Here is a 105,501-nt window from a genome sequence, read left to right on the forward strand (position 1 = left end):
TAATATATGTTTTATATTTTCGTATGAATTCGAATACTTTAGCGTTTTTCAAATTGTATTTGAAAATATTGTTTCAGTTTTATAGAACATTATGTTTGCATATGTATATTTATGTATTTAAGTATATTCTCATGAAACATATATATACATGAGTTAAAAGTAATATGAAAAAGCGAAATTCAAATAATTTTATTGAAACATTGTGTTAACTAATATTTTTAGCTGTAATAATATAGTCTTATTTTTATTATTACGTTATTGTACCTTAGTTGATTATTTGTTGATGTAATTAAAGAATTATATTATTTGTTTTAAATTAAAGATAAATGTGTCCTATTTTTCACATAAAATATCAAAGAAATGATTGTAGTTACAATGTTAATTTCTATTTCAATTTATTTTTTGTTTAAAAATAGGTAAAAAATGAATTATAGGTTGTATAAGTTTTGTCATCATACATTTAATTTTATTTAAAATATAAGTCCATATTATAAAGGCTAAGTGTAATATTGAAAAAAGTAAATTAATAGAACCTAGTGAATTAGATTATATGAGGAATTTTAGATGATATATATAATAATTACTTTTCATTTATTTTTCTTTATTGTTTTTTTATTATTATGAAACAATTGTTTTATTAATAATTAAAATTATATATAACTCACAAAGATGTATACAACAATTCTTACAATGAAAATAGCAGTAGATAAAAGAAAAACGTGTCTAATATTTATTTTTATTGTACATTTTCACTAATCGAGTTATTTATACAATTACATTTTACGTATTATTATACTCTACTATTTCTCGTTTAAGTTACTTTAAATTATGCCATGCATCATGGAATGTAATTTTTTAATTATTATTTAATGTATTCCATTATTAAAATTTGCATTTATCAAGAGGAATATATATATTTAGAGATTAAGATTGGTTATTTTATTTATTTTTTTTCTATATTTTGTTCTGAATTATTTTTTATTTATAAGTTTTATAATAGGTGTAATATCTTTTATTTTAATTTATTTTATTTTTTTATAAATACTATATTATATAAATGCATGTGAACTTATTTTGCCTATGAATGAATTAAATACGTTTTGAACATAATATATTAATTAGAAAAAATAAATATATATAATGTGCTCGAGTTAAATGAAAATGAAGTCATTTTGGTAAAATATTTAAGTAAAACTAGAAATATAGAAATATTGCACATATTTGGAATTACGTAATGTTTATGAGTTTGTAATGGCATATTACTGTATACATATTAAAGGTAATAGTATCTTAGAAAAGATATTGTAGATTTATAGTAACATGTATTCAAGAAGTTCTACTTAATGTAATAACAGGTAAATAAAATTTCAAAGAAGAAATATATATTGCGTTTTCATTTATTTTTGAAAAAAATATTGAAATAAGGAATGTTATATGTACAATTATTATTAGAGTGTTATATTTTTTAATTATAGAGAAACATAAATTATTATTATAAAATGAATATTCAGATAATGACAGTATTCCATGGGGTATTATTTGTATATGCAGTCAAATAAAACATTATGTGAATAATAATAGTATTCATTTAATATGTATAGTTTGTTCAGGAGCAAGTTAAATACTTCACAAAAAAATTAAAATAACTTATAGTTGATTGATTTTGCTATATATGCATGATTACTTAATTTTAATTTACATGTATATTTTTAATAAATCTAAAATTCAAAAAATATTTTAGGAAAATATAAATTCTCCTAAATATTATTAAATAAATAGGTTACACGAGAATTTAGAAAATATTTATTAAAAAGAGATTATTCATTTATGTAATCTATATCATAATATATTTTTCTTAAGATACGGCATTAATTATGAACGTTAGATTATACTTATTTTTATATAAATATAACTTTATAAAATTTGGAAAAGAGATATTAAAATAATAGTAACAGCTTATGTTTATTAAAAGCGCATGTTTGCAAATGTTTTCATAACTATAAATATACATACTTTGTGCGTATGTTAATATGAAATAAATTTTCTTTTCTTAATTTTGTAAAAAGTTATAGGGCAATATCATTTAAAAAAAATATAAAAAAATGTAAATATATTTTAATTTTATTTTGTATGATTAATTATTCTTTATAAAAGCAATTTTTTCGCACATAATAATATCATTTTATTATTACATGATAAAAATAATATATTTAATATAAAATATTAATATAATTAACTGGACACTAATTGTGACAAATAGAAAAGTATAGAAATATTGGAATATAAATATTTCTATTATTAAAAGTTTTATTTCATGAAATATCTAAATTATTTCACTCTCATTATTAACATGAAGTTGTAGTTTAGGATATGATTTGGGTATCATTTATTCACAAATGAATAAAAGTAAATATTCTATTCTCTCCTTTGTAGAATTTTCAAGAAAAAAAATAATGCATCAAATATTTTTCTAAATTTTACTACATAGTATTTTGTATGTTTTACTTTCACATTTCTTAAGGATATTATTTTATGGTGTAAGATATTTCATTTAAAATTATTGTAATTACTAAAAATGATTTTTTACCATATTTTACAATTTTTTTATTATTATTCGTATCCATCTTACACATAGATATTTTCTTTATTAAAAAAAAAATAATCAAGCATATATATATATATATATATAAGTGAATTTTTATATTTAATACAGATATATTTATCAGAGATAAATAGAATATATTTTTTTGAATTATATTAGTTAAAATGTTCTATTTATATTAATTTTATATAAAATTACGAAACGGTGCATTTGAATTTAGCATTTTATAATATAAAAATTTTTTAAGTAAATTTTTATCTAGGTGCAACTTCTCAAAAACTGTTTCATAATTGTTCCTTATATCCTAGGTATACTTTTCGTGGTGCCTCATAATTTGTAAAATAAAAGAAAAATTTATCCTTTTTCTTTTCCCATTCTATTAATGCTGTTAAATTATATATAATAGTTTATGTTTTTTAATTATAAAATAATGTTTAATATGTATAATAAAAACGCAAAACTACATTTATATATTGTAAACATAACAAGAAAAGTTTATACCTATATTCCTAATATATGATAATGTTACTATTCATTCCATATAAATACATATATATATATATTTTACATATAAATTGTAAACATTCAACATAAAAGAACTTTTATGTTATTTTTTTTCCGAAAAGGAATAATAAGAAATATATTAAATTCTTTTGTGAGGTAATTAAAACATATATATTCTAAGCATTTATTTAACAAATTAATTTATAGTAAAAATTGTTCTAATTAATGCTACTCTTTTTATAAATAAAACCTTATATGAAGTATTTACTAAAATATATTTGAAATTAGATTTACTAATTAATGTTTAATATTTTCTGTTTTATTTATGGAATATAATATTTATATATAAAAAAAATGTATGAAAAAGTACCTGCATAATTGTACCAGTCTATCAGTAGCTTTTGAATTTTCAGTGAGTTATTTATCTACATAAAGATATTATAATATAAAATAAGTCCAAAATGAATAGAAAAATAAAATATTTTACTTTAATTAAAACACTTATATTTAACCGTTTTATTTCTATATGTTCTAATTTAAATATTGTCGTATCATGATAATATTTCAGAAAATTTACTTTATATCCTTTACTGCTTCTTGTTATAAATATATAATAATATAAAATATAATAATAATAGTTTTTAAATGAGTAAATATATGAAATTACAATTAATTTATATTCTCTTTGTATTTTACTTCTAATAATTCTTTTGATAATAATAATAGTGCAGATGGAACATCAGTTTAATGAAGCTAAGGATTATTATTGGAAAATAAGAAGGGGAAAAAAAAAAGTAGGAATAAAAATTATGTAATTTAAAAAAAGATATGATGATTTAGAAAATGAATACAATAATGGTGAATTAGAATATGATCGAAAAGGTGAATCTGAGGATAAAGATAATTCACGGGTTGCAAGTAATAAATTAGCTAAGAAGTGTGCATCTGTTTTATGTAAAACTTTTGCAGCAACAGATAATTTCATTGAAAAATTATTATATAAGAAATTTAGTCATATATATATATACAAGAAATGTATCAATTCTACACAGAAAAGAAGAATAAGGTATTCTGCGTATATTAGTACCACTTTATCATTTGTTTTACAACGAATAATTTTTTTAACAAAACTTATACTAACTTCTTTAACATCTTATTACAGAAATGATGGCGATAATGCGGATTCACAATTGTTTGTCCATTTTTGTGTCTACATTTTTTAAAAAGGAAGTATACATGAATTAATATTAGTTATAGTAATAAGTTTTGCTATGATTATTTATATAGTAGCAAAATTTTTCAAATATACCAAAGAAGTAGGAAGAAATGAAATTAAAGCCTAAATATAATTAAATTCAATGAGAAATTTTTTTTTTCATGTATTTAATAAAATTATACATTACGCTTAATTATATTATGTGCTAACAAGATGCACATTGCTTTTCATATACTTATAAATTTTATTATGTATCCTTGATTGTATATAGATACAAAAGGTCAAGCAATTGTTCAAGAAGACATGTATAATGCATATACAATTTAGCATGATTTTATATTATTATTAGTAATATAATGTATATTTTCTGGGAGGGATTTTATTATTATAATTTAGCATGTATATAGATATTGTTCTTTAAAAAAAACTATAACATTTATGTGCTTATATATGGAGATTTATATAATACAAGAAAACTATATTTTAATAAACTGAGAAATATCCTCTGAGAGAGAATATAATAAATTACTATATTGATATGTATGAATTACTGTGAAGGTATTTTTATTAGTATAATAAATAATACACTGAAACTGTGTAAAATGTTTACTTATATAAAATTATTATAATTTAAATTAATATATTAATAAAATGAATATTCGAAGAGATAAGCATTTTTGCAGCGTATATCTATAAAGAATAATGATAAAATTAAAAGGACTTAGTATTTTCATTCAATAACTTATATTTATGTATGCTACCTTATATAAGTATTTAAAACATAGAATATTATATATATTAATTAGAATAAAAAAATGTATTTAAATAAACATATATAACTGAAAATTGCAATAACATAAAAGGAGCATGAATTAAATTATACCATTTAATTCTTATGCAATATTTTTTAAAATAGATATTATTATATATGTATAATAATGTGTACATTCTAAGATTACAAACAAAAAAATGTAACATTTTTATAATAAAAAAAATCAAGGATTATGTATTATTGAAGAACTGTAAACTAAATTTACAATCCAATTGTAAAAATGTTTGTAATATTTCTTAGAATAATCTATCGAAGTAAAAAATTATAATTACCTTATATGGGTGTAACAATGAAAATATTTTTTATTAAAGGAAAAATGAATTAATATAAATGATATATCTATAGAAATACTGCAACGAAAATAATAATAAATATTCATTTGAATATGAGAAATGTTGGAACATTAATATATATATAAGCATAATATATGTTATAATAATTTAATAAGAAGAAAATTCAATGTATTATAAATATTGTGAAGTGTTTGAATATGATATATTAATTTTATGAGCATATAAGTAATTTAGACAATAAACATATAGATAATAAAAAAAGAATTAAAAGTATGTTTAGAAATAATGAACTTTTATAATATTGATGAATATTATATACATGTAAACATTTAGAAATTTTTTATTATATATGTGTTACCTTTTTTATAAGTAATATATGTGTTGTTATAAATTCTTAAATGGATTAACGTATAATTTAGATGAAAATGTTAGCTCTATATATAAAAATGATACTTTGAAATTATGGCAGAAACATGGAAAAACTAAACAAGAGTCTTAATAAAGGTTACAAAGACATAATAAATAATTTATAACAGTAAAAACGTAATAATGTTAATTTTTAAAAATTCTTTTTTTGATATTTAAGAATGGAATTTTACATATAATTTTTTATTCTTTTTCATATTTTATTAAACATTTCAATAGAATAATATTATTTTATGTATAAAATGGATTATTTTTATATTATTTGATTACCGTAATAATTTGTAAACATAATAATTTTATATTTATGAGTCTCTCTGTTATAATAAATATGAGGAAAATGGATGTATGGACACATCATATCTTTGCTATTAAATATTTTTTGTGTAATTTACTATTTATTTACGACCATCATTTAAAATGTATTTCAAAATTATGTTTGTATATTAACATACTTGCAGAATGATAAAAAAAAAATATAAATATTAGCTTTTAAATTGTAAATAATAAAATTACTAAAATATATATTTCATTAAATTAAATTGACATCTTTTCTTATTTGTTTTGTTTGAATTTTACCATGTATATTATTCTATAAATTTACTTCATTTAAAATATGTTTAAATTAATGCAGTTTCATGTTATATATGTATATTAATATTAATTTTTATTTTAATTTTTTTATATATTTTTATTTTCTATGAAAATATTTATGTGATTAAGAAAAATAATTAAGTTAAAAATATTTCATTTAGAAATTGTTGTAAATTAAAATATAATCAAAAGTTATATTTTTCAAACTTGATTATACAAAAACGAAGTCGTATTTTATTTGCTATTAAAGCATAAATTTCTTTTTATATTAGGTAGTACATTATAAATTATATTTTTTAAATATATTATAATGTATAAAAGAATTTATTTATATAAGAATCATCTAAATTATATTATATTTTTTATATAATACATTAGGTTGTAAAAAACATTTATTTTTCATATATTACTATAATTTTTATAAAACCGATATTATCATTTAACAATAATAAGCACTTTTTCCTATTTATAATATTATGCAGTTAAAATTATTAAATGGAAAACACCACTGAAATTGGTAATTATTCATTTAATATATAGAACATTTAATTATTTGTATTCTCTACGTTCTATATGGTAAATAATATGAATATTTTTAAATATTAAGAAGTCATATATATTTTTTTTATTCTATTTTGAACTAAATTAATAGAAATAATTATTATATTACTGTTCTAAATTGAATAATTATTTCACATATTCTGAAAATATATGATTGTAATAAAATTATATCATTTTAATTGTATATATTTTTTTATAAATAATATTATTGTTAAAATTTTTTTAATAATTTTATATGAGAATTTTTTTTTTTTGTCTGAGTTGCAAAATATATAATAATTATATTTCTTTTATTATGTTTTTTTGAAAAAGTGATAAAAAAAATATTTTTAAAGTCAATGGAGTGACTTTTTCAATTGGAATTATATTTATATTTTTTTTTTTTTTTTACTGCATATATTGCGACATTAGGAATCTATAATATGGAACAAAAAATTAATTTACAATATTTTATTAAAATTGTTACATTCATCTTTTTAACTCGGATAAATTATTTTTACACTGATGTGGTATGATAATATTTTATAACTATATTTTTATTATTTCTATATTTCGGGTTAATTTTTACTAATTATTTCTTTTAGAATGAGATTTTTTATTCTTTTATATAACAAATAATTACTTTGTTTTCTTAGAATACATTTGACAAGTTTTTGAATAAATGGAACAATTTCAATAGAATATTATATACAAAAAATTATCGAACTCTAGCAAACTATGGAGATGAAATATATTCTAGTATTAGTGGATCAGAGAAAAGGATACCATATTGTGTTAAAAAAAAGAATGAAAGGAGGTTTATCATTAATAATGAAAAATGGAACAAAAAAAAAAGTGAACATTCATATAAGAGCTCTTTAATTAATAAACTAGGAACTAAGAAACCTATAAAATATAATAAGATATTTAATACAACACATTACCATATAGAAAAAAGTTTTCTGAATGCGCTTGATAAAATGTGCTTTTTGAAAAAGATCAGGATAACTAATGATGATACTTACAGAAAATTAAAACGTAAAAAATATGGATTACGATTTTCTTTACTTTTAATATTTTTCTTGTTGGTATTAATGATACCCATATTAGATTTATCATTCACGTATTTGGTAGATAAGAAAGGGTTATTGGGAATTTTAGGGCTGTTATCGGTAAATGTGACTCAGGGAAGTAGTGGAAGGGGGTGGATTGAAAGAGGTAAGGTATCAGGAGTGATAGCATCATGGTTAAATCTAGGAAAACATCACATCACTACAATAGTAACAACAACAACTATTCTATTGTACTGTATGCCTTTCGTCGTATCAGGTGTCACACTTATATTAGCGATTATTTATTACTATAAAAATGTTATAAAACATAAAAAAATTAAATATATGAAAGTGTTTAATTAATAATAAGAACTATTTTTCCTTCTGTAAAAATATCTTTAATTACATATAATTCCTCTTATTCCTTTTGTGACATACTTAATAAACATACTCATAATATTTTATATTTTACGGAATGGGAATACATAACTTGGCTTCTTTAAGAATAAAGAGTAAAAAAATATGTTTTTCTTTTTTTTGTAATTTTTAATGTTTGAATATTTTTCAATTTGTAATTTTAAGTATTGTTTCAATATTATTAAATATTATTATTTAATATATATTAATTTATTTATTTATTCGTGTTTCAATAAAATTTCGTGAGGGATATTTGTAAGTAAAAATTAATATATAATATTACATGTCATACAGTTTTATTGAATACGTGGGGTAATATATATTTTAATTATATAAAATTATGTCTTTAAAATTTTATCTTGTTTTGGGATAAAATGACTATTTTCAAAAGTTATTTAAATGAGGAGTTATTAGTTTTATATTAAAAATAAATGTGCTTGTTTTTTATTTAATGTAACAAAGAATAGTATTTTATTATACAGATATATTTTTTGTTTTTTTTTTTATTTTGTAAATAGTATATTAAATTGAATAGTTTTTTTTTCTGTTTTTAATTATCTCCTTGGTAGAAATTATTTTTTTTAAGAAAAATAATATAAATATTTATGTATTATGTTTATAATAATATTTTTTCGATATATTATTTTTATAATTATCAGCTTCTGAGATGCAATACATATGGAAAGAAATTCTTCTACGTAATATATTTGTGTTGTTAAATGTTTTTTTAATGACATATTGTTAATTTATATATTTATGTAGATTTTTTATGCTGCACCTTTGAAATATGTTTCTGTTATTATGTATTTGTAAAAGAAAAATAACAAATAGTGTACTAGTTATAAAATTGATAACATCAAAATTACAATATCGTATATTTCATTACATTATATTGTTATTTTTTGTTATTTGTTTTATGTCTATTATGCCCAGCATATTATGTTTATTCGTAAATTTATCTCGTTCAAATATTTTTACAATAGTAAAATTGTATGAACTATTTTTAAACTGGTTTTATACTTAATGCACTTTTTTTTTTATTTGTTTTATATTTTAATAATAATTAATAATATATATGCATTTAATTAAAAAAAGGAAAAAAAAAATCAGGAGAAAAATTTAAATACATTTTATTAAGAAATAATAGTATAAATTAAAAAAAATACAAAATTACAATTTTCAAAATCTATCATATAAAAGACAAAAAAATAACTCCTTAATTGTCTATAATATATATATTTCATTATATCCTAGGGAGTAAGTTATTAGTTCTATTTTATAAATATAGTATAGTTTATGACAGAACATAACCCTATAATTAATTACTAAATCATATGTTATATCCATATAAAACAAAAAATAGAACAGTGCATTACTTCCTTCATTTATTATTACCATTAATATATTGTTATAATTCTTAATACAATTTAACAGTTATAATCCGATTTTCCAAGTAATAAAGTTTATGCAATTAGAAGTATTAAATGGAAAGTGTCAATGTAGTTACGAATTGCTCTAATAATCTATAGCAGAATGAAATATACTTATATTATATACATTATATATTATAAATTAACTTTACATACATTTCTATATATTGTTAAATTGTATATTTTAATTTATTTTTTATTTTTATTTTTTTAAAGGATCAATAAAAAAAAAATATATTTAATTACTCTACTATATTAAATCAATATATTATATAATTTTAATATTTATAAATGAATTTAAGTTACATTATTTTAATTATAGCTATCTATTTGTAAATTATATTAATAATTTTGTATAATAATACATATTTAAAGTTATTTTTATTTGTCTATGTTATAAAAAGCCTATGGCTATATACTTTTTATTATGTTTTTATTATAAAATAAAAAAATATAAAAAATAAATATAAGAATCCTTTATCATTACGAGTATAATATATTATTATCAGGATTTCAATTACTGAATGAATTAGATTATTAAATATTTATATTATGGAACGAAAAATTAAGTCATTCTTACTCATTGAAATTGCTGCGTTTATCCTTTTAACTTGGATATGCCATTTTAACAATGATATGGTATGATCATTGTATGAATATTTTTTGTTCTTTATTTTTATTAAGACCGTTTTTTTATAAATATATTATTTATTGTTTTAAATAAAAAATATTTACCTGTTTTTTTAGAGTATCTTTAATAAATGTTTTAATAAGAACAATGTTGACAGAAAAAAACATACAAGGTCTTACAGATTATTAGGAAAGCATAAACAAGAAAGGCGTTCACCCATTATATGGATAAAAGAAGAAATACCAATTAATGAAGTGAATGAAAAAGAAGATATATCTAATAGTGAAAAAGGAAGCAGAAGGAAAATCAAACAATCAGATGAATGTTCATTACATAATATGGAAGAACAACAACAATATAATAAACATAAATCTATATTTGAAACAAAAAGTCATTTTTCTTATCTTGAAAAAAAAATATTCAGAGAACTTGATTATAAAGATCACCGTAAACATAACAGAACAATTAGTAATAAGGTTTACAAAAAATTAATACGTAAAAATTACATAATACGATCAACGTTGTTGTTGTTATTCATCTTTTTAGTATTAATGGTACCTATAGCAGATATATCATTAAGATACTTGGTGGATAAGGGGGGTTTATTGAAAGCTTTAGGGTTGTTTCATGCAAATGCAGGTACGTTAGGAACTTTTGTTAGTACTGGAGGTTTGTTAATGGATGGTTAGGCATAGGCAAATGGAATTATGTTGATATAGTAAAATTATCGCCTATTTTAACATATTGTGTACCTTTCTTTATATTAGGTATTATAATTATATTGGCGATTACTTATTACTATAAAAAAATTATAAAATATGAAAAAATCAAGTTTAGGAATAAGTTCAATGAATTATAATATACATGTTTCTTTCTGTAAGAAAGACATTACTATGGAGTATAGACTGTAAAATTTTTAATGATATACCTATTAGACATAACTATAATAGCTTATAATTTATATGTATACCTAAAAAATGGGAACTCTTTGATGGACAACAGTACAAAAATATATAGTTAGGTTTTTTGTTAATTTGAACGTTTTAATACTTTTCATTATATATTATATAAATTGCTTTATATTAATTAAATATTAATGTTTAATATATAAGCAATTTTGTTTTTAAAAAGTTTTTTATGAAAAATACATGTACGTGTGTTACATAGAATATATATCAATATAATTTATATCATATTTTAGAAATTTTTCAGTTTATATATGATGCAAAAGTGATAATTTCTGTTATTTGTTTATAGTCTAAAATTATTATTTTTTCAGTTTATTAAGTAAATGTATTATTTTTTTTATTAAAAAAAATTCCTCTATAGTTTTTAATGAAATAAAGTGAATACATTTCGTTGAATTGTTGTGTATAAATATATTTGTCTTCCTTTAGAGAAAAAGTAATATTTATTATGCAACATTTGTTTTATGTAAAATATATCATAAAACAAAATATTATAAAGGTTATTTATATATTTGTTCTGTTTTATTTTTATTGTATATATATGGAATTATAATTATAAAATAACATAATATACTTTTTAATTATGGATTAATTATAAATGCTTACTAATTTGGGTATTCTAAATCATTACGATTAAGTGAAATTTTTAAAGCATCTGTTATTTTTGTACATAAATGTAGTTTTAACTCAATTTTTCGAAAATATCTTTAATGTTTATTTTATTTAAAAAAAATATATAAATAATATATATGTTTTATTTATTTTTTGTATCTTTAATACATTATATTATTATATACTAATTAACAAAATAATATTGGATAATTTTTTGGATTAATTTCTTTTTAAATATTATTTATTTGGGATAAAATAACGGAAACTTTATATATTACATCTTAATATGTTCTGTGTTAATATTTTACTATTCCATTAATAATAACATTAGATATAATGAATAATTTAATTCATGCACGTTGATACAATTATGTAAATGAATGCAGTAAAAGACATATTTTGTTCATAATATATATAGCTTATTTTGTTTTTTGATATAATTCTAAAAATTTATTTTTTTTAATTCTCTTTATTTATAACGTACACTAATATTATGTCGCTTAAATAGAAAAATAAAACACTAATGTTTAACAATAATTTAAGTTTCTAAATAACCGTGAGTGTAATAAATACAGTGGTGTAGGAATTTTATTTTTTACACTTATACACATGCTATCGTATGATGACTACATTTTATGCTTTGTTACATCTTCTAATGTAAAATATACATTTTATTTGTATTTAATGTAAAAATAAATCTGAATTTTTGAATTTATTAAATCAATTTATAACGAGTAAAATAACATATAAATTAATAGCTCTATAAACTCCTGAAAATATAGTCATGATCTAAATCATAAATTAAAATTCAGAATAGTTACATTTATAATCAAACATATATATTTAATTTCGATTATAGGTCATATTATCATCCATAAGAAAAGATTTTTTTACTGCGAATAAAATATATATATATTTATTTTTTTTCTACATTATTTTTTAATGAATAAGGATTCCATTTCAGTAATAATTTTAAGTATGAAACAAAGATTATGCATATTGCAATCATTATATCATATAATACATATATTAAGTATCCACATATAGCAAATTGCATATTTAACGCGTCATTAGAAACATTGTATTATTATTATATGTTAATTGTTAGCATAATATATTATAACTACAAGGAACACAACAAATTAAAAAAGGATCATCATTCGAAATTTAAATATAATTATTTGTTTGAAAAAAAAAAAACAGTAGCAAAAAATAATATGATATATGAGAGTTAGTCTGAATATTCTTAGAAAATTAGATACTACATTTTTACGTTGACAACGTTATAAATAAAATATCAAATAAATTTACATTATTTATTATATAAACTCATTTTTATTATTCAATATATCAACATAAAAAAAAAAATAGTTAACTACATTTTTAGAGAAAAATATATATGAAAAAAAAAAAATTTCTAAAAAATAAATATCCACTAAAATTTCTGAGCATATGATAAAATTAACATATAAAAATTATGTATAATATAAAACTTAATAGTTTTTTGTAATTTTTTTGTTCATAATATAAGTTGGAATTCACTTTCCTTGCTAAATCTTATGTATGAAACCATTTTTATATATAAAAGTTTTTCTCTAAAATATGTATGAATAAAATGATAAAAATGTTGAATGTATACCAAAGAAATGGCATGTATAATAACACAATAAGTACACAAAATATAATGTAATAAAAATATATTATGTCAATTATTACAGTTTAATTAAGTAACTCAAAAAAATTACTTTAATTGTAATAATTACATTCTTTTTTTTTTTTTAATTTTTAATTTATTTATTTATTACTTTTAATTTTTTTTTAATAATGTATTGAAATAAAACTTTTTTTTTTTTTTTTTTAACAAATGGAAATAAAATTTTTTTTAAAAATATTTTTTATTTTTTTAATTTTATTAACATATGTAAATAAACTTAATTTTTTTTGTCTTTTTTTTTTTTTTTTTTTTTCTAGTCTGTAGTATCTTTTTAGAACAGCAAATGTAATTATCAGATCTATTACAAATACGCGGGTAGAATTATCAGAATATAGAATAACTTATTCCAAAAAAATTTTATATAATATGAAAATATTAATTGTTTGCATTTGTTAAAAATAAATATTTTAAAAATATAATATATTATAAATTGTTTCTGTATTTTCCATTAGAAAAAATAATCGTTCTTTTGTATTCATAAATATTAAAGTTATCATCCTTATATATACAATCTTTTTATTACCTTCATTTGTAATGATATGAGGATGTAAATATATTTGAAATTTTTAAAATGCATGCAATATTTTTATACTAAATTCCTTGTTACCTTATATATTTGTTTTAGATTAATATTTCTGTATATATATGGGTATTTAAATATTTATGAGGAACAAATATAATAATGAATTTAAGAATTTTAAAATATTTCTTTTAGTACTAAGTCTCATTCTAATTTAGATATAAATTATTATATTGTAAAATATATCTAAAGAAGCATAATGGTTATATTGTAATACTTTTAAAAATATACTTAAATTCAAAGAAATTTGTGTAAGAATTTTATTTTAATACCTAATAGTTTATAAAAGGAAATATATTTTGTTTAGTTAAATACCAAAATAAATTTTAAGTAATAAAGAGTTTATTTCATAACTTCATATTCTTTTTTTGTTATTTTCAGTGCTTCCAGTAAGTAATATTATTTATACATAGAAGGGAACGCTAAAAAAAAGTGTATAAAATTAGAATTATTATTTGTAAACAACGTAAAAGTATATATTTAGCTTAAGAGTAAATAAAAATACACGGTTCTACGTGTTATACCTTTTAAATAATTAAATACTTTCAATGATTGAGTAATTTTTTATTTTATATTATCTTATCTAAAATTCTTATTCATGTTATATTATTTTTAATATAATAAATCCTACATTGAAATTGTTATAAATAAGTTTTAATTTTATCTTCAACATGTAATTTTTAATAAAAGTAATATATTAATTAAGTCAACTTTCTACGCTTGAGATAAAATGAAATGGATAAAATCAAAAATAATTTAAAAGATTTCGTTAGTAATTTGAAGGGTGTAAAATTTGATTAACATTTTAATTACTTAACATATAATAGTAATAATGTGTACAAAAGTGGAAAATATTAAATTCCTCATATTTATTAAAATATTTATATCTTCTTTTTTAATTTGGATATGCCAATATTACAATGGTGTGGTACTATAATATTACTTTGTATTTTTGTTTTTGTTTGTAAATTTTATTTTTAAAAATAATATTTTATTAGTATAGAAATATATGTACTTGTATAATATAAATGTTTACTTTCTTTTATTTAGTCTATCTGTAGTAGTTCAATAGAAAAAAAGTATTCAATAGATGGAAATTCATGTTTAACAGTTAATAGACTGTTATCAGGGAGTTCGTTGGTTGTAAAATCAACTGGAGATACATCAAGTGATGTGAGTAACACTAAATTAATGGATGAAATAAAAGATATATATGAAAATAGCAAAGGTACTAAACCAAGAAGAAAAAAAGTTGAGGAAATTTTGTTAAAATCAAAGGGAAGAAATAGGTTACCTAAGAGAAAACAAAATATTCTTAATAGAATGGATACAGTTTTTGAAGAAAAGATATTCAATTATTTAAGTACCATACATATAATTAAAGATAACTTGGAAGTTATTAAAAAGACTGAAAGAAAAATGGTAAATAGAAAGATGGATTTAGGAATTTCGTCACCTTATTTAATTTTTTTGACAGGATTAGCTCTTTTTATAATACTTGTTGCAGTAGTTTCCAATTACGCTACAGGAGATATAAGACCAATTATAGAAAATGCATTAAATGTAGTACAACAAGTATTGTTAGTAGTTTTAACATTAATGATGGCTTTAATTATCCTATGTATTATTTATGTCTCTATAAAAACTGCAAAATACGAAAAAATAAATGCAAAAAATTGCAAAATTTGTTATAATATTGTTAAATCCTTTGGTAAGAAATGCATTTAATATAAAATAAGAACATTTGTAGCACTCTTAAAAATATTGAACATATAAGAAAGATACATACAGTTACAAAATTTTTATTATATAAAATACATTTAAATAACTATTATTGTATAAAATAAAAAAATATGTATTTTTAATCTATAGTGAATTTAAATATTTTATTTTTTAAATTTATATTTTAAGGAGCTGTTTGAACATAATATTTTGGAATAATAGTTATATGTATGTATATATATTTGTGTATGAGATATATGAGTATTTTATAAATTTAATATAAAAAGATGAATTTCGTATATTTCTTTTAAATTAATAGTAAATTTTATGCTATTAAACTTAAGAAGAGGATTTAATTTTTTTTTTCATATCTTTTATGTTCATTTAGTCCAAAATGATTGTTCTGTGACCTAGAAGAATTTATTATGTGCTCTAAATTGATTGTGCATATCTTTTGCTGTATTTTAAAAAAAAAGAGAATATTTTTTTTTGGAGATTTTGAAAAAAGAAAATTTAATTAATATTTATTGTAGATGTTATTATAATAAATGTACTACAATACATATTTAATACGAAAACGTTTTATTATATGTTTATATTATTGAATATTTTATATATGAAAAAATAATTGTATCATTATATAATATTGTATTTAATAATAAATTAATTATAGATGAATTCTAATTTTAAAAAATATACTTTATTTTATCTAAATAAGATCTATATACACTTAATTTTTTGCTTATTAAGAATATACTTTTAATTCATTTGTATTGGAATTACTGGTGTATACATTATAATAAAATATTATAAATATATATTCCATATATAATATTAATTTTTAGTTCATGTTAAAAATTTAATCACGCATTAAAATTGTTAATTTTATATATATTTATATTGAAAATAATTATTAATAAAAATTACTGTTTATAATAAAATCGGTTATATTATTAAGAGCACATTTTTACGAAAAAATAAGGTAGATGTTTAAGGTTTTTATATAGATATATTTTAATGAGTAATAATGTAAATCATTGTAGAAATTTTGTTGTAAGGTTTTTCTTTCTATAAATTTTCCTTCGTATTTTTTGCTTATATATAATACCAATATTTATATGATTAAATACATGTAAACAAACTAATTTATATTATTTTAATTTCTCTTAAACTATATATTTTTACAAAATATTTTTAAATGTATTTTAGGTAAATATTATAAAACCCTCATGTAAATTTATTGTTGGAAATAATGTAGTGTCACATGTTCAATGGAATATTAGATGTTTTACTAACGCATCTGTTTGTAAATGAAAATGAATTTTTAAATATTGAGAATTTAAAAAATAATTAATTTTTTTTTGAGGAATTATTAACTAATAATATTCAAAAGTTCTTAGATGAAAGTTGTTTAAATGCGTGTCATTACATAAATCCTTATTATTTGTTATTTATTTTGTGATCCCGGGATGGAAATATTGACCATGTAATTTATAAATTTCATCAAAATATTTTTTAATATCTTAATAATAATTTAATTAATATAGTAATATTTATAGTAGCAGTTATTATTAATGTATAAGTATATAGTTTGATATGTATTAAAGTACTTTTTTTCTTATATAAAAATTCAATAAAAATAATGAATGAATACAATGAACTCTTATTTATTACATAATATGCATTAAAATAATGGGTAAGAATTCTAAATTATTTTAAGATATCCTTCGATTTTGTAATAGCGTTATAATTTATACTTTTTGTAAGAACGTGATACTCCAAAAACTAAAAAATGTAAAGAATGTATATAAATAAACTAAAACGCGTAATAGTAAAAAATGAAAAAAATATATGAATTAGTATATCAATAAAAACTTAACAAGAATATATGTAATAAATAGATATATTTATGTTAACGTATATTTCAGAAATGGAATAGTGTATTATACATTGTATTTTAACATGATATTTGGAAAATGTAATATGTACAAATATTTTATATGGAAGATTACTACGTGTAAATACTGAATAGTAGATTAATACAAGTTGGTAATAAAAGATATCAAATATATATCGTAACATTTATAGAAAGCAAATTATAGCTTATTAACAAATGTGTAAGTAAAATGACGTGTAAATTTTCCTTTACAAAAATATCTATAGATACCATATGTTTATATATCTAATGTTAAATATGATATTAGAATAATATCATATATAACGGTAACGTCATATTGTATATGAAATATATTAAGGCTGACGCCCATAATATATACATTACAATAGATATAAATTAATGGTAAAAGATATCGAATTAATACACCTATGAAAGAATTATATAATATAGAATAATATAAGTTTTGAATAATACATTAATAAAGGATATTTTCTGAAAAATTAGCAATGTTATAATTATATGATATAAATTATAAGAATATAATTAAAATATTCCAATTTTATTAGAATTTTTGTTTTATGTTACTTAAGTTCGCGTAATCACGTGTAAAAAATGCATATTATTAATATCTTCTTTATGTAGTGTATCAATTAAAAAAATATATATACATTAAGGGGGGGCGCATATAACTGATTATTAAATTATTATGTGTAGTGTAGAAATAAATATGTATGTGAATGTACAATTAATATATTAATTATATTATAAATTTTTTGCATGCATGAATTAGTTTATCCTTTTATAATAGTATAATAAATATATGTAATAAACTGTATCATGAAATTTACAATACTACTAAGAAATAAATCAATTAAGGAATAAAATTTTTGTAGAACATTTTTAATTGATTTTTATTATTTTTTTAAAAAACATTGCCGTGGAAAATATATTGCTAATATTATTACTATCCTAATCGTTTAGAAAATTAATATTATAATAATAAAAAAGAGTTTTAATAAAATATGAACACTTAATATTATATGGCGATTTAGTGTAAATAGATTAAATATTAATGTGAATATATATTAGCACAAATTCAGTTATGATATGGGCGTATACAAGGGATAAACTAAATACATTAAAAAAAGAAGAAATGGTTCATAAATGCTTCCTTTATTATATAAAAACACAAAGGATTCAGGTGGTAGTTTTAAAAATCCAATTATCGTATAATTGAATAATAGAATTTTTAGGGAATACTGAATAAAATTTTTTTTCCATGAAATTATAATTTTATTTATATTTGGAATAAAAATATAATTATGCTAAATTCTGTGATATTATTTTTTTATTTTAAAAATTCTTTTTAAAATTATTAATATTCTATTCTTTTTTAATAAATTATGTTCTTTTAGAAAAAATTATTATGATATTTTTTTATATGTTCAAAATAATTTATAGCTCTTATAGTAATTCTTTAATTGACGATTAATGTATTAAAAACGATAAATTAAAGAAATGTTAAGATATATAATCTTATTGCTTCTACATATATATTTTATGTAATAATCTTTGCTCAATTAAATTAAGTTTTTATTGTATTTTCTTTTTTAACATATGCTATATATATTATATGATTATAAAACAATAAAGAAAATTATAAATTCCTTATAAAATATTCATCAGAGAAATCATTGAAAGAAAGGATGAATCATTTTATTGATAATTTTTATCATTTTATTATATTAGTTAAGTAAAAATGTTGTATGTAACATTTATTTTAAAATCTGTTTCATTTGAAATATTCTCGGTTTTATTGTTATTGCATCAAATCTATGTTTATCAATTTTAATATTAAAATTTTTTTTTGTATGTATAAATATAAATACTAATTTACTTATATGAATAAATAGTGATTCTACAAATCTATTAATTTACTATTAAGTAATAATAAAATATATACAATTATACTTGATTTATAACATTATTTATTTTTTGATAGAGAAATAAATTATTAACAATGTTTGTATATTTTATTATATAAATATTTTAGTAAAATATGTAATAAAATAAAAAATTCGTTTCTAAGAATATATATAATTTATCATTATAATGATGCTCTTTTATTATGGAATATATTATAATTTGTATATAGGTTATTTTTTTTTTTTTTTAAATACAATATTTTTCATTTATTTTTATTATTAATAACATTCAGTTATTATAAGTTCAAAATATAACGAAATATAATTTACATATATTAGAACTACGTATAGAAAACAATAATAAATATTAATAATTAATGTTTTAATACATATTAGCATATATATCTATATTTTGTAGTTTTTATATTTTTAATATATCGTATATTTCGAATTATTGTAATATATTTTTTTTTTATTTCAAAATAAGTTAATAAAATATTATTTAATTACTGTACTATTAAATAATAAACTTATATATTTTAAACATATATAAAGGAATTTAAATCATTCTATTTTAAATAAATTTAGTTTTTTATAAATAACAGTAACATAAATATTTCATAATAAATATTTAGTGTTATCTTTCTTCGTTTATATTGTATTATGCAATATAATTTTATTTATGGTACTATTTTTTTTATGAAATAATTAAAAATAATAATAAAAGAAATTTTTTATTAAATTTATTAACCTTTATCTTTGGAAAAATATTATATTATTGTTAATTATTTTTTTACTGAATATACCATGATATTAGGAAAATATATTAAGGACCAAAAAATTAAATTATTTTTCTTTACTAAAATTTTTACCTTTAATTTTTTAATGTGGATATTCCTTTTTACTAGTTATGCAGTATGATAATTTTATGTACATTTATATAATTCTTATTTTATTTTTTTTTATCATTATTAATACTTTTTTTATTATATTAAATTATTTATTCTTTTAAATAATGTATTTATGTTGTTATATAGAGTAAAATAAATAAAACTTTGGATGGGATATACAATGTTGATAGCAAATTAGTTGAAAGAGCTTACCGATTATTAGGAAAACATAAACAGAAAAAACGTTCAAATACTGTATGGATAAAAGAAGAGCTTCCAAATAATGAAGCGTTCGAGAAAAAAGATATATCCAATCATGATGATGTGGCTATAAGGAAAAAGAAACAATTGAAAGAAAGTTCATTAGATAAATCAAAACTCTATACAGAAGTTATAGATTATGATAGTGGAATGTTCGATGGGAAGCATTATCATTATGAAAAAAAATGGATTAACAAAAAGGATTATGATAATATACTTAAAAGAAAAAGGAGAATTAACTTTATGACTTTAAGTAAAATGAAATATAAGGGGTATGGATTAGTGGTTGCCATGTTTTTTTTTTTAATTTTTTTCGGAATAGGATTTCCTATAGTGGAATTTTCAGGGATCATGAAAACTATTAGAGATAGCTTGTTCAGTGAAACATGGTGGTCACCTATGAAAACCTTTGGAAATAAATTGGCATCATTACTTACAGACTTTATATTAGATAATATTTTTATATTATCATATGTGGTATCTATCGTTATGATAGCAATCGTGATTGTAATACTCGTCCCTAGGATCTTAAGAAATAATGAAAAATACAAAAAAATTAAGTTGACGAAAGAATAAAAAGCTAATAAAAAATTTGTATAATTTTGTAAGGAATTTATCAATATAAAATCATATATTTAATATCGTTAGCGATACATTATTAATAAGCATAACTATTACTCTAATTTTATATATATACATATGTATATTTTATCTTTTTGAAATAAGACAGTAAAAAATTGTTATTTTATTTTTTTTTTGTTAATTTAATGTTTTAATGTTTTCGATTTTGCACTTTTAAAGTATTATTTAAGCTTAAATATATTTGGAATAATATATATGGGTACTTATATAGATTTCAATGAATAATATTGTTGTGATTTAAGATACAAATATGATAATAAATTTCACATAATTTTGATGAAGCGTGAAATTTTCATTTTAAGATAAAAGTGCATGTTTCAACGTTTTATATTTTTCAAGTTTAAAATTATTATTTGATGAAAATTTTTTAACAAAACCATTATTAGTTTTAATTTAAAAATGAATGTGTCTTTTTTTATATATGGAAAAACAAAAAGAATGTGTTTCGTTGTATTTATATATATATATATATATACTTTTCTTACGTAAAAAAAAAACTGATATATATTTTACAAAATAACTTTTTTGAAAATTGTGTTACAGAATATATTTATTGTAAAAATTTTTTAAGAGGATGTTTAGTTTATTTAAATGGTGTATAACGGAATGAATTATAGTATAATATAATACTATCCCTATTATATACAAGTTATTTATAATTATTTTGTAATATTATCTTTTCACGTATTCACAATTAAGTAAAGAGTTAAAACCTTTTATTACTTTATTGTTATATCTAATTGTAGCGATAATTAAATTTTGTAAATTTACTCAAATATATATTATCATGATATTTTATAAATAAATATTCTATATATTTTATATATGTCCCATGAAAATGAATGATCAAAATAATGAATTAATTTAAAACAGTTCTTTTTATATAGTAAACTGAAAGTCTTTTTTTTTTTTTTTGAATTTTTACATAATAGTAATTTAGAAATACACATCTTGTGTTTGTAAAAATAAAAATTTTCATTAATATAATTTAAATAAGACTATACACTTCTACAATCAAGAAATCATCTGCGAATAAATAATTATATATTTATTTTATTTATTATGTTTTCTTATATATATAATGATTAAGGTGTTAGTAATATTTTAAAATTCATAAATATATATAGTATATATAATTAATAATTCTTTTATATTTATAACTATTTTTTAAATAAAATAAAAGTTAAAAAAAAACAGAAAAATTCATTATTTGTAGATAATTTATTAATGCAGATTTAATGTTTAGAGATATGGTTAAATTCATTGTTAAAAAAAGTTAGGATGCAATAGCATAATTGTAAATTTTAGTATGTATTATATGTTGGAGGATTGTTATTTTTGTTTATACCATAAAATATAAATTAATGAAAGAACGGCTATTTTTGTAATTATAATTAATTAATTGCTGATTTATTTTTATTTTATAAGAATTTCTTAAATATGTATGATAAAATAAAATGATTAGAAAAAAGTATATTTATTTATATTCTTGCGAGTATTATCGGTATATATTACTGGACCAGGATTATTTTGGTATTAATATGTTTTATTTATTTATTTTTTTTTTTTCTTTTAATTAATTATTTTTTAGAGGAGTAATTTGATTATACAAATTGGTATAAATTTAATATGCATTCTTTTAAAACACTAATATTAATATATAATTTATAATATTATTATAATAATCTCCTGTTACTATGTGTGATAAGGTGTAAGGGATAATAATATAGGAATACAAATATATCTGATTTTGTAGGATTAGTAAATAATATATTTTATTTAATTTATATTTTTCGCATAAAAGTTATAAAATAATATATCATTTTGGGTATTATTTATTCATAAATCATTAATAAACAAATTCCCATTCTGTCCATAAAATTTTCATGAAAAATATTTTTAAGTCAATGATTTTCCAAAGTTACATAATATTTTATATATTGTTTTTCTCGTATATTGACTATATAAATTTATATTATAAGTTATTTTAATTTAGATATTTTTTAAAATTATCATAATTATTAAATAAATTTTTTTACGAAATTTACTTTTAGCTTTATATTTTTTTTATTATTTATATTTTTACGAATAATATAAATTTATATTTATATTTCGAGAAATAAAAACAAAGAGAAATAACTGATTCTTTAAATTTAAATAATATACTATTAGAGTTGATAAATAAAATGTATTTATTTAAAACATATAATAATTATAATGTTCTATTTACAATTCGAAATAGCGACATATAATGGTTAATTTGATATTTGTTTACTTATAATAAAAACATATTGTGGGTGTATTAATTTTAAAAATGTTACTTATAAAATAATATTGTATGGATATTCCGTATACCTTTAGTATAGTTCACATGTTATATTATAATTTGTGTAATAAAAATCAATATAATATTTTACGATTTTAATTATGAAAAAAGATTTTAAAAGTATATAAAGTAAAATAAAACTATATTAATTGTTAGAAAACAGGAAAAATTTAATAGGAATATGCCTAATATATGCTAACGTACCTATTTGTCTTACATGTACTTTTTATCATGAATATAAAATAAAAATATTAAACACAATAGAATTATTTATATTTTAATTTTTAAACGTATTAAAAACAAAAATTTAAAATTGTTCTATTAAATAACTAATATATATATATTTTTTATTCATATTGAATGTTATAATATTCTAGGTAATTACTATCTTTTCTGTAAAGAATATTCATGCCTATAGAGGAGTTTTAGTGTATGATGCAAAATATTGATAGGAAATTATTAGATGTATATTAGTATAATTTTAATTTTTAGTAAATGTATGTAGAATATTATTATTAGCGAAAAATAAAATATATAAGAAGTAAATTAAATGATACCTACTTTCATGGTATCATCAGTGAAGTTACGTAAGTTTTAATTTAATTTAATTTTATTTTATAAATATTATTTAAAAGTATATAATAAAATAAAATGATAAAAAAACAAAAAGGAATTATTATTAATTATAGATTTAATTAAACACATCATTAATTCAAGATTACTACATTATCAACATATTTTATATGCGTATCACGCCTTTTTGTTTAATTATAATTATTTAAAGTATATATGTTTAATTAAAGAAAAAAAATGACTTGTGAGTTTAAAAACACCTCATTCTCCAATAACGATATAAATTAAACTTTACAAAAAATAATAATTTTTAAAAATTATTATACAGAAATAAAAAGTAAGTTATTATTTTCCTTTAAAAAATATATTTTTTCATAAATTAGGTAGTATATAATAATTGTGATTTTTAAATATATTGTAGACTATAAAGGAAAGCACATATTACCATTAGTAAAAAAGGAAAATTCAAAAAATATATATAATTTGTATTTATTAGTACTTTTCTTTAATTTTTGTAAATACTAGTATTTTTTTTATCAATAATAACTACATTTTTCGAAATATAATACTCATAAAATTACAATAATTTGTAGGAAATATAAAAATAGCAATTATTCTAGAAATTCCTAGAACAATAACATATATCTATATTTTATATATTGCATATTGTACATAAATTCATTATTTCCAAATAATTACAAATTACGAAAAAAAATTTAATTACTCTAATATGTAATTAAATTATACGTTATGCATATATATGAATGAATTGAAATTGTATCATTTTACTTAAAGTTAATTTTTTATAAAAAATATTAATTATAAAATTTTGTAGCATACTTCTTTATTATTTTTTTGACTTATAAACATATGCTATATATGTTAATTTTTTAATAAAAAATATTTAAAAAAATAAAAGAGGTATTTTTTTATTGTTATAAGTATATAGCTTTTTGTTAATTTTTTCTTTATTGCATAAATTACAATATTATATATGTATAACATGGAACAAAGAATTAAGTTTATATTTTTTATTAAAATTTCTGTGTTTATCCTTTCATATTGGATATGTCAATTTTACAGTGTTATGGTATGATAATACGTTTTGAAGGAATTTGTAGTATTCATATTTTTGTTGTTTATTTTCATTAATTATTTTTTTTTTGTATGGGAATATTTATCCATTTTATATATGAAAAGTTTATATTTTTTTTTTTAGATCAATTTTAACAAATTTTTGGATGAGTATTATTTTTGTAGAAAATTAAATACAAGAATTTATCGATTATTAGGAAATTATAAAAAGTACATTTATTCATATATTGGCGATTTAGAATTAAACATACCATATAACACAAAGAAGAAGAACGAAAAATTACTTACAATAGATAATCATAAATTGGACAAAGAAAAAAGAGAAACATTACATAGATGCTTATTATTTAAGGAAAAATTAATTAAGAGACTTATGAAAAATAAATGTACCATGTTACATAAATCATATAACCATTATGAAAAAAAAATAATGAATGGACTAGATGATAAATATTTTTTTAAAAAAATGATATTAATTAATGATATGGATTACGAAAAATTAAAACGCAAAAAATACAAATTACGAATTTTCTTACTTTTATTATTGTTCATACTTGTATTAAGTATACCTATAATAGATTTATCATTAGGGAACTTTAAAGATATAGGTGGTTTATTAAATAAATTATGTAGTTTATTAGGATATAGTGGGAATCAAGTTGAATCTCCTGGACCTACTTTGGATGGTTTTGATGGTTTCTTGTCATTGACATGTAAATTGAAAAATTTTACAGGAATCAAAATATTTGGTATTCTAACGTATTGTTTACCTATTTTAATATTGGGTATTTTAATTATACGTGGAATTTTTTATTATTATAATAATGTTATAAAACATAAAAAAATTAAGTTTTTAGAAGAGTTCAATGAATGGTAAGAAATAAGTATATTTCTATAAAGAAACCTTTAATGTTATATGCTATGTGTAATACTTTTAATGACTTATTAAATATAAGAATAATTGCATATATTTTATACATGAACATGTATATATGTCGTTATATTTATACATAAATGTAAAAAAATTATGTTATTTTTATTGTGAATTTGAATGTTTGAAAATTTTTTAATTTATAATTTAATATATTTCTTGAGCATAAATATTGTGGCTTAATATATTTATATTATAGTTAATATGAAAAATTCAACCAAAATTATATGTTTGTATATTAAAATTAATATATTACAGCAGAATTAATATTATTTTATTGAATTCATATTTTTAATTTTCATTTTAACAACAAATATTGTTCTTTTATATTTTGTATCCTTTTCTAGTAACAATCATTATTTTTTCAGGTTATTATTAAAAGGAATTATTATTTTTAAATTAAAAATTAACATGCCTTTTTTTGTATATAATGAAGGGAACTGATTATGTTTATTGTATTTATAATATATTTTTTTTTTTTAACTATAATATAGTATTTAAAATTTCATTATTTTTTCTTTGTTCTTAATTTCTTAATTTATTTGCTGAAAGAATAATATTTTTTTAAAAGAAATGTAAAATAAAATTTTATATAGGATTTTTACAGAAAATTTTTGCGATTATGCTAATTTTTTGATTGTCGTTTTCTAGCTTACACCAAATATATTGCAGGAATTATTGAACAAATCATATTTTTTGCTGTAAGTATTATTAAAAAAAAGAATTTTTATTTATGTGTATTATATGTTTAATCACTATCTGTAAAATTATTTTACTGACAAAATATGTTTGTAAATGTCCAAACGAAAACTATTATATGATCTCTAATATTGTCAATAAAAATGTTACTAAGTAATGTATTAAGGTAAATCATATTGTTACACTTCCTTATTTCTAATTTACATATAAAAAAATGTATATTCATCTTACAGGTACATCTATAATTTTTCGGATATATTTTAATTATGGTAGTATGAAATAGCCATTAAATAGTTTTACTGTATCCTTTTTTTTTTATATTTGTAATATATTAATACTGCTTCAGATATATGTATGTAGGTAAAATATAAAAACATTATAGGGATTAATTTAAAAAATCCCCATTTAGAAATAATGGTAAGAATTAAATTTAATTATGAATAAAAATTTTTAAAAATATGACATAAAAATAAAAAATAAATCTTTATTTACTTTTTAAATATATGCATTTTATCATAATTTGAATAGTACATTATAAATTGAACTTTCTAAATATATTGTAAAACTTAAGCTAATATACCTGTTTTTTTGACAAATAAAAAATGGGTTATATTTTACAAAACAAATAAAATTGTGCATGTTATTGACTACTTAATTAAATATTACAATTATTGTTTAACTAGAATAGTTAATATTTTATTAAAAAAATAACACGTTCTTTCAAAGTGTAACATATTAAAAATTATAATTAATAATCGGAAAACATCATTCAAATTAGAAATTACTATCCTAATATATAAAATACTACAATAGATATATATTCTATACGTTTAATGATGTAAGTTAAATGAGTTTTTATAAATGTTAATATATCACATGTTTTTTCATTACTTTGAAAAATTTCAATAAAAATAAACTTCTAAATATTCGACTATATTAAATAATTAACCTATACTTTTTAAATATATATGAATGGATTAATATTATAGCATTTTATTTAAAGTTATTTTTTTTATTAATAATGTAAATATTAAATGTTTATAATATATTTTTAAAGGTATTTTATTTTCGTAGACATTATAAAATGATCTTTAGTTATAAATATATTATTATATAAGAAGAAATAACAAAAAAAAAAAATTGAAAAAACATACATAGTACACTTATACATTGAATGTATAATACATATTATAAATTTAATTCTTTCGTAATATATTTTAACTTTGAAAAACTATATGATAAAGCAAAAAATTATGGTGTTTTTATTTATTAAAATTTTAACGTTTATACTACTACCTTGGATATGTCTCTTTTGCAATGACATTGTATGATAATATTATTCAAAACATTTGTATTATTTATTTTGTAACTATTTACTTTTATTAATTCTTTTATTTAGGATGAGAATATTTTTCCATTTGAATACGAAATATTTACATTTTTTTTTTTTTTAGAGCTCTTTAAATAAAAATTTGGTTGAAAAATGCAGTCTCAGTAGAAAATTACATTCAAGAAACTATCGATTATTAGCTAAATATAAACAGGATAAGGATTCAATTATTGAAAATTTTAAAGAAGAAGTGCCAAATAATGAATTGAAAGAAAAAAAAATTATATCTAATATTAAAAAAGGAACAAATAAAAAAGATAAGCAATCATGTAAAAGTTCATTAGATATTAAGAAACACAATAGAAATGTTGAGAAAAATAAATGTGGTATACCTAAAACAAAAAAATATTTCGATTTTGAAAAAAAAATATTTAAAAAACTTAATTATGAAGATTACGTTAAAAATATCAGAATTATTGAAAATAAGGAATATAAAGAATTAACACGTAAAAAACGCAGAATACGAACTGCTTTACTTTTGTTATTTTTTTTTGTATTGATACTACCAATATTAGATCTTTCATTAGAAAAAATTACAGATGGTGGTTTGTTGGGTTTATTAGGGTTGTTATCTCCAATTGGATCTGCAGATGCTAGAGGAACGCTTGGGGTAGAGGGACATCTAGTTACACTGTTAAGTGAAGGTACTTGGGGTAATATTAAAAAAATATATTTATCAACACTTTTCTTTTATGGAATACCTTTCCTTCTATTTGTTATTATATTTATATTAGGGATGGTTTATTACTATAAAAAAGTTATAAAATATGAAAATATTAAGTTCACAAAAAGATTAAATAAGAAGTAATACGCGCACACCTGTCAAGATTAATTTAACATATATAGTCATATCTTTAGTGTAATACTTATCTACGATAACAATAACTATTTATATTTTATAAACACGACTATGTATGCCAGTATTTTTATCGGGAAGTAGTAAAAAATTATGTTCTTAGTTCTTTTGATAATTTGAATTTTTCACTGTTTAAATATTATTCAATTTATATTTTACGGAATGACTTCAGCTTAACTAAATAATTTGTTTATATATACACATCTTTCTGTTAAAATAAGTTACATGAATAATATATATATATATATATATAGACATACGTTAATATTAATATATAATTGAATTATTCATGTAATTTCATTGGAGTGTGTTAATTTATAATTCACTAAAATGTTTTGCTGTATGTTTTTTATCTGATTTTAATGTAAAATGATTATTTGTTTAGATTATGAAGAAAATGTATTATTATTGTTATGTTAACAATAAATGTGTCTTTTTTGAAAGCATTATATATATATATAAATAATTATTGTTACAGTAGTACGTATGTATATTTTTTTTACCAAAACAAAATGTTAATAATTATTCTATAAAATATATTTTGTACGAAATATTTTATAAAAGGTACTAATTATATAAATACTTTTAACTAAATTTTTTATACAGTCTAATTGTGAAATTATAAATATATAATGAAATAATGTACTTCATAAATAAGGATTATTTATAACTGCTTAAAAACCATGTGATTCTAAATCATTATAATTAAGTGAAGTTTTTGAACCAACCGTTATATTATTCTTTTATTTTATTATAGTGCTTACTCAGAGATTCGTAAATTACTAGAATATTTATTATGTTGAAAATTTATATATAGGTAATCTATATATTTTATTTATTTTTTACATCATTAAAAAATTAAATTAATGAAAATAATTAACATATTATTAGCATATAATTTATTGTACCGTTTTCTAAATATCTTTTATATGGGATTAGATAATGGAAAGCTTATACATAATTTCTTAATAGGAGTCACGCTATTATTTTCGTATTCCCCTAATAATTACATTAAATATAATGAATACTTTAATTCTTGGATTTTGACATAATTATTAAATTTAAAACAGTGAATGACTTATTTTTATTAATAATTTATATTATCTGTTTTGTTTTTTTATACAAGTTTTTTCTAATTTTTTTATTATGTTTTTTTGGATGTATTACTTTATAACCTCGTTATAATTGTAGTTGGGCACTTACTTTATTATCTACTATGCAAAGATATTATCTAATACGCATTATGAGAATTATTTAAGTGTTATTATGAATTCATCTATATTTAATATTTAATTTTTTATTAATTTTTATAAATATACTAAATTTTTATATTTACTCATAATATATTCAATAAACTAGCTAAATTATAACTATATTGAGGTGTTTTCCTTAGGATGCTTTAATTTTTGTTTATTTTATAATGTACCTATTGAGAAAATTGTTATAATAATATATAAATATATTTTAACTGTAACTAATATTTGATAAATATTTATTGAAATATTTACGGATGTCTATTATTGCCTACACATTTCCTGTATAGTATTGAAAGTTAAATATCTTAAGGATATCCTAGAAAATGAATAACTAATAAAATTTATCCTCTATGTTTATATATATATATATATATATATACATATACAAATTATTTTATTTTAAGATAGCTAATAATTACAATATGCGAGATTTATTATTCTGATTAAATTGTGTAAAAATATATATAAAACGTCTAATGAGGAACTCAAAATTGCATAATATGTAATAAAATAAGATAAAAAAAATATTTTTTTGATGCAGGATTAGAATAAATATATGAACATATTCACTTTAGGGTTTTATATCTTTCACTTGTAATTGTATTTTATTTGTTTATCCGTTCAACTAATAAAAAGAATGTGCACATAATTTTATATGCACTTTCAATGAATTATCTAATGGAAATTTAACCGTAAATATTGCATATGATTATTCTAAAAATATTAATGTATACACGAAAGATGTTTATTTAAACCCATAATATATGTAAAAATGAGGAAGGAACTGATTTATGGGGTAAATGAGTTACTTTAATAAATTAACATAAATTCATTAATATAATTTTTAAATGAAACACTTTTTCATATTAAAGTAATGAATTCATTTCATTATTCACTAATTATTTATTTTTCTAATAAAAACGTTTAATTCATTAAAAAAATTCTCTTGCGTGTTCATTTATTCCTTTATACCGTGATTTGTAAATAGTGAATTGATAATATAACCATGAAATTTTGTTTGCGTAATATATAAAACTATAATTGTAAGAATTATCTATTGTGATGTTTACTAGTAATTGAAAGGATAAGTTAACTATGAAAATAATTTTGTTTATATTTTAATAATTTTTAAAGATTAAGGCCACATTGAAATTTCATTAATATACAATTTATGTTTCATATTAAATATTCCATTACATCTAAAATGTATATATATATATATATATATATGTATATATCTTTTATATTTTTTAAAATTATATATTATCAATAATCTATCACGTATCTTATAAAAAATATTATATTTTTTCATATGTAAATATAACTGTTATTATACATGTTATCTAAAAATATATTGTAACTTGTTTCATGTTATGTATAACTAAATATATGAACATAAACTAAATTCAAACTTAAACTTTAGATATTAAAAATGGATAATGATTTCTTTCAATATCTTATTTTTCAACAAAAAAGATCACCAGTAATAATATATCATATATGATAAAAACATATATAGATTTTCATAGATACATTAAATTTGGTAATGCTATAAAGGTATCGCCTTATTGATATAATGTATTACACTTTAGTATATGAAATATATAATTTTATAATTAAGGATACGTATGTCTTTTTAAATGTATTTCAAAAATATAACAATGATCAAACAAAAAAAGAAAATATTCTTATAATGTTTTAATCAAACTTACTTCCATTTAAAAGATACAAGAAAATATGTAGAAAATTTTTTAACTTGAATAATAATTTGGTGAATATAATTTATTGAATAAAAAATTCCTAAATTAATAAATAAAATTAAGTGGGTATTGTAAATAATATTATGTATATAATAATAATTATATGATAATAAATTTTTAAAAGTATTATTTACAAAATTCAAATAACGCTTATTCTGTGAGAAAAAATAAATAATCATATATATTAATTTAGGGAAAACATATAACTCTCAAAATAACTAAAATATTTCATTAAAATTAGGTTTTTTTCATTGTAATATTATTAGTTATTTCTTTAAGATTTCATAAACAACAAAAATAATCCTAACACAATAATTAAATCCTCTGTTTAAATATAATGTAAATGAAAATTATGTTATAAAATCCTTTAAAAAAATATATCTTATTTTTTTTTTAGTCATGGTGAAATTAAGCATTAAAAATTTACTTTTTTATTTATTCAAAGCAGTATTATTTAGAAATCATGAATTTATATACATTCATAATTTGTTATAAATAAATTGTAAAAATGTGAACAAAATAAAACAGTATATTTATAGAGCAGAAACAAAATAATTATGAATAAATAACATAAGTAATAAAAAAAAAAATATAATATATTTCTTTTATGTTATTCATAATAATGAATGAAAAGAAAAATCATATATATATATGTATAACTTTTAATAATTTTTTCATATGTAATATTTTTATTATAACATGATAATCGCTTTATGCTTAAGTTACGACATTTTATATATTATAATTTTTAAAATTTATTATATCAATAACTTATATCCAGAATGATAAGAAAATATTTGTTAATATTTTTTTATGTTATTGATATAATAAATTACCTTGTATTTCATTTACCATTAGAAATAAGAGAAACCATAGGAAATATTATAGAACAAATATATAATTGTGCTACATAATAGTATTATTTTTTAGAATTGCTTTAGCATATATGAAAAATTAAATAGATTTTAAGAATATATTTTCCAAATTTAATATATGGAATTGAGTTATATTAATTACTTTTAGTGATATTGGAAATATGTTCACTATGGTAGGTATAAAAATATTATTTTATTTATCAATTTAAGAAGTTAACATTTTTCAGTTTTTTTTAAGAAAAGATTTACTAAAAATAATAATCTTCTTTGTTTAATTATATGTAATTGCAGATATAGCAAAAGTTATACTATGGAAATTATGTCATGTAAAAAAAAATAAAATCTTGACTTACAAGTTAAAAAAGAAACATTAGCTGAAGGAAATAATTTTTAATATCATTTTATAGTATATATATATAATAATTGTATTATAAATAATATAAATATATCATAAGCAATATTTTCTATCAGATTATAAGCCTTTTATTTTTTATGTTATATTAGTGGTTTTTGTTAGAATTATCTATCATTTACTTATTTTTAATTTTGTAATATATATTTTTTTGTAAAGATTGTTACACTTATATGCGTTATTGTTCATCCAACAAAAGAACAAAGGATATTTCTTTTGTTGAAATAATTTAGTTTTTTGTTTGAATATTCATTTAAATATTAACAAAATTTCATAATTTATTATGTATCTATAATTAGCCTTATGCAAACAATTAAAAGTACAAAATTGCCTAAAAAATGTATATCATTATGCATTATAATTTTTAACTTAGCATATTTCGCATAAAATTTTATCTTAAAGTAAATGTGATAATAATGATTCAATATGTATATAAAATGAAATTGTTCCATACTTTATTTCTTTTTTTTTATTATATACTGTTAAATTGTATTAAGTTAAATTTGTTTCTGTTTTATTAAAAAAATTAATGTAATAAAATTAAATAATTTCATTTTATACATGAAATATATTAGGTGTTATTTTCCCATAAAAATATATTAACGGACATAAATATTTATAAAAAAAAAAATACTTCATTTTAAAATATATTGTCATTTTTTATATAGAAAAATTTTTATATGTATAGTTTTAATTAATTCAGATTGTATATATCCAGTAATGTTAAAAGAAAATTATAAAAATGGATGAAAAGTTTATGTATGTTTTCAATATTCATAGAAAAAAAATAATTTATAGTATTTTATTTAAATATCATTCTTCATAAATAAAAATATGAGTAAATTTATTCTTTATAAAAAATAATTAAGGATTTATATAATTCATTTTATTTATACAATTTTCAGAATGAAATTTTGGCAGCGATACCTTCAAATAAGATATACGAAGAATTTAAGTCTGAGGTCGATGAGGAAAATAATGAAATAAGTTGTGATATATTTAATTCAATAAAAAGCAAGTACAAAGATAAGTGTGTTAAACTTTGTAAAAATGTTGCAAGAAACTTTAAATATTTATATGAAAGAGGTAAACCAGAAAACTATGATTACCGTTGTTCGCATTATAAATTCTGGGTATATAAAGAAATAGAGAAAATGTTTGAAAAAAATTCAGCGGGTGATGATGTTAAAGATGTTATAACTCAATTTCTTAATCTGCAAACTTCTCTTACTGGAACTTATGGGTTATATAATTGTAATTATATATTTTTAAAAAAAAATTTAGAAGAATTGGATAATAAAAATAAAGAAAAATATTTGTATGAGTATTTTACGAATTACGATAGTATTAAAAGTAAGGATATATGCATCAAAGTTGACGTGAAAAAATACAAAAAATATATTAATTTTATTAGTTCTCTATATAAAAATAAGAAAGAGAACTGTTGTTGGAATGAAAAGTCAGTTTGTCCGCATTATTTTCTGAAATGTGGTGAAGAGTTTAATCCAAGTAAATTATTATCTGTATTAGAGTCCGACAATGGTGATAGTTGTAATAGATTAGAAAGTTTTAAAGAAACTATAAGTATTAAAAAAAAACTAGATTCTAATATTTTAGAACGAGCTTTTTTGAATTCAATTCTTCTTACTGATTGTCCTATTAATAATAATAGTACTATTTTACGATGTGGCTTCATCCGAGCATCTTCTGTGAGATCTAGCAGCGGAAATGCAGTTGAAAACAATGAACAGAGAACGAATGCAGTAAGTTCATCTTCAGGAATTCGCATGATAAAAGCTAATGCGGATTCATCAAAAGTTCTAAGTGAAAGAATTATAAAGCAATTTGCTACTAGTGTTTCAGAAGAAAAACATAAAATGTCATCTGTTGAAAATCCAGGTAATGAATTTAGATGGAATTTTGCAAAAGGGACACTGAATTGTCCACCTAAGAGACCAGAAGAGGATAAATATGGAATGTGTGAATATATTGAAGAATTGGTTGAAGATGGTTTTTTTGAAAAAACAGAAGATTCTAAGGGTTACAAATATAAGAGAGGCCCGTTATGGAACCACAAATACTTAGTAAATGTAGCTAGAAATAAAAGACAAGAAAAATTAAGGAAAAGTACTCCATTAAAATTAAATTATTCAGGACGTTTACAAGCTATAATCCATAATAAAGGAGAGGTATCTTATGCTTCAAAGTCAAAAGGAAAAGCAGTTCCAGAAAAGGATATAGAATATAATGTATTACGGAACACTTTTTCCCGTATTTCCATTGTAGGTGCTTTGGTATTGGGAATAATTTTTGTCTTTTTCCTTTATTTTAAAGTAAATAATAAGTTTCATTTTTTATTATAAATATATTATAAGTTTTTATTAATAAAAAATTTATTTTTAAATGTTTTAATTTTAATATAATAATATTATGTTGGTTTTACACATTTGATTTGTTTATTAGTTTACTCCCTTTGGGTCATATGTAGGTAAAATTAAAAAAAGGAAAAAAAGATATAGAACTAATTTAGCTCAATTAAATAGGCAAAGAATACCAAGGAGATTCATAAAACGTACTTATAGAAATTCTGACAGGAGGAGATTTAGTGTAGTAAATATAGAATAAAGAACTTTATTCCATTAGTATTATGTAGATTATCAAATTATTTATTTAAAGATATTAAAAAACTTAGCAAAGTGAGATAAATATATATTTTATTTAATAGCCATATTTAAAAAAAGCAAACAAAAAGGAGATATAGTTAAAATATATTATTTTTTATTTTTAACTTTTTATATTTCTTTGTATGAATTTCTTTGTATACGTCTTAGTAATATTGTTAATTGCATTTTTTTATGGTAATAATTTTTTTTTTTAAATTACTATAACTTTGGAACACTATATTATTATATCTTATACCTAAAAAAATATATTTGATTTTGACATTTGGTTATAATTAAAGGCTCAATACACCATACGTTGCAGTAATATATTGGTAGGATAGTTTTATTTATTTTAATTTTATTCATGATATAGTATAATGTGTTTATTTAGTGATATGTTAAAGCTTCATATATAAGAAATATATTATGTTAAATTTAATATAAAAATAAATCTGAATTCATAGATATAATGAATTAATTTAGAAAAAATTAATTGAGAAATAAAATAGTAGATTTATGAACTTCTCAAAATGTAATCTTGATATTACTAAAAATATAATAATTCCAAGATTAGTTCATTTTTATAAAAAGATAACAATATAAAATTAAAATTAATGATTATGTTATCCTTGTACAAATGTTTTAAATTTCATATAATATTCATATATTCTTATTTTATCTTATTTTATCCTATTTTTTTGGATAAAATAAAATTGCTCCGGGCGAACACTGCTTTTGTGTATGTAAGATGAAGTTAATGAATAATAGGAACTCTATGCCATATAACACTTTTACTAAATATATACTTAAAGTTAAATACTAAAGCTGTTAATTAATGGTTTTATTAATATACATCATTTATTGGTGGAATATACTATAAATATAAATTGCAAAGTGAATTAAAAAAAGTTCATTATTGAAAATATTATAAGAATTATTTGTATCAAAAAAAAAAAAAAAAAAACAGTAGGACATATTTAGAATTATATATAGAAATTAAATTTTGTTCTTAAAAAATTATATATTTTACTGTTTTTAGGTAACATAATTATAGATAAATTTTTAAATGTTGTTCTATCAGAAATTATTATATAAATGAATTTTTATTATTTAAACAAACAATATTAAAAAAAAATTTAACTTTATAATAATAAAAAATTTATATATAACATAAAAAGAAAGCGCTTATAAAAAAATTTAATGAAAAAATTTAAAAGATATAATATGTATTCAATTTAGTATCAAATTCATGAAAAAAATAAAATTTTGTTTGTCAATGATATATATAAAAATTTTCACACATTTAATTAACTAATATAAATCATGTAATTTTGTTAATATATATATTGCGTATATATTTTTAAGTATTTTAAAATGAATAATTAAATTTCATTACTTTATTACACAATTTTTTAATATTTTTTTTTTGTCTTTTGTAAATTTTAATTTAATAATTTATTATATTTTATATAATATGTTTTTTATAAAATTTGTTTATTAAATTATTCTTAGTTAGAATACAATACTACACGATTTATGAATCATTTTAAATGAGATTTTTAACTATAGTTCATAATAATGTTCCTCGTGATTATATTTATTATCTGCATTAAAATTTGTAAATATGTACAATATATTTTATACTTGAAAAAAATATGTATACATATTATATGAAATGTATTTATGAATAAAAAAAATTTTTTTATAATTAATAAAAAAAATATTTAGTAGTTTATTTTTGTTTCCTAATTCACTTGTTATATAGTTAAGAATTGATAAATAAATTATGCATTCTAATTAAAAGTTAAATTTCAATGTATGGGGAATGAAAATATGAAAAAACAAAAATAACACTACATTACTGCAATTGACAGTCATATATAAATTATATTTTTTTTGCAAAATCATATATATAAAGTGTTACAATAATTTGTATTTTTCTATTGTAATTTAAACTTTATATTAAAGATTATCTACAAGTACTATAATTATTAAGGAAATGTATGTTTTTAATTTTGATACATAATTAATAATTCACATATATAAAAATTCTAAATATTTCATTTTACTTCCTAGTATGATTTATTATTATAATATTTTATCTAAAAAAAGAATTGATATTTTTAATATATTAAAAACATGTTAATATAAATAGGAAAAAGATACATCAAGAATATATCTATTTATAAGATAGTGAATGTTAAATATATAAAATGTATGGGGATTAATATTTTATGTTTTTCATATAATTGAATGTAACTGAATTATTTTAGAAATATTTATATTAACTTTATACCTCGCTAATATTACTTATTTTATAACATTCATTATAGTAATTATATTTTAATTATAGAAATTTTTATATAGTTTTTCTTATAAAAAATGCTATTGTTGTTTCATTAAAGAACTATTTATTTAGTTATTTATTTTCATATAATTATAAAATTTTTAGAGTAAAATAATATTAAATGGCCATGTATTAAAAAAAATTTACTTAATTTCATTTATATATAATAAAAGTTACTCTCATGTAGAGATATATATACTACATTACAAAACATAAAAAAATACAATTATAATTTGTTTTTTATAAGAATATTAAACTTTAAAATAACATATTAATGATGATATATCACGGTTTTTGTTTGTTATTATATTAATATTTTTCAATATATATATTTTATTAAAATAAAAAAAGTTTTATTTAAAAATATTTATCTAGTAATAAATGTATATTTTATGAATAATTAAAATTATAACTTTCATAAGTTGTATTACTAAAATTAAAAAACATCCTTAGTTTACCTATAAAAGTGCATATTTTTTCACATATCACATATCATGCGACAAGTTAGATTTTTATAAATATATTATATAATATAGAATATTTCAAATATCTACACTTTAAATAATGTAATTATTTAAGTGATATAAAAAAAAGCGTTGTAAAATATATTTTTTTTTCCAGCATCATTATTATTATGATATAGTTATAATATTTTATCATCAGAAAGCATTTTTTCCATAATTTAATATTGAAAATAACGGAATTATTAATAAAAAAAAATCAATAAAATTGTTCATTTTTTTTTTAATATAAAGAATATAATATCTATATTTCATATAATATACATGCTCTATGAACGCAATATATAATCATATTAAGAAACCGTATATATATATTTTTTTTAATTGTAATAAATTTAAAATTATGTAATTGCTTTATTATATTAAATTAGATATTTATGAAAAAAGTAAAATTATATTATTTTCATTAATGTTAGTTTCTTGTGAATACCCTTTATATATAAATAACATAATTCATTTTTAAAGATATTCTACATCAGTGTTTTAAAATGAATTATAGATATAACTATTTTATTTAATTCACATAAAAATGTAGAATATTTTACAAAATAAATAAAGCATACTTTATCATTAAATGTACATTATATAATTGTTAATTTTTTACATATTAAATACGTTTAAATTTTAAGGATCTATATAATGGAACAAAAAATTAAGTTACCGCTTTTTAATAGGATTTGTTCGTTTATAGTTTTAACTTGGATATATCATTTTAATTGTGATATGGTTTGACGATTTTATTTAGATATATTTATATAATTCATTTTATTTTATTTTATTTTTTTATTAATACTTGATTCACTGTAAAACTATTTATTCTATTGATAATTGAATATTTGTTTTTTTAGATTACCTTTAATAAATATTTGGATAGAAAAAACAATATTGATGAAACATTAGGTAAAAGGACTTGTCGATTATTAGCAATATATAAGCATGAAAAGGATACAAATATTACATGGCTAAAAAAAGATATACAATCTATAGATAAATACGCAAAACAGTGTACTCCTAATAATTCTACATTAAAAAAAGGAAAAATTAAAGAAACAAATCAATGCACATTAAATAATGCAGTAGGCTATAAACATACAAGAAAAAGTAAATCTGATTTATACAATAGAGAACATTCCTATTTTGAAAAAAGAGTGTTAGACAAAATATACTATAAAAATAAAGTTAGGAATTTTATGAATTATGATTTTATGTTTTTAAACAATGATATAAAAGTAAACAAATGTGTTATATGTGCTGCTACTAGCTGCTTTTTAATAATTGGAATAATAGGAGCTGCTTTATTACTATTTTACCTTGATAAGCTAGCATATGATTTTACATTAAATTGGATTAATGGAATGTATATATTATGTTTGATATTCGTGCTTATAGCTATTATAATAATGATTTGTCTCCACAAAGAAATTGTAAAGTATAAAAAGATAAAACATATAAAGAGTAAATTGCATAATACGGAATATCCTACTCTCTGAGAAGTAGTCTTTTATAATAATAAGTTTCTACAAATTCCTAAGTGTTTTTCCTCAATAGCAAACATATTTATCATTGATTAATTTTGATAAATACAAATGTATGTATCTTGTAAATTAGATCTACAACAGTATAAATGTACGATTTTGTTTATCTTTGTTAATTTAAATGTTTTAATAATTGTCTATACAGATTTTAAAGAATTTCTCGGATTAACACAATATTATGGTTGATATATGTACTCCTATATTACATATAATTATTTTGAAAATTATATGAACGAACCTTAAAATTAATATATATAAAGGCACAATTTATAAGGTTTTATTTATACACTGTTCCAGTTTATTTTTAGTTACCTTGAAATTTTTTTTTTTTATTTTTTATATTGTCCTAAATCCATAATATATTATTTTATGCATAAATAAAATAAAGTCTTATTCATTTAAAATTAAAAATGAATGCGTCTTGTTCTGTATTTTGTGAATAGAGTTGAATATATAATATTATATATATAAATATATATATACTTAATAAAAACTTAATATTTATTTTATATGTTTTATGAAAGATATGTTATAAAATGTAGTTGTGAAAAACATCCTAATATATGTTTACTGTTTTTTTGTAATAAATAAATACGATGTTATAAATATGTAATAAAATTATGACAATTTTAAATATGTAATAATTATAATAGTGTACTAAGTACAGTATTCTAGGTACTTAGAATGAAATGAAAAGTTAAAAATATATATAATCTTTTTTATTCAGCTTATGTTTGATTTTATAAATGTATGATGTTTCGTTTACACAGAAAATAATTCTATATTTATATTTTGAATGATAATTACTATAAATTGTATTATTTGTATATATTATTGTTCTCTGAAAAAAAAAAACTATTCATAAAAATTTTATTTCATTATTTGGTTACTATAATTTTTATTTTAAATTTTAGTATTACGTTATAAATTAATTTCTAAAATACAAAAAATTGCTTGGATGAACTATAGATATATACGGTTATGAATGTTGCTTATAATTATATGCCATTGTAGATTATTTTGTTCTTTATCTTTATAGGTTTAACATGAAGTATTTGGATTATTTAGATGGTTCTTATTTTTATAATATATTTTAAGGAATTAATACTTGTAAAACTGTTCATAGGGTAAAGGACGCAAATATAAAAATATCTAAATAAGATATATTTATATTGTGCTAATATTTTATAGATATATATAATGATTATAAAGCATATATAACCAAAAACATTATATAATACATTAACAATTATGCATTTTCAAATTATTAAAAAGAAATATTTCTTCAAGTAAGTTGTTACATTTTTATGAATGATAGAATACCTTGTGGTGGGAAACATATGTTAACTCAGATAAGTGTATTAAATTATATATTATTCACTTAAGTTATTATAATACATATAATTAGGTATATTCAAGGAATATGAAGCTTTTAGAATAAATTATTAAAATCGTATAACAACTATATTATAGCCTAATAAATGAAAAAAATTAGAGTTAAACAAGAGGAAGGACAAGGAAATACTCATTTTAATCAGAAATGTAACAATATTATCAATATATTTAGTATTATTTATTTTGTGCTATATTAATAAAAATTCTGTTTGAATTATTAATGGATATAAAAAATTGTATTATATATATTAATAAAAATTAGTATAATATAAATATTGCAAATATGTAAGCTTATTTTTTTTTTATGAGTGTTATTTTATGCATTTTTTCTCTTATAACCTCGTATAAAAGAAATCAAAAAATTGGAGGTAATTTAGATCCACATATAATAATATTTAAACCTCGATCAGGATAGACAACATAAAACAAAAGAGTTATTCGAATTATTTAGGATCACATTTTTTATGATACTTCCAATAGAATTATAAGGAGTAATAGTAATTTATTTTTTACCGCTTGTATGATGTAACTGGAGTGTCAAAAGCAACGAATTTATTACTATAAATTGGATATATATTTAAAACGGAAGCATTTTATATATAAATTATAAATAGGTAAAATACAAAAATCATATATAGAATATATGCAGTATAAGGTAATAAATGAAACACAATTTCATAATTTAATATATTAATGAAAAATATAAATGAGGATAATTAAGAAAACATATAAAAAAAAAAAAAAGGAAATTAAATTTTGTATATTGTTCACATTTGCATAATACTTGTTATTTAATAGAGTAAATAATGAAAATGTTTATATAAACAAAAATGGAGTATTGTGTATAATGTATAGCACTAATCTAATTATTGCGGTAATAAAATAAATGCTTATGTACATAGTAACGGATGATGTACTGGTGCTATTAATATATATATGCATGTAACTGTTGAAAAGTACATACTAACATATGCTATGGTATTAGAACAGATATGCCTAATATAATATAAACTGTATAATATAAGAGGTAGGAAAATTTAGTAAATTAGATGACTGGATTAAAAATATTATAATAACTTAAATGGTTTAACATATAAAGTAATTCGTGAACAATACGCAATATTCTATATGAGTTTATTAATTTTACAATTTTAAAAAATTTTTCTTACAATATTTTAGATGGATTATGTACAAAATTTTATTACACAAATACTATTTGTAATAAATATATATATATTTAAGTATAATAATTATACTATAATTTTTTTTTTTTTTTTAGTAATTTATTAATTTTGAAAAGGTACATAAGTCATTGAATAATGTTATTATTTATTGAATGAATAAATCTATTTTTTATTAATATATATATCTATTTTTAATTTTTTAAATATACAATATTCAATAACATAATATTTTATATATATTTTTATTTTCTTCATGTAACTACGTATTATGATTTTAGCAAAAAATTAATGATAATTTATTAATAATTATAACCGCAATACAAGATATTAAATATATATTTATTTTATTAATAATATATATAAGTATACATAAACATTTTTTAAAATATGCTTATGTTTTAATAATGCATATAGATGTAAAATATGTGAATTCAATATATTTTTTTAATATATGGGGCTAATTTTTTCATTTAATATAGTAAAAACCTATTTTTTTTTTAATTATATAAACATCAGAAAGGAATCCTTATTTTTCTTTATATATGGAAAAATTTATAAACATATTTTTAAAGATAAAAGAAAATTTATTTAATATAAACAAAAGTAAGAAAAAAAAATATATTAGTAAAAGAATATATAATTTTTTTTTGTTTTTTGCTATTTTATAGTCATTTATATATTTAAATATATGTAATGATCTTAATAAAATAAGACATAATTTGTGGTGTAATATATATGTTATTTTTGGCATATAAACATTAAAAATAATATTACATTATTTTTCAAATAATAAATTTAACTTTAAATTATTAATAGTAATGTTATATAATATTAAAGGAAAATACATAATTTAAAATTCACTTAAAAATAAAATGTTATAATGTGATAATATTATATTAAAAAATTATATTTTTTCTAATATAGAACATGAACCTTAAGCATTTCAAGTTACGAGAATATTAATTAGTGATGAAATTCTAAATACACTTAAGAGAAAAAATTATTTTATAAATAAATTATAGAATAAATATATAGATATATAAACAAATTTATTTACTAATATTGCTTAAAATTATATTATTATTATGAATGCTTATAATTAATAGTGACATAAAAAAATAAGTTGATATTTATTATATGAAAAAAAAAATAATATGTATAAAAGATTGTATATTTTAGAAAAAATAAGTAAAGCATAAATGTTCAATTTTTATTTTAAGTTAATTATTTTTAATGTTAATTGCATTTTCTGAATGAACTTATTACGTTATTAAAAAAAATAAAAACATTTTTATGGTTAATAATATCTACTAAAATATAGGAAATATATATTGAAATTTTAAAATATAAATATAATAGAATACCATTTACAATATTTAATTGAAATTTTGTTTATGTTTTCATTATTATATACGACTTATTTTCAAAAATACTTAGAAAGACCAATAACACTTAAATTACTTGTTGAAGTTTTCTAATATATATCTTTTTAAAATTTATAAAAAAAAAAAATTATTAAAAGTATTTAAATAAAAGGCAATGTATAGAATATATACAAAATTTGTATATTTAGAAGCTTTAATATATAAGTGTCTAAGTATTATTAGATATGATTCTTATTATAATTCTATTTCTTATATAATTTGATAATTATATGAAAACACATAATTAAATACAAATATAATTAGTAAAATATTTGTTGATATATTGATATTTATGATTTAAAAGTGATAAAATAATAGTATATAAACGGTAATGATTACTGAGAATAGCAAAAGGATGAAATGGGGAGATAGTGAGGAAATATTGTTAACTATGGAAAAATATTTTTTTAAAAATACCTTTAACATTATAGGGATGACTATATGTTACTATATCTTTTTTAGTTTTCATTATAAAAATAATTTTCGTTGAATTGATCCTGTATATATATAAGAAATTTATTTAACAAATACATATCATTGTATAAGCCATAATTATGCTTTTAGTAGGTTCATCTATATATTATATATTTTAATTAATAGATAACATTAAATAATACATTGAAAATACATATATAAAAACGAATTTTCTATTTAATATAACAGACATTTTTATAATGTTAAAAAATGTATTATGTATATGTAATATATAATTAAAATATTATTTGTATACATAAACATAAATATTTCTATAGAAATCATGTATAACGGATATATATATATATATATATATATATATATATATATATATATATATATATATATATATATGATTAGTTAAATTAAATGAGCAAAATGTAGTGAGAAATATGAAATATATATATGTATATATATTTAATTTTCATAAAATATCTATATCACCATTTTTTATATAAAATTTATTTTTTATTAATTATTTGATATTATTGTTATTTGTTTTATTTTTATTAAAGATTGATATTTTATGATCATATCATAAGTGTATTTTTAAAATTTTTATATAATTTAAAAATAAAAAATATTTTATTTTAGAAATATACAATAATTTATAAGAATTAAAATAACACAACAGTATATATGAATTTCCTTATAATTATTTAAACAAAAAAGCATATTTGTCCTTAAATATTATAATTGCAACCATAACATATGTTTTATTGACTAGGATAAATCTTAATAATGGTTAATACAGTATATATTTTTTAAAAAATACTATTTTACATATCCTTGTTTTATTATAGTATAGTGCGTTCGAACAAAAAAAAAAGTTTAGTTTAAATTAAGGATTAAATTATTATAAATATAAATATATTATATATTTTTTTTTTCTTATAACTTTTCAGAATGATCTAGGACTTTCTCTTCCTTCTACAGTTAATTATGATATATTAAATAAAAAAAAAGACTATGAATCCTCTGTTATATGTGACACGTTAGAAGGAGAATTAAGTGATTATAAGGATGTTTTTGAATTTTGTGAGAATTATACTGGAATCATCAAATACTTCAAGAAATTATCATTTTCTGGTGAATTCGCAAATTATCCTTGCATAGTTGTGAAGTTCTGGTTATATGATCGTTTATTTAACTTACGTAATAAACGACAAGAAGTTACTAACATTGAAAATATTATTTCTAAAATAAAAGCAATTATTAAAGTAGATGATAAAATTGAAGGATGTAATTTATTTGATTTACCATATTCGAAGGAAGATTTTGATATAATGAAAAGTTTGTATGATTATGCTACAAATTATAGTACAATTACAGCATATCTAAGAGATAACAGTTATATATGTAATCAATATTTGAAAGATTATATTAATACAAATGATGAAATATATATTAATAAAAATAATAATTGTAACTATGGCAATAAAGGAAATATTGGATATTGCAAAGTATTTGAATATCTTAAAGATCCATATATAAAATTAGATCTATCAACTTTATCATGTAGAGTAAAAGGCTCAGAAGCTTCCGTTCCTATGGAACGACATCATGAGCTACCTAGAGAAGAAGGACCACCTGAAAACTTAAAACAAAAACACTCTCTTCCATTTTCTAATATTATCATGGCAGTTATTTTCCCACTTTTAGGAATTTTTTTCTTTTTATTCATTTTGTGTAAAGTAAATACAAATTAAACGTAAAAACAAAAATAGTTTACATTAATAACGACAATTTATGTTATTACATGTTAATTATTATTATAATAAAATATTATATATTATATATTATATTTTTTTAATTTATAATTTTTAATTAGTTTACTCCATTTAAATCATGGTTAAAATCTCATTTATTGAAAAAAAAAATAATTCAGTTTTACGAAGACGAAGAGTATATACAAGAACATTTGAATAAAAATTATCGCACAGATAGACGTCATATATGTTATCATCCATTATGAAATACATATTCAAAAAATAAACACTTAAAATTAATTGAACTAATACATGGAATATTATGTTCTGTTAAAAGCTAAATAAGTTTAGTTATTTATTTTGAAATCAGATATTCAAAGAATTAATATATGTAGAAAAATATTACATTGTAATACAAAAAATATATTAACACGAAGCATTATTATAAAATTAACATAGTTCAAAGAGGCCATAAAATTAATAACTATTAGAATATGTATATATCGATAAAAGCTAAAAAGCATGTATTTAAAAAGGTAAATTCATAATACAAGAAAATTAATGAAAACATATTCGTTTATAAATTAATAAGAAACAATATAAAATAACTGTATATTAAAAAAAGTAAAAAACTACATATATAATGAAATTAAACGGAAGAAATTTTTTATAAAATATAAAAAAAAGTAAAATTACAGAAATCATATAATTTAAATAGAACTGATGAAAATAATGGTATTGCATATAGTATCGTAATTTATTATAACAAAGCATATCCAACTGATATAAAATGTCTATAAACAATATTATGAATTAACATATATAAGTAGTTTTATGTGCAAAAATACTGAAAGTTATATTATAAATTTGCATACTTCTTGATTCCGTGATTTATATGTGAAATATAAATTAAAATTAAGCAAGAAATAAAAAAATTATCGTTTATTGAGTTTATCAGAGTTAAATATATTTTATATGTTATACGGTAAAGGAATTTATTATTTAATGTAGTAAAATGGATAACATGAAAAAATGATTAATTGTAACATTACGGCGTAATTAATTGTTATTAGAACATTAGAAAAGTACATAAAGAAAAAAAAGATCATATATTTTATATCACTAGTGTAATGAATAATTAACAATAAAATAAATGCTTATATATATTGTAAATTGTGTAGTATAATATATAAACTTTTAATTTTGGAAGTAAATTCTGAAGATATATTACAATTCATTAAACAAAGTTTTATATAAAGTTGTAATGTAAGAGCATAATTAGCTGATAATAAGTGGTGAAATAAGAAAAATGGTAAATAGAGTTTAATTAAATTTCATTATATATACTGTAATAAATAAATTTTACATATGCAATATATTCTTTATATATGTGTATTGAAAAATATTCATAAAAAAAGATAACAAAAATATTTATCATTAAAAAAAAATTTATAAGACAACATATATAGATACAATTCGAGCATAATTATTGATAAAATAGTTTATACTAATTATTATATTATAGAATAAAATAATGAATTTAATTATATATATATTATTAATATTTATTTATATATAAAATATAAAAGATATGCTAAACAAGAGGTAGTTTATGTTTAATAAAAAATTAATAAAAATATGGTGTTTTTCCTGTAACTCTACATATTATATATATATTTTTTTTTTAATTATATAATATAAGGTCAAAATATAAATATACATGAATAAAATATATTCTATATATCTAAATAAGTTATTAAATTTAATTATAAAATATTAAATGAAAAGTTATAAAATGCTAAACATCAAAATATATTGTAGTTCGTATAAAAAAAATAGAATTACTTATACGATAGAATGAACCTATTAATCCATGTATAGAGTAGAATAAAACAACAGTAGTATAATTTTTTTAGAACAAAATACAAAAATATTAAAGTTTAAAGTATGCTTTTTCATATGGAATATATTATATAAGTCTAGTTTATTATGAATATATAATACTAAAAAATATATGGAATACCAAGTAAAATATTTTATTAAAAAAGATAATTATATGAATTACTATAAATAGAATAAATCAAGTTAAACAAAATTTTTTTGTAGTAAAAATAATACGAAAAAGTTAAAAAGAATATATATATATATAACATGTAACTAGAATGTTTTTTTTTTTTTTTAATTGTCTATATATACTTAATACAAATATAATAATAAAAATAAAAAAGAATTAAGCCATAATATAACAAATGGTTTATAGAAAGAATTCAACCACTAAATTAAATATTAACAGTTACTGGAAAATAACTGCCTCCATGAAAATATGTTTTGTAAACGATATCATGAATATTACTGAAAATATTTAAAAAATAAGAATTTATACATTTCGTTATATACATTTAATCTTCGATTTTTTGAATGTTATAAATAATAATTGAAATTTATTTCTTTATTATACTATCATTTTTTTATTCTATACTGGTTTTTATTTTATGATTTATTATAGATTGAACATTAAGATTTTTATAAAATAATTTCTTTAACTTTTATATTAACACACTATAACATAATAAAAAAAATTAATTCATTTGAATATTCTTAATTAAAAATAATTTATAAGAATATTTTAATTCTATTTTTTGTAAAATATTAAATCTAATAATAATAATATAAAAAATTGTTTTTATATTTATATTGCATTTGTAGCTCTTATAAAGAATTTAATTAATATAAAATTCATTACTGATTTAATAATGAAAAAAACATTAAAATTAATAATTTTTAATATCTATAAATTCATTATTTTATATGCGTTTATAATGTATATTATAAATTTTAATATAAATTTAATTTTAAATTTGTCCATGATAGAAACAAAAGTATATCGAAAGAATGTTTATGTTTCTCATTACGTAAAATATTGTCATATGATGTTAATTTATTCTGAAGAATTTTGGAAATGTTTTTTGATAAATGAATTACAGAAAATATATGTATAATAACTTGGTCTTCCTATTATAAATAACTCGAAATAAAAAAGCAACTATTTTTCATAAAACTTATAATAATAAAAGAGTGTAATAGTTAATGTTTTATATATCATTAAAGAAAAAATATTACTTTTAAAAAATGTTACCATAAAAAGTATTATTTATTTCCTTATATAATATAACAATAAACGATGTAGAATTGAAATATTTTAAACTTCTCTTAAATACGTTTCCTTGAAAATATCAGATACCTTAGCGTTTTTAGATATAATAAATATAATAAAAAATTCATACATACTTCTATTATATAGGGGTAATTTTTTTTGATATCTACTGTAAAAGAAGTTAATTTTATCATATATAATAGACAGTATTAAATAAAAAGGAAAAATTTATATATAAATATAAGCTTATATTTTCTAATGTACCACTTAAAATAATAGTAGGATTTAAAAATAGTAAATGAAAAAATGAGCACTTACCAAAAAAAGGATTTTATTAATAATTGTTTAATGAGTGAAAAATTTCAGTAGGTGTTATGTATAATTTTATGATACTTTTGCTATTGTCAATGCCTTGATTCCTATAATATATTTAGCAAAACTAAGCTTTAGTTTTTTTTAGAAAAAAATATTTTTTACAATAAAAAATATTTAAGTTTACTTATATATATGTGAAAGTAATGTATTCTATAATATAAATTTAAATCAAAAATTATAAGGACATTAAGTAAAATCATAATAAATAAAAGATATTATTGTACTTATAAGGAACTATTAGGAGAAAATAGTAAAATACATTTGCACATATATTAAGAGAGGAATCATTGAGAAACATATAAATAAAATAGATTTCTGTAAATAACTTAAAATATATTAACACTATAAATAATGAAACAATTAATGATTAAATATGAAAAAAATTTATTACTTATTCTAAGATAAACAAAAAAAAATTAATATTATATAACATAAAATTAACAAAAAAGAATATATTAATGTAAGAAAATGATAATATATTCAATTCAATAGATGTTATAAATAAAGTTAGCAGAGTTTTCCCTTATTTGTATAAATATATAAAAAATAAAGAATTATTTAATGATTTATAATAATAGATACATTAATTTAATAACGTCAATAAATATTAACAATCACTTCATAACAAAAGAGGCTATTAATTAATAATATATTTTAAGTTATAAAACATTTAAAATTTTTGTTGATATGTATATCTTTATTATATTAATTCCAATTATAAAAATCTCACATATACTCAGTCTATGTTATATATATTTTATCCTTTTTAATAAAGGTAATATAATAAAAAAGAATTAAGTATATTGTAAATAAATATATATTTAAATAATAAATTATGTGTAACGCGATATTATTTTCATCAAAATGATAAATATTGTTATAATTTTGTTATTTCTAAACTTTATACTACATTCACCAAAATACTAAAAATTGACATTTAATATAATAGAAAAATTATGTATATATTAATAAAATTATTTAAAAAATTGTAACATAGAAATTAATAATTGAACATTATAAATTATAAAATATCAATAAACAAATAATAAAAAATAGTGATATATTGAACAAATGTAGTATATACAAGATAGGTAAGTTTTTGTTTGTTAAATGTAAGAAAGGGATATTTATATAATTCCTTTGTGGTAATTAGTTCCAAATATTTCTCTTATATAATTTAATAATATTTTATTAAATATATTTTTTTTAAAAATATAATATGAATATACTTATAATTCATAATTCATTAGCTTTAAAATTTACAATGAAATGATAAGTAATTAAACAGAAAATATAATTTTTTTATATAAATTAAATATATATATTCGTATATACCTTAATATTTAAGATAAGAATTTATTATAAAAATAAGAAGAAATTTAATCAATATTATATATTAAAAATGATATCTGATAAAGTTATATAGATACATACATAAAATAACACATGTGAATGTACATTTAAAAAAACTCTATAATGATGATATATAATTATACTATATAACATGGATATAAGCAAAAACATTTTTAATATAATATTATTTTTTATTAGTTTATTATATTTTCTGTTTACCTTGCCCATTTATGATTGTAAATATTACTTTTTTATGAAAATAAATGTATTATTATTATTTATTATGAAGGAAACATTTAAAAAATAATTTTTTTAAATAATAACTATATAACCCTACAAATTTTTAATTAAACGTATGAAAAATACTACATTTTTGTGTATTTCTTTATTTAATGTATAAAAAATATATATTTTTAAAATATATTTCATTTTTTTACTTCTAATATTCCGTGAGTGAAGACACATTTTAATTAGTCCGTTATGGTGCAGGTTCATATTTTCTTAAAATTCTTAATTATAAGTAATCAATGGATTATTGTTTTTCTTATTAATTCCATTAATAAACTAAAATTCACTACTAATTATTTTTTTATCATTTAAGGTTTTTGTATCTTTTTATTTTTTTTTTAATACTAAGAAAATTTTTTTAGAATCATTACCTTCGAAAATTTATTATAGAAAAACATCCGATTTAACAGATGATTTTTGTACGTGGGAAGATGATAAGGTTCAAACAACAAAAAATCAATTAAATATATATGAGGGCATTAAGAATGATTTGGATAATATTATGAGAGTTTTATGTTATTTATCTTTTAAAGAAAAAGGAAATTCATGTGATGAACAATGTCACTATTTGTATTATTGGATAGGAAATATATTATTTAATAAATTAAAGGAAGAAAATTCAGTTACAACAGTTATTGATGTACTTAATAATTTTTCACGTAATCTTGGTTCATCTCAAAATTGCAGATGTATATTTCCGAAAGGTATTAGTGAAGAAGAATTTACAAAATTGAAGATTGTACATGATTATTGTAAAGACTACGAAACTATTCAGCACAATATTACATATAAAAAAATTATGTGTAATGATGAATTTAGTAGTTACCTTGTTAAAGCTACTAGTACATATGATAATTTGTATAGGGAATGCGTAACAACAAATTCTAAAGAATACTGTGTTGAAGTTAAAAAACAAGTTCCTACATGCTTTCAGAAGAAATTATCTACTTTGTCGTGTCAAGTACAGGATGTCTCACATCAAGGTTTAGATGAAGAAACTTCTGCATTAGCTAAACAATCAGGAACTATGGATGAACAGTCAACCTTTAATCTATCTCAAATTTTAATGTTGGCTACTCTTCCAATTGCAGGAATATTATTCTTTTCCTTTATTATATATAATGTAATTAAAAATAAAAATTATAAATATTATAATTTACTAAGAATAATTTACCTTCAATGAAGAAAAAAGTAATTAATGCATAACAATAATAATATAAACTTTTTATATATATCTTTCGTATGACAGTTTACTCCCTTTGTATCGAGGATACGTAAATATTTAGTAAAGAGGAAATTAGTTAGACATAATTTAAATTATACAGATAGACAGGAATTAACAGAATACACATCTTTGCAACCAAAATCAAATGTGGAGAGAAGACAAATAAATATTGCTTTCCATTCTTAATGAAAGTCATCTTATTAATAGAATTGAGTACACTTGTTTATTTCTACGAATACACATTTTAAGAAAATATTTATGAATATCTGTTTCTATTGAAAATGCAAATAAATAAAAAAGATAAAAAATTTACAAAAATTAGAGAGTCAAATATAATGCTGAAAACTATAGCTTAGCACACAGTGTTTTAATGTACTATAAAAAATATATGTATTTAATATATTATCCTTAGAAAATATATTATTATTTAAAATGTATATAGAACTGTAATTAATAAAAAATGTAGAGCATTATATTATAAATTAGCATACATGTTATTTCGTTAATATATATATGATAACCTAAGTTAAAATTAAATAAGAAATAAAAACACTTCACATATTGGGTTTATCAAAGTTAAATATTTTTCTTATAACATAATAGAAGTTATAATTTAAACTAGTAAAAAGAATAATATGAATAATTAAATTATTGGAGTAGAGAGGATTAAATAATGGTTATTATAACATTAGAAAAACACAATATAAAAAGTTCATAGATTATATACTAATTATAGAATAAAAAATAAAGAGAGAAGGTATTAGATATATGCTTAATACTGAAATGTAACATTTGAATGTCAATTTTAGAAATAATATTTATTAATACATTACATGAATCAAATTTTCATATAAATAAGTATATGTAAGTACTTGATTAGCTTTTGATAAACGCAATAAAAACTTAAGTAAGCAAATAGTAAATTTATTTTAAAAAAATTTTATTGCGAATAATTTTTTAAGTAATTTTTCTGTATAAAATATATTATTTATATTTTTTAATTGAAGAAAATTTTTATATATTAATAAAAGAAACTTTGTTCATCAATAAAATATTATAAGTTACAACGGAATAATAAAATTTGAGCATTTTTAACCATAAATAAGTTTATTCTAATTATCATATAACAAAAGAAACGAATGCATGTGTTATCTAAAATTTATCAAGATATGATTTTATTTCAAAAAAAAAATGATCTACTAATCATAAAGATAACATATTAAATAGAAAAGATTAAAAATTTTGTATTGTAAATATATCGTTCTACTGTGTATATACATATTTATATTGTTTCTTAAAAGTATATAATATATTATCAAAGTACAAAAATACGTTAATAAAATATATTCGATAAACCTAAAGAAACCATTATTAAATTTAATGATGAAATATTAAAAGAAAAATAATAATAGTTTTAAAAATAACTTATTGCATACCGTGTGTAAAGAATAGAATCACTTATACAAAATAATGAACATATTGATCTATTTTTTGATAGGATAAATACAACAAAAGTGTAATTATTTTAGAATATAATACTAAATTATAAAAGATTAAGGCATACTTAATCATACAAATTATATAATATAACATTACATATTAACAACATATAAATATAAAAAAATGAAAATAATATCAAGAAAAATATATTAATAATAAAACTGAATAATATTAATAAATGTAAATAGAATTAATTAAGTTAAAAGATAATTTTTTAATAAAAATATATCATAAAAGTTACAAAACAAAAAAAATATATAATTATATTTAAAATATTACATAAAAATATATATAACTTAGAACTACGATTTTTTTTTTTTTTTTAATTAATTTATTTTATAAGAGTAAATTTCTAAGAATATTATTATCAATTTATTATTATATTGTTAAAAAATATATATCTAATATATAATAGTTTTATATTTATTCCTATGCACCAAGAGTAACAAAGAGTAATAAATAAAAACATTTGGATAATTGCATTTCTTTTTTTAAAGGTACAATGAATAAAACATTACGTTAATTTCATTTATATTAGTTGATTACGAGTTATAATTTCATATGTATTTTCGGAAGTATTTATTTATATATGAATAAGCTATAAATTGTTTGTTCTATCTTCTATAATATTTTAGTGAAAAATATTTATACATAAAAGATTTTTTTAAGATATATTATCATTTCGTATTTCTTAACAATATTATTTTATATTGTGCGTTATTCTATTTATATTAAATGTTATTGTTTTTTATCTTTATACTATAATAATTTCTAAAATTGCTATTTTACTAATTTTTTTTTTTTTTTTGTTAGAATTAAATGTTATATCATTTAATGTAATTATATCACAGCCCAAAATCAATATAAATATGTTTATAAAAAATTTTTATTTAATAATTATCTATACTGTTAAGAAATGACATGTATATTAGTTTAATTTTAATTTTTTATTAATAATGTATGTAGGAGATTCTTAATTTTGTGCAATAACATATTTGAGGAATAATTTTAATAATACATACCTTTGTGATGTTATTATAGCAGTTACGTAATTATTAATTTAATATTATATAATTTTATAAATATTAATTAAATACATATTATAAAATAAATGGACAAAAAAAGAGATATATATTTTTATTCGTTTCAAATCTTGGCGAATGTATTATTGAATCAAGATTATTTTGATATAAAAATATTTTATGTAAGAATTATTGTTTTTTCTTTATTACATTTCTTCTAAAGATATATAATTAATTAAAAAAAAAAAGAAATTAAATTTACAATTTAGAAACATTTCATTTACAAATAATGATATAAATTAAACTTAATTAAGTATATTAATTATTAAAAATTATTTTACAAAAATAAAATATTAGTTATTATTTTCCATTAAAATATATATTTTTTCGTAGATTATGTAATACAAAATTAATTATATTTTAATTTATATTATAAACTATAATATAATGTACTTGCTTAAGCAGTAACTAAATGTTGTGTTATTATTAACGTAATATATAATGTTTTTTTTATCAGTTATTACATATATTCTTTTTTATTTATATGAGTTATATTTTTAAGAATAATAACTTTTCCTTTTAAAATATATTGTTAATAAAATTTAAATTATTAATTGGATGATATCCGTAATATTATAATTCATTGCTGTAACATGTGGAGAAATGTATAATATATACATTTTATACATTCTATACATTCTATATATAAGCTGAATATTTCTAAATATGTAAAGAATATACATTAATATTTTTGCTTTATTATGAAGAAACTTTGTAAAAAAAAGTTATATAATAAGTGCACTGCATTAAATAATTAAATTATGTATTTTAAATATTTACGAATGTATTTTTATTATTTTGTATAAGTGAACGTTTATTTTTTTTTAATAACCCTAACATAAAAATTTTATAATATAATTGATACGTAAATTTATTCGCAAGCGTAATATTCTTTATATTTATATACATATTATTAAGTATTTACGAATGAATAATAAAAGCATTTATTTTAAATAAATATAGCATTGTTTATTATTGGAAGTGAATTATAATATATTATTTTTCTCCTTAATGGATTTTAATGATCAATATCATGGAACAAAAAATTAAGTTTAACTTATCTACTAAAATTGCCTTATTTATACTTTTAATTTGGATATATTATTTTAACAATGATGTAATATGACGATATTATTTAAAGATATTTGTATTGTTTATATTTTTAGTATTTTATATTTATTAATGATTTTTTTTTACTATTAGATTATTTATTCTTTTATATGATGAACATTTTTGTGTTTTTTAGAGTAAGGTGAAAAAATCATTAGGTGAAAAACACAATGTAGACATAGAATTAAATTTAAGAACCTATCGATTACTAGCAAAATATAAACAGGATAAGTATTCAAATATTGTAGAGTTAAAAAATGATATATCAAATAATGGAGAAAGCAAAAAAGAAAATATATCTATTAATGACAGTGGGGGAAAAGGACTAAAAAAACAATCTAATAGATGTATATTAGAAAAGGCGCAATACTATACAGAAGTTATGGATTATAATAATGGAATGTTCGATGGAAAACATTTCCATTTTGAAAAAAGAATGGTCAAAAAAAGAAATTATGATGATTTTCTTGAAAGAAAAAGGAGAATTTATAATATAGCATTTAAAAAAGTGAAATTTAGAAGTTACGGATTTGGAATTACTATATTCTTTTTTTTTTTCTTATTAGGAATAGGATTACCTATATTAAAAGGATTAGAGTCTGTAGAAGGTCTTTTAGTTATAAAACCAATTGAGAAATTTTGTGACCTTATAAATGAAATACCAGGTTTAAATGATTATAGTGTATTACATATTTTTCTAGTCTTATTTTCTATACTTATAGTTTCATTAGGTGTCATAATTATAATAAGTATTCCTAAAATTTTAAAAAACAATGAAAAATATAAAAAAATGAAGTTAATGATTGAGTAAAATAAATATTAATAAGTATGTGTTTTTTGGTAAAAATATTATTAATATAATGTAATATTTTTGATACGTTTTATTACATATTCATAATAAACATAGCTACGATTTCCATAATTTCATAAATATATGGGTATAAACATAAAATTTTTGATTTATTACAGTAAAAAATTAACTCCTTAATTTTGTTGTGAATTAGAATATATTAATGTATTATGATATGAATTTTAAAATATTAATTCTTCTCTATTATTTGTATTTGATATTATATATGTATGTGAATTTATATTCATTTTTATAAAAAACGTATGTTTGTTCTTTAAAATGAAAGTAAACTGTCACAATACATATAAACTTTTTGAATCCTGTGATAATGTATATTTTAATACATAAATACTACTTTATATCTTATATCTTGTTATAAACTAACACTACTACTAGCATGGGCTATTAAGTAAATGTGCTATTATATTCAGGTTAACAATAAATGTTCCCTGTTTTGTATTTTATAAAAAGGATTGGATATTTTTAATTATATTGATATATTCATATATATATTTATTTAATTTATGCTAAAATTTAATATTTATTTTACATTATGTTCTTTATATAAGATATTTTATAGAACGTGCTAACTGTAAATTCATTTTTAATATAATTTAAGTTTTGTGTACATTGTATAAATGTTAAACTATGAATATATAATAAAAAAAATATCTTAGTTAAATATCTATTATTTATAACTGTTTAATAAATTGGGGATTATAAACGATTACAATTAATTTATGACTTAATCTTTCTCATTTAATTATAGTTCCTGATTGTAGTGTTAATTTAATTTTGAAAACAATATTTAAATATATATTATAATAGAATAAATATATTCTATTTTATTTATGTTTTTTATATAATTCAAAAATAAAAATAATGAATTATATTTAAATATATGCCAATAGATAATATGAACCAATGGATTTTTTTTTTTTTTACTCTAATAATAGAAAATTTATAAAAATATGTTCTATATGTATAAAATCCTAAATTAATCTTAAGGGTTATTATTATAGTTATTTGTTTTATACAATAGTTTTATTATGTATAGGTATTTATTTATATTTTTATTATTATTTTGTACGGCTGTTGATAAATTTATTAGGTACAGTTTTAACAATACCCCTAGACTACATTTGTCACTACTAATACTTACATATTTATAATTTGTTTTTCATAAATATAATAAAAGTTAAAAAAAAAAGTTTATTATTTTTTTATAAATTATTTATAAATGATTAACTAGTTTTCAGATAACAGGCATGAAATGGTTAATATTTATGAATATAATTTTAGTACTAGTTGAACTTTTATATAGGGGAATATTAATCTTGAATTTTTATATGCTGTTACAATAAATGTTATTATAAAGACTTTTTTTTAATTTATTTGTACTATAATGTAATTAATATTTTAGTTCTATTTTACAAAACGTGAATATTTGTTGTAATATACATTGATACTCAATAAGGATATGAATTTTTATTCTTGAGAATTTTACGGAAATAATGTTTTAAACTAAGGTTATTTTGATATTGCTAAATTTTATATTAGAATTACCATGTATATTCTATCTTTTTATTTTTATTTTTTGTTATATTTCTTATAAATATATATCTAAAAATAATTAAAAAAAAAAAGAGACTTATAACGTTGAAATTAAAAATTGTTAATTAGAAATAATAGTATGAATTACCAATAATTAAAAATTGTACCACTGAAAAATTACATTATGGAAACAGGAAATATCCTTATTCGTTTACTTTTAAAAAATATAATTTTTTATATATTAGTTATTCTGTTAAATATTTAATTTTATACTATATTACATTCCATTAAGAAATGTATGCGCTTACGACATAGCTAATGCAAGTGATATAAATAATTTATCAAAAAATGTTATAAAAAATATATTTTTTGCTTATTATTATAATAATATTGTCATAATATTTAATATTTTATTATTGATAACCAATTTTTCTAATTAAGAATGTTTAAAGTATTAGATTTTTTAATGCGTAACTATCATTGGGATTAGTTATGCTCTTTACACAATGAATAGTTTATTATCTGTATTTTCTATATTCTATATTATATATATCATATATACTACATATTCTCTCTTTAATAAATATTTAGAAATATAATATAATAATGTGTTTTTTTATTTTATTTTGATAAATATTAATTAAAAAATAATTTAACATCTCTAATATATTAAATAAATATTTTATATATATATAAGAATTCATGCTATATCATTATAATGAAAGATAATTTTTAATCATTAAAATTAAGAAATAAGTTTACAAAATATATTTTTTCGAAATTTTTTTACTTTATCTCTCTAGCAGAAAAATTATAATTATAAGCTTTTAATTTTTTTTGGAAAAATGATATAAAATAGAAAAGAAAATTAAATAAATTGTGTATTATCTTTTAATTTTAGAATAATATTATGTTACTATTAATATTTTCCTTATTATATTGATATATTAAAAATATATATCATGGAAAAATATATTAAGTCATTCTTATTTTTTAAAATTGCTACGTTTATACTTTTAACTTGGATAGTCCATTTTAACGTTGATCAGGTATGATAGTATTTTTTAAGAATATTTATATTACATATGTTTTTCGTGTTTTAATTTCATTAGTTTTTTCTTTTGGTTTTAGATTATTTATTTAATTATATAATAAAAAAAATTTCTTTTTTAGTGTTCTTTTAGCAAATTTTTGGATGAAAGCTGGAAATATCGTAGAAAATTTTATATAAATACTTATCGTTTACTGGCAAAATATAAACGAGATAATGCTTCAAATGATGTAGGATTAAAAGAAGAAATACCAAATCATACAGTTAAAGAAGAAAAATATGTATGTAATAATGGCTGGGGGACATCAGGAAAAAAGGTAAAGTCATGTAAAAGTTCATCAATGTATGTGGTAGGTCATAAACCAACTATGAAAAATAAATCAAATATATTTGAAACAAAGAAATATTCTCATCTTGAAAAAAAAATATTCAAAGAACTTGACTATATGGATTTTCTTAAAAATAACAGGACACTTAGTGAAAGGATTTACTATAAAATAATACGTAAAAAATACGGATTACGAATAGGTTTACCTTTATTTTTGTTCTTATTTTTAGCAACTTCACTTATATTAGATGTAACTTGTAATATGGGGCTTATAAAGGAATGGTTTAATATACTGAATGCTCTTCCTATAGGTAAATGGTACATGTATTTAGATAAATTGTTGAGGAATTCTCCTTATAAATGGTTTTTCCAGTCTATGAAAAAATTAGATAATGTGGTAAAAGGTAGAGGGTGTAAAGCTAGAAGTGATGGATATATTTATGTCAGTACTTTTTTAGGTCTTTTTATATATGTCATACCTTTTATTATATTAGGAATAACAATTATATTAGGAATTGTATATTACCATAAAAAAGTTAAAAAATATGAAAAAATTAAGTTCAGGAAAAGATAAATAAATAGTAAGATATATGTTATTTTCTTTGAGGTAGTTTTTAATAAGAAGTAATATTTGTAATAATCTTAGATACATACTTAATAAAAATAATTACAACATAATTATTCCTTATTTTATTTCATTGAATTTAAATATAGATAGCCTTTTTGCTACAAAATAGTAATAATAAATGTTATTAGTTTTTTTGTGAATTTGGTCATTTTAAAATTTTATAATCTGTAATATAAAGTATTGTTCGAGCGTGACTAAACACTGTGTTACTACGTTTAAAATTTTGTATGTAAATACGTTATCTTCAAAAATATATATATATATATGTTGAAATGAATATGCATTAACACAATTCATATAATTTTAGTGGATTAAAATAATTTATATTTGATTAAGAAATTATTTCTAATTGTTTTTTTCTCTTATGTATTATGAAACGACTATTTTTTCAAGTTATTAAGAGAATGCATTATTTGTTTTAAACTAGAAATTATTACGTCTTTTCTTACATTTAATTAATAAAACCGATTACGTACTATTTTTGGTATATTTATATTTTGTTTACTTACGAAAAAACTTAATATTAATTTCATGAAATAGCTTGTATGAAATATATATTTAAAATATAATTATTCAAAAAGCTTTTTAAATATAACTTTCGTATTTTTTCGCATGATATTCGCATGAATTTATAAATATGTAATAAAAATATATTCATATTAAGTACCATTTATTTATGAATATTTAATAATATATATATTCTATTTCTTTACAGTTAAATGAGCAGTTAAAACCATTTATACTTTTTAGTTATTTCGATAATTATGGTGTTTATTAAATTATAGAAAGAGGAATTAAATATATATTATATTGTTAATTTATTAATAAGTATGTTATATATTTTTTTTAAGATTTACATTGTTAAAAGGTTAAATTAATGGAATAAAAGTTATCATATATTACTAGATAATATGGGTATTTGTTTTTTTTCCTTTTTCATAATAGTTAAATATGAAGTATATGCCTATGCTACAAATAGATATATTATTAGAGGTAATGAAGATAAATACATATTTTCTGCAAGAGAGTGATAACTTGTATGTATTTTTTAGTATATATATATATACGTATATGCATTTTTTTATATATATAAATATATTAAGTAATTTATTAAGTTGTGTTTATGATATATAAATATACGCGTATATATTGATAATTACTAATTAATTTATATTTATAATATTCATTTATTAAATAAAATCAAATTAAAAAAAAAGTAATATTTTTTTATAGATATTTAATAAATAAAAGCATATTTTCATTAGATTATTTTCAATTAGGTCTATTTAAAAAATTAGTCTTTTTTTTTTATACAAGATTTAATTAAGTTCAGGGCGTATGGTTTTGCGTGCAACATTTTTGCTAGTAAATCTTATGATTAAACATCATTTATTAAATTTGATTTTTCATGGAATAAAATGAATATTATAATATAAAAGTAATGTATGTTTTACTTATTATAATTGCATTTACTTTAAAATGTATATTATAGTTTATGTATCAGAACTTAAATATTTTTTTCCTTGGAAAATATCCTGAGGATAAGTAAAGTAGGGGTTTAAAATCATGGAAAAATGTGCTTTTTAAAAGTGAAATGATTATTATTAATCATTTTAGGAAAAAATATATATATGTTTTAATATTAAGTATTTCTGTATTATATTGAAATTTTTTTATTCTATGTATAACATATATATAGGTATGTAAAATAATTATTTTACAAGAATATATTTTTTTTTTTTGAATTTCATTATATAGAAATTAAAAAAAAATTTAGTAAAAGAAACAATTCTATTTCGTATAATACATGTTCAAATTAGGAACTATTTAAACATTGCATATATATACACTTGTCTAATTTTGAAAAGAACTATAATAATATATAATTTGTTACAATTTTTTGATTTTCAATTCATTATAACTCTCGTTATACTGATCTTTTTATTCTTTCTAGTAAAACAGCATATAAAATTTTAAACACGTATTTATGTCAATTTTTATATTAACCATCAACACTTATCAAAAATATTGGAAAAATATATTAGATCTTTTAAAAAAATCCATATAATATATTTATATTTAATAAAAGGACAAACTTAGCTTTACAATTAAAATTTAGTCATTTAGTTAATTTATATACGTTAATTAAAAGTGAAAATAAGAGTAAAATTAAGATATATACAAGATTATAATTAAATTATTTTTTGTTTTTATTAACTGATATATGTTACTAAATCTATGTTGGATCTAAAGCATTGAAGAGACTATATGCAACTTCATTCTTATTTTGTCTCTTATATACGTTTTGGGGTAGTTAATGAACAAATAGTGTTTTTTGAATTTTAATCTATATACTATTACATGTCTAATAATAAATCAAGTATTAAAATATTATTTTTTATTATAATTATAATACATGCATTATTTTAAAGTAAAACAGGATGATAAAAATATTTATTTTTATATCATTAGAATGGGGAAATAAGGCAATGATCATATATGTAGTGAACTTTTATTAGACAAAATATATTAATATAGTCCATAAATATTATATATTCAATCAATGTGTTTATGAGTATATATAATTTTATATTTCATATTTTAAAAAGTATTATAACTTTTAAAAAAATAAAAAAAATTTTAATTTTCTTGTTTTTATATACTAGAGGAATCTCGCTTACACATAGAAATATATGAATATGAATATACTGCATATATAGTTGATAAAGGAATATATTCTTAGTCAATTACTATTTAATAAATAATATTATGTATGGGAGATATTTTGTATAATATAGTATAACATAGTGATATGCATACGAACTATGGTAATATAATGTTTAATATAATTATTAATATATTAAAATTATATTATTTTTGAAATTAATAAATAGTTAACCATTACAGAATATCATAAAATATAGAAATAATTTGAAGAATTATTATAATTTGGTTATTATTACATAATTTTATTTTATGTAGTGTATATATGAGAGGAGATACTGTTATATGTAGGAAAATAAAAAAGTTTTTACATTATAACTATTGTCACTTATAGAATAAGTATTTATTTCAAATATTGGGTATGCTCTTGTTTGTGCATTAATTTTTCCAACTCCTTATATATAATTCGTTGTATTTATTTTAATAGCTATATCAATATATCCTATACATATATTTCTATACTCGTATGTTTCGATTAAATATTTATATATTTTCTTTTATTTTTAATTTTTTATGAATTTTTTTATAAATATTTACTTGTATAAATGATTAATTAGTTTATATTACTTAGGTGTATGTATTCGTAAAACGATTTTTCCTTCAAATTTTTATTGCTTCTTTTTAAACAAATGCTATACTTTTTTATTTTACCTCACCTTTATAATTCTTTCATTAACCATACTTTTTTAGTTACTTTTTTTAGTTTAAAATTTGCATGCAATTTTTTTTTTAAATATTAAAATTGTAAAAAATCAAATTATTATATATAATGTTAAATAACTTGTATTCTGAAAAAAAAGAAAAATTAGAATTACCATTTTTCTAATGCAAAAAAGTTACTAAAAGATCAATGGAGAGTTGAATTGTTATAATAATTGATGTAATGTATATAATTATAACTATGAATGTTAATTTGTGTTATGTTATTTTTATGCTATTTCTTGTGCGCTTTAATAGTAAAGGACTGTGCATGCAAAAGTTTTAGGAGAAAAAAAAATAGAGAATAAAAAGGACTAACAATATATACATCGTAAATATAACAGTATTAATTTCAAAAAAAATGGCTTTTCTTTTTTTGGGATACATGTATTTGTACGATGCAACATAATTTTCGTAAAAGAACGTTAACCTAAAGAAGGGGATAATGGAGATGAAGCAAAACGATAATTGAAAAACCATGAAAAAGTAAAACAAGTACAAATGGAAACAGGAAACATAAAAATAAAGAACAACATAAAATATAAATGATTATAATAGCAAATGTATAAGATCAGTATAAATCAAAATTTTTTTTTTTTTTTACTTTGTTTTCCATGGTGAGCGTTCTATTACAAAGTTATTGTTCTAAAAAAGTATGATGGATATAAAAAAAAATGGAAAATACAAAGGAAAAATGAAAAAGAAAACATCAAAAAAAACAAAAGGATAAATGTTTACAATATTTTTTTATTTTATATATTCTTCTCTTAATTCGTTGGAGAAGTAGAAAAATTGAGAAAATATCTTTGTAATTATGTACTGCAATGTGATTTGGGATTATAAAAAATAAAATTTGTTTTGTTCGAATTTTTTTTTTGTATCACTTACGTTGGTACATCGTGTACATGTATGTACGAATAAGTATGTGTACATATATGCATGGGGTCGATAGGATTATATGTCCATTTATGTGTTTCCACTGGTGTACCTTACTAAATATCATAAAATGAATATTTATATTTATATATATTTAAATACATTGAAATATTTGATCATAATTTTACAGGTGCTTGGTGAGATTTTTACTCATAAACAGTGAGCAAATGATAAAATTAGAACAAATAAACAAAATAAAATGCATTTTATATGATATGCTTTATATTCTTCTGCTTATAACTCCATTTCACCAATTTCTTATTATGATTGAGTTTCATAAGTATATATTTAAATTTTTTTTTTTGTAATTATCTTCACCTGAAGAATACTTTTATGAAGGAGCTAATGTGGACATATCTCATTTAAAACAAAATAAATCTACTAATATATTTATGGTCTCGAAGTAATTTCATGTAGATAAATAATTGAAATTGCTTGAGGATACAATTATGTGAATGTCTATGTATGTTTGTGAAATAGCATTTTTCATGGGTGAATTATTTTGTAAGCATATAGGGCGCATTTACATACATATATTTTTTTTTTTTCAAGCTCTCTCTTTGTGCGTGTGAGAATATTTACATTTAAAGTGTTAAATGAGTACATATGCATATATATTTATATAGAAACATTTGTGTATTGGCATGTTTTTTTCAAGAATTTTAAGATATTACAACCATATGTGCCCTCAACATAGATGAATCAATGTAAAAATTTATGTACATAGGATAGCATGAATAAATTAATGAAACTCTGATATATGAAAAGAGATAATCTCAAGAATGAGTAAACTTCATTGGAATAGTTATTTCACTTACGGATCTTAATAAAGAAAAGGAATATGAAAAACTATGTAAATTATCTAAAGAGGAAGCAGTTTAAACTTATTAGTTAAGAGAATTTTCTTATAACACCAGCTCCAACCTATATTGAATAAAAAGCGCAAGCGTACTTTTTATTACGTTTATTAATGATTAATATAAATAGTATTAATTAGTTTACTCGTCATAATAATTATGAAAACCAATTGTCGATCATAAAGATAATGCGTTAAATTCAAATGTATAAAGGGTAAATGTAAAAGCTATTAGTTCGTCCTAGTACAATAGAACAAAGTTTGTATATACATGCATATATATATATGAGTATAATGGACTTATGTATATATGCACATGTTTTTAATATTCACCATAAATATACAAATATGTAAGGAATTGTGCACGTGTAATAGTGAAAAATATGCACATACAAAGGGCGTATTCAGATTTGTATATAAAGTATTAATTCACTTGAAACTAAAAAAAAAAAAAAATACACCATATTCTTTATAATTTTATTTTTTTGTAAACATAATATTAGAGAATTGAATGTAAAATTATGTGTAATATAGGACTACTATATACGTCTTACAAAAATAAATTAATTAGAAATAGTAACTATCAATATATCTATAGACTAAAGTGAATGTAACGTGGATAAAACTCAAAATTGTTTTCATTTTAGAGATTATTTTAACGTATATATGTTTGCGGGTACATATTGCAATAAAATTAATAGCCGTAATAGTACTGCGGAAAAGATATAATACTTCTATAATAAGAATGATTTAAAAAATATTATTTAATGTTACAGTGTAAAAAAAAATTATTTCAGTGAAAATATATTTAAAATACATTAATTTAATTTTAAATAAAATAATGAAGAAAAAAAAATCATATAGTTCATTGTTATTATCGTACTAACGCCATGGTTAATTAAAAGAAACATAATCCGTTATAATAAAAGAACTATTTAAAAGAATTATTGTTATAAGTAACATTATATATATAAGAAATTAGTGAATACTGAAAATTTAATATAAATATATATGATTTAATAGATATAAATATATAAAATAAGTATATATATATTTAATAATATTATTCACTTAGGTTGAATAACTTCACATAAAAATTAAATATTTCAAGAAAAATGAAAATTATTAATAGTTTATCCTTTCATTTTACTGAATATGCATGATTAATTAAATTAAAATTGTGTTAATGTTTTTAATAAATACAACATTCATAATATAATATGGGGAAATATTAATGCTCTAAAAATTACTATCCAGATTAATTATATGGGAATTTGGAAAATAATAAATAAATAGGAGTTTGTATATGTACATATTATTTATGGCTGTGAATTATTCACATTAGATAGTATTATTTGTTAGGAATGATTGTTATACTCTTCTATATGAGCACATATTTGTAAATTTTCCTAAAGTAAGGTATATCCGCGTAACAGAATTATGGAAATGTCTAGAAAAAAGAATATTTTTCAATAGATTTATATCGATATATATAAATATATATACTGTATTATTATGAACATATGGTACAAAAAAATTATTATATTACTTTTTTAATGTACTGCATGATAATATGTTTTATATAACACTTTAGAAGTTTCAAGTTTTTATATATTTCTCTTTAATTACGTAAAATCCGTCATTTAATATATAATTTGGAGTAATATATATATATAAATTAATAAAAAATATATGCACTATTATCTCCTACATAAAGTTGTCAAAAAAAAAAAATGCATTAAAGTTTTTCCTAAATTATGTTCTATATCTTTTTGCATATTATCTTTTTGTATTACTTAATTAAACCATTTAATGTTTTATATTATTTAAATATTTTATCTTACTATAATTTTTTTTTAAAAATATTATAATTACTAAAAATTGTTTTTATCGTACATTTACTTTATTATTTATTTTCTATTTAAATTATAATTAGTGCAGAACTTATAAATTTGTATTATTTTAAAAAAAAAAATATAAAAATATAAATTTCTTGATATTTAAATCTAATAAATTGTATTTTAATCATAATATAAAATACATTTTTTTAAGTTATATAAACATTTATGTATTTCATATACAATAATATGATAAGAATATAAAAAAGAATTATATTGGATAGAAATTTTTGAATCATCGTAATTGTGTAAGTGGATTACATTTTAAAATGGAAATTTTTAATTATTGTAAAAATGTTCTACATATAGTAGGTATATGATATATATTAGGTTATAATTAGTACTATGAAGAAAGAAGTTGTCTTTTTTTATTTTTTTTTTTCATCCTATAAATACTATTACATAGCATTTAATAATTTATGTTTTTTGAGTTATTTTATAATGTTTAAAAGCTATAGAATACACATATATCTAAGCTTATCATTAGTAAGCTGAGAAAAATATTTAGAACTATATAAGTTATATATGCTTCTATAACTATTATCACCGTATGTTTTTTATTCTAATTTTAAAATAAAATATTTATACATCAAAAAACTTATTATATTTAGTATTATTTCCGAAATATACTGGCACAAAAGATTAGAATAGCTATGTAAGTGCACTATATATATATGTATTGAAAATTTATTAATAAAATTAGTTTTACCAAAAATTATTTATTTTTATTTTTCTTATTTTCTGAATAACTTTATTGGAAATACCTATACAAATATTTTTAAAATTATCTTTTCTTTTTTTTTACATTATATTTTTATTTTATTTATGTAATTCTTACTTTTTTAAAAATAAAATAAAATAACAATGCAAATAACTCTGCCTTTTATTACTAACTTGCAAATATAAATGAATTTTAAACCGACGTAGATATTAATAAGGTTAAATAATTCTAACGAGGATTAAAAAAATAAATATTTTATTTTAGTTAAAACTCTTACATTTATGTGCAATTTATTTATATCTGTTCTTATTTCATTAGTGAGGTATAAGTATATAAAAGTAATTTTGTTTAATTTTTATTTCTATTTAATGATATGTATATATATATATGTATACTTATGATGAAATTTTCCTTATGAATAATGAAACTTATCACATTTTAAGTAATAAAAATATTACATTTTTATTGTAGTATATATTGATAAAATTCTAGATAATTATAACTGTGAAAAAGGACCGCTAGATTCAAAAACTGCTATATTATTACCAGACTATTAGAGAGGTACAAATAATATAGGATTAAAGATATTTTATTTGGATATATATGTAATGTTCAGACTGTGAAGATAATAATTCTGTATTATGAATGATGCTAATATTAATAAAATATGATAATAATTCAAGTTTTATATACCAAATATTAGTAATAGTATGAACTTCTGTAATATATAAGTCATTATCAGTAATAGATGTATTATTTTTAAAAAATTATTATATAGGAGACTTATTACTTTATATATATACAGAAAATATATAGATTCTATCAAGAAAAAATGTTTAAAATATTTTGTGTGTATAACTGTCTCTTTAACATTTACTCAAATGAAATACGTTCTTAGTATATTTATTATGTTTTCTATGTCTTATTCCATTAGGTAATTTGTCATATATTAAAGAAAGAAGTATTAAGAAATTATTTAATTCTGTGGACAAATCAAAAATTTTATGATTGTTACTTTATTATGTATTTTAATAGTTACTTATGTAATGGTACAAAACTTAAAATAATCTACTGAAATAGAAATAAAGTATATCAAAGCCTAGTTATAATTAATATGTTGTTTCAAATATAATGTTTTTCATATATCTAATGAAGTTTTGCCTTATTATCTTTAAAATACTTTTTTAAAAAAATTAATTGTTATATAGTTATAAATTTTTTCTTATTAAACCTAGATAATACAGAAATATATACTAATACGCAAAAGCAAAAAAAAATATATATTAAGTATTTTTAAGCTTTAGCTTGCTTTTATATTTGTTTTCATATTATATTCTATTATTTTGAGATAATTTATTGTTCTGGATATATATAATATTTTTTTTTTAAATAATTAAAATGTGAAATTAATATTACTGAATATTTAAAATAAAAGTATTTGTTTAATATACAAAAATTATATGTGTAAATATTTTATGGGGATTAGTATTATAATAAATATGTAGTGAGTTACACTAGTATATAAAATTGGAATTAGTATAACTTCAATCTATTATTTAATGGATTTATGGTTGTAAGAATTCTTCCTTTTTTTAATGGTTTTACTTGATCATTTCAATGATATTTTTAGAAAATTTATTATATATTACTTTTAATATGAAATGTTATACTTTATTTAGTAAAACCAAATGTATTTGTTTTTGTATTTTCGTATGTATTTTTTATTTAAAAATAAATTTAACAAATCATCGTTATGGTGAAATTAGTATGAGAAATATATGTTTCTCACCTCATTTGATGTAAGAATACTTTTATTAGATATTTTTTTTTTTTTATGGTTGAAGTTTGATTTTATAAATAATAATATGATTCTTTTTTAAAGAATTAATTATTAATAGAACATTAACAATTTTATAATTTGTGAAACATTATATTTAAATGAGAAATTTGTATATCTTTTCTTATTTTAATTTTCATTTTAGGCTACTATTAGATTTAATACGTTTTTATCAAAATTACTTTAACATATGCAATAAAATGTAATAATAAATAAAAATTATATTATTTTTTTAACTTAGATAATAAAATAAGTATATTATTGTATAAAGATAAATTTTATGTTAATATAAGTTATACAACAATTAGCATATACTTTATTTTGTATTTATCCATATGTTTTTTATTAAATTTATTTTAAAAATTTTTATTAAATTAAAAGAGCTAAAAGGCAAGACGTTATTTATCTTAGAAATATATATTTTTCTAGTATATTAGTTGATTTACTATAAATTTGACTTATTAAATATATTATAGACCACAGAAGAATATATATACTTAAGAGTAACTAGTGCTAAGAGTTAAAATAAAATAAAGAAGAATATTTTGGAGAATATTGTTCTTTCATTTATTATTACATTATTAAAATATTTATTTTTTTTTTTAGGAATAACCAATTCTTCCAAAATATAATTTTTATAAAATTAGAATTGTTAGAGAAAAACATTATTCAATTCAGTAATATTTCTCTTAACTTTTGGAGAAATACATAACTATATTCTCTACATTCTATATTGTACATATACTTAATGTATATAAATATTGAAAAATCATTTATATTATATTGTGTTTTATTTTGAAAAGAATAAAAAAAAAGTTATTTAATCTCTTTAATGTATTTAATAAATAATTTCTAAATTTTGAATATTTATTAATGAATTCAATTTATATTATTTTTATTTAGTTGTTTTTTTTATTAATAACCTTTAGATAAAAATTTTAGGGTTTAATTGTACACCTGTTTTTCTTTGTCTCTTCTGAAAAAGAATTATAGCTATATATGTTTTGATGTTTTCACAAAAAATTAACAAAGAAAAATTAAATAAATGATAATTGTGTTTTTTGTGATTAAAAGAATATTATATAATTGCTAATTATATCTTTTCGAGTATAATATAATATAAAAAGATTTATACTATGGAACAGAAAATTAAGTTGCTGTTATTTATTAAAATTTTTACATTTATACTTTTAAGTTGGGCATGTCATTTTTATATTTATATGGTATGATAATATTATTTATGTAAACTTGGGTTATTTATATTCTTGGTGTTTTATTTTTGTTAGCACTTTATTTTAGTATGAAATTTTGATCTGAGTGAATAATAATTTTTTTGTTTTTTTTTAGAATACACTTAATAGTTCATTGGATGCAAGCTACAATTATCGTAGAAAAATATATTTAAGAACATATCGTTTACTGTCAAAGTGTAAACGTGATAAGAATTCAAATATTGTATGCTTAAAAGAAGAAATACAAAATAATAGAGTGAGTGAAAATAAATATATTCCTTATGATAGGAAAAAAGACTTGGGAAAAAAGAAACAACCTCTCGCATGTTCACGAAAATTTTTAGGATACCATAAACAAGATATTAATAATAAATTGTGTATATTAGAAACAAACAAATATTCCATTTTGGAAAAGAAAATATTCAAAGAACTTGATTATGAAGGATTTCTTAAAAACAATAAGACTATTAATGATAAGCTTTACAAAAAAATATTATGTAAAAAATACGGATTAAGGCTTTTTTTACCTTTATTAGTATTCTTACTGTTATTATCGTTAATCATAGTAGATTTAACGTTTCCTTCAGATAATAATAAAGGTTTGTGGGGTACATTAGGTGTGTTAGATAATTTGAAAGGATGGTTAAAAACGAAAGAATGGTTGGAATCCATTGTAAGTTTTTTGAAGAATTATATGCCAAAGTTGTCGTCATGTGGAAATGTAACCACTGGCACACAAGAAATATGCTTTTTATTACCATTATTTAGGGTTATAATATATGTCATACCTTTAGTTATATTAGGTGTGACAATAGTATTATCGATCTCCTATTATCATAAAAAAGTTAAAAAATATGAAACAATTAAATTCAGGAAAAGATAAAATTAATATTTATAAATAAGATTTTTTATATAAATGAATCTCCAATATGAGCTATTATATGTCATATATATAGTAATATGCTTATTAAACATGACCATAATTCTGAACTGGCGCCTGCATATTCATAACCTTTTTGATACACAACTGCATATAAAGTATTTTCTTAGGTTTTCTGTAAATTTGCATATTTTAATGTTTTTCAATTTGTATTTTAAGTTATCGTTTTATTACAAATAAATATTTTGTCTTAATGTACATATGTGTGTATTTAAATAAATTCATATTATAAATATGAGATTGTGAAGTGTAATCAATGTAAGTAATGTAATTTAACCAATTTTCATAATATCTAGGTTCTATTTATATTTTAAATATTAGTAGTATTTTATATTTTATTACTTTTTCCAGTTGAAAATGATTATGTGTTGATATACTTAAAAAAAAGTTTTGATTAGCCTTAAATTACAAAAAAATATATTTAGTTTTATATCTACCGGAACGAAGGAAAACTATTTTGTTGTACTGATATATAAATACATAAATTACATAAGAAAAAACTTAATATATTATATGAAATAAATTAAATAAAAACTATATTATAGATAAATTTAATTATAAAGCACTTTTTAATGGACATTGAACTTTTTGTGCATAATATAAAATTTAAAAATAAAAATATATAATAAAATGATATCTTTATTAAATATCGATAATTTATAGTAGTTCAGTAACTAATGAATTTTATGTATTCACAATTAAATGAATAGTTAAAATCATATATTACTTTATTATTGAAATTATTTTTGGTATTGTCGCAATTTTTTATATATTAATTAAATATACATTATATTGAAAATTTTTAAACATACGTATAAAACATATTTTTTTACATCATTAAATGGTTGAATTAGTTAACTATATATAACCACGTATTAATAACTAATATATTGAATTTTTTTCTTTTTTCTTAGTATATCTGTCTCTATAATAGTAGACTACTATATATGTGATATATATACATGTATATATAAGAGAAAACGTTGGTTAAGTATAAAGGATATAAATGAATTTTTTTCTTCAATAATATAATTATATGGAAATAAATATTCTATATCTATGCTATTATTTATGATTATCTAAAAATATATTAATAGTTAATATTGTTTTACATATATATATGAACTATATAGTTAATGTTGATATTTACAAATTCAATATTTGAAGTTCATTTTTTTAAATAAAACTGAATTAAAAAAATAGTATGCAGTTTTTTTACATAATTCATAATTATGTATAATTATTTTTTTTCCTTATGTAAAATATAAAAAGGTACTTTATTTAAGAAGTTACCTTTTTCTTCTTTTGTCTTTTTTAGTGTTTAATTAAATATGATTATGCATAGTGTTCCTCATGTAAATATTTTATGAGAAATTTTAATCTATAAAATTTGATTTTTTATAAATTGAATTAAAAGTTGTATAATACTATTAACACATGTTTTAGATATGACATTTACATACGCAATAAAAACTAATGCTTTTAAAAAAAAAAAAACCATGAATAATATTTTTTTAAAAAATGATAAAAACGTACAGAAAATTAGATTAGAGAATGTGTATATTTGCTTATGCGTATATTAAAAATATTGATAACAATAATTTTAATTAAAGAATTAATTATTTTTATTATTTCGTTTCCTGCTTTTTTTTAATAAACATTATTGCTCTAATTTGTTAAAATGTTTTATTCCGTGTAAAAAATATATATAGATATAGGAAATAATATTACTGTTACTATATAATTTTTTTTTTTTTTTTATTCTGGAATTATATTAATATTTTTTATAAATATATATGTTTAAAAAAAAAAATTTTATATATATGTATGAACTTTTTTCATATAGAATTAACGATATAAACTTTAGTGAATTAAAAATTATTAAACCAAAATAAAAAATGAGTTTATATTTGCCTTTATAATATATATTCGTTCATTTATCATGTAGTATGAAATATATTTTTTTTTTTTAATATATTATAGACAACGAAAGATAGTATATGCTTGGGAATTATCTAAAGTATCTATCCAGATTAACATAATGCACAATAATATTTAATTAATATATTATTATTTTTATTGGATTTTTATGAAAATATATATTATTAGGAATAAAAGGAGATTCTTCTACAATATAATATTTATACGCTTAGAATTATTAGTATGATTTTATCTTTATAATTCGTACTACTTATATTGGTATAATGAATTGTATGTTATCTACATTCTCTATGTTCTATATTCTACGTACACTAAATATATCGAAATAATATGATATGTTGTTCTTATTTTTTTATCTTATTTTAAAAAAATATAATAAAAAAATTATTTTAGTACATTATATTATATAAATAAATTATATATTTTTAATACTTATGAATAAATTTAAATAATTATATTTTAATGAATGATGGATTTTATTTTAAAATATATTATATTAGGAATTATATGATATATTTTTAAATTTAATTTTATTTGTAAATATAATAGAAGAAGGATTCATTGTTATATACTTATTATTAATTTTTTACAAGGAAATAATAACAGGAAATTTTAAAAATATATATAGAACCCTTTACCCTTAAAAATACATTATGTTATGTTTAATTTTTTTTACACCGAATATATCAGAATATTAGAGATGAATATCATGAAACAGAAAACTATTTTATTCTTACTAATTAAATTTTCTTGGTTTAGCTATTTAATATGGATAAGAAATTCTAGCAATGTTTTGGTAAGATAATACTAATTTATGATATTTGCTTTAATAATATTTTACTTGTTTTATTTATATTAATACCTTTTTATAGCACTAATTATTTATTTTTTTAAATATCAAATATTTACTTTATTTATTTTTTTATCTTTAGAGTACGTTTAATAAATCTCAGGATGAGAATTACTGCGTTGGTGAAAAAGCAGATACCATAAATTATAGATCACTAGCAAAATATAAACAAGGTAATTCAAATAAAATACATTTGAAAGAAAAGTTTCCAAATAATGGAACATATGAAAAAAAAGATATATATAAAAATGAAATAGGGTACAATGGAAAAAACAAACTATCTAATAGAAATACTTTAAATAAGGCACTATACTATACCGAAGTTAAAGATTATAATAATGTAATGTTTGATGGAAAACATTTCCATTTTGAAAAAAAATGGATGAAAAAAAAAGATTATGATAATTTTCTTGAAAAAAATAGGAGAATTGGAGATATTGATTTAAAAAAAATAAAATTCAGAAATTATGGATTTGGGGGAGCTATATTTTTCATTTTTTTTATTTTGGGAATAGGAATACCCATATGCTCAGGAATAGAACATTTGGGTACTTTATGGAATTCGATTAAATCACAAACATTTTGGAGCTTTCTACATTCAGCTTATGAGAAGGTGAAAGGAATATTAGTAGACTATACATATATAACATTATTTAGCGTACTTATCTTTATATTATCTGTTATACTTATTGTAACGATTTATAAAATCTTAATAAATAATGAAAAATATGGAAAAATTAAATTAATATCTGAGTTAAATGAACAATAATAATGTGAACTGTTTTGTAAGAAATTTATTACTATGAAGCAATACCCGTAACACAATTAGTAAAACATATTTAACAAACAGAACTATAATTATCATAATGTTATAAATTAAAGTATATACGTATGTTATTTTTCATGAATAACAGTAAAAAATTATTTTGTTCGTTTTTTTGTGAATTTAAATGCTTTAATATTTCCCAATTGTATTTTACTGCATTATTAAATAAATATACGTGATATAATATATATATTTGTATATTTATATAGATTTCTATGGAAATATGTTAGGATGTTAACGTAGATATAAAATTGAACCTTATACGTGATTTTTTATAGATGTTATAATGTATATTTGTTCCAAAAAATGTTTTTTTTTGTTTTATACATTGTAGTCTTTGATTATGTTTTATCATTTTATGAGGAAATTGTGCTATTAACAATAAATTAAAAATAAGTATGTCCTGTTTTATATTTAATAAAAAAAAATGAATTTATTATGTTGAACTGATAATTATACATATTTATATTTTTTCCTGGTTAAAAAGGCATTTTACATTTATTTAATAAAATATACTTTATGATATATATTCAACAGAACATATTTCTAGGAGAAAGATCGTAAGTGACTTTTAGTATAATTTGTATACTATAAAAGTGAAATTATATAAGTGGTATGTAACAATATTTTATATATATATGAACTATTCATAATTGTTCACTAATCCGAGTATTTTTAATGTATAATATTTAATGAATAGTTAAAATATTTTATCATTTTATTATTGTAGTTAACTGTTGGATTAAATGTTTTAGTAAAATATACATAAATATATATTTATTGAAATTTTATATATAGTAAATATGTATATTTTATTTATTTTTTATATTAATAAAAGATTAAGTTGATAAATTAAATTTAACTATATATTTATTGAACTTATGTTGAATTTTTTATACTCTTTGCTACATATTATGTATTGATCCTATAAAATTTATTTGATATGCGTTAATTTCTATTTATATTTGTAATTGGCACGAACTTAAAAGTTCATATATATGAAAATTAATATTTATCAAAAAAACAAATATCCAACAAGTAAACTATATTATATGCATAAATAATAAATATGCAGGTGCTTGCTTCTAGAAGAAGAAAAAATTTTATTTTCAAACAAAAAAGAGTTCGTTGAACATATTATACCCTTAATTACAATGGTTAAGTAAATATATAACTACAACATTTGTTTCTTCAGTTATGCATAAATATTAATTATTCATTTAAATTCATTACTATATTCGTATTTTAATTTTTTTAATCATTAATTCTATTCTATTGAATTTTTTACTAACTCAATTTTCCATTTTATACATAACTATAGAAGCTCCTTGAATAAGATTACTACCATTTACTTTGGTTTATCTTTAATGGAAAAGAAGCCATTATATTATGTAATAATTATTTTAGTATTATTATGTATATATTTTATTTATAATATTATGGATATATGTTTTATATAATGTATTTTACGAAATGTTTCTTTTTTTTATTTTGGCAATTTTTTTAGACGTTAAAAGATTAACATATGAATTTCTCCTATTCGTATTTTTTTTTCATTTTAATGTGATGGTGTAAGGAATATAGAAACTTATATTCATGATATCAGAATAAGTATTAACGTAATAACATTATTATTTTTTTGGTATAAGACATTTGGTGTAGTATTAATATGTCCTTTTCCTTTATATAGTAAAATATATAAGTTTTATAAAATAGGGAGCATACAAAATTCAAGTTTTAATGTTTATTTTATATTTTTAAATATTTACTATAAAAATTATATTAATATTAAAAACACATTCATATGTATTAATTAATTTTTTGTAAATAAAATGCAGTTTACATTTTGGTAAACATATAATAATATTAATTCCTGTGATTATGTAAAAATAAAAAAAGTATATTTATGTTTTTAGCTTAATGTCTTATAATATGTCCAATAAAAAAATATTAAATAATATACATTTTCACACCCTATTAAAAATAAAATAAGAGAATATAACGTTTCCGATATAAAGTAATAGTTCTTAGATAGTACTATGTTTAATTTAATAATTTATATCGAATTCCTTTCTAATTAAAAATCTAATTAGAGTGTGCTTCGAATAAAATATATACCTATAGTTAATAAATTGTTATCATTTTCTTTTTTTTTAGTTTTTCGTAATAATAGACCGTTCATCATGAAAAGTTTTTTTATGACATGCTGAAAAATTTATATGAACAAATGTCCTACAAATAATAATTAATTAAATTATTTACCTCATGTGTATATATAAACGTACTATTAAAATATTATAATGTTCTCATATTTTTATTTTATTGCATAAAACATAAAATATAATAAATATTTTCCTTAACTGGATTATTAAATGTAGATTAAGCATAAAACAAAATGCATTAATTATAATATTAATAGTACTGTCTAGTAATTGATAGTACATATTTTTTTATCGATATACTTTTTTGAATATTAATATTTATGTAATTTAGAATTCATATAAAAAGTATTTAAAAAAAAATAGAAGATGCAAATTATTACAGGTCCACATATTGAACTACTAAATCAAAGGAAATATGATGAATTTGGTTTGAATAATTTATAATTTCTATAAATATGAATAGGAGTGTTGAATAATGAAGAAAAAAAAGCTAATGAAAATGTCGTAGAAAATGATTTTTCTTTTTTAATTTGGAAAATTCGTCATAATATATTTATATAACATATAGACAAAATAGAATTTCTAATAAACGTATAAAAATAGAAATATAACAAATAAAGGTAAAAAAGAAGCTTAGTTTTATATTTTAAAAATTAAATGAAAAGATAAAATAAGATATTATATAGATATGGATGAAGATAAATGAATTCCTAAAATTAAAAATTCATCTGTTTTATATTCTATACAATATATGCAGAAATATATATCGAAACAATGGATAAAGTAAGAAGTACATGCAATATAATGCTATTTTGAAGGAGTATGGTTTAAAGAGTTGAATAAGGAATATTAGATAGGAATAAATGTATGTAGTAATGACGATGATTAAAATATGTTAATGTCAATTATAAGGGGGTTATAGCATAAAGAATTTTTCGAAGAATTTCTTAACGGTAAGAGTAAAATAATAATAGAAGTATTTATAATTATATAAAATATAATATTAAGGGAATGTATAGATGAACAATATAGCAAAAGGAGAAAAGTACTTTTGATTAAAAATTCAGAAATATGAAACAAATAGAATATACCGATAAATATTATCATACGTTATATTCTATGAAAGAAATGGAGGAATCATATTAAAGGTTATGAAAATATGGAATATTAGAATATCAATCTGAAAAAAATTTTGATAATATTAGATGAATTTTGATTAGGCATAATTATGGAGAAGAATTAATTTAGTTTAAAGATGTAAATTTATCTAAAATAAACATAAAATGTAATTTATAGAAATATATTGAATACAAAGAAAGGTGTACAAAGGCACATTCATAAGAAAATCTGCAAAAGAAAGAAGATGAAGGATATAATGTGATTGCGGCTATACATTTCTTATGATAAACACAAAAGAAAATAAAAAAAAAGGAACTCTGTGGACGATAAATAATTCCTGAAGTCTATGATTTAGAAAAATCTGAAATAAATCAAAATGTACATCATAGTATTATGGTAGGAGGGGGATATATAGAATCGAAAAAATAATATATAAACGTGAAAACAGAAATATAATTACGACAAACAAGATAAAAATATATGAAGAACATTATTATATATATATTGTCAGAATTCCTAGATCAATGCAAAATTAATAAGTAGAAGAAAAACAAAGGATATTTAGTAGAAATATGAATAGGAAGGCTTTTAAAAAAAGAAATAAAACAATTGAGTGAAAGTGCAATACAAAATGAATTAAAATTGAATGGGAAAAATGATGTGTGCGGTATTATTTTACAAAAAAGAAAAAAGGAACTATAGAATAAATATATAAAAAATTATACGCATATGTTAGTTTTGATAAGAAAGAAAGAATAGTTAAATAATTTAAAGATTAAATGATCAACATATATATATATAAGAGAAAGAAGAAGATCGTTGAATATTTTATATTCCACTATTACATATACTATATCATAAATGAAACAATTAATATGGAAAGTATGGCTAGTGTATGTATTTGAGATGGAACAATGTTTTAAGAAAGAATAAATTAAACAATTGATTAAGTAATATATGTGTGAACTATATGCATATCGTAATGAATATGAAGATGATACGTTAATGAAATGTACAAAGAGTTATGTGCATAAAGAGGATATAGACTAATTACATATGTATAAAAAGAATGTTTTCATAGAAAAATTATTCGTTTGATATATGATATTTTATTAGAAAAACATATGAAATAAAAATAAAAAATGAAGAAAGAAAAATTTTTAAATCTATACATTCCAAAATTGAGCAGAATAAAATATCCTTTTAAAACGTCAAAATATTTAGATAATACGGAAAATATATAAGAGCTTTCAGGTTAAAAATAAGTAAATTAAAGAAGTTAATTGTATAATGCTGAGGAAAATTTTTGACAAATATAAATGATTGGATAAACGATGAAAAATAATTAGTTTATAATAATTTAGTGAAATTATTTAATATAAAAAAGAAGTATAAATGGAAATTTTATGTGGGAAATAAATGAAATATGTCAAAGACAAATCAGGAAGAAAATATTAAAAAGGAACCAAGAGAAGGAAATAATGCAAAAAATTGGATACATATTTATCCTAATAAAGATAAAATTAAAAAAATTATCTGGATTAATTAGAGGAATATTAATTTAGAAATAATCCTACAAATTATTCTTAGCACAAAATTATAATTTTCTAAAATTGTTATAGAAAATAAAAAGAATTCTCTCTATTTACCTTTAATATATATAATTTTTTATAGAGTATACATTTATTTATGATATAGGAATTCTGAAATATATTCTAGATAATAACAGAAAGGATGTGATATAATTAGTAAAACATGGAAAATTTCAAAAAATGTATATTTTCTCCATTTTTTAATTCTTTTTTTTTATTATTGTAATAAGTTATATTGTTATATATCAATAATAATTATATTTTTTGATATATAATATTTATAAAACTAGAATATTTAGTAGGAAAACATAAAAATAAAAATAATTATTATACTAGAAATACCTAGGACACTAGCGTATATCTATATTTTTTGTGCAATGTATAATATAAATAAATCCAAAATTTACTAATACTTAAAAGTCATAAAAAAATTTTGTTTTATTATATTAACATGTAATTACATTATATGTTGTAAATATATATGAATGAATTGAAATTATGTAATTTAATCTTAAACTAATTTTTTATGAAGGAATATTAATAAAAAGAAATAGGTATTTTTTTACTTCTGGAAGTATATAATTTAATCTTCATTTATTATTTATTGTACATATGAGAATAGTAGATATCTTTAACATGGAAAAACGTTTTAAGTTAATCATTTTTATCAAAATTTATATATATATCATTATATATTGGATATTTCATTGTTACAGTGACATGGTATGATAATAACCTTTGAATACATTTGTGTTATTCATATTATTATTGTTTTTATTTATTGATTAATATTTTTTTTTATAATGGGGGTATTTATCTATTTATATAAGAAATTTCTATATATTTTTTTAGAGCATGTTTAACATATTTTTAGGAGATAATTATGGTTTTGATAGGAAATTAGATAAACGAATTTATCGATTATTAAGTAAATGTGGAAAGGGTATTTTTTCAAATGTTGGAGATTTAGAATTAAAGATACCATTTGATATAAAAAGAAAAAAAGAAAAATTACTAACAACTGATAATGAAAAATGGGAAAAAGAAAAAAAAGAAAAATTATATAGATGTTCATTAATTAAGGATAAATTGATTAAGGAACTTATGAAAAAGAAAAGTACTATGTTTCATAAATCATATAACCATTATGAAAAAAATATAATGAACGGACTTGATGATAAGGCATTTTTTAAAAAAATGATGCTGATTAATGATAAGGATTACAAAAAATTAAAACGTAAAAAATATGGATTGCGACTTTGCTCACTTTTATTATTGTTCATATTGGTATTAATTATACCTATAGTGGATTTATCATTAGGTAATTTTAGTACTGTAGGTAAATTATTAAATACATTATGTAGTTTATTAGGATATAACGAACCACCAGTCGACTCTGCTGAATCTTCGGGATCTTTATTGTCCTCTACATGTCAACTGAAAAACCTTACAGGAATTAAAGTATTTGGTGTTCTAGTCTATTGTTTACCTATCTTAATATTGGGAATTATACTTATTCAAGGAATTTTTTATTATTATAAGAATGTTATAAAACATAAAAAATTGGGTTTTTGGAAGCGTTTAATGAATGGTAAGCAATAAGTTTATTTTTTTAAGGAAGCCTTTGAATGTTATGTACTACCTGAAATATCATTAATGACATATTAAATATAATAATTTTTTAGATTATATATATGAACCTACATATATGCAGTAATATTTATACGTAAATGTAAAAAAAGAAAGTTTTGATATTTTTTGTAAATTTGAATATTTGAAATTTTTTTAATTTGTAATTTAATGTATTCTTTCTTCTGAATTAATTATTATGGCTTAAGATATATATATATATATATCTGTTTATATGCAAATTTCAACAAATAATATATGTTTGTTTGTTAGATTTAATAAATAACACTACTTTTAATGTTATTTTATTATATTCATTTGTTAATTTACTTTTTAACTAAAAATTTTGCTGCTTTATATTTTTTATCATTTTCTACTATAAAATTATTACTTTTTAAAATTATTATGAAAAGGAATTATTACTTTAAAATTAACAATTAATGTGCCTTGTTTTGTATGTTAAGAACGATAATAATTATATTTATTGTATTTAAATTTTTTTTTTTTTTATTATAATATAGCTTTTTAAATTTTACTTTTTTTTCTTTTCTGTTAATATCATAATATGTTGGCCGAATGAATAATATATTTTAAAAAGAAAAATAAAATAAAATAAAATTTAGAATTTCTATAGTAATTTTTTTTGTGAATATAATAATTCTATAATTGTCATTTTATGCTTCATACTACATATGTAGCAGAAATTTTTATATAAATCATACTTTTTACTATATAAGTATAATTAAAAAAATTAATTTTCGTTTATTTGAATTCATTTATTAATATGAATCTGTATAATTGTTTATTTGACAAAATATATTTGTAAAATACAAAACAAAAACTAATATATCTGCTTTAAAATTGTCAATAAAAAAGTTGCTGAATAATATATTTTGGTAAATCGTATTGTTAGACTTCCTTATTTATAATTTCCATAAAATAACTTGTGTATTAATATTATAATTTATATTATTTGAAATTTTTTAAATTATAATAGTTTATGAAACATTCATATACTTATATCACTGTGATAGTTCTTTCTTTTCTTTCTAATATATGAATATTTTTTTAATTATACATGTGGAAAAAAAATAAAAACATTAAGGGAATCGATTTAAAAAATCATCATTTAGAAATAACGGTACAAATTAAATTTAATTAAGAGTTTAATTATTTAAAAATATAACACAAAAATAATAAATAGTTCTTTTATTACTTATGAAATATATATAATTATTCATAGATTGGATAGTGCATCATAAATTGAACTTTCAAAATATATTGTAAAACATAATATAAAGCTTCTTTTCATATGACAACTGAAAAGTGTGTTATATTTCACAAAATAAAAAAGGTTGTACAAGTTATTGACTATTTATCTACTTACTACAATTATTGCATTGATATAATAATTCACATTTTATAAAATAAATAACATGCTTTATTAAAGTGTAATATCTTAGGAATTATAATTATTAGTAGGAATATATCAATCAAATTAGAAGTTATTTCCCTAATATATAAAATATAGCAATAGATCTATATTCTATACGTTTTTTTATGTAAATTAAATGAGTATATAGAAATATTAATATATCATGCATCTTTTTTTACTTTAAAAAATTTATATAAAAAGAACTTGTAATAACTCGACTATATTAAATAATTAAGTTATTATTTTTTAGTATTTATAAAAGAGCTAAAAATATAGTATTTCACTGAAAGTCGTATTTTATTCACAACGTAAATTTTAAAAATGTATTATATATTTTTAAAGGTTTTATATTTTTTTTCGCGTGGTAAAATACATTTTACGTATATATATATTATTATGTTCTATGAAAAAATAATGAATAAAAATTGAAAATATACAGGTAACACTATATTTCGTTGAATATATTATACTTTATTATAAGCATAAGTCATTCTAAATAAATTACAACTTTAGAGTTTTATAGTATGGAACAAAATATTGCGTTGTTTTTATTTATTAATATTTCAACTTTTATACTATTACCTTGGATATGTTACTTTTACAATGACATGGTATTATAGTATTATTCGAAATATTTGTATTATTTATATTTTAATTGTTTATTTTTTTTAATGCTTTTTCTTAGGATAAGAATATTTTTTTATATAAAAATAAGAAATATTTACATTTTTTTTTTGTTTAGAGCTCTCTAAATGTTTATTTTGAAGAAGAATGCAAATTTTTTAGAAAATTAAATGCTAGAAATTATAGATTATTAACAAAACATAAACACGATAAGGATTCATGTATTGCAAAATTTATAGACGAAACTCCAAATAATGAAGTGAATGATAAAAGATATATATCTAATAATAAAAGAGGAACAGATGGAAAACACAAACAATCATGTAGACGTTCATTATATATTAAGGAATACGATAGAAATGTTGAGAAAAATAAATGTGTTATACCTAAAACAAAAAAATATTTCGATTTTGAAAGAAAAATATTTAAAGAACTTGATTATGAAGATTATGTTAAAAATAGCAAAATTATTGAATATATAGAATATAAAAAACTAGCACGTAAAAAACGCAGAATACGAATTGCTTTACTTTTGTTATTTATATTTATATTGATACTACCGATATTAGATCTTTCATTAGAGAAATTTACCGAGGGTGGGTTGTTGGGTTTATTATACTTGTTATATCCAACATCTGGAGGACCACCTGGAGTAGATGGGTCTTTGGTTACATTGTTAAGCAAAGATGGATGGGGTAATTTAGTAAAAATATGTGCATCAACTACGTTCATTTATGGTGTACCATTTCTTATATTTGTTGTTATATTTATATTAGGAATGGTTTACTACTATAAAAAAGTTATAAAATATGAAAATATTAAGTTAAAAAAAAGATTATGTAAGAAATAATATATATTTTTCTGTGAAGATGAATTTAACATATATAGCCATATCTTTAGTGATATACTTAACAGCCATAATAATAACTATTTTTATTTTATAATTACAGATACGTATACCAGTGTTTTTGTTGGGAAACAATAAACTTGTATGTTTTTAGACATTTTGTTAATTTGAATTTTTGACTGTTTGAATAATTTTCAATTTTTATTTTAAGGAATGACTTCTGTATATCCATTTATTTTTTCTTGATATATAAATCTTCGCTTTAAAATAGATTTTATAAATAATTTATATATATTGGCATTAAAATCAATATATAATGGAATTATTTATGTAATTTTATTGGATGGTTGCGCTTTCTATTATATTAAACATATTTTTTCCTTTTTGAAGTCTAAAATTATTATTTGCTTATGTTACCTAAAAAAATGTACTATTATAGTGATGTTAACAATGATGTGTCATTTTTTGCATTCAACGTATGTATATGAATAATATGTATTACAGTGGTACGTATATAAATTTTTTTTTTTACCAAAGAAAGAATGTTAATATTTATTCTATAAAATATATTTTATGTGGTATGTTTTATAAACGGTTCTAAAGTATAAATCTTTTTAAAAGATATAATTTTTAACATAGTCTATGTTTGAAATTATAAATATACCATGAAGTGTTGTACTTTTTTATTTATGAATTACTTAGAACTACGTACAATCTTTAGGATTCTAAATCATTACAATTAAAGGAAGTTTTTAAACTAAATGTTATAATATTTTTGTAACTAATTGTAGTTGTTACTCAATATTGCACAAATTACTTGAATTTATATTATATTGAAAATTTGTATTTACGTAATCTATATATTTTATATATTTTTTATACCATTAAAAAGATGAAATATTGGGAAATAATTAAGAAAATATTAATATATAATCTGTTGAAGTTTTTTCTAAATATCATTTATTTTGGCTTAAATAATGAAAAGGTTATATTTCTGTTCTTAATATAATATGTATTATTATTTTCGTATTTGACTGTTAATTACATTATATATAATAAATAATTTAATTAATGTGCTTTGACACAATTATCAAGTTGAAAAAAAATAAAACACTTATTTCATTAACAATATATATTACTTCTTTTATTTTTGCATGTAATTTTTTTTAATGTTTTTTTTTAAATATCTTCAATTTTAACAAGCCTTAAAATTACGTATCATAAATAGAAAAATACAAGTTTGATATTTAAGAATAATTTAAGTTCTAAATTGTTATGTGTTTCAAAAAATGTATTGAAAGAACAATTTTTTTCATTACATTTATACAAATTATACTTTGTAATGACTACATGTTATTCTCTGTTAAAGCTTCTAGCATAAGATGTATAATATATTTTTATTTAACATAAAAATAAATCTGAATTTTTGAATTTATCATATATATTTATAACGATAAAATAGCACATAAATTAATAGACCTTTAAGGTTCTTAAAATATAATTATTATATAAATCATAAATTAAAATTCAGAATAGTTATTTTTATAGTAAGACATATATATTAAATTTTGATTAAAAGTCATATTATCATCCGTAAACAAAGTTTTTTTATTTCAAAAAATATATATATTTTTTTATTTATTTTACATTACTTTTTGAATGAAAGGGGATTCCATTACCATAAATATACTTTTATAAGCATAAAACAAAATTTATATATATTGCAAACATAGTATTGCATAATAGTTTTTTTAATACACACTTAAGGCAAATTGCATATTAAATGTATCATTGAAATATTTTACTATTATAATATGCTAGTTGTTAAAAAAATATATTATAATTGTAGAGAGCCCGATGAATTAAAAAATTTTCATCATTTAAAATTTTAATATAATTATTTGTATGAAAAAAATGCAATAAGAAAAAATAAATGTTACTATAAGAATTAATCCCGATATCCTTTAAAAATTATATATTACTTCTTTTTGGTAACAAAAATATAATTAAAACTATATTTGAAGTTATAGCGTAAATTATTATATAAATACATTTTTATTATTAATCTTTCATTATAAAAAAAAAAAAAAATTAATTATATTTATACAGAAATATATATATGGAAGAAAAAAAAACAAAGTTTTAGCATAATAAATATTCACTAATATTCTTGATTATATGATCAAATTAACATCCTATTTTTTTGTATAATATAATGCTTAATAGTTTTCGTAATTTATTTTTTAATAAAATTTATATACTGCTTTGTTTATAAAATTTTATTTACCACAATTTTTCTTATGTAAAAAATTTTAACTTTTTAAATATATGTAAGTTTAAATAATGAACGCATTTAAACCATACAAAAGAAGTATCATATGTAAAAAGTTACAATAAGTACATAAATTATAATGGAGTAAAGATATATTATTTGAATTCTTACAACTTACTGTAGTAATTCAAAAAAATTATTTTAAATGTAATAAATTTTTTTTTTTTAATTATGTACATATGAAAATAAACGTACTTAATTTCTTTTTTATTTTTAATAACTTTTTTTTAATATAATAGATTTATAATTATTATCCCCAGTATTATAAATATAGAAAGAGGAAAATAAATAGGATGTAAAATAATTTTATTATTACAAGAAAATTTTATATTATACGAAAATATTAAATGATCATATTTCATCTTAAAATTATGTTTTTAATAGTATGAATTAAAATAAAATATTATATATTGTGAATTAATTTTTAAATTATACGATTTAAAAATTAGTAAAATTTTTATATTCCTAATTGTTTTTTTATCATCCCTTTATATATCTTATATATATATTTTTTTTTATTACTTTTATTTGTAATAATGTATGGATAAGAAAATTTCTGAAATTATTTAACTGCATAAAATATTTATATACTAAATTCCTTCTTATTTTTATATTAATATTTTTCATCATATATTTATGTACGTTTTGAAAAGGAATGGATAAAATTAGATAATCAAATATTTTTAAGTATTCTATTAAATAATAATAAATAGTATTTCGATTTAAATTTAAATTCTTATATTCAAAAATACTTATACAAAAATATAACGACTATTATCACAGTACGCTTAAAAATATACATAAATAAATATATTTCAGAGTAACAATAAATTCAATTTTATTAATAAAAATGGCTTATAAATGAATATGCGTTTTTTCAGATAGATATTAACGAATATTTTATATAATGAAAAATATTTTTTATAAGTTCATATATCCTTTCTATGTTTTTTATTGTCAGAACAATTAATATTATTTAACCAAAGAATGATCATATACCAAAAAGAAGTATAAAATTAGAATTGATACTTAAAAACAACGTAAAAGTTCAAAATTAGCTTCTGAATTTATATAAGTATACATTTTCTACATGTTATACTTTCTTTTAAATAAATGAAAGAATTTTATAATTGAATGAATAATTTACGTTTTTATTTCATCTTATTTAATAATATTCTTCTTCGTGATATTTTATGTTGTTATTATCTTTTATTGTATAATAAATCTTTATAGAAATTATATCAAATCAATATTAAATTTATTTTTCAATTGTAAAATATAATATGAGTTACATCAATATAAATTCGATTTATGACTTTTATAATAAAATAAAAAAATTTAAAGTAATGTTAGAAGTTTATTTTATCATCTGCAGAATTTAAGCTATAGATAATAATTTCATTTTTAAACATATAATACCACTAACATATATAATGTTGGAAAATATTAAGTCACTCATCTTTGTTAAAATACTTGCATTTCCCCTTTTAATTTGGATAAGCCATTATAACAATAATGTAGTATTTTAATATTTCTTCTTATTAATTTTTTGGGTTTTATATTATATTTTTAAAAATTGTATATTCTTAGTATATAATACAAATACTTGTAAATAATAAATATTTACTTCCTTATTTTTAGTATACCTGCTGTAAATCTATGAACAATAATAGTTTACTAGATGAGTATTCAGGTTTAACAATTAATAGACTATTATCAGGGAATTCAATGAATGTAATATCAACTGGATATACATTAGATCATAATGGTGGCACTACATTAATGGATGAAAAAATAAATATATATAAAAATGACAGAGACCATAAATTACGAAGAAAAATAATAAAAGAAATTTTATTAAAAGCAGAGGAAAGGAATAAATTAGTTAAGAAAAAAAAATCTTCTTTATATAAGAGTATTGATGAATATCTTGAAAAAAAAATACCCATCGAATTATGTTTAATAGATAAAACTCAGAATAACAAGAAAATTGATAAATAGAATTCAAATAGGATGCTAAATGAAGAGATATTTTAAAATATTAAGCCACCTTTTGTAATCTTATAGTCAGGATTAGTACTTTTATCAATATATGTTCTTTTTATGGAACTAGTAATTGGAAGAGAAACAGGATTAGTTGTAATAGATAACATATTATATGCAGTACCACCACTAATTTCAGGAGTTTTATTTTTTGTTGCAGCTTTAGTTGTATTAGGTATTAATTATACTTTAAAAAAAATTGAAAAATTTAATACAAAAAAGCGAATTAAATCTAAAATTTACTATAATGTTGTTAATTCCTATGGTAAAAAAATATTCAATATAGAAGGATAAACTATGCAGTATAATTAGAAACAAAACATGAATAGGATATGCACATAATCTTATTAAATTTCAAAAATTCTTATGAATATGCATAACTATTTTGATATATGTTATAGAAATATGTATTTAAATCCTCAGTTTTACTGTTTTATTTTTAAATGTTGTATTTTAAGGAATTGATTGAATTATGTATTCTGGAATAATATATATATGTGCATTTAATTATACTTATACATGAAGTGTAAATACTATGCGTAAAATTAACATAAAATGTGAATTTACTATTGTTTCATCAAATTGTCAGGAAAATTCACGTTGTTAATCCTAAATACTGGATATAATACTTATTCATTTATTTTACGTTTTTAGTCGAAAATGATTATTTAGATACCTAATTAAAAAAAATGTATTATTTCTTTTAAATTAATTTTAAATGTCTTATTTTGTGCTTGATAAGAAAAAGGACCGTTATTTTTTTTTTTTTTTTGTAGAAAGCAAATATAATAAATTTTTATGAAAAACTGTTTTATGATAAATGTATTATAAAATATATTTAAAATAAAAAAGTTTTTAAGGTGTTTAAAATTTTCAATAACATGAATATAAAAATACATACATGTAATAAAAAACCAAAGTTCTTACGAATTAATTAAGGTTTATTATTATATGTGAGTATTATAAATTAATGTAACTAAATTCTCTCCAAGCTCATTTAATATTCAAATTTATTTAAATTATGTTTTTAATCTAATTTACTAAGGGCTAATTAATAATATATTATGAAGAATGTTATATATATATATACTATATTTTTACTTTTTAGTTAACGTTATATATTGCAATGTGTTATTAAAATATTTAATTTTATGTATATAATATATAAGAATTAATTATTTTTTATCCATATATATATATCTTTATATACTGTAAAATATTATATATGAAAATTATTGTTAATAACAGAAATAATTGTATTTTACAGTGCAAATTTTAACTAAAAATACTGTGGACATTTATGGTTATTGTATATAATATCTTTTAATGGGATAAAATATATATAATAGAAAATTTATTGTAACGTTTTTCTTTCTTTATTTTTAATATAATATATTGTATTTATTTACGTACCATAATTTACAAATTAAAATAAATATAAATATATATATTTATATTATATAAAACAATAAAAATAATAATACAAATTAGAGAAATATAACAAAATTAAGTAGTGTATTGGAATTGCTTAAAATTATGAATCATATTCAGAGAAATTTTTATGTATGAATTTATTATTACTATAAATAGTTACGAAATATATAATTGATTACAAAATAATTATGAGAAAATTTTTATTTTATTTTTTTTATATGAACATGCCAATGTTTCAATAATGTAGATTTGTTTCTATAATACCTTTTTATATATTATTATTTTGAATTTGATATTAAACACTATAAAAAACACCTCGTATATAAATTAACATCTAAATTTATAAATATATTTTAAAATTCATGATAAAAAGTAATTATGTGTAGAAATTAAAATGAGTGTATATTCTGAAATTTCTAATTACAGATGAGAAGGTACTTAAAAATTTTATACGTTGAAAAACGGGAACTCCTAGTTATAAAATAACATGTGTATAGTAAAGTGTATATAATTAGTTCTATAGTAACTATTAAAGTTGAATTCTATAATAGACCTGATGTGAAGAACTATCCTTTAATTTTATTAATTTTTGCATATTATCATTTTAACTACTATAATACATATGCAAATATTATTGTTTTTGACATTGTATAAAGTAAAAATGAAATACAGAAATATAAATTCTATTTGTTACTATTATGATTTACTTTAGAGAAATAATTATAATTATATAAGGACTTTATATATTTTTTTCATTTATCATATATCTTTTTTTTATACTCCTTAGATGTCATAAATATAAAAGGGTATTAAGGGATCAAGAAAAAAATTAAGACAATTATTTCAGAAAAACATATTTATGATTTATTAAATAATATATAGTAGTCTTCCTATGTAAATACGAGTAACAACAGAATTCATATTTCTTATTTTCATGCATACAACTCCTTACAACTATGACACGTATAATATCCACTATTTGAAGAAAACAACGTTAAAATTGTTGTATGTAGGATTAAATTTTTAATTCTAATTAATTAAGAGGAAACAAATATTAATATAAATTTAAAATATCGTTATAAATAAAAAATGTATATTATTTTTATCTTTTGAATAATGTTAATATTTTAAGATTTTTCTTTTTTATATATGTAATAAAGTTATAGGTGATATTTTTAATACTTCTGTTACTTTTTCTCTTTTTGTAGTTTTCAATACTTATGAATTAAACTTTACTTCATGATATTGTATATGAAAATCAACATTTTTGTGTAATATAAGGCTATATGTTAAAGTTTCAGAATTATACATTTTATATACCAAAGAAAGTTTTTTGAATAAGTGGAATTTGTTTTTCCTATTCGTACAGTAGTGTTATATTTATGGTAACATTTTCTGTTGATAAATTTTATATCATTATTTCTGTAATTTTTATGCACAACTGTTTTTTTTTAATATTTAGTTTATCTTATTTATTAATAAATTTTATATTCATGTAAGCTTTACAACATTGAGGATTAAATATTCTATGAAAATAATATTGTGTGTAATTTTTTATCTTTAAGGATACCCCTGAGAATGATAACCTATATTATGAAAACTTCCTTCATAATTTCTATTTATATCCTCATGCACATTGTATAAGGATCCTCTTGTTTCTTCTTGATCTTCATTAACTTCAATCATTTTTTTCCTTTGTGAAAGACTATGTAACCATGATTTCAATGGAGTAAACTGTATGAAAAAAAAAAAATATGTATATTTACTTAAAAATATAACTTTTTGTGTCTTGTAATTATTTGTGGAAATTAATTATACGATGTGTAGTAAAATATCCATATATTTATGTATAATTTTTATTAACTTTATATAACAAAAATAAAGTCATTGTTCCTAGTAACGTGATAGCTGTAGTTATGCTAGCAACAAATATATAATCTGTGTTTGTAGGGGGTAAAATGTATGGTAATCTAGGACAAGGATTTACAGTGCTCATTTTATTATCATATGCTTTCTTGAAATTGATTAACTCCTCACAAAAAGCGTCATTACTATTTTTTTGACATTTGTCATAATGTTCAGTATAAAAGTTGTAACATTCTTGAATTTTATTACAGTAACCGCCATTAGATATGCCATTTGTGCCATCATATTTGTGAAAAGCATCATAATAACTATATAGTTGTTTAAGGTTTTTTAAAATATCAGAATTAATCGTTTTTATTTCGTCCTTGCATATATTATTTATTTTGGACGAAAGAACTATATATTGTTCAAGCCAAGTAGGCTTCTTAGTATATTTTTCATCTGAATTTATCCGGTAATTCAAGTATTTACAACGTTTCGGGTCATAAGAATTATAATATTGCTTTATTTCAATTAAATATCTACCAATATCTTGACAGGGAGAGATAAAGGTCTGATCAGTATCAGTAATAAAATTAAAATTTTCAGGGCTACAATACCTTCCAGGATTACCCCCACTACCTTTGCTATTCTGAGTATCTGAGAGTGTTTGTTCAAATTCTTTTTTATATTGAAGAAATAATGTCACGGTATTCTCCTAAAAATAAAAAGAATATAATAATAATATTTTAATAAGAAAAATGATATTTCAATTAAATAGATTTATATATCATTTCTAGAACAATGTATCCTTTGACACAATAATATATATAATTATAAAATAAAAATAAATTTACCTTTTCTTCTGTAGTTCCTGGTGTCATTTTATATATGTATACGTGAATTAAGTAACTAAAATTAAATTTATGTAATATTAATATTTATATAAAAGAAAAAAAGTATATATATGTTTATATGTGGTGTATTCCTTTTTTTTATACATAGAATTTAAAAAAAAAAAAATACTTAGGAAAATTTCTTCTTTAATTTATATTAATATTAGAATCAGTTGTTTGCACGTAGTAAAATATAAGACAAACGCTTTTAACTTATAAAATAATATTTTTTTTAAAAAACAATGTTATTTTATTCTGAATAAAAAAAATTATAGAGAAAAATACACTTCCCTATTTTTTTATTCATTTAATGCTTATATAATTAAACTGATATATATTACAAAAAATAAATTAATTTTAGTTCATTCTCATATAAATTTCCTATAATACTGAAATAACGATTTAGAAATTCGTTTTGGCTTTTTAAAATGTTATAAACAGACAAATATTAACTACTTATAATGTATAGAATTTTCTTTTTTATTTTATAACTTTTTTTTTTATTGTTAAGATAATAACTTTCATAATATTTCAATTAATATTTATAATAAGATATTACAGTGTATATATTGGTTAAGAAACTGAACTTTAACAATATTACTAAAATTATAATTTAATTAAATGAAATAGAAATTTAACTATAATGTATTATATTACATGAAAATAAGTATTAATCTGTTAAATTCAAAATATAGCTACTGATAAAATTTGTTTTTATGATAAATATAATATTCCATAACTAAACTATATCGTTTAATTATAAAAAAATCTGTCAATTGTCTTAATCCTATAATATGTAAAAGTCAAAGTTTTACTTTCTTCCTGAGAAATTTCGGTGTGGTATAATATATATCTGTATTCAATATATAAATGTATGCAGAAAAACTAAGAATTTTTATACTATAAATTAATTATAGTTATATATTAAAGAAAAAAAGAAAAATTTAATAATTATCCTGACTTATTTAATGAAACTTATTATTGAAATCATTTGTACTTGTAGCATTACAAAAATAGAGTTTAATACGTTAATCAAAATTTATCATTATAAGCTACAGAGCATACAACCTATTAGTAATCATTTTTATGATAGATGTTTTTATTTTTATATATAATAAAATAGCTTCAAAAGTTAATATTATAATATTTTCCAATGTTGTTTTTCTCTTATATTTTATTTATGAATAATATATTTCAAAATGATTCAACAACGTAATAACATTTAATGCGACGTACTTAGAAAATAATAATAAAAATTTTCTATTTTTTTATATATAATATTGTTCTAAAATATCCAAGATTCATATATATTTAGTGTGATATATAAATTATAAGTTATATCTTTACTGTACTAATATATTTAATACATAATCATATATATTTTAAAAAAAATATAAAATGTTATAAAAAAAAAATTATTTCTATTATTATTTCATATATGTAATTAATTGTCTTTTTCTTCATGAACGATGTAGAAGTTATAATAGTACTATAATTATTATAACTGTTAAAATAAATATTGATTAAATTTATTTTACAATGGATATTCTTTGGTTCATATTTTATTTTTTTATTTATAATATTAAAATATCTTTTTTTAATTTTTACATAAGCGTTTCAATTAATATAGTTACATAGTTATCATGGAGTGATATATATTTCAAAAAATTACGGTTTTGTTATTTGAACTTTGTATTAAATCATAAATATGTTTATAAGTTTATGTATGTTAATATTCTTTTATAATATTTAATATAATTTTAACTTGAAATATGTTTATATTATTATAATTAAATTAAATAAATTATTAAGTTCATATATCAAATATAAAAATTAAAAGAAATCCTACATATTAATATTATTGTACTATATACTCAATATTATCTAAATATAAAAGTGATATATATCTTATATTATAAAATTTAAAAGTATTTTTTTTAAAATTGCCTTTTTTATATAAAATTAATATACTTTAAAAGAACTATATATTTATTATTTGCCATATAAAATAAGAATATTTAAATTAATTTTAATTTATTAAAAATTTTCGAAATATAAATAATGTTAATATTAATAATAAATAAAAATAATTATTTTCTGAAAAATATATTATTGATATACTATAATATATATGTTTTGTGTAGTATGAGGATATTATATTACAAATTAGAATTTACATTCCAACTAGGATTGTGTGACTTGATCATAATACTTAAAATTAATTCAGAATAGTATATTTTTTATTTTTGTTCTTAATATTATTACTGCATTAATTATATAATTTAAAAAATAAACAAAATGTTGTTATTAGAGTTTTTACTCAATAGAAATCGGCAAACAAAAATTTATAATTTACTTATTTTTTATGGTATACGAATAAAGTAAAAAATTATTATGAATCAAAATGGTTTATCTGTTTTAAATAATAGATCTACTATTCGTGTATGTTATAAATATATATATGCATATACGTATAATTTATAAAATAATATAAAAAAGAATAAGAAGAAATAATCTTATTAACTAGATATTAAAGAAAAGTATTATTCTGTAATTACAAAAAAGAGAAAAAGAAGAATTATTGAAAGTCAAAATTTATAAACACCCTTCAAAACTCAAAAAGGAAGTATCAAAATATTTTTTATTAATATAATAAAAATAAAAATAGATATTTAATTGAAAGGAAAAAAATAAAAATATATGATATTTTTTGAAATTTCTTTGAAATAATCTTATTCTCTTTCATTTGTACTTCGTTTTAAAAAAGTGTTGAAATTTATCAATTTAGTACTGTTTAACTTATATACTTTTTTATAATTATATTTTATATCTTTGATTTTATTAAAATGTTAATAAATTATAATGTATAAAAAAAGAGACCAATAAACCATAAGAATCGTTTCTAATTATTGGTTTATATCCTTTTTTAAAAGTTAATAATATATACATATTATTGTAAAAACTTATGTATCCAGAATAATTTCATTATTATTTCATTTTAGTCATTTTAATAATTTCATTGATATTTTAAATATATTTTAATAAAACTTGTATAAACAAAGGTAAAAAATACTTTAATGATATTAATGTACATATATATATATGATCATTTTTCATTTAAGCCACAATATTTGTTGAGAAAAAAAATTAAATTCTTTATTAAGAGATTGAAATTTTATATATGTTTTTTCCATTTTGAGAATATATAGATAACTCAAGAGAAAAATTATTATATATATAACAGTTAAAGTATTATAAATTTATAATAAATGAGAACTATTAATATGAGAACATTTATTAGGGCATAGAGATTAACATTTTTTTATGGAATATATGATTTACTTTTTTATAAGATAAAATATATGTGGCATATAATAAACTTTTCATATATTTTAACATCATTTTTCTTTAATGAAAAGATTTACTATATCAATTAAAACATTAATTTCCAAATAATGCGAATACTTATAGGTTACAGAATAATTTTCTTTTCAAAAATGAAGAATATTGTATAGTTATATTTAATAGAATAAAATATAATCATATAAATTTATGTCATAATATTATATTAATTCAAAAATAGTGTTAAAATTTATTTATTTTGCTCTTTTTTATTATTCAAAATATTATTTTTTTCTAAGTTTAATATTTTGGAACATGCAAATATCAATTTTTATTTTTTTTTAATATATATAATATATTCTTACTAATTTTATTGAATAGAGCATTAATATAATGTTATAATGAATATTTTTTCAGAAAGAAAAAAAATTCTATATAATAATAATATATTTTAAGTGTCTGAGTTTCAAACTTCAAATTTCATGTCGCTTTTTTTCTTCTTTATTACATATTACTTTACATTCTACTTCTTTATTTTTTAGAGGTATTACAAAATTTAAATAACGTTTGTTTTTAGCTGTATTTCATCTTAAATAAATTTTGGTTGTATTCGTATGAATTTATGAAATGTGTTTTTCTGCTATATCATGGGATTTTTTGATTGTTCCATCATTAACTATAGAATTTGCATATATGTCATTTTCTCTTCTCCAGTCTTCTATCTCATTCCTGAAATTTTTATTTTCTATATGTGCATGTAATTCCTTATTTCTTTTATTTTCTATATCATTGTTATTATATTCAATTATATTTTCTGTAATTTCTTGTTTGTTACCTGAATATACTTCTGCCTTCCATTCGTTTATTGAACTATCCAAGTATGATTTCCTATTATTAAAATTTACCTCTTTTGTACATTCTTCTAATATCGACATAAGCACAAGGATACACAGCTTTGTCAATAATTTTTTTTTTATATATTTATATAATTCTTTATAATTTTCTTTGTTCTGCAATTCTTCTATATTTATTAATGATATATAATTTATGGTTTCTTCACTTACACATTCTTCTGATATACTCTGCAACTTCTCTGTTAATACCTTAAGCCATTCCTGTTCCAAATACTGTTCTATAATATTACAGTTTTCTGATATCCATTGTTTCCATAGATCTTTCTCTATTTCTAAGAATGGAATTTTTCGATTTTCATTAGAAGATTTCTTTTTTAATTTTTCAATTTCTTGTATATAAGCGAGTTCTTTTTTCCATTCGTTTTTCAAATTATTATACCAGTCTTCTTTTTTCAATTTTGCAAAAAGATATCTATGTCTTTCTACCCATTTATTCCATAGAATATTTTGTTTTTTAATATCATTGCTACTTTTAATATTTTCTTTTATTAGATCATTATCTGTTAAATTAGGATTGGTTCTATAATTCTCTTTTGCTAACTTATCTATACATATTTCTAAGAATGCTTCTTTGTTGTTTTCCCAGTCTTCATTTCTGCATTCTTCAAGTACTTTCTTATGTACTTCTATTATGGTATTGGATCTGTCTTTTTGTCGCTTTGACGAATTTACATTTTTTGTAAGTTCATTTATTTTAATTGTTTTTATGATTTCTTCATCATCATATATAGGGTTTACTAAATGATCATCTGTAAAATGTTTACTTTTATTGTTAGAAAATGAAGGTACCAGTAATCTCAGAAATTTCACCTGTTTTCTTCTTATTTTCTTTTTTTGTTTGAACAATCCTATTAAAGCGTACTATAATATAAAAAATAGATATTTATAAAGTAAATTATAACAGTAAACAAATCATTACCATATTTCTAATTGTTAAGATCTATTTTACTTTAGTAAAAAGGGAAAATAAAATAACACATAGGAAACTTATTAGAATAGGAGATATATATGAATTAATTGTATGGTATTTTGAATCTGTAATGGTATTTTAAATGTATATGTTATATATTGCAGTTATTTAAAAAATAGAAGAATAAGTAGCATTAATGGTACATATAGTTTTAATTGGCTCATTATAATTTGAAAAACCTGAGGCAGAGGCTGATACTTCAGGAGACAACTGAGGAGATTCAGGGGAATGATGTGATAGTGACCCTTGAGGATCTGGATCTTGCGGTGCATTAAGATCTGGTGGTAATGTACCCTTAGATTGAAGTTGCAGTGGCGTTTCTAAAAATACATTTTGTTCAGTTAGAATATTTTGAATTTCTTCAGTATTACTTTGCGTACCTGAAGATTCCTTTGACAGAAATTCTTGAGGTTCAGATTCTAATGCTTGCTTAACAACTTGATCAATATTAGTACCGCGTAAAATGTTAGAAAATTTTTTTTCTCTCCGTTTTATTATATACATACGAAACCGTAATTTTTTTAGAGATAATAAATAGAATTCGGTATTTATCCTGATTCTTATTATGCCCACAAAAATTTACATTCTTTTTACAAAAGATGCACATAATTATATAATATATAGTGAAAAAATTAAAATAAGAATAAAAAATTTATTTATAAAGGTAAGCTTATATTTACTATTGCACAACCTCAAATAATAATGGGAGTTTAAGTATAGTATAATAATAAAAATGAAATAGTAAAAATAAAAAGGATCATTTAACAAAATAAAACTTCTATTTAATGAATTTTCAGTGAACAAAATTTTTTACAGGTACAATATATACTACTAAGTTATTTTTATTATTATTCATATAATTATTTCCATAATTTAATTAGGAAAAAATCATTCATTTTTAAAAAGAAAAAAAAAATTTTACGAGCTACAATTTTTACGAATATTTATATGTGTAACCATAATGTACAGTTATATATAATTATAGATTAAGAATTATGAAAGACCTAAAAAAAATTGTAATAGGAAAATGTAATGAAAGAACTTATATAATACTGTTAGAAGTAATGTATAAAATGTAATCATATATATTAAGAGAGAAATCATTTAGGTATATAAAAATAAAATGGAATTCATGTTTTATATTAACAAGTATTAACATTAAGTATAACAAATTATATTAATGTGAAATACTAAAATTTTGTTTACGTACTGCAAAATATACATATAAAATAGAATTATAAATACTAAAATTAATAAAAAAGGATATATTAAAAAAAATAAATAATAATATATTTAATATAGTACATGTGATAATTGTGGTTAATAATGGTTTCCTTTCTTCATATACTAATATATAAGATAAAGATTTATTCGATAATTTATTTTAATAACTCCATAAAATTAATACTGTAAAATAGTGGTGACAAACCCCTTATAAGTAGAGTACGTAATATGTTAGTAATGTTCACTATAATTATAATATAGTCAAATAAATTATTAGTTTTATATATATTTCTGAAAAATATCAATTATACAAAATTTATTTTAATTATATTTTATTTAAATATTTTTATCCTTAATTTTATAAAAATTTTATATAAGACAGTGCACTACATTCTCAATAAATATGTAGTTATAATAATAATTTAAATAAATTAATTTTAGGCGTATATCATTTTTATTAAATTAAAAATTATTAAAGTTTATTTTTTTAAGGATTCAGTTAATCTCTATAAAAATATTAAACATTTACTTTTAATAGAATTAATAAGTTGTTGCTATATATATTGATGTTATTAATTAAAGTTTCATAAAATGTATTTTAAGAACTTTGAAAATTATAAAAGCATAATATTTATAAGTATAAAGTAGAGAGATATAAAAGATAAATATATATATCAAGGAAATAGGTCTATATATTAAATGTAAAATGGATATTTTTAAATTATTTTTTTACACATAATCATTCCAAAATTTAATATTACATATTATATAAATATTTCATTAAATATATTTAAAGACAAATATAGCATGAATTTATATATTATTAATAATTTCTTAACTTTAATATTTGCAACGAAATTATAAGTAATTAAACAGACAAAGTATTTTGTCAGATTAATTATAAATATATAATTACATATTTCAGAGAAGAATTTCTTATAATAATATATGTAAAAAAATTATTTTGTCATTAATATATACCCAAAAATCCTTATAAAAAAAATTATATAAATGTATATATGAAATAATTTCTGAATATGTATATTAAAATAAACGTTATCCTACTTGATATATGTAATTAAGTGGTGTAACATTTAAGTAAGTTAGAAAATTTTAAAATATCGTTATTCTTATTTATTCTTTTGTTATATATATCTTATAAATACTATATCATATTTATAAATGTTACTTTTACATGAAAATAATTATGTTAATATAGTTTATATCTCAAAAAAAAATTGAAAAAAAATTAAAAGAATATAATTACTATATACTTTTTTAAATATTTAATATAACATAAGAAAAATACTAATTTCTAATGTGATATATATATAAAAAATTATTTAAAAAAAATGTTTTTTCTTTTATTTCTAATATTCCAGGAATTAACCCATCTTTAAAAATGACATCTATGCTAGAGGTTTATATACTTTTTAATAATACATTATATTTAATATTCATTGAATAATATTTGTTTTTTTAAATAAATACATTAATAAAATTATTCTGAGTAATAATATTTTCCCATTATTTGTAATTTTTTTTTTTTTTTTAATTCTAAGAAAAGTCATTTAGATTTATTATCTTCAAGAGATTATAGAGGTTTTGAATCATCAGGGGTCTATTATTGTTACGATGAAGAAGATAAAATTAAACCATTTAAATCTCAATTAAATAGTTACAAAGATATTAAGAGTGTTGAAGATAAGATTCTACATGCTTTATGTTTCATATCTTTTTCTAATAATGATAATAAGTGTAATGAACAATGTCATAGTTTGTACTACTGGATAGGTAATAAATTATTTAATACATTATCAAATGAAGGTTCGTTCTCAGATATTATTAAAGTATTTGAAAATTGTTCAGAAAAAATTGCTGGAAGGGATAAGTGCAAGTGTGATTTTTTTGGAAGTATTAGTAAGGAGGAGTTTAATAAAATGAAGATTGTGTATGAATATTGTAAATATCATGATACTATTGAGGGAACTCTTAAGTTTCATAGTAATTTGTGTGATAGTGCATCTAAAGTATACCTTGATCAAGCTACCAATACATATAATGAAGTGTATGAAATCTGTAATTCATCCAGTTCTAAGGGTTACTGTGCAGTACTTAAGAAACATGTTCCTGAATGTTTTAGGAATAAGCTACGTACTTTGAAGTATGAAATAAAAGAATATCATTCAGAATCTAGTGATTTGAAAAGAATAGATGATCATTTTCCTGGTGGAACGACACCTACAACTGGTCAATCTACTTATAATATATCTCAAATTTTAATGTTGGTTGCTTTTCCTCTTGCAGGAATTTTATTTATTAGCTTTATTCTATATAAGGTAAATAGAAATAAAGAATATAAATATAAGTATTCTAATTTACTAATATATATTTATCTTTAATAAAGAAAAAAATAATAAATATTTATTTAATAATTCTAATATAAACTTCTTATATGAATCGCTTTAAAATAGTTTACTCCAATTGTCTCCTGGATAAATACAAAATTAATAAGGAAAAAATTAATTAGACGTAGTCTAGATGATAGTCATAAACATGAATTAACAGAATACATGTCTACACATGCATTATCAAATTTAAGGAGAAGAAAAGTAAATATAGCCTATCACCCTGCGTGAAGTTAATTTACTAAAGACAAAGGCTACATTAAATGAGTTATTACTACGAATGTTAATTTTATAAAAATTGTTTTTACGTAGATATTTCTATTAAAAAAACAAAAAAAATATATAACAAACATAATTTAGAATATTTAAAAATAGTAATGGAAATAGTACTTTATATTATTTGGATGTACTGCAGAACATACTTGGTTGATAACTTATCTCTATAAAGAAGATGATTAATTGAAATATGTATAAAATTTTAAATAGGAAAATAATTGAAGGACGTTAAATTAAAAATTTGGATGCTTGTTACCTCCTAATTTACCAATATCCCATTATACAATTAAGAGAGAAATAAAAGATTTTCAGTTAATGTGTTTATTAAAGATAAATATTTTCTTATATATAATAGTTTTATAAAAGTCTTAATTTAAAGCAGTAAATGAATCGTATGACGAATTTATTGAATAGGTTAGTAAGGTGTTAATTATTATTATAACATAAGAAAAGTCCATACTATAAAAGAGATAATATATAATATACCAAGAGTAAAATATAAAATATACAAAAAAGTAATTATATATATTGTAAATTATACAATATAAAATATAAAGTTTAATTTTAGAAGTATTCTATAAAGATAAATTAGAGTATATAAAAAAAAATTTTATACATATATGAAATATTAAGTGTTTCATTTGCCCTAAACGACCATTAGAAAAGCTTGGATATCAAAAATATTAAATTTATATTAATTTTTATTATGTATATTTTTATTAATAAATTTTATATATAGAATATATTCTCTGTAGTTTCATATTGTAGAAACGTTTTATGTAGAAATAAAACAGTGAACTCAAAAATATTTTATTGGTCATCGTAGACGAATAAAATTGGGATATTTTTATTGATAAAAAAGTTTATTCTTATTATCATGTTAGATAATTAACTAATGCACATAATTTGCTAAAATTTATCAATATATTTTGTTTATATGAAATATAAAGATGATCTGTTAAAAATTAAGATAGCTCACATTAAATCAAAACGTTTAAGGATGTTGTGTTGTAAATATACCTTTATATCATACATATATGTATTTATATTTTCTACTAAAAATATATAATGTATGGTTAAAATATAAATATACATTAATAATATATATACTATATATTTAAGGGATATATTTATAAATTTAATGTTTAAATAATAAAAACCTAATTATAAGATTTTCAAGAATAAAACATATGTTAGCTTACATAATAGAGTAGAATCTCTTGTACAGAACAATGAAACTATTTCTCTATATTTGAGTGCGTAAAATAACAATAGTTTTAT

General features: G+C 18.6%; 18 protein-coding genes and 3 pseudogenes across 18 annotated transcripts, besides 3 other annotated features; 19 read left to right on the forward strand and 2 right to left on the reverse strand.

Moving 5' to 3' along the window:
- Positions 1–3,567: 3,567 nt before the first annotated feature.
- On the forward strand, positions 3,568–4,449 carry PmUG01_03032400 (annotated as a pseudogene).
- Positions 3,568–4,449: a sequence feature (Plasmodium exported protein, unknown function, pseudogene).
- Positions 4,450–7,447: 2,998 nt separating this feature from the next.
- Positions 7,448–8,419, forward strand: PmUG01_03032500 (Plasmodium exported protein, unknown function; the record flags this gene model as incomplete). Its single annotated transcript, XM_029003063.1, has 2 exons — positions 7,448–7,534; positions 7,661–8,419. 2 exons carry the CDS (start codon positions 7,448–7,450, stop codon positions 8,417–8,419), a joined length of 846 nt encoding a protein of 281 aa, XP_028859534.1.
- A 2,036-nt stretch (positions 8,420–10,455) lies between these two features.
- Positions 10,456–11,223, forward strand: PmUG01_03032600 (fam-l protein; the record flags this gene model as incomplete). The annotated part of the gene is made up of 2 exons (XM_029003064.1): positions 10,456–10,542; positions 10,651–11,223. 2 exons carry the CDS (start codon positions 10,456–10,458, stop codon positions 11,221–11,223), a joined length of 660 nt encoding a protein of 219 aa, XP_028859535.1.
- Positions 11,224–15,240: 4,017 nt separating this feature from the next.
- Positions 15,241–16,136, forward strand: PmUG01_03032700 (Plasmodium exported protein, unknown function; the record flags this gene model as incomplete). The annotated part of the gene is made up of 2 exons (XM_029003065.1): positions 15,241–15,336; positions 15,459–16,136. 2 exons carry the CDS (start codon positions 15,241–15,243, stop codon positions 16,134–16,136), a joined length of 774 nt encoding a protein of 257 aa, XP_028859536.1.
- Positions 16,137–20,759: 4,623 nt separating this feature from the next.
- Positions 20,760–21,679, forward strand: PmUG01_03032800 (fam-m protein; the record flags this gene model as incomplete). The annotated part of the gene is made up of 2 exons (XM_029003066.1): positions 20,760–20,867; positions 20,990–21,679. The coding sequence occupies 2 exons, from the start codon at positions 20,760–20,762 to the stop codon at positions 21,677–21,679; spliced, it is 798 nt and encodes a 265-aa protein (XP_028859537.1).
- Positions 21,680–25,647: 3,968 nt separating this feature from the next.
- On the forward strand, positions 25,648–26,616 carry PmUG01_03032900 (Plasmodium exported protein, unknown function; the record flags this gene model as incomplete). Its single annotated transcript, XM_029003068.1, has 2 exons — positions 25,648–25,734; positions 25,864–26,616. The coding sequence occupies 2 exons, from the start codon at positions 25,648–25,650 to the stop codon at positions 26,614–26,616; spliced, it is 840 nt and encodes a 279-aa protein (XP_028859538.1).
- A 1,988-nt stretch (positions 26,617–28,604) lies between these two features.
- PmUG01_03033000 (fam-l protein) lies at positions 28,605–29,567 on the forward strand (the record flags this gene model as incomplete). The annotated part of the gene is made up of 2 exons (XM_029003069.1): positions 28,605–28,694; positions 28,824–29,567. 2 exons carry the CDS (start codon positions 28,605–28,607, stop codon positions 29,565–29,567), a joined length of 834 nt encoding a protein of 277 aa, XP_028859539.1.
- Positions 29,568–34,660: 5,093 nt separating this feature from the next.
- On the forward strand, positions 34,661–36,543 carry PmUG01_03033100 (PIR protein; the record flags this gene model as incomplete). Its single annotated transcript, XM_029003070.1, has 3 exons — positions 34,661–34,681; positions 34,824–36,251; positions 36,382–36,543. The coding sequence occupies 3 exons, from the start codon at positions 34,661–34,663 to the stop codon at positions 36,541–36,543; spliced, it is 1,611 nt and encodes a 536-aa protein (XP_028859540.1).
- A 3,545-nt stretch (positions 36,544–40,088) lies between these two features.
- On the forward strand, positions 40,089–40,939 carry PmUG01_03033200 (Plasmodium exported protein, unknown function; the record flags this gene model as incomplete). Its single annotated transcript, XM_029003071.1, has 2 exons — positions 40,089–40,175; positions 40,298–40,939. 2 exons carry the CDS (start codon positions 40,089–40,091, stop codon positions 40,937–40,939), a joined length of 729 nt encoding a protein of 242 aa, XP_028859541.1.
- Positions 40,940–46,202: 5,263 nt separating this feature from the next.
- PmUG01_03033300 (PIR protein) lies at positions 46,203–47,436 on the forward strand (the record flags this gene model as incomplete). The annotated part of the gene is made up of 3 exons (XM_029003072.1): positions 46,203–46,205; positions 46,367–47,155; positions 47,293–47,436. The coding sequence occupies 3 exons, from the start codon at positions 46,203–46,205 to the stop codon at positions 47,434–47,436; spliced, it is 936 nt and encodes a 311-aa protein (XP_028859542.1).
- A 5,096-nt stretch (positions 47,437–52,532) lies between these two features.
- Positions 52,533–53,751, forward strand: PmUG01_03033400 (PIR protein; the record flags this gene model as incomplete). Its single annotated transcript, XM_029003073.1, has 3 exons — positions 52,533–52,589; positions 52,690–53,463; positions 53,590–53,751. The coding sequence occupies 3 exons, from the start codon at positions 52,533–52,535 to the stop codon at positions 53,749–53,751; spliced, it is 993 nt and encodes a 330-aa protein (XP_028859543.1).
- Positions 53,752–57,180: 3,429 nt separating this feature from the next.
- On the forward strand, positions 57,181–58,068 carry PmUG01_03033500 (fam-m protein; the record flags this gene model as incomplete). The annotated part of the gene is made up of 2 exons (XM_029003074.1): positions 57,181–57,264; positions 57,394–58,068. The coding sequence occupies 2 exons, from the start codon at positions 57,181–57,183 to the stop codon at positions 58,066–58,068; spliced, it is 759 nt and encodes a 252-aa protein (XP_028859544.1).
- A 2,555-nt stretch (positions 58,069–60,623) lies between these two features.
- On the forward strand, positions 60,624–61,614 carry PmUG01_03033600 (fam-l protein; the record flags this gene model as incomplete). Its single annotated transcript, XM_029003075.1, has 2 exons — positions 60,624–60,710; positions 60,835–61,614. 2 exons carry the CDS (start codon positions 60,624–60,626, stop codon positions 61,612–61,614), a joined length of 867 nt encoding a protein of 288 aa, XP_028859545.1.
- Positions 61,615–72,475: 10,861 nt separating this feature from the next.
- On the forward strand, positions 72,476–73,454 carry PmUG01_03033700 (fam-l protein; the record flags this gene model as incomplete). The annotated part of the gene is made up of 2 exons (XM_029003076.1): positions 72,476–72,562; positions 72,687–73,454. 2 exons carry the CDS (start codon positions 72,476–72,478, stop codon positions 73,452–73,454), a joined length of 855 nt encoding a protein of 284 aa, XP_028859546.1.
- A 2,698-nt stretch (positions 73,455–76,152) lies between these two features.
- Positions 76,153–77,071, forward strand: PmUG01_03033800 (fam-m protein; the record flags this gene model as incomplete). The annotated part of the gene is made up of 2 exons (XM_029003077.1): positions 76,153–76,248; positions 76,385–77,071. The coding sequence occupies 2 exons, from the start codon at positions 76,153–76,155 to the stop codon at positions 77,069–77,071; spliced, it is 783 nt and encodes a 260-aa protein (XP_028859547.1).
- A 5,542-nt stretch (positions 77,072–82,613) lies between these two features.
- Positions 82,614–83,603, forward strand: PmUG01_03033900 (Plasmodium exported protein, unknown function; the record flags this gene model as incomplete). Its single annotated transcript, XM_029003079.1, has 2 exons — positions 82,614–82,724; positions 82,854–83,603. 2 exons carry the CDS (start codon positions 82,614–82,616, stop codon positions 83,601–83,603), a joined length of 861 nt encoding a protein of 286 aa, XP_028859548.1.
- Positions 83,604–85,589: 1,986 nt separating this feature from the next.
- Positions 85,590–86,539, forward strand: PmUG01_03034000 (fam-l protein; the record flags this gene model as incomplete). The annotated part of the gene is made up of 2 exons (XM_029003080.1): positions 85,590–85,676; positions 85,808–86,539. The coding sequence occupies 2 exons, from the start codon at positions 85,590–85,592 to the stop codon at positions 86,537–86,539; spliced, it is 819 nt and encodes a 272-aa protein (XP_028859549.1).
- Positions 86,540–90,301: 3,762 nt separating this feature from the next.
- Positions 90,302–91,205, forward strand: PmUG01_03034100 (annotated as a pseudogene).
- Positions 90,302–91,205: a sequence feature (Plasmodium exported protein, unknown function, pseudogene).
- Positions 91,206–93,905: 2,700 nt separating this feature from the next.
- PmUG01_03034200 (PIR protein) lies at positions 93,906–95,074 on the reverse strand (the record flags this gene model as incomplete). The annotated part of the gene is made up of 3 exons (XM_029003081.1): positions 93,906–94,079; positions 94,210–94,908; positions 95,048–95,074. The coding sequence occupies 3 exons, from the start codon at positions 95,072–95,074 to the stop codon at positions 93,906–93,908; spliced, it is 900 nt and encodes a 299-aa protein (XP_028859550.1).
- A 3,974-nt stretch (positions 95,075–99,048) lies between these two features.
- Positions 99,049–100,816, reverse strand: PmUG01_03034300 (annotated as a pseudogene).
- Positions 99,049–100,816: a sequence feature (STP1 protein).
- Positions 100,817–102,938: 2,122 nt separating this feature from the next.
- PmUG01_03034400 (PIR protein) lies at positions 102,939–104,175 on the forward strand (the record flags this gene model as incomplete). The annotated part of the gene is made up of 3 exons (XM_029003082.1): positions 102,939–102,956; positions 103,099–103,875; positions 104,011–104,175. The coding sequence occupies 3 exons, from the start codon at positions 102,939–102,941 to the stop codon at positions 104,173–104,175; spliced, it is 960 nt and encodes a 319-aa protein (XP_028859551.1).
- Between the last annotated feature and the right edge of the window lie 1,326 nt (positions 104,176–105,501).

This window comes from Plasmodium malariae, assembly GCF_900090045.1.
Source record: "Plasmodium malariae genome assembly, chromosome: 3".
NCBI lineage: Eukaryota > Apicomplexa > Aconoidasida > Haemosporida > Plasmodiidae > Plasmodium > Plasmodium malariae.